General features: G+C 34.4%; 1 protein-coding gene across 3 annotated transcripts; it reads right to left on the reverse strand.

Annotated features, from left to right (window-relative positions):
* Positions 1–24,329: 24,329 nt before the first annotated feature.
* Positions 24,330–85,037, reverse strand: LOC149550984 (uncharacterized). 3 transcript variants are annotated; one of them, XM_089786532.1, is made up of 8 exons: positions 84,767–85,036; positions 27,530–27,958; positions 27,179–27,367; positions 26,859–27,089; positions 26,414–26,672; positions 25,508–25,691; positions 25,267–25,397; positions 24,330–25,178 (listed from the first exon to the last, which is right to left on the reverse strand). In XM_089786532.1, the coding sequence occupies exons 1-8, from the start codon at positions 84,818–84,820 to the stop codon at positions 25,063–25,065; spliced, it is 1,593 nt and encodes a 530-aa protein (XP_089642658.1). In that variant the 5' UTR covers positions 84,821–85,036; the 3' UTR covers positions 24,330–25,062. The 3 variants fall into 3 exon arrangements, with proteins under 3 accessions (XP_089642658.1, XP_089642656.1, XP_089642657.1); XM_089786530.1 differs by having other exon boundaries at positions 24,330–25,397; positions 84,767–85,037; XM_089786531.1 differs by lacking the exon at positions 84,767–85,036 and adding an exon at positions 42,604–42,759 and having other exon boundaries at positions 24,330–25,397.
* Between the last annotated feature and the right edge of the window lie 59,142 nt (positions 85,038–144,179).

The raw sequence follows: 144,179 nt of genomic DNA on the forward strand, positions 1-144,179 counted from the left end.
TTAACGCAATTGCAATAAAAGAACAACACAAAATAAAATGATAGTAGGAGAAAAAAGAGAGATAGAGACACAACACATTTGATTTTGGAGTTCGTTTGATATGGGCTACGTCTCCGGGTCAAGCCCCAATAGGGGGACCGATCGGATTAACTCTAAGAAATTAATTACAAGTGATTTGAAATAATACCCTTCAACCACATGCAACAATATTCTCCAATGTGTAGGAATAATCACCACGTCTCCAAAATCACAGTCTCCTTCTCATCATCTGGTTGTTCAGAATAATTTCCATGCCTTGAAAATGGCCTCCTACCCCCCTTTTATACATAAAATTAGCCTAAAATAGGCTAAAACAAAAAAATATAATAATAGGGTCTTTACCTTCGCAATATCCCCTTTTGCCATTTAACATTTTTGGCACTTATAAATTTTTGGGGCTTAGCAATTAATAAAATAACCACAAAACCTTATTTAATAGGGTGATCAACTGTTTGGTATCACTCAAATACCAACTTTCACCCTTGCATATCAAATTGATGCTTTGGTGTAATGGTGGCATGTCTATTGCAAAGGCCCACCGGTCGGGGGTTTCCAACCCCGCCAGTAGCCTTTAGCTAGGGTTAGGCGGCGGTTGAAGTTTAAATATTAAATTTGTTATATTGGTTACAAAGACCACCGATGGTGCAACGACCATCGGCTAGACCTTAGAGGTTGGTGGTCGTGGGTTCAACCCTTGGCACCCCTGATAATAGTGTTTTCTTAATGTTTTTTTTTAAAAATTATTATTATTATTATTTGCCACCTCATCATCTCGGACTTCGATCAGGCGTATCTTTCGCATATGAGCTCCATTTTCAACATAACGAACATCATCGAAAAGCTCTTGACGAGACCTTCGAGACTTTGATCGATTATGGGGAGTTTGAAATTTCACCATTATGATAGCCTCTGAATTAGGGTTTGACCAACCTTTTACTGGCCATAACTTTTGCATACAAACTCAATTTTCATCCGTTCAAATTGCATTGGATCTAGAATTTAGAGAACTTTATCATGGTGCTAATTATTGGAGTTTTGGAGATGCTTCAATTTTTGATGAAAATATCCTCCAGATCATTGCTCTTGCACTTTCACACGTTGACCTAGAATCTATTTTTTTTAGTATGTAAATATACCCAAAAAAAAAGAAGGAAAATAGTGTCAACTTGTGTAGGAACTTGTCAATGTCAAACAATAGGTAGGTGTTAACCTTTACTGCGATAATGATTGATCATAAAGGAGAGATTAGTCTGGTAGAGGCTAAAGCTAAAATTAAATGGTTGATTGAATTGGTGATTGAAATGGCTATACCTTTGGATTGGTGATGCAATTTCTTTAAGATAAGTCCTCTAAGTGTTGATTTAATAATATGATAAATCATAAAGAAAAATATTGTGCGAATAATCTTGATGATAGCTTTTTGTAGCTTGATGCTCCTTTTACTTTGATATGCTCTTGATAGAATAATAATTTCTCTTGAATTAGAAAGGTAGTTTACTAAGGATGTGTAAATGAGTGAGAGAACATACCTTATATAGGGATATCAAGTTATTTTGTATCTAGGATAACTTCCAATGGTAGTATCCAAAATTTGTGACTAGATTTTTCAATATCAAGGCTAACAAGTCACTCTCCCAAAACTTCAGCCATAAAGAATGAAGCACTAGAACTAATTGATACAAGTTTAGTACATAAAAAAGACCCTAATTTTGTGATGATGGATATAATAGGGCCCTACTATTGGATCTATAATTTAAATTTGGATTGACGATGTTTGTGTGGACTATAGTGCCTTGATATTTAAAACATATTTATGACCCAAAAAATCTTGAAATGACATAGAAGAGGGAACACTAATGAAAGAACCTAAAAATAACTCCAAATTTGTAAGAGGTTATAATTTCTAACATTGCGTTTAACCCTCACCTTAGTGGGAGTATGAACTTATACTCATACTCACATTGATGTACTAAGGAAGAGATAGAGCAATTGAGAGAAGGATGAGCTAGGGATATGATAAAACTAATTTTGAGGGATGGATAAGACCCCAAGCATCCTATCAATACATGCATAAACCTTCAAATATACACAAAGAAAACAACATTAGTACTATCTGACATTATCTTGAAATTAGCTCAATCCTTGGAATATAAGAGAGTTTAGATTGTTGGGGATTCTTTGAATGTTAAATATTACCCTAATATGATTCATATTATGTATTAGACTATATACAAGGTATCTCCTTAATAGATTAGATATCATTGATTTCTTTGAAAAATTAAATGTCACCTTATATTTAGATAAGAAAACGATGTTATGGGCCTATTTACAAATGAAAGAGTTATTTCTAATCATCAACAAATATCAGGTCAAGATGATCCCCTTCCTCTTGACATTCAAACTATCATTAATGAGAACGGTTTCAAGCATTATGTTGATTTCTCATTGTTTGTTCATGATGAATAATTTCAATTTTGGCATAAAGCCCCCAAGATTATGGGTAGATTTTCCATCTTGATTAAGGAATTCTTGGTGGTTTACCCCATGTTTCATCCTATTTTTCCATATCTACATCCTTAACTCGAGGGTATTATTGCAATTCAATAAAATCATGTAGTGTAATAGGGGGTAAATTTATTATAAGGTATTTCACCTTATATGGGAACTTTAGGTCAATCTTTTTACCCATCATTTCATACTTTTGAGCCATTTTAAACATAATCAATTATTTTCTTTCCAGTTTTACTTTCGCATCCTTGTAATCATGGATTATAATCAATTATTTTCTTTCCTGTTTTACTTTCTTGACCATGCTAAAAACCCAAATCTCCCTATGCTTCATGATGATCTAATTCTAATTGTTATGCTACATGCTGCTCATTTTCATTCTAGATAACCCTAAAAACCAAATGTAAGTTCTACATGTTGATCTTTATTCATTATAATGACATGCTTATTGAGTATGAGGATAAAGATTATGCAAATACGGAGGAATTGGTCTTTGGGTATGATAAGGACAACTCCTCTTCATAATAAAATCCTTCCAAAAAAATTCCTTGTCATGAGTGATCTAATGGCTTCTTTACATAGGAGGGGGAGGACTCCCTTTTTATGAAGAGGAGAAACCCCCCATGAATGAGACAAGGTGATATTAAGGGGAATTTTGTGACCGGCGAAAAGAAGAAAGGCTGAATGAGAAAGAAGAGATGAAAATTGTTAGCGCTGATAAGGAAGAAAGGGAGGATTAGTTCTACGCCAACTCCCATATGCAACATTACCATTGGGATAATGTATTTCATAAAGACGGTGTGAGAGAGGAGCATTGTAATCTTGAGGAGGATTTAGTATCTCTACTCTAGAAGGAGATAAAATGAACGTGTTATAGAAATGATCCATGATAGAGAAAACAATATTTTCCAACTAGCTCCTCTTTGAATTCAATATTTTTCAAGATAAGATGTAGAAATTTCAAGTTAGATTGTAAATGTTTGAGGTCAAGAATGATAATGAGAAGAGTAATGAATTAAAATCAAAGATGTTATCCATCCTAAACAAGGCAACCACAAATATCAAAGTTCTTACAAAGGATAATGAAAACAAGGTTAAGAAATGAGAGGCCTCCGTTGGTATTTTTCACTATACTTTGAGCATACTGGTCAAGGTTAGCCAATCATCTATCAAGAATAGTGTTGAATGTCTCAACATTTTGAATGACAAGGACAAGAACCCCAAGAATTCTCATAGAAGCTCTTATAATAAACTAGATGATACAAATGTACGATTCAAAGGGCTAAGTGAAAACTTGGGATGATGTTTGGGAAGGAAGCAAGGAAGCAATTTTACTTTACAAAAGCAAGGGCCCTACATAAGGGCCATATCTATGAAAAACTAGTGGAAGATTACTCTAAGGCTATCAAGGAGGTGGTTGATCTTCACAGTCACTTTATCAACAAGAATTTCTATAAATTTAATCCTAGACAGGTATCATCTTTTATTTTCTTACAAGAGACCAAGTGTTTTAAGTGGTGCTCTATAAGCTTAGCAAGGAAGTAGAGTAAATGGAAAGACCAAGCTATAGATTCTCACTAGTGATTTGGGAGTGTTACGTAACCACTTTAGACTAGTGATTAAATTTATTTATTCCGAGGAGAACTAAAGTAGTTCTCTTTTCTTAACTATCAAAAATAAATTAAACACTAATATATATATATATATATATATATATATATATATATATATATATATATATATATGGGTCGAGCTTAGTAAAACAAACATTTACAGTGTGTTTGGAATTTAATCAATAGAAAACTTAGGGATCATCCTTTTTGGGGGGAGTGTATTGTAATGCAATCATGTCCTCGAAAAATAAGTATGGTTGTTTGATATAGGTCTTAAAATCCTCAAACACCTTTAATGCTCAAGTGAAAGTTTACAATCAATGTGATTTCAAACCCAAGAAAGTGTTTTGTGCCTAAATCATAGGGAAAACTTTATTTTAGAATGATTGGGATAATTTTTGGTTTCCTTGTCTTGGCTTCTCAAAAAGTGAGACACTATTACTATAACAATTTTGATTGTCAACTTAGATAATTCCCTATTTGGTTGGGGTCATAACATTATAATCAAATCATGGAAATTCACATGTCAAGTATAGATTGAGTTGTGTAAATTGAAGGATAATATGACAGTAGGAGTTAATAACATGGTGGATCAAGATTCAATCTTGGTTGACATAATGAATTTGACTCAGTTAGACAAACTTGTACTATTTTGATATCACCTTTTAAACCTTTACTATATGGGTGTTGTTTATCTAGTAGCCTTCTTCTTAGAAGAGGAAGTGAGTGGAAGATGTACTATCTATAATTTTGAGGTGATGACTATTATCTAATATAGTTTATTCGAATTGGAATACTTGTAATGGTAGTAAGCTATGTTTATGGAAGGGTCATTGGGTTGGCAATATTTGATTGTCTAATAATGATGATTTGACTAAGAAATAAGGGCTCCTGTTAGGGATATGAGATCCAAAGTGAGTGAATATGGATAAAAATCTCAAGTAAATGGGATAACTTATTATCCTTGGAGAGTATTTTCCTATTTGTTATTTTTGGATGATTAAATAATTAAAATGACTTGTTGACTAACATTTGTCCCTAAGTGTTTGATGGGAGGATAATTGTGTTGGTGAGATAACATAGAACAAAGATATTGTGCTAAATTAGGGTGATTAAATGTAGCATAGATGCATTTCTTGTATAGGTAAATATTTGCTTACTAAGATAATATGGAATGTTAAGGCCTCACAAAAATGTTGTACATTTTCTTGGCTTGAAAATGGGAACAAGATTTGAACTTTTGACAATTTAATAAAATGAGAAGTATATAAGCCTTCAAGGTCACTTTGCTACAAATTGGTGAAATTAATTGACCATCTCTTATCTCCTTGTCATTATTTCTAGCACATATGGTCGAAAATTATCTCAAATATCAAATGCTCTAGGATCTGATAAGTTTTATTAGCTTGCTTAGAGACCCCTCAAATGTGAAATCCCTGTGGAAAATAAAATGTATGTGTGTCATGGGATTTATGGTTGGAGCATAATTAGTCTTCATTTAAATGGTTGGATATCCCAATTGATTGACGATGGAACCTAATTGAAGTGATTATAGATGGATAAATAAAACTAGATATTCTAAAAGTTGTAGGAAGTTTGAATATTTTCTAATTCAGCATTAAAAAACAATATCAATTATACAACCCCATTATAGAGCAAGTGGGAAATATTACACATGATGAGCAATTAGGATGAAAGGACTAAAGAGGTGAGGTGAACTTGGATTTTGTTGGGCTTTCCAAATTACTTGACCTTTTCCTCTATAGTTTATTGAATAAATTCCTACCTTAATTAATTATCCATTTTGCACTCCCTTATAAACTAAATAATAACTTATTATTTAATTAATAAAATCATTACTGACCATTATTCAAGTAATCTTAACCTAAAATCATTTATATATTTTTCTTTTATCATATACCTTAGGTAAATGCATTTAAATAAATATTTAAGCTCTCCACCCCCTTCCAAAAATTAAATAAATATATCTATTTTTTTAATTATCTCTTTTCATTGATGAGTTAAAATTAATATTTAGTAACTAATCCCAGTGAAAACCCTCAAATCATGCACAATCTCCAAATGTATGTAAAGATGAGGCTTGTACAAACAACATAGTCCCTTTGTACATGTGGCATGATCTTGGTACCATGTCACATGGGTCAAATGACTCATCCATTTTCCTAGGGTACTCCCAAGTATCCCTTTTCATCCTCACCATCTACTTCTCCAAGGGAATCCTCCAGCATAGATTCTAAGATTTTATCTTGGAAGTACCCTAGGAAAATGGATGAGAGGAAACATGAAGAGTGGATGATGTTTCTTCTCATCCCTCCTGTTGGATCACAAAATTGCAATTCAGAAAAGAACCTTTAAATGATCAATATTACAAATATGCAATTCAAGCCAACGAATAGGTTCAACATTTTAACAAGTCAAAACCTCTACTCTTCAGGTCTTTTGTAACTAGGGCAAGTGTACCCTTATTCTAAACCCAATTATTCCTAACTAAATGTGTTTTACTTCAAACGCAAAACTCATGTTGTTAATATATGCTATTGAATTATTTTCCATGATATGTAATAAAATTTGTTTCAGATTGGTTTCTTATCTATTTTGGGCATAAAGTCAATTTCATCCTATACTAAGCATACCTTCACAAGACGATTCATACCTTTTATGAATCATTAGTTACCCAATTCTATTAATGTAAATATGTTAAATTTGTAGAGTCGACTTGTCCAATTGTCTTTAATTCTCTCGAGGAAACCAATTAGATAAGAAGTGACCAAACAACACTTTGTAGTAACTTCCTATTTTTTCAAGTTAACCTACAAGGATTTTAACATACTCACACAAGTTTAAAAGTAACAACCAAACACATAGCTCAATTATTATGAAAGGACCCATATTGAAAAAGAACAACACGTATAACACACAAAATGAAGAAAAAGGGTCTACATAATTGTATTTTGATTACTTCCTTACATTTCATCCGCTTTATATGTCTGTATATCTACATCTATCTTTTCAATCACTACACATATATAATAATGGCAAAAATGGTTGTGGTTTGCCTCCAAAATGGAAGCAACAAGCTTCCAACCACCACATATGCCAATTTTCAATAATTACATTCAAAATTTACAAAAAGACCATTAGTTGTCGATTCTTGCACAATGATGCGTCACCCTTCAAAACATCAAAAAATTATTGAGACCCTAGTTCTCATCCACATCTATTATCTACTCAAAATCCACTAGTTCCATTTTGAAATCAATATGTAAGAAATGATAATGTTGAGCAAGGAACGAGAAACAATCCAAGTAAGTTAAGTGTGAAACAATGTTACCATAAGATAAGCAACTCCAAGAGCATACACCAAGATGGTTGAACAATGGAGACAAGGATTTATAAGGGGAAAGCAAAGAAAACCCCTTGTGAGTATTATGAATGAAGGCAAATGCCTAGAGAAGAGAGAGAGAGAGTGTTGGAGCAAAAGTAGCTCAATACAATAACATCAAGTGCTTAGAGTGGTGTTGTGTAGTTGTGAAGAAAGAAGGAGGAGCATCTCTTATATAGAGATGAGAGAGGAGTTGCATTTGTAACTCCTATTTCTATGAATGCCACATTCATAATAGGTGTGTGCAAAGTGTCACAATCCTCTTAAGGAGGATAAACTAAATAAAGAAATAAACAAGAGTTGTCCTTACATGTGGAATAAGGGACAAACAATGACATGTCCTCCACATGTGTACAAGTGGACAAACTACATGTAGGGACCCTTGGAATATCCAATTAAATTATATCCAAGGAAAGATTAACCTTTCTAACATCCCCCCTTAATCTTTACTTGGGGAGTTTACTTCAACGGGTTGTAAACCCAAATTTTTACAATGGAACTGAAATCTCTCTTTAGAAAGTGGTTTGGTTAAAATATCAGCAACTTGATCTTCTCCTTTACAATAAAGAAGAATAATTTGATTGTCTTCAACTTGTTCTCGAATGAAGTGATGTTGAAGTGAAATATGTTTGGTGCGGGCATGATACACTGGAGTCTTTGCCAAGGCAATAGAACTTTGATTGTCACAATGTATAGGTGTAGGTAATTGTTGAGGTAGACCCAAATCATCAAGAAGTCTTCGAATCCACAAAGCTTCCTTAGCTGCATTGGTACAACCTTTGTATTCAGCTTCAGTTGAGCATAGGGAAATAGAGTGTTCCTTTTTGCTTTTCCAAGAAATTGGACCTGAACCAACAAAGAAAAAGTAACCACAAGTGGATTTTCCATCATTGGGATCTCCACCTAGATCGGAATCAGTATAGCCATGTAAAATAAATTCAGAGTTTGGATCATAAAATAAGCCTATATTAATAGTTCCTTTAATATACCTTAAGATGTGTTTAGCAACTTTAAAATGAGTTTGTTGAGGTTTAGACATAAAGCGAGACACTAAACCAACACTATAAGCAATATCAGGTCTAGTAAGAGTTAAATAATTTAAACTTCCTACTAACTGTCTATACAAAGTTTCATCAACAAAAGGAGTATTCATATAATTCATTAATTTAGTTCCTAATTCACATGGAATTGAAACATGGTTAGAGTCATTCATCTTAAATTTTTCTAAAAGATCATAAGCATACTTGTTTTGAGAAACAAAGATACCTTTAGAAGTTTGAAAAATTTGCATACCTAAGAAGTAATGTAAGATACCTAAGTCTGTCATTTGAAATTTTTGTTTAAGTTGGAATTTAATATCAGAAATCAAAATGTCTAAACTAGAAGTGAGAATTAAATCATCTACATAAACAATAACAATGATAATATCATCGTTAGTATGTTTAATATACAAATTAGGATCATTTTTGCTTCTAGTAAAACCTTGAGAAATGAAGAAAGAATTAATTTGAGAATACCATTCTCTAGGTGATTGTTTAAGACCATAAATAGATTTGTTCAATTTGCAAACTAGATTTTCAGTACCTTTCTGAACAAATCCAGGAGGTTGAGCCATATAGATTTCTTCATGTAACTCACCATTTAAGAAGGCACTTTTAACATCCATTTGATGAATGGGCCAATTCATTTTAGATGCTAAAGCAAGAACTAATTTGATAGTAGGCATTTTAGCAACAGGTGCAAAGGTTTCATTATAGTCTAAGCCTTCAATTTGGGAAAAACCTCTAGCAACTAGTCTAGCTTTAAATTTACTAATTTCATTATTAGTATTCAATTTTGTTTTATATAACCATTTACATGAAACTAGATTTTTGCCAGGAGGTAATGTGACTAAGTCCCAAGTGTGATTAGCAAGTAACGAATCATATTCCTCTTGCATGGCTTTCTGCCAATGAGTTTGAGAGTTAGCTTGATCAAAAGACTGAGGATCGTTAGAATTCATAATAGTAGTCATCAAAGCATAATTACAGTAATTAATCCTTCTATGTTTAATTCCACCAGATTTAGAAATATAATCATCAGCTTCATTGATGAGGTTTTGAGCCCATTTAGGTTTACGTTTAGTTGTAATGGAATTATCACTAGAGGAAGAATCATGAGTAATAAAAGTATCATTAGTATCTATTTGAGTATCATGAGATGTAGGAGCAGAAATAACCGGTGGTACTTGATTAAGAGAAAGAGTAGGGTTAAGAGAAGGAGGTTGGTCCTCCACCAGCACAATTTTAGTGCCACTCAATTCTTCATCCTGTGTAGTAGAGCAATCATGAACTCCATTTTTTGCAATACAAACATCTCTAGCAATTTGAACTTTGTTAGTAGTGGAATCATAAACACGATAACCCTTAGTGTTTTCATCATAGCCAACAAACATATAAGGAGATGACTTAGCATCTCATTTATGCCTTTTCTGTTTAGGCGTATGAACATAAGCAATAGAACCAAATATCCGTAAATGATGTAAATTCGGTTTCCTACCAGACCAAGCCTCTTCTGGAGTGATAGCCTTGAGAGCTTTGGTAGGAGTCCGATTAAGAATATAAGTTGCACAAAACATGGCTTCAGCCCAAAATTTATAATGCAAATTCTTAGCATGCAACATGCTTTGAGCCATTTCAACAATGGTCCGATGCTTTCTTTCCGCTACACCATTTTGTTGTGGTGTATAAGGAATAGTAAGCTCGTGCTTAATTCCACATGATTTTAAATAAGAATGAAAAGCATTATTCACATATTCCTTCCCATTATCAGTTCTAAGAATTTTAAGTTTATACCCAGATTGCCTTTCAACATATAACTGAAATTCAATAAATATATCAAGAACTTGATCCTTGCTATGCAAAAAATAGATCCAAGTTCGTCTAGAAAAATCATCAACAAAGGTAAGTGCATACCGAGAACCTTGGATGGAGGTATTCTCCATGGGACCCAAAAGATCACTATGGACAAGATGCAACTTATGAGTTGCTCGCCATGATTTTCCACTTGGAAAGGGCTCCCTATGCATTTTACCACTCATACAACCTGTACAGGCAATCTTGGAAGGAATAATGTTAGGCAAGCCATCAACCATATTATGCTTTTGCATGAAAGTAATATAATCAGAATTTAAATGACCAAGTCTTTCATGCCATATATTGAAATCAATAGGAGTATGTAAAGAATAGCGTGAACTAGCAAATTCATGGAATTTAAACAAATTGTCATTATCCATTTTAGCATGAGCAATCACTTTGAGAGTTTGAGGATTTATGATATAACATGTATCTTTGTAGAATTCAACTTTATAGTTCTGACATAGCTGTGAAACAAAAAGTAGATTAGTTTTCGAGTCAGGTACATATAAAACATCATGCAATTTACCATTAGGAATAGTAACATCACCTAGTCCTTCAACTTTACAAGTCTGATTATTAGCTAACTGAATAGGAATGTTAGCAATATCAGGTTGTAAAGAATCAAAAATTTCTTTATGAGAAGTGACATGTTGTGATGCACCGCTATCAACAATCCATTCTAAAGGTTTACAAAGATTAAAGCTACAAGTAAAAGCATGACGAGGATTAGAACTAGTCGAATTACCTTTTTTATGGTTTGAGGTTTGATGATTGGTATTATGATTCATAGGTTTTTTATCATTTTGTTTTTTAAAACAGTTATTGACAAGATGACCATCTTTGCCACAATAAGAACAATGAGGTTTGGAATTGGAATGGTTCCTTTGATTATTAGTATTACGAGTATTATTAGGATGATGGGTATTATTATATTTGGGATGAAATTTATTGTTGGTGTTATTTGAATTAGAAGTAGATTGTTTGTAATTATTATTATTGGAACGAAAATTATTAGTTGAATTTCTAGAGACAAATGCATGTTCAGTTGATTTGAGAGTACCAAACTGAATTAGCTTAGCTTCTTCCTGTCTTAATAAAGTTTGAAAAATAACATAAGTTAACTGAGAAGTTAAAGTAGGAATAGCAAGCTGTGCATGAATATTAGTTATAAACTGTTGAAACTGTCTAGGAAGACATTTTTTAAGAATAAGATGGATTAACCGAATGTCCTCTAATTGAACACCTAAAGCCATAATTTGACTTTTAAGAGAATCAAATTTTAAGAGGAATTCATCCATACCTTTAAAATCTGCATACCTGAGATCTTCGAGTTGATCTTGCAATTGTATTTTGCGGTATTCATCGCCACTGTCATACTTGGTTTTCAAGATGGACCATGCATCATGAGCTTTAGAACAGTGAGCAATTAAGACATATAAATCTGGAATAATAGAAATACCAATTAACCCTAAGGCTTCTTCGTTTTTAGCTTTCCAAGTATCTTTCTCGTCTTGAGTAGCCGCTGAACCGGGCTCAAGAGAAGGGTCAGTGGCTATTTCGAAGAGATGTTTAAAACGGAAAATAAATGAGATATGAGTTTTCCAAGAATGATAATTAGAATAATTAAGTTTGATTTCTGGAATTAATGTTGACATGATTAGGAAAAAAAATTCTTCGCTTTTTAAAAAAAAAAATAAATGCCCTTAATTTGAAAATCAGATGAATTGAAAAAAAATGTTGTTAAATGAGAGAGAAAAAAAAATTTAAATTTTATTAATTGAAAAAAAATTGGTTTTTTTGTTTTTTTTTTTTGTTTTATAAGATTAAGAATATTTTCTTTTAATTTTAACTAATTGTGACAGAGAGAATTAAAAATTAATTTATTAAACAAATAAAAAAAATTAATATAATACAAGTTGTATTAGTTGGAATTAAAACAAAATTTTAAAACATAAAAGGTTTAAAATTAGCAAAGAGGGGGAAATTTTTTTAAAAAATTTGAAAGGGGAGCGGAGCTGTCGGTGGCTGCCGCGTGGCGAACGGAGGGCCGAGGTCGGTGGTTGCCGTGTGGCAAACGGAGGGCCGAGGTCGGTGGTCGCCGCGTAATGGGAGCGGCGAAAGCGGTGGTTGGGGTTTAAAATGCGAACAGAGTGGGGAGCGGCGCAAGAGTGCGCGGCGGTTGCGCGTGGCAGCGCGAGGTCTGCAACGGCGGTGGCGTTTACGCGCAGCGGCGTAAGTCTGGACCGGAGGCAGTGTTTGCGCGCGGCGAAATGGGGACTGTGCCGTCGGCGGCGGTTGTGCGCTGAGGCACGGGGTGGCGCGCAGGTGGCGCGGCCGCCCAACTGAATTTAAAAAAAATATATTTTTATTTTATATATAAAAAAAACTTTGCACTATGTTTTAAAAAAAAGCACAATATAGTAAAATATATATATATTTTTTTCTAAAGAATTTTTTTTTTTTTATAAATGAAGTAAGAAAAAGTAGAGAGATAGAAAGCTTTACTATTGTGTTTTTATAAAAAGCTTTACCAATGTAATATGTTTTGTTTTGGCGGCATGCCGTCCAAAACAAACCAAAAAAAAATTAAAATTTACTAAAAAAAATTAAAATTTACTAAGAAAACCCTTTGGCGGCAAGCCTTCCAAAGAGGGTTAGTGAAAAATATGAAGCTTTACAAGAAAACCCTTTGGCGGCAAGCCTTCCAAAGAGGGTTAGTAAAAAATATGAAGCTTTGCAAGAAAACCCTTTGGCGGCAAGCCTTCCAAAGAGGGTTAGTAAAAAATGAAGCTTGCATGCACAAGATTAGTTAAAAAGAGCTAAAATCACAACACAAACTTCTTCTCTCAATAACGTCTCCAAATAAGGTGTGCTCCAATGAATGGCAACCTTCACCACAAAACTTAAAACAAGGATTAGATAACCAAGCTCTGATACCATGTAAGAAATGATAATGTTGAGCAAGGAACGAGAAACAATCCAAGTAAGTTAAGTGTGAAACAATGTTACCATAAGATAAGCAACTCCAAGAGCATATACCAAGATGGTTCAACAATGGAGACAAGGATTTATAAGGAGAAAGCAAAGAAAACCCCTTGTGAGTATTATGAATGAAGGCAAATGCCTAGAGAAGAGAGAGAGAGAGTGTTGGAGCAAAAGTAGCTCAATACAATAACATCAAGTGCTTAGAGTGGTTTTGTGTAGTTGTGAAGAAAGAAGGAGGAGCATCTCTTATATAGAGATGAGAGAGGAGTTGCATTTGTAACTCCTATTTCTATGAATGCCACATTCATAATAGGTGTGTGCAAAGTGTCACAATCCTCTTAAGGAGGATAAACTAAATAAAGAAATAAACAAGAGTTGTCCTTACATGTGGAATAAGGGACAAACAATGACATGTCCTCCACATGTGTACAAGTGGACAAACTACATGTAGGGACCCTTGGAATATCCAATTAAATTATATCCAAGGAAAGATTAACCTTTCTAACACAATAAAAAGAGCCCAAAGCTATGCCTTCTCCTATTCTTTCTCCAACACAATCATGGATTCCTTGTTAATGTAAGAGATCAATCAAGAATACACAAATAGAGACAAGAGATAGGGATATATCGTGGTTCATCACAACTTGTGGCTACGTCCACACTGAGAGTAGAGCAAATATATTATTCAGTCATTGCAACTTCCATACACAAGGCTTTTCCCTTATATTTATACATTAGTCTTCAAGAAAAGACGAAGAGACAAATAAGAAGAATGTGAAATGAATAGACATGAAAGTTGGACTTCACATCCAAAAATCTTGCATTTGAAGTTCAACTCATACTGCAACCTCATATCTGAATATCCTCCCACTTAAACTCTTCTTTCCCTTACCAAATCCCATGGTAAGAAAGTTGCCAATAGACAATCATCATAGTTGGAATAGCAACCACAACTAGTTGCTAATCACATTCAACCAACTATAAAACATCAGTAGATTTATACTAAAATATCCAGCTCATACTGCCACTCAAATTGTACAAGCAATATCAACCAAAAGTTGACTCAATCTACCAATCAACACATAAGTAGGTGTGGCAATAACTAGAGTTGATGTGCAAACTACAAACAACATGCCGCAAAATATCATGATCTATTTCAACTCCTTTCTTGGAAGGCACGCCCGTGCAAACCATAACTCATCTTTCTACCAACACCTCCAAGTGATTAGCTATGTCAAGTATGATCTCCTTTACCTGCCCATACGAGAGCACTTAAACGCCCAAACACCATTGATGAAAGCCCCTATAAACAAGAAGGTCAAACTGCAAACATTCCAAAACTAGGAACAATATCAAACACCTCCTAAGCTTGAATACACAAGGAGATAAATCTGTCAAGTAGACCAAGTATGGGGAGTGAGAATGCTCCTCCAGGAACCACCAAGTCACAATGACTCTTCTCCAAGAACAATCTCCACTAGGTCCATAATGAGCTTGCATCCATCCACAAGTGTAGGCTCTGTGGACTTCATGGTGAAACCTCCAAAGAGAAACCATCTCAACAAATGTTCTCTAAACAAGAGAATTGTAGCCTCACCCAAGCCTCTTAGTTTTCAAGAGCACCCCCATGGTCAACCTACCAAAGTACTCGATACCAAGAGCACTAATCAAGATCAATTGCCAAAAAAAAACTCCCACTGCATGTTCGCATTACCTCGGAACCTATCATGACAACTTGATCTTTACAAATTAAAAAAACTTATGCTCTAAGGAGCAAATACCTATTAAGAGAACCTCTATCATGCCAATGCTCTAATCTAGAATCAAGAGCTTGCCATGGCATAATAACAAACATCTCCAATCACATGGAGGAAACCATCTCATGACAACAAAAAATTTCTTGTTGAAACTCCCACTACAATGTGACACCAAACTATTCATGATATCAAAAATAAAATCTAAAAAATGATACCAATCATCAGACTCAACAATGATACCTAAAGCTACAACTCTCTACAATTTGTTGAATTAATAAGGTCAAAACTGTCATCTCCCCATAAGCTTTCAAAAAATCCTTCTATCAGAAAACTTCTTGGAGCCTTCAATATATATTTTGTATTTCCGTTGCAGCCCTCATGACCTCTTTCTACTTATTCTCTACCATAAGCCTATTACTGTCTAGTTCGTTGGATCCAATTCTATGTATGTTGCAAAATACATTATTTCTTTATTGTTTTACTCTCTTTCACTAAGTGCAGGCACACTAACTGAGAGACCATAATAAATAAATAAAACTAGTTCCTGACCTTTCTTGTGCCCTGAATCCTCCATGAGCATCTTCTTCAACCATAATTTCTTATTTTCCTCCACAAAGAATATGTGGAGAGTTGGTTCTGACTTGTCCTCTTTCTTCATTGCAATATTCAAAAGAGGGAACATTCCTTAGAAACTAATGAAATCAATTCCTAATTCCTTTGAATTGACCATAGAAACAAACTCTGAACAAAACAACAGTGAAGAACTTTTCTTCTTATGCTTTCCTTTTTAGCTTATTCAACTACAAATTCATTGATATGCAACAACTCTTTTTCTTAGGCTTACCAAAATATTGATAGGCAATGTTAACCGTTTCATTTTATGTAGCTCTACTCTCCAAGATCTTACATGCTCTAGTACCAATTGTCAAAATAAGAGATAAATCAAGAATACACAAATAGAGACAAGAGATAGGGATATATTGTGGATCACCACAACTTGTGGCTAGATCCACATTAAAGAAGAGAAAATATATTATTCAGTCATTGCAGCTTCCATGTACATAGGGCTTTGCCCTTATATTTATACATTAGTCTTCAGAGACAAATAAGAAGAATGTGAAATGAGTAGACATGACAGTTGGACTTCACATCCAACATTCCTTAGGGTTAGCAGAAAAACTCTATGATGCTACCATGAGGCGAGTCAGGACACCACTTTGTTCTTCATTCTCATCTTCAGTTAAATTTGGTTGGACAATAGAATATGGATTCTCATTAGAAGATCCCTTGACTACTAGCAACCCCATTGTTTATAGTTAATTTAACCATTTGGGAAAATGATTAACATGTCTTTACGTGTCACCATTTGGGTAATTTGTTCTCTAATCAATGACATGCTTGTAATTAATACTCCTTTGCTTAGTGAAGATTATGATCTTTTGTAAGATTTAGCAGTCGATTTGTCACTCATGATCCATTCCAAATCATGGATTTGCCCAATGATCACATGACTCCTATCAAAGATTTGACCACATTGTCGTGCTCTAGTACCCACTTGTCTATCATTTGCCAAATGCCATCACATCATTGTTTCACATGGATAAAAAACAACATTCTCTAAAACTACAATATCGCTATTTCAGGATCTTTATTTTTCATTAGAATGGCGAGTTTTCACCACCTCCAAGGGTCTCAACCAATTTGGGCCCTTGATCCTTCAATCTAATCTTAATTATCCAATTTTATAGCCAAATAACTATATTTTACATGCCATCTTAAGTCCATTGAGAAGTGTCCATGAAATGCAACCATATCTTGCTAGTGAAGGAACCCGCACATCATCAAATCCACCATACCCAATCATAACCAATGTAGCTTGATGTAATAATAGTCAATGAAATTTAATTTTAATTTTAATGCTTTGTTGCTCTTTTTCTTTATCTTGAGTGGTGTATTTGGATTTTGATTAAAATAGGTTGATATAGCTCTAAATTATTCTTGTATGTTTAATGTTCATGTGCACAATCATTATGAATTGCTAAGGTGTGACATAAAATGTAATGGTTTTGAGTGTTTAAAGGCATCTTGCATGTGGTACTATTATCAAGAAGCAATTGTTAACAATATTGAGTGGTTTCTTAATTATATTCAATGTCCTGTGTAGTTAACACTTTGGATGTGATTTGGGTGCTAGGTGTTTATCTCTTGCTACAAGGTGATTGTATTTTTTACCTTTGTATGGCATGGAAAGTGTTCCAGGGATCAAATTAGATAAGGTCCAATCTTGTATCTATCTCCCAAAATGGACTTTCAGTTGTGTTAATTTGATCAATTTCCAATTGATCAAATCAATCCTTAGGAAGGATAATATGGGTGATATACTTCATTCTCATTTTATGATTTCTTGTTAATTTTAATTAGAATATACAAAGGAAATAGGATAAATGTTATCATAGAGTTTCTACTCATGTTTGAGGAAGACAAAGCAACAGAAGAAAGCCTATTCTCCAAAAAATAAAGGTATGGAACAAGAAAAAGATAATGCTAGCCTTCAATTGATAAGATTGAATCTTCATGTTATATTTGTAAGAACATGTACATGAGTTCAGGGTGAATAGTTGAATATTATAAGAGCTCTTTCAAGACTTGCATATGGATTTGAGACATATTGTGTTAATGTTTTATAATGGCACATTGGAAATGCTTGATTTATTTACAATGACTTTATGGAGAATGATTTGATGGCTAGGATTATAGTGATAATAAAGGGTGTAGAGCAGGTCCATGATCGTCATCAATAGCAAAGAGATGTGTACACAATTAAGGAATCTCAAATAATTTCTGAATAATTTGTCAACCAATAGTTTGTATAGAAATGAATTGGAAGCTCACTCACTTTATGCAAGATAAATTGCAATTGAAGTCTAAGTCTAGACCTCATTTTTTAAGGCCATGCAATATGTTTTGGATGTGAATCAAGATCGTGAATCAACGCGATTCTATTCTTCATATTTCCATTTTGGTTCTATGTTGATTTCAAATTTGTTATGTAATTCTAAGTTGAGCATTTAACTACTTACATGGATGGCGGTCATTGCAGTCCTCCATTGAACCTCAATCCATAGCTACATCAATTCTATAAGTTGTTTGTCTTATTAGTGTCTCAATCTCTTTTCATTGGTTTTGTACCCAAATGCCCTCCCTCAGTTATGTGACAACCACAGTCCCCTTCATACAGCAGTGTGGAATGAGGTAGCGGGAAATGGTAAAGGTTATGGAGGTATAATGGTTCTAGTAAAAGAAAAAGAAGGTCGTGTCATTCAGCTGGAAAAGACTGATTCTAATAAACAATTTATATGGCTCAAAATCGTGGAAAATAACACTCTCCTCAGGATTGCAGCTTGTTACTTTGCTCCACAAGTATCTAAAATTTATAAAAAGTGTGGTTTAGATCACAATGACCCTTATGCTACGTTAAAGAAAGATGTTGCTATTTTTTCACAACGTGGGGATGTCCTTCTCGTTGGAGATTTCAATGCTAGGACAGCAAATTGGCAAGCAAGTATTTTCAGCTCCGAAGTAAATGATAACCCTATTTGGCTCACAGAAGAGAGAAATCATCCATGGGATAGAATATCCGAAGATGCTAAAGGCTGCAATCATTTTGGGGAAGAATTGATCACTTTGTGTGGCACATTTGATCTAATAATCTGTAATGGTTTGGCTAGATGGGCTAAGTCAGGCAATTTCACTTGCAACACATACAACGGGGCAAGTGTGGTAGACTATGTAATTTGTTCGCAGCATTTGTATAACAATATTGAAGAAGTTGAAATTGGAGAGCACATTTGGGATCTCAAATCAGATCATAGACCACTGTACGTAAATTTGTATTGGGCAAAGGATAGACGGATTGGGGCAAAAATCCAAGGCCCTCAACACCCACCTTCTCAGGGTAGAATTTTGTTAACTTCAGAAAATAGTAACACTTTCAGGGCTGCTCTTGAGGAACTTTGTATGGGACACCCTATGTATAAGCATGGTGTTAATAGTCATGATTTATCAAATCTGATTCACAAGGCTCTTTCAAAATGCAAGAGAGCAAAAAATAGAAAATTTGAAACTAATTGTTTTCCAGCCAATGCATGGTTTGATAAGGAATGCAAGAGGGCTAGGAGAAATCTAAGGGAGTCAAATAAAACTAACCTTGACATTAAGACCTACAAACAGATCCTAAAGAAGAAAAAAATCGAATTTATGTCCACAAGGAGAGAGGAGCTAATTTTCTTGGGCAGAAATAACCCCAAACGTTTTTGGAAAGAACTCCAACCAAGGAGGAAGCAAACTGAAAATAATATTACTGCCACCCAATGGTTTGATTATGCTAAGAAACTTTATGAACAAGAGGGTGGAGTGGGACAGCCACCTTTGGTCAATGATACCACAAATATTTTTACTGTGCAAGAGATAGAGACAGGGATTAAGAAGTTGGGTGGAGGCAAAGCAAAAGACCTTGTTGCGCTTCAAGCTGAATATTTGAAGTGGGGTATGAAAACTCTTGCACCACACATCACTGAAATCTTCAACAAAATCTGCCAGGAAGGGTTTCCGAAAGATTGGACAATCAGCCTTGCAATACCACTTTTTAAGAGTGGTGATGTTAACAATCCCTCCAACTACAGGACTATAATGATCAATCCCCTCTTTGCTAAACTTTTTGGCAGTATGATAGAAACTAGGATCAGCAAATGGGCAGAAGAAAATCATAAACGTGCTAAAGGGCAAGCTGGTTTTAGGCCAAAGCACTCGACAGTGGATCACTGTGTCACTCTGAGACACATTATTGAAAAAGAGTGGGAGAAAAAAGAAGAGGTTTTTTGTTGCTTTGTTGACTTCAAAAAGGCTTTTGATACCGTTCTGAGAGACAAGCTTTGGTTGAGGATGGAAGAATTGGGGATTCCTAGGCATCTCAGAGCTGCTGCTCATAGAATGTACGAAGAGGTGAAAGTCAAAATCAGAACTTCAGATGGCATTTCAGAATGTTTTAGGAGCAATATCGGGGTCAAACAGGGCTGCCCTTTATCCCCTACTTTATTTGGTTTATATATTGACAAACTGGAAGAGTGGTTAAACACGCAAGAGCGTGAAGGCATTCAGCTAGGGGAATTTGTTATAAAGCTACTCCTATATGCGGACGACCTCATTTTAATTGCCAAATCTGCTTGTGGTTTGCAAGACCATCTATCTTCTCTTGAGCGCTTTTGTAGAATGGTGGGGATGCAAGTCAATATCAACAAAACCAAGATTATGATTTTCTCTAATAATTAAAAACAGCATCAACATGAATTTTATTACAATGGAAGTGTTCTCGAAGAAGTTGCGGAATATAAATACCTTGGCATCGATTTCAACAAAAAACTAAGCTGGTCTAGCTACAGGTATAAAAGGACATTAGGTGGATGGAAGGCTTTCTACGCTCTTCAGAATAGGTGCCGTGAAGCGGAGTTGTGGGATTGGAAAACTATTCAAACCTTGTTTGGTCTTCTTGTGCTGCCAGTTGTTCTTTATGGGTGTGAATTATGGGCCAGCAGCACTACTATAGCACAATGGAAACAAATCGAAGGAATCCAAAAGCGCTTGATTACAAGCAAGTTTAAAATTAAAAGCATTGTTCCATATGACATCATGCTAAGTGAAATGGGGGCTGCGCCTATTGAGGCACTTGCTATGGTTCGCCTTTTAAGCTATCTAAAAAGAATCGAAAAAATGGAAGAGGATAGATGGCCGAAAGTTGTCTTTAGTGACACACTATGTAAGCGAAAAAGGACATGGATGCAACAAAACATCAAGTGGATGAGTAAATGGAATATTCATTTCAATATGTGCCCCACAAGTAATAAAGAAATAAAGGTCTTTGTTATGGAGAAATTCTACAAGAGAAATTGGGGAAGCGAGATTGGGAGGAAGAAACTATATTATATAAATGAGTTCAACCCCACTTGTGATCAACTCGAAAAGTGTACATAGGAGCCAACATTTCTTGGAGAGCTAAAATTCTTATTGCTCAGCTGAGAACCAACTCTCACCAACTTCGTTGTGAGACCGAGCGTTGGAAGAGGCCAAAGGAGGCTTGGGAAGAGAGAATTTGCAGATTTTGCAATTCTGGGAAAGTGGAAACTAAACAGCACTTTATTCTAGAATGTGAGGCCTACAAGGATAGCAGGGATAAGTTTGCGGATACTATATGTGACAGTTCTTGGCATAACCTGTTCAACGAAGAGTACATTGAGCAATTGGGGGGGCTCATCATTAGTCTACACAAGAGGCGAACAACGCTACTTAAGTCTGCTTGAGTTGTCTTGCTGTCCCATAGGCTATTTTTGGCCTCGTGGATGTTAAAATTTTATCTATCTATCTATCTATCTACAGTGTCTTCATCAATCAAGTTCATCTCTTAGGTATCCTCTATTATCTAAGAATAAAGTAAAGATCGAATTAGTTTTCTTATGCATCTCACCGAGCATTTAAACTTGTATAATATTATTATTAAATGGAGGAATAAACGATATGGCTTTACCAAAACCAAAGGAAATGGGCATAATACAGCAACTTCGTACATAAATGTTCTCATTTGAAGATGAAAATATTTTCCAAATGAACACAAGTTTGGGAAAGGGTGGACAATATGCATTCCAAAACAACAATGATATAGGTTAGGAAGGGAATGTTAGCAGACTTGATTAAGATGTATTTGGTACTTTATAAACTCATAGAATGTGCAAGTCAGACCATTGAGCTACTTGATGTGTTTTATGTGTTTTATGACTCCTGAACCAGTAGAACAAAATATCGAAGATCATATCATCTCTTGACCAAAATTATTTGTGTGCTACAATTGTGAAAGATCACACAACAAACTCCAATCTCCAAGGTTCTTTTGTTGTCGAGTCTTGACCATGGATAAGCTCAATGATTAATGTGATTTGCATTGTTGACAAGTGACTTGATCCCATATAGGCATTTTCTTGTAGATTCGGCCACTTTCAGCCCATTTTTGACCTATTCACTTGTACTTTTGCGAAGTCGGCTATTTCGATATTTTTGCGTGATCGTGATCCATGCTTGAACATTCCTGAACTTCGACTTTTGACTAACACTTGACCAATCTCCCTAAACACCCTCTTCAGCCTGAATGTAATTGGGGGCATTGAAAAAGAATGAGAATTGACCTGAATTGGGGCATTTCAAAAGAATGTAAACTTAATTGCCAAGAACCAACTCTTAAGAAGAGACTTTATCACTTGATATCTTTCACTATTCTCTGGATTAACTGTCTTCCAAATCGGTACAAATAGTTGGCTTAAAACCTATTTTTTTGAAGGACTCAAAACTTGCAATTTTGTCCGACTTGGCAACTTGACAAGAAATATTTCAAGATCGTGACAAAGGGGTAGGGAGGAAACGTTAGCCTGAAACTTGATTATAACTCATCATAATTTTTCATCTAGAATTGAAGGAAACTCTGGACAACCGGCGCTAGAGCTATCAAGATAAGAAAAGAAACCAAACAAACCAAAAAGACGGGGGTCCCATCATTGAGGGGATGTGTAATTAGGGCACAACACTTCTTTACTTAAAATGACGAATGCTTATAAACTAGAATTGTTGTTGTCAAGAAAACTTCACCAGTAGTAACATCCTACGCAAGAAGCCCCAAAAGATTGAGACGTGTCCTACAAAATCAATTGAAAAACTAATTGGAAGTCGAAATGCCGCACTTTTTCCAGCTTCCTTATTAATTCTTCTGACCCTAGGTTGAATACTTGCCATAAACACGTCGCTATTTTCTCAGAATGACCCCTCTACTAATTTTCCGTTCTTCTACGATCGCTTTTTGTTCTTGGTCACCTTCCCCATTCTCATCACATTGACGTTACAAAAATCTCAAAACCATGAGACGGCACCATTTTGTCTTCAGTGAACTTGGGGCAAAATAGTCCCTTTCAAGCAAGATGTCGGTTATGCAGTTGTACAGGTGATCCTATTGCCACCCCACTGAATCAGACACCTTTAATTCTTCTATCACTTTGGCGTTCACAGATAACGGCGTCTATGCGAGGGCTGCCTATGAAAGCAGTTGAGGAAATTGCCGGCTACATTATTTGGTGGCTTCATCAGCATTCGAGAAATATGTTGATAAGTTTTCGTTGACATGTACATATTAATAAGAGAATATCGAAGAAACTTAAAACAAATAGCAAATGCACATTATTTGTCAACTTTAAACTTAGAGCAGTCGACTTTTTCTGGTACATGTTCTTGATCTCAGATTGGAAATAAAAGCAGCCATATAATTGGCCGAGGAGTGTGGGCAGTCTATCTACAACTAACATGAGCAACATTCACAAAGTAACATGAAAATCAGAAATGTAAAGCAACAAAAATCCTCATATCATCCACTGTCTTTGGGCATTTGTAATTTTAGTACCAATAATTCAGATGACTTCCTGTTTCTTTTTCGTTTCTGCTGATGTATTTTCTTTTAATAATTGAGTTTTGACTCTCCTCCGTGTGTTATTTATTGGAGCCCTAACAATATGTTTGATCCCAGGATAATTCGGGATAAAATCCGTGAAAATATTTGAACTTGTGTTTCATTTTTGACGAATTGGTTACACACAGTTCATCCTAAAAGATATAACATATCCATATTAAATTATTCAAAAATAATCCTCCATTCATCGGCTACTAAATCAAAGCCTGATCAAGCCATCACTATCATATCTGACCAGGCGCCCTTCCAAACCTCTGTTATGAGATTAAATTTATTACATAAGACAACAGTTCAGGCATTTTTAACTAGCATCTCCAGATTTGTTGCTTAACGCAGTACATTGACTCTTTTAGGCATGACTCGCTGCACACTAAAATTGCTTCTACAATACTAATGGATGTAGACAGTTATTTTTTTCTGGGGAATATGCCCATGGTCTAACACTCTACACACTGATCAAACATATCTATGTTTGTGATAATTTCAAAGGCCTTAAACCCCATTTTCCTCTCACCCAGATAAAAATCCCCCTATATCATCAACAGAGTGCAAAAGTCTTGAACAATATCAAACTTTAATTCAGGGTTAAATATTTTTGTTATTCTGATCAGTAATTACTGTTTTGTAAAAACACATGTTTCACAATTTACAAGTAAGAAATTTATAAAATTACAATATTAATGTTGGATTCTTGTCTGTTGCCATTATGCTCAAACCTTTGCAACAGATAATTAGGCTCTGCCTGGTATCAATTCACAGGTCAGATATTTTAAATTGCGCCCATCTGTAATCTGCATGACCAATATCTCCATGTGACATTATTTACTGAAAACCCTTTTGTTTCAGAGGCATAAACAATCTCTGATCTGGATGACCAGAAAAAAGGAACTTATGTACAATCTTACATGCTCTAGAAGTTATGTTACAGTAAATGCCTTTTGCCTAAAATAAATAATAATAACATGACAGCATTGTGTGTCATAAATACCACACTTACTGTAATTTCACTGCTGGAACATAATCCTCGCTGTCTTCATCAACATCCAATAATATCAAGTCCAACCGGATGTATTTCCATGATCAGCATCTTGAAAAAGTAAGCAGAGGAGGTATCTAGTCTTTCTCAAACACAGTACACAACATATATTTGCACAATTTGCCAAGAAATACAGTCATTATGCAGTTCTGAGGATATGCATATACCATGGTCCATGTACCTGACAAGTTACTGATGCCATGACTTCCAGAGAATTCACTACACCCACAACGAGATCCATTAGAGAACTGGCCCCAATATGTTTCAAGGTCACTTCTGCCAATAAACAGCTATCACATCCCTGTCCCAAAAGGAGAACAGCCCTAACACTAGACCGTACAGCAGCAGCAACTCTTGCAAAAACAGCATCACCAGCAGATAGGCTTCTACTCAAAACCCGGGTCATAAATTGTCCATCAACATCAGTTTGATCTGCTTTAATAGCGGAAGAACATAGCTGAGCCAACAACTCACCAATCTGATGGCTTGTAATCAAGGGATCACTCAGGATGTCATTCAATTGCTTGCTTGCAATCCTGAGTACATCATCAATCTCTGCAGCCGGCACTTCCTTTTCTGCAAGGGTCTGCCTTACCAATAGCAAGCTTCATATATGGGAAAAGAATGATATCAGATGAATAAACCACACACGTGTGTGTAGTTATCCAACACATGACTCTAGTAATATACATGAATAAAAGCTCAAGTTTATTACCCTGTTGCAAGCACAATTACCCGCTGAAATTCATTCTGTGTGTCCCTCAGCCTCACCACATTTAATTTTAAAGTCTCTGGTGTGTTGTCTTCGTTTGCTGCAACAGACCTGCTTGCCATTTGCAACAAACCTAGGCGTATCATAGTTCCCATGGATTTCCACTCAAACTCTGTCTGAAACTCAACTGCAAATGTAATAAAAGGATGCCAAAACAGAAGTCAATAGAATGAAAGAGAAAGAACATCTTAGTTTTCACAAATGAACTCCAAGAGAACATCCCGGTACGTAAGAAATGTGCTCGGCTGAAAAACACATCAGCTTATAAGAAAAAACTATTAAGAGAGTACATTGAAAATGGTTAAACTTCAAAATATAGAGCTGAAGTACAAGTACAATATAAATATGTAAGAGAAGCGCCCCTCAACGATGCAGGAGCTGAAGAACAAAGTGGTAAACATCCCCTTGAACGGTCACATATCTATAGCAAGGCTCAGACCAGAATATCCTTTAGCATCATTCCCGTGACTGAGGAAAAACTAATGTAACAACTAAGATTGCTCATAGGCGAGTGTTCTAGGTTGAGGGGTCTACGATGGACAGTCTTTGGAAGGACTAAGGTATTCTCCTACAGATTCTAACCTCCCCTTGTACTGAAGGCGTGTGGAAATTTGCCTGGCAGAAGAAAAATAGCAGTGCTGTGACCTTTCTGCTACAGCTACACTCAGCAAACACAATATATTTTGCTTTCACATAAATATTTATACCAAGTATCTAATCACTTTTGAGGGAAGGCAGCTTTTCAAGGAACCTGCAGATGCCATTCTTGTTTCATTGGAGAATGAGCTAGATAATTTTTTGGTTAATCTCAATTTTATTCTATTTTTAATGTGGACAAAACAGACGAACCTGTCATTTGAGCACTTTGAACATTTGACTGGCTACACTTGAAGACCTCAACCAATTCATTAAAATCATTCCTTTCCTTCTCAATACATTCCTGTACTTCAGAAAGCCATTCAACAGTTCGAGGCAGCATGCTCGTAGCTGTGGAGGATGGACCATAGTGATCAGTGAATAGTTTTTGCATGTATTCCACACCTGCAGGCCCCTGAATCAGTGGGGCTATTGTTCGAATTCGAGAAATGCTTATATCCTGCTTCAGGACCTGAGCCAATGAAATGAGATTCAGTTGAAAGACAGCTCGTGAGTAAATAAACAGTTAATCCACTGGATAATAAAATGTATATAGCATAACATATAGGATGGTTTTAACTTTTAACTGAAAATTACCGAGTCAATAATGCAATATTATGTTAATATATACGTAGGCAACCTAAAACATCTCACATACCTGTATTTGTTCTAAAATGAAGCGAAGGCCCTTAACCAATGCAGATGCAAAGGAAAGGTTTGACTTCTGGTTAATTCCGGCCACTATTCCAGACAATTCTTGGAGCAGTTTCTCGTGAGCTGCTTTTGTTTCACTATCACGTGCTGGTGCCCCAAGACTTAGTACAAGAGATAATGCATAATCCAATAACTTCGCAAGATATTCAACGTCTTGGACTCCAGACTCCATAACCTGAAGCACTGACACCAGTCCTTGAACACAAAAAGCATGAAGTACACAGCCATATTATTGACGAGATTGTTTCTGAAGGATAATCTCACCTGAGAAAAGAGTTCCACATCAATACTTTCATGAAGTTCTTGCTTCCAACTTTGAGGAACCAAAGCATCCAGTTCATCCCTGACTTCTTTTACAAGTCCTATTACCCGAGTATAATCTGGTGGATTCTGTTCAAGTCTTTCAACAACTCCATCCCAAAATGCTGTCTCCATTGTAGATTTGATTTGAGCCTGCATGGGACGGCCCATAAGTTTTAAAAGACATGGATGTTCATTCTTGTGTATTATTAAATTAGCACTTCCCATTAATTACAAGTAAACAACTAAGACAATAGACTCACAGGGAGTGAGCTCTACATCTTATCTTTCAAAATTTCTAACAGAATTCCTTACCTGAATTTCAGTTAGTTTGCCAGAAGTTGTGTTCCTGGACACAAGAGTCTCAGGAAATGTCCCAGTTGTATCATGAAGCAATTCATTGACAATCCTCTCATTGAGAAATCCTTTGTCATCATCATTCATCGTCTCTACTGCTTGGATCTCTTTATGTTTATGTCTAGCCTCAGTGTTAACCAATGCATTCAAGGACATTCCTACCTCTGGTCCTCTATCAGGTAGTAAGTGTGCAACTTTTGGAGGCTTTTCAGATGAGGGTGAAACTGAATTATTCATTGATCCCTTGGATGAAGGCTGTGGGCTAGAAATCTCACTGGTTATCGTATCTTGTGACCGATTATTACCAGGAGTATCTCCTGTCCTTTTTGTCTCAACATTATCATTCACAAATGGAATTGCATTCTGTAGCAACTCTTCATCAAGAACCTGCCAGGAAATAAGTAATAACAACACTAAAGTTAGAGAAATTTGAAGAGCACTCTTATATGAAAGTTTCAGAAAAAAGATTGCCTCTGATCTCAATATTTGAATCCTGAAAGTTGCTTCTACGATATATAAACCCTAAATTTTTCATTTGGTCCGATTTTGTCAAACTAGACTTTTCTATTCACATTAAAAAAACTCAGCATTACTGTGTTCCACTTTATTTGACAAAATTATTATATAAGATAATAAAAACACAAGAAAATACACAAACACATAATATGACAGCAACTGTAAATATGATTGTGCATCCATATCAGAAACCCATTTTGGTCATAAATGGAGGTCGCCATGATAAGAAACAAACCAAGAATTACATTTATATGCTGTTTGGGAGGCCAAGTGTCTCTGGATTAACAATATCTAGTTATTGATAAATAAACTAGAGAGGAAAAAGTTTCATGTATGTGAAAACTGTTGAATAACGGTTAATCTATCTGGTCAATCAATTCCTTGTGCATGTCATCCCATAAGGTTTGGTTATAGCCTTGTTGGGAAAGAAATCTTTAGAGCCTCTGAACCTTCATTCAATATAATATACACTCCGCATATAAACCTACATTTGTTGTTTAAAGTTTTTAATTAAATCCAATCAGATCATATATATTATAATCTGACTGAAAAAACACAAAAAAACCAAACCCACACTCATGTATAAGGCTTGGAAGAAAGCTGAGTCTGGTAGTTGCAGCAGAGACGAGAAATCAAAGACTAGATAAAGGAAGAGTTGAGACCAAGGATCACTGGGAAACTATAACTACATAAGATATTGTAATAAGCTAATAGCATAAACTAAAACAACAAAGAGGGGAGAAAAGTCAGCTATCAGAATCACTATATGTAGAGTATGAAAAGTGAACCACTATGAAGGATAGTCAAACCCTTCAAGGATTCAAATTCCTACCCTCCACTCAGATAAGCCTTCAGGCGACTACAACCTGTTAATGTGAGTTTTGTTCCACTAGAACATGCACAATCAAATACCTAATGTTTCTAAATGAAACATCAACTACTCAATCCTCTCTTGAAATAAGGCCATCTCTCATGCTAAGCTTGCAATGTAAGATCATGAAATGACTTCAAGGTTCCTTCTTAATTGTGGGCTTCACTTAGTTTTATGATGTGATATGCTGGTTGTCACAAAGGGACTTACATTATTCATTCAATGGATATCAACTCTTTCACTTATAGTTTTGGCTTTACAACGTGCAATAAAAATATAGTTTTGATCTTCAAACCTTTTCACTATAACACAAACTTAATCTGGCTAACTTCTACTCCTAATTGTGAATGCAAGGAATCATAGAGGACTTGGACTCTACTAGATGTAATCTTGCCAGCAACTCCACCCCCCTAGTGCAAGCTTCTAAGGAACATTCGGATGGTTTTCAAATCAATATATATTCACCAATCCCATCAAATCGAGCAAATTTAAGATTCAATATCAATTGAAGTTAAGTGCATTCAATCATCATCTTACCACACAAGGCACTCCTACTATCAACAAGAGGCCAATGGTTTGGATTTTTTCCGAGTCAAGCAAATAAACATCCACAACAACTTTCATTCAACTAAACTACTCCAACATGAAAAGAAATTTACTCCAAGTGAAAGATTGAGGAAACCATGCAACACTTCAAAGCAATATTAAGTAATCCACCATGAAACCAACAATGAATTATCAATTTATTTGACAAGCATTATGGCAAAAACTTCATCAAGTCTCTCCCTTAGCTAATCTATTCCACTCTCCTACACTAATAGCTCTCTCCTACTCTAATCTCCTAAGCTCATGAATTACAAATGAAAAGGCCTTGGCCTTTATAGTAGTTCCATTACAACGAAGGGCCAAGATTTCTTCCCACAAACCCTAATTAGGGTTGCCAAATTTACAACCAATTACATGAAGGAACCAATTCATGGGCTGATAAGAAAATTACAATGATTTTTCCAAACAATGAGAAAATAGGACACTCGGCATGTTGTGACTCACTGTGCTTGAAATTGAAATTTTCTAATTGGAGACAAATAATTCCCACCTCATTATCCTTAACCTATGCTTGGCATCTTGGCTTGTAGAAGGTGTTTGTTAAAATTGCAAATATTTCTTGCTCGATTTTTAGAAAGTATCTCTCAATATTTGAGATTTTCTCCTTCCTTTGCAATTTCCTCATATAATTGACTTGAATCACTTGCATCTTCGTAAACCTGTGAACTTGATCTTTCTTGATTCTCCTTGAATATGTCTTCATATAGCTGGATCTTTTGTGTTTTCTTGAATTTCCTCTTGATTTCAATCTGAATTTGTTGGTTGATAGCTTGAACATGAACCTTTCCTTCTCAATTGAATCCCAGGGCTTAATTCATATTTTTGTAGCATCTACTTGGCTCTCCTCTTGAAGTCTCAAGCTCAACCTTGACATCATGTCCATCTTTTGCCTTGCAAAACAAAAAAGAAAGCTTCATTAAGTTCGCGAAAGAAATTTGAAATGAAATTCACATTAATAATGAACAAAATGGATTTCTCTTATTCAAGACTAAGCCTTTCTGGCTTCTTGAAATGATCAATGTCTCGGGTATTTCTAGAGGCTTGGCAGAAAAAGTTCTTGGGTGGAAAACTTAAGGCAAGAATATTTCCATAGTGGGAATCATTTGGTCAAAGGATTTCTACCAAGAATGATAAAAATAAGTCATCCCAATTTCAGTCACTTAGTGGTAAAATTCCTTTCTTCTACAACTCTCTAATCTGCCCATTTGATTTGTTTTTCATTTGGCCCGAGGAAAATAAGGCTAAAGGGAAAGGGGCAAATTCCAAATTGGGAGGATTATTGTGGCGGAAATCCTTTGCTCAGAGGATTTCCACCAAATATGATTTTGCCCTTCCACCATTATTTTAAACTTTTCTCTTGTTATAATTAAATCTCTCCCTAAGTGGCATCCCTCATCTTCAACTCTTGTTTAGAATTATAAAATGGAGTGGTGGAATTCTTGACGTTGGAGAGTTCCATTAGTGGAAATCCTGAGCTCAAAGGATTTCCACTGTGGGAATCTCTCCATCAAATTTACTTAGCGCTTCATTTCCTTCCATCCTTCCAAAACTTCATTGTTTCTCATCAATTCTGATTCAACACAACATCCTTCACCTCTAACACTAGCTTGGAGTCAAATTCAGCACATTAAAAAAGGTTGGCAACTTTGGTTTAAGAGGATTCAAGTGGTGGGAATGCTTTGGATGTAATGTTCTGTTTTCCCTTCTTTCACAACCCTACTATTGATTATTTACCAAAGATGCTAATGGAGGTGACCGTACGCTAGTGTTGGTGGTAGAACCTGTTGTATGGTGGCAATATGATACTATTATGAAGTGTCATACGATATGGGAGTATGACCGTACGGTGGTTGTAATGGAGCACAGATGATGTATCGTGAGGAGGACAAGTGAATGCAAGCCTACGAGGCCGTACGGTATTACAGTGAGCCGTATAGGATGGGCCATACAGTGTGGATCGTATAGGATGGGCCGTACAGGATAGGTTGTACGGTGTTACTACGAAATGACTGTGTGCCAATCGAAAGTCTGTATGTTTGTGTAGTTGTACAAAAGAAGACGTGGGGGTGGTGGAAGTGAGTTTGAACAATACAACCATGAACAAGATGAAATCCAAACAATGAAAATTGAACACAAGTATATTCAATTAATATTTGCTCCGATTTGCCAAATCCAAGCGAAGTGTTACAGGGGATGGAATAGGGCGAGGGTTGAATCCCACTGAAACCGGACAAACTAAATAGGAAGCTCTTTCACTTCCGAAATGGAGAACAACAGAGAACTCCAACAGGAATTCGCAGTACATAGAAAATAATCCAAAATGCATACCTAAGACTACCTACAAGCCGTGCTTAAATACATGGAAAACCTTTCTAAGGGTGTACAAAGATAGCCGACGGTAACACTTACCAACGGAAACTAAAATAAAAATAGGTCTGAGATATATTAAATCAATTGGAATCACAAATACAAATATTAACTTGGGCCCCATATTAATTAATTAAAGTAACTAATTAAAGGTCCTTTTATTATATTATTTAAATTCAGGGACCAATTAATTAATTAATTAAATTAAATTAAATTATTACATTAAAATTGGGGACATTATAAATCCTCACTGCCCAAATATTGCTTGCCCTCAAGCAATCTGTCATCAGACGAAACACCAACAACTCCAGGGTCCCAAATCAAATGCACAAGTGAGACAAATGAAATGACATCAATCCTCTGCAACACCACATTGCCGTCAAACTTTAGGTGCACCACTTTGATATAAATATTCTCTCGTTCGGAATTGCCAAGATCCCAAACTTGAAATTCATCTGTGTAATCCATCATGATTGCTGCTGGGGAATAGACTTCATAATCAGCCAATTGTAAAGATTGCTCCTGCAAATAATCCTCGATCAAATCCGCATCACCAAGAGGCTAAACAACTACTGGTAGAGCTTGCTTATTCGAAGGGTCGCTGGTAGAACCCAAATTTTCATCAAGTTGATCGTCAAGCATTGGTTCAATGATGTTTGTGCAAGTACCTTCCTCCAAAATTTCCTTCATCTTGGTCTCAGATACCAACCAGATTCTGTCTTTGTGGTAAATAATTTCGCCAACCACTTGGTATCTGTCATCTTGTACTTGACCATCCAATAGTTGGCACGCAAAAGTGTTCTTGGAGTATTGGACTAACAGATGTGCCCTCCAATCAGCTAGAAAATGAGCCATAGTGTTATCCAAGTCAAAGCTCTCCATTCTCCCAACACGCTAGCAGAATCACCAACTCTGATACCACTGTAATGTTCTGTTTTCCCTTCTATCACGACCCTACTATTGATTATTTAGTAGAGATGCTAATGGAGGTGACTGTATGCTAGTGTTGGTGGTAGAACCTATTGTACGGTGACAATATGATACTATTATGAAGGGTCGTACGATATGGGAGTATGATCGTACGGTGCTGGTAATGAGCACAAATGATGTACGGTGAGGGGGACAAGTGAATGCAAGCCTGTGAGGCCGTACGGTATTACAATGAGTTGTACAAGATGGGTCGTATGGTGTTACTATGAAATGATTGTGTGCCAATCCAAAGTCTACATGTTCGTGTAGTTGTACGGAATAAGACGTGGGGGTAATGGAAGTGAGTTTGAACAATACAACCATGAACAAGATGAAATCCAAATAATGAAAATTGGACACAAGTATATTCAATTAATATTCACAAATAGATGTTGCTCTGATTTACCAGATCCAAGTGAAGTGTTACAAGCGACATAATAGGGTGAGGATTGAATCTCACCGAAACCGGACAAACCAAATAGGGAAGGTCTTTCACTTGCGAAATGGTGAACAATAGAGAACTCCAACAGGAATTCGCAATACATAGAAAATAATCCAAAATGCATACCTACGACTACCTACAAGTCATGCTTAAATACCCGTTAGGGAAAACCTTTGTACACTAAAATAAAAATAGGTCCGAGATATATTAAATCAATCGAAACCACAAATACAAATATTAACTTGGGCCCCATATTAATTAATTAAAGTAACTAATTAAAGTCCCTTTTATTATACTATTTAACTTCTGGGACCAGTTAATTAACTAATTAAATTAAATTATTACATCAAAATTGGGGACATTACATTGGAGAGAGAATTTCCACAATGGGAATCCTCTAGTCAGAGGATTTCCACCAAACATGATTTTGCACCTCTCTGCCTTAAAAATCATCCCATTTCGACTGACCTTGACAATTTCTTGCTATATTTTTACTCATGATGTTGAGTTCATGGCTTAGTCTAGATTTTGAATGATTTAGAGGGTGGTGATATTTTGGGCTTGGGGGGAATAATGTGGTGGGAATCCTCTGGAGAGAGGATTTCCATAGTGGCAATCCTAAGGTTAGACGATTTTCACCAAATATGGTTTTGCCACTTAACCTCCCAAAACTTATCATTTTGCACCCTTATGCTAATTGTTTACTTAGTTTCAAGTTGCTATGCCTTAGCATGATTTTGCGTCAATTTTGAGTTGATGAGGAGGGTGGAAATCTCAAGAGAAGATTTCCACGGTGGGAATTCTCTGGTCAAAGGACCACAAATGACTGTAGCAGTTATCCTTAGGAAAATTACCATTCTTCGCTTCATCATTTTAACAATGCATCAATCAGTTTGTTGCCTTAGTAAGAAAAAAATCATAGCTAAATTTGCGCATTCCTTATGTCCCAAGGCAAAATCTTCAGATTTTGGGGAGAAATTATGGCTTGTGGAAATCCTCTAATCAGAGGATTTCCACCACTTTCCAAATTTGCTCATAATCCTTCTCCCATCTCCCAAACATGTAAACCGTTCTCAATTAGACCAAAACTCTACCCTTCCCCTAGGACTTAGGCTATGAAAATACCTCAAAAGGAGACCAAAACCCTCACACAAATCCTAGACAAGTATTACTTCCCAACAAGCCAAAATTGCTCAAACTCACTCTTGGACTTGGAGACTTCAAAATGTTGCTAACTAAAAGCACCTAAGAGAACGACTCCTTCCTAAAGCAAAAAGAGGGGGTCCCCATTTGTAGTGGGGTGATGGTGTGAAAACCCCATAACACAACCTTCAAGTTTACCTTCTAATTAACAAAATGGTATACATGACAAGTGTACAGTACTTGCATGATCAGTCACCACATACCAACAAGGAATACTAGTACTAATATGAGAGACTAGTACAAGTACTAGTTTATTGAAAATAGGGGAGGTAGTACAAGGAGATGCCATTTTGTTTTTTTAAATATAATTTATTCTAAGTTGTCAATTTAGGCTTGGGTTATTGGTTTGTTGGTACGGATTTTTTAAAATGGTTTGGGTTCATTTGTACAAAAACATGCAACACACACACACACACATGTCTGGGCAAAAAAGAGCCTTCCTCTCTCCCCTATCCCTTCAATAGTAGAGCACTCGCTTCATGACAACTCCAAATGGTAAGTCCCAACTGTTGACAGTAGTAGTATTGATAGAGAAGATAATGAGAGCGGTACCCAAATCCATTTACGATCCAGAGTTTCTAGACACTTTGCACTTCCACCTAGCTCGAGGTTGTCCCTTGACCCTAATACAGATTAGAAAAGAGAGGGGCTATTTGAATTGGTTCTTAGAATTTGATATTATCAGGTGTTTCCACACCATTGACCGACATCAACTCATCCCTATCTTGAAGGAAGAGATCGATGGGAGGAAAGAAAGAATAGTTTGCTCTTTGGCCCCATCCATATATATATATATATATGGTTAGCTCGATAGTAATTTATACTTTGAATAATATCTATAGGAAAGAGATTCACCTGAAAACAACCTACTATGTGATAATTAAAACCTTGTGTTGTTGATCATAAATATTTAGAATTCTATACAATTTTTTTTGTATAAATAAGTTCAAAATTTTGATGTGAAGATTATGATCCTAGTTAGAATTGCAAATTGACTATAAATAATTACAAACATATTCTATCACTAATATAATGTACATTGACTATTTAACATAAAAATTAACTTTAATTGTAAGTAAACTTTGATATTAAGTCTAACTTGAGTTTCATTTAATGAAAGATGGTATTCTATATATTGCAATAAAATAATTCTATAAAATATTTTATACATATGTTATACTTTATTCAAATCATTTTAACTTTAAATTCTTATACAAAGATGTACTAATTCTTTTCTAATTTTCTAATCAAATTTTGTAAAATGTAAAATAAAATTACAACTATTATCAATATTTTACTTTCGAATAAATTTTAGTTTAATAATCTATCTTCTATCATACAACCCCTAAAACTTACCCTTATAAAAGCCTAACTCTAACTACAAATGAGAGATAATACTTACTCTTAGTACACTTTATTTAATATTTACATTAAATAAAAATTTGTAATTCAATTTATAAATATTATCATACAATCGTTATTTTAGATTTTAAATGAAAGTTTTATTACAAATTATTTTTTAAGAGTTTATTTTTTAAAAATTTGTAAAAATTATTAGCCAGTGTATAAATATATTGCCAAATTACATCTACTATTAATTTTTAAATAACAACTTACATTATTCTTAATATTTTTTAATAAATTTTTTAAATGTTATTTTGTTTAGAAAAAACAATCAACTTCATCCCAATTAAATAAATGAATATATATTTTAAAGTTCAAAACTATATTTCCTTTTGGTTGAATTTAATAATTATCTAACTTCTATTTAAAACAAATGAATTTGTGCTCTTAAACATTTAAAAATATATTTTATTTTTTAAATTTAAGTTTAATAACTAAATTAAAATTTAAAATATAATACTTAAATAATAAACACATTGTAGCATTTAATTTTGTGCATGAAGGTATCCATTTATAATCAAAGCCTAATCAACCTTTGGAAAATAGAATTTTTTTTGGCTAGCCATTTTTTCATCCGGCAGGTTTTTTCTTTGTGAGAATTGTTTAAATATAAAATTTATTACCTAATAAAAATTAGGAATTTTATAAACGTTTTACACATTTTTAAATTACTACACACAACCTTGAACTTCAGTCCAAAACATGCATCTAAATTGCCGATTAGACAATAGGACTGGGCATGCATTAAAACTCGTATATGATATCAGTCAAATAAATCCATGTACCTACTGCGTATACACCAAATGAGAAATTCTTGTGGACTCGGTGTGAGTTTCATGCCCATCAAAGTCACGCAGTGACCACTATTCCATTGTGTCGTTCAAAAAGCCACCACTTGTTGCGGCCTTGTGGTGCCCACAATCTTCCTGTTACATGTCGAGCGCGAGGCCTGAAATTGCATAAAACTCAACGCGCTCATCGGTAAAGGCCACGTGTTTGCGAACCGCTTGCCGAGAATTCTAATATATTCATCTTTTTCAGTCACCGGTTTTCTTTGTCCGACATCAGACATTTAAAAACAACAGGCATCCTATCCTCCCACAAAATAGCCTATCCGCTAAATATCTTAACTTCAACAAACTTATTTTGTACTATTAAAGACCTTATTCAACTTCTGTAAATATTGTTTCACGCACTAACTTAAAGAATGTTTCTCATTGGGATGTACCCAGTTTGCACTTGGTCTACCTAGGTCTGCTTGGGTTCAAATTAGGTTTGGCTTGGAGGAACCAATAGGCAAACTAGATCTGAACCAAGAACTAGTTTGAACCCTATCCAAAGCAAGGTAGCAGGCAAGTGAATATAGAGTTTATTAAATTTAATAATTTCTAAACATATCAAGAGAGAAGCTTCAAAACAAGAAAAATGTTTAAGTTCTAAATACACAATTGCCAAATGTCATTGTGTCAGAGTCAAAGAGTTCACAACTCACATTACATATTCGATATTAGATTATCATTTACATATTGAAATCAAGAAATGTTGATAGTTGGATTGGCCGATATACAAACAAAAAATAAAAATCGAAATATATCATCTACACTTCTATATTTTGATCATTCATATCAAGGTCCTCCGCCATTATGGTCCCCAAATCTTTATCACTCTCAAAACTCAAATTGCTCGGTACTGAAATTGGGTGTAAATCACTAAGGCAATTTGCTTCAACCATTTCATCCACCATGGATGCAACTTCTCCATCAAGTGAAATTTGGTTTCATTTTGCTTAAGGACCTTCCATGTAACTAGGATCCACATGAAAGAGAAGATAACATGAGCTATGAATGTGCACCATGTTCTCTTCTTTCCTTGACCCTCGTTAATTACATTAGTGCATAAATAAAAGCATTATTACAATTTCTCTCACAAGATGAAGAGCTGGCTACTTGTGAGATAAATCTTATTGCAAATGATTGCATTTCAGGTTACCTCCATCGTTTCACTACCACTCTATAGTCTTTCTTTGCTTGCATATCATATAAAACTTCCATGGAAGAGAAACCACTTTGCCCACGTGAAAACTTATTCCAGTGACTCCTCATAATTGAAGTATCCTTTACCTCAGCATAAATCATTTTAAGTGCAACCCAAAATCTCTTCATTACCGCTCTATCCTCATATGGAGCCCTCTTATTGGTCTCTTATATATTTTACTGAATTTAGGATATAATGGTCTAGGCAACACAATAAAGGGGTGTATTAAGGATTTTCCGTCTTCAATGTAACTTTTCTTCTTTCAAAGTGTAATTTGCATCTGTTATTTACTTGACTTCCATACATGGAATCAATTTCTTCATAAATTTCTCCAAACATGGTTTGATTGAATCGCATATTGATCACCTCGCATATGGGCCTAATAATGTCCATGACAAATTTAACAGCAGCCCAATAATGATCATCATTCTCTTTAAATTGCCCATGCATCACTAACAATTGTGGAACAAAAAGCTCCTTCGACTTTAGAAAGATGGTAAAGGGGAATAAAATAAGATGCAGACCATGTATTTGCAAGAGAAGTTCCAACTTGAAAATTTATAATAAATTGCTTGTGTGTGGTGATAGACTGATAGTTACATATTGACATTTCTATTTTTCTGCCCTTTTCCATGAAATTTGAAATCCACTATAACTTGCCAATATCTTTGAGTACATTATCCAATAAATGGACATAACATGTTGTCCAAAGTATATGTCTATACTTTTTCTGTACAACATTCACGTTGCTTTACAAATAGGGGTAGTATTAGTACTACATGTGATGCCCCCACCTCAATACAGACACATAGCTGGTTATGAAGAAACTCTGCATTTTTTCTTGCCTTGAATAAACTATTGCCTTCAAAAAAAATAAGACCCTTTGTTGCATGTTAACATGATATTAAGTAGTGGATATTTTCTAGCATTTCTCCACCCATCGATCATAACACATCCTCCTTCTATAGCCCGCACTCTTTTCATTGGTGTCATTTGGCACTCTATTGAAATATTTTCTTTATCAAATTATAGTACGAAGATTTTCATAGCCAAGTGGTTTATACCTAGCTGATCCATTATCAATAGCTTAGACCATCTCTCCATAGAAAGGTGAGCAAGCAACAGTTAACAATATTCTATTTGCATAAAAGAAGTGTGCAATCACTAGATCAGCTTCTTTTCAGATTTAAACATCAAATTTTCTTCAAAAAGGGGTTTCAACTGTCAATGTGTGGTCTTTAGTAATGTCCCCTTTTTGGGATATCAGAAATTTTAATGCGTAACTTCAAAAGATATTAAAAAATAAATTATGGAACTGATAAAAATAAATGACTTTATGGGAGCTTAATGCAAATGGATAAAAGTCACTTAATATAAAAAGAGTTTTGGAAAAGGTTGCATGGGTACGTGGGTACGGGAACGGGAACGGGTACGGGAGCGGGTACGGGTACGCATATTTTTCAAAATAGGGGACGGGGGTACGTGTGTAAGCCTAATTTTTTCTATATAATTATTATTTTATAGAAAATATAAAAATCAAAATATCTGTCATGAGTCATGACATTGAGCATTCAAAACAAGAAATTTGAAAATATAAGCCATAAGTCAAATATATATATATATATGCTATTGCTGAATGTTTAAAGTATTTTTCATAATTGGGGACGGAGGTACTTGGGTATGTCAAACTTACTTAAAAATTACACTTTTATATTTATAAAAAATCTGATTTTATGAGTCATGACAATGGTTTTTCAAAACAAGAACCGTGATAAAGTTCGCAAATGTAATGTATTGTTTTCAGTTTCAGATTTGCTATATGTTTGAAATAATAATACATGATAAATGCTTAGATGCATAACAAAGAAGGCAGACTTTAAACATGAACAAGAAGATCCTAAACCATATGACAATGACATATTGCAAATGATTAACTTTTAACTTGAACAGTGATAAAGTTTATTGTTCATGAGTATCAAAGTTTCAAACTGATTTGGTATTGAATTAAGTTTGATAAACAACAAGCTAATACAAAAACAAACAACCAAAAAAAAAAATCAAAATCTTAATCAAGGTCCTTAGCTATGATGCTCTCCACCGAGTACCCGGTACGTGGGATACGTGTACCCGGTACTTGGGTACATGGGTACGAGTACCAGGGGTGTGGGTACGAGTACCCATGCAACCTTGGTTTTGGAAAGGGACAAAAGAGAAAGATGACAAAAAGACAGAAATGGGAAAACGAAGGATCACAGGTTGCTCCTTAAAAGAACAAAGTGAAGCTCATTTGCATATGCTTGAATATATGTTTTGATTTCTCTTGGAGAAATTTGGGAAGCTTCTAACCTTCAATTTTGAAACCTAAGGACAGAAACCTTTACGCTTTCTTGGTGGATTGGACAGAAACCCAATTCATCTATTGATGTGGATTCGCAACAGAGTGCACACAGTGTTCCAAGGTCATTTCTTGGTTCCAATCTTGCTGTAATTTCTGTAACTATGATTGGATTTTTGTGATTTTTCTGTTAAAGGACTAAATCCAATATTATTTCTAAAATTTCATTTCTACTGGTGATTTAAGTAAAAGTTTATTTTTAGAATCTATATTTCAACTGGGTAATTTGTATTATTGCCAGATAATTGGAAATATATTGCATGCAAATATTGTTTGAAATTTTCTGTGTTGAAATTGGGCAAAATATCCACTGGGGATATTATAGTGGTATCAGAGATCTGTCAGCCTGTGAAGTTATTTCAGAGGCAAATTTACAAAAAGGATTTATCAGACTACCAGCTTATGTGGTTCAGAAACTTTTTGAAATCTCTATTGAAAGAAAATCTATAAGGTTTAGGGATTGTCCTTCAGCTAGAAATTAAAAAATTCTTGTGTTAAAGCCAGATGTTGAAGTTGGGCAATGATACTAACAGAGAATGATTTAAACAATTTGAAGTCACAAAAATATATTTGCCATCATGGAAGAATAAGTTTACTATGGCTGTGAGATTACATTACTGTCTTAATTAAATGGGTGTGATATATATGTGCTGAAAATATTTACACAATCTTCCCCAGAAATCATTTCAATATTCATGGATTGTGGAAATTTGTTTGCTTTGAACATTTTAAAATGTTTGCACTAAGCCATGGATTGTCCATCTACGAATCCGACATTATTTCATCAATTATTATTAAGATCTTGGGCCTTGACAAATTCAAGTAAGGAAGATAATATCTTGAGATTATATAATATTGCGATGATAGCATGTAATGCTGCAACTACATCAAAGGTGTTCATGGATACCGAGGAATATATTTCTTTTAAAATATTGAAGGGTTCTCTATAGTTCATCGTAGGCTACTTGAGTTGCACAAATAAGCCATCCATTAATTGAAGCTGAGTAAGCCAAGAGAATAATTGTGCGCAGTTATCATTTCTGGAAATACTACTTTTAGAGGTGAAAGGTTTGGAGAAGTTAAATCAAAATGAATAATATTCCCATTGATAGCCTTAACTGGGTGGTGGTTGATAATATTCTGGAGAATGCACCTTTGTCATGCCAGACATTTTCATAAATATGGTTTTTGGTTAATATTTTATCATAGACAATTGTCACATTACATTTTGTGGGTCCCAATTCTATTATTTGCCTTCTTCATCTACTATAATGTTAATTTCTGATGTTTACAAGTATTATTATCGCATATATTGACAATTAAGATTAAATCTTTACCATAATATTTTGTGTGGCAGTCGATACAATTAAAATGCCTATGAATATCACTACGAATGATTGTTGATTGAAGTTGTATGAGATTCATTGAAGGAGATTTTCTAGAATTTGCAAGTTTACACAGAACCAATTTATGCAAACATGTAATGTCCCCAATATAGCAGGCTCCTAGAGTCAGGGTTTGTCGATTCATCATTGCGACGCTCGTGAGTTGACGTTTAGTTTTGGGGGTCGTTGCTGCAGATTTGCTATTTTTGGGCTTACTATTTTTAGTAAGTCACTTTTGGCCAGTTTCTATTTTTGGCAAGGTAGTATTTGCAATGGTGGTTGCCTATCATTTCACTGTTGGGCTCCCGATGAGATATTTAAATATTTTTGTGAAGTCATATTTATTGCAATTATAATGAGACTTTATGAATATTAAATGCACTTATAATTATTATTGTGCTTAATATTATAAAGTAATTGGACTTATATTATAAAGCAATGTCTAAGTGAAAAGTGTCATGGAGAAGTTAGGTTGCACAAAGGCATTATAGATGACTTCATTTGGAGAGAATTGCATCTTGGAAATTATTATTTGCTTTTTGATATTTGGCTGGGGGTTTCTGAGAATTGTGAATTGATTTGAGATTGTCATTTCAAATTGTGCTGAAGTATACAATTTGCCCAAATTCCTCCTACTGTTTTACTGTGTCTGAGGAGAATTTATTACTGGAGTTGTTGACTGAGTGGGTGACGGGAAATTAATGCCAATTTTGAGATCTACAAGGATCAATCTGGGTTTGACAATGCAGGGAATCAATATCAGGCAGTGATTTATATCTATATTGTCTATGCTTCACAAGTGTGCCTGCAAATTTCAGTTTGAGGGAGAATCTTACTCACTTCTTTGCCTGTAAATTCTATACAGGCCTGTCGTCTCATATTTTGGGGCCTGCGATTTAAAACAAGGGCACGTGGTTGAACTTATCGGCCACATTGCTGCATTGTGGGCTCACGCATCACTCCCAAGCATTGGCGATTGGTGATATAGGGTCTGCACTTTCCACAGCAGTGGCTAAGAAGAGAATCGAAGGCTGCGGATTCCTAAATTGGAGTGAAAGAAATTTTCCCAACATATGCGATCACATTCAGAGTTCTGGAGTCTATCCATTGCTGCCTGCGTTTGGGGAATTTGTTCTATTAATCGAATTGGAGTATTGCGCCCAACATTGGAAGGTGACCAAATTAGGTTGATGCCTATCATAGAGTGCAGAATTACATCAGATAAAATACCCAAGGAAGATTGTGCCAGGTTCTTACCATTATCTCTGTGTACAAACATATTCAGTGATCTGTTTGTTCTAGTGCTATTTCATTAATCTGAAAATCAGTAATTGAATGGTTATTGCTATTGTTTCATCCATTTGCTTTTCAATTCTTCATTTCTTATTATCCTGAGAAAATTTTTAAACAACATATATTCCTGAAAACACAAAAAAAATTGAAAAACAAATAAATACAAAAAGTAATCTGCATTTATCAGCATTTCAGTCAGAGGCTACATAGGGTCATTACAAAACATGAGCAGTTTGTAGCTGTTGTGCCTGAATCAAACAAAGACAGTTGACTGGATGCACAGTAATTTGGACCAACGTTTGGGTCGTTTCTGGAAAATTTCTTGTTGCAGGTTACACAGAGATTTGTCCATTGAAAGCAGGGGAATTATATGTTTCTGTATTTAGCGTTAATCAAGGGAGTTTTGGCTTGAAATAATAGAGCACATTGTTTTGGTGAAACTGTAGCTACATCTGAATGCATTGGAAGAGTCACGAGTCAAACTCATATGCAAAATCAATCAAGAAATCCTATGGTGTCTCATTTTGCAGAGCGGGTGTGAAAGAACTGGCTTTAACAGTGGTATTGATTCATATTTTGTTGAAAAGAAACAGTGACAAGATAACTCTAAGATGGATAATTTTTGGGTAGTGTTCTATGGCCAAAGAGAGTTCTACCGTGTGTAGAGGATACCAGGATGCATCTTGAAGACTTAGCTCTTGATGCTGTTGTAGAAGAACCAACTTGCTTGGAAATTGGGAATACATGGTACTGAGCTAAAATATAAGTACAGCATCATGAAGCAAAGCAAATGGATCTAGGAAGACTTTGTGCATATACCAGAAGCCCCAAAGTCAGGATATGGAGTTGGTCGATGCAATATTCTCAGGACTTAATTGTTGAAAGTATTTGAAATAGAAAAAGCCGATTAAATTCTAGAACGGCGCTATTAAGTAAATACATGTACAATATGCCGAGATAACAAGGAATGAGTAATGAAGCCGCTACTGTAGCTGGAAGGTGTGACTGTGAAGTATTGAAGCTGACTGTTGCACAACCTTGTTCAATGCAGAAAGAATAGTTCAACCATGCATGCACGACAATTCATAGACTCAGAATTGATGGAAGGGAAGCAGTGTCAAATCGATGCACCAGAAGGGGAAGATGTCAACTCAATCATTTGGTAAATGCAGTAGAAGTAGAACATCACTGAGTTCCAGAGGAAGAAGAGCAATTGAAAATCACTGGAGTGCACGCAGGAGGAATGACTCAAGAATTGTTGTGTTGAGCATAAGACAGGAAGAATGATAATAGTTCAACAAGACCGATGGAAGCTCACAGAGACAGGTACATTTTCCTTGTGTTAGAGTTGTCTGTGTATTAGGCATATCAAAATTGAAGTAACATGACTATATATCATTGGAAAATTGTTGGTTATTGTATCATAAAAGAAGAAAATTAAAATAACTATTCCCCACGGCATTCAGTTTTAATATGCGTTTGCTTGTGGTAATTAGTGAAGAGTATGTTCTGTAACCATTATCTTCCTAAGTTACAGCTGATAAAGGACAGAAATTCAAAGAATTAGTGTTGTCATTTTGTCCGGGTTACTGCCTTAGTGCAAGCAGATAATAAGATTGGGGTTGCTTATTGCAGTTGATAGAGTGTAAGTGAGTAGCATCTTATAGTTTGGGAAAGCAAAATAAAGACTATGGAAAATCTGAAAAGCAAGGTGTTCTCAAAAGAACTTAATGCCACCTTTAATGGTGAACCATTAAGAGACTTGCAAAAAAAAAAAGAAATATCAGTGTTACAAGTCTCGGACTCGGCTCGGACTTGGCAAGTCCAGGTTGGGCTCAAACTCAAATTCAGTGTCCAGACTCGACAAATTGAAAAACCCAAGAAATTCAAGATTTTTAAGGATTTAAAGTTTTTTTCATGCATCATTTAGTCAATTAACATCAAATATAGAAGCTACTTTGCACACACACACAAATTTGCATAGATCACATACGTATAAATGCAATTTTCTAAAGGAAATTAGTTAAAGTCAAACTAAATAACATACGAGTGTCACTATCAAATTTCTACAATATTCATGGAATATGAAATCCGTGGAATCAAAAGTTCAAAACATATATCAAAATAAAGGCTCATAGTAGCCTATGTCCTCCTACGAGTAGGCCTAAGTAGCTCATGGATGACCCGGGAATAATTTGGCCAAATTTTTTAAAAACATGGGAACCTAAAAAAAAGGCTAAATTTAACTAAAAATGTTATTTTTTTGCAAAATTCAATGAGAAGATGCATCTAATGAGCTAATTAATGAAAACACAATTGAAACAAGCAAAGTTTAGATACATGTAAATGCGAAGTCGCTATAAAATCGCATTCTCATGTGGAATGTTAATAGTGGGAAGCAAAATTGTAAATAGTTACTATAAAACTAAAAGTAAATACATTACTGCAGTTAGTTTCTATAAAACTAGAAGTAAATACATCATAGTAAATAGTTTCTATAAAACTAGAAGTAAATAAATCTTACCAAAATAGTCTGAGAGTGAGTTTGAGCAATTTTGGCCTACTGAAAAGTAATGCTTGTCTTGGACTTGAGCAAGTGGTTGAGCTAAGTTTATCAGGACTCAAGAATATAGAATTGTAACCAAGTGATTTGTGAGAAAATGATTTAGAATCAATAGAAAATCCTTGTTCCAGCTTCAATTTGACCTTAAATAGCTAGGATAGTGGTGCAAGAGCACCTACTCACCCTTCCAAAACATTGTAATAGGTTTACTCTAGGAGATAGGAACTATTAAAGTAATTTGAGATTAAAACTTGTGTGATGTTTGAATCTTTATATATATAGTTGAATTTAATATACTATACATATTTATCAATATATATAAAACCTTTAATAATAAAACCTCCAATTCTCTGACGTGTAGGCTGCACTTTACGCCCTTTGATATTTATTTTATAATAATAATATGTATTTGGACTTGAATGATATCAACCATAATCTGCAGATGTATTATTAATTTCACCGATGGAAGGGGTGCTTGGAAGACATATATAAATATATGTTTGTTAGTTTGATTTTGCCAAGACTGAATGTATATAGGAGGGGATAAGTTCGGAAGGCCCACCCATCAATGGGCGTGCCTCCCATGTGGACAACGAGTCCATTCACGGATGGGTCTTTCCATGTCCATCAAATGACTCTCGGTCACTGCCTTCAAAACAACGGATTTGAATATAGCCCAATACCATATGACTAATATAGCCTGATTTAATATTATAAAAGTGCTCAAGTTGAAAGTTAGTATTATTAAGAAATTAGTATGTGTGTGTGTGTGTGTATCTATTCAAGTATACATCTAATTTTGATAAAACTAATTATTAAAGAATCAACTCCTAGTATAGATGGATATGTAATAATGAATTATTCTTTATTATTATATCTTATTTACATTAACATTTTATGTTTAATCTGACTAAAGCTATAAATCATAACACTCCCTCTTAGTTAGGGAGGATAAACACAAGGATATATATTACCTCAACGTAATATTTCAAATGGCAATTTTATGGATGTCTTTGATCAAAAGATATGCACCATTAAGATATCATCTCATGGTATCAAGAACAGTGGCCTCCTGAATGTCAAGTCACATGACATTCACCAAGTACTCTTTGACTAATGGCATCATGAACATCAAGTTGCAAGATATTCACCAAGTACTACGAGTAATGACCACTTGAACATCAAGTTGATTTTCACCAAGTACTCTGAGTAATGGCCTCCTGAACATCAATTTGCATAACATTCACCAAGTACTCGAAATGTTCATAGGATATGTGCACATGCATTCCCAATAATGCTTCCCATATGAACATTCAAGGTCTGTTTAAGGAACTCAATCCACCATGTAAGAGATAATCTACCATGATCTACTTAGACATCATAAGATATCCATCATAATAGAAATTAAGTTATCGTAAGATCATCACCTTCAAGAACTTCTACAAATACAAGTGATAATCATTCGGAAGTCGTCACTTCCTCATGATGTACATAGGGCCCATATGAAATAACATTTATTAATAAGGAATTCATTAGTACAATAATCAAATATTCTGACTCTTCTTAGTAATTACAACATACCAAGTTTACATCAACAGTGTTCCACCTCCATTTTGCAAGAGGCTTGGTGTAGATGGTAAGGAATTGTGAACTCCCTCTTAATCCAAAATTTCACAAAATTTTGAAATGTGTTGAAGTTCTTTAGAATGCAAATTTCTTTGAATCCAAGTTTGAATTACAGACTTCAGCTAAGGAAGCTAGATATTTGAGTCTGTCAAGACATCTTGCTGCAGTGTGACTAGAGTTGTTGCATCTAAAACATTGCATTTTAGAATAAATTTTCTGTTTCTTGAACTCCCTCTTAATCCAAAATTTCACAAAATTGTGAAATGTGTTGAAGTTCTTTAGAATGCAAATTTCTTTGAATCCAAGTTTGAATTACAGACTTCAGCTAAGGAAGCTAGATATTTGAGTCTGTCAAGACATCTTGCTGCAGTGTGACTAGAGTTGTTGCATCTAAAACATTGCATTTTAGAATAAATTTTCTGTTTCTTGAACGGTTGTTTACCATTTTTGCCCAATTTTCCTTTTCAAATTGGTGGTGAGAATCTGAATGTCTTCATTTGTGGATTTCATATTGATTCCTCTAGATATCAGATTACACCCTTTTTGCATGCAGTCAGCTTTTAGTCAATCGAATTTGAGAAGTTTGGAGCAAGCACATATTCCTTGTCTAAAGTTTTTCCATGAAACAACGAGTTTGTTTAATGTTACCATAGTTAACTCTTTACTATCATAGATGTGACCAATTGTCAAGAGTTGGTTTCTTAATTCCGTTATCCTCATAAAGTATGAGGTGATGGTCTCTCCTTTATTCATCTTTATATTAGTGAGTTGATTCTTTAGAGTAAGAAGCCTACTAGTGTTGTTAATTTCAAACATGTCTTCTAGGACTTTTAACATATCATATGCAGAGTCTAACTTTGTGATAATAGGTAGTAAATGATTTTTCACTCCATCTACCAATAACTCTAATGCTCTGGTGTTGTCTTTTTCCCACTAACTCTTTTTGTTGTCTTCCTTAGATTTAGGGGAATTTGCCATAGTTATTAGGTCATGCTTTTTCAAAATTAACATCAATCATAATTTCCAAGCTCCAAAATCTGAAGTGCCTTCAAGTCTGTCTTCGAGTCTTATGTCATTTATTATTTTGATGATTATAATTTCTCACAACAATTCATATATATATATATATGAATCTCATTTGATCGTCTCTTAGACCTGCTTTGATACCATATTAAGTAATCAGATTTGAGATTAAAACTTGTGTGATGTTTGAATCTTTATATATATAGCTGAATTTCATTTAATATATATAGCCTTTAATGATAAAACCTCCAATTGTTTGGTGTAATACAGTGCACCTTACACCCTTTGATATTTATTTTATAATAACAATATGTATTTAGACTTGAATGATATCGACCATAATCTGCAAATGTATTATTAATTTCACCGATGGAAGGGGAGCTTGGAAGACTTGCATAAATTTGTGTTTGTTAGTTTGATTCTAACAAGACCAAATATATATAGGAGGGGATAAGGTGGGAAGGCTCTCTCATGAATGGACGTGCCTCCCACATGAAGGACACGTCCAGTCATGGACGGGTCCTTCCACGAGCATCAAATGACTTTCGGTCGCTACCTTCACAACAATCGATTTGAATATAGCCAATAACATATGATTAATATAGGACAGGATTCCCCTACTGCTATTGAGAACCAGGGACCTAGCAAACACGCTCGAGCCCATTCTAAGGAGAATAGGAGAAGAACAAGATGGAAGAGGTGAAGGCCACTGCGGAGCATATGCACATCTTGGCAGACCAAGTTGCTGACCTGCTGAAGACTGTAGCTGTTCGGGTGCTGGTTTTTAGTTGTTCCTTTGCTGTCTTTTCAGCTTTGTTTCTGGTTGGCCTCCTATTTTCCTATTTTTCTTTGCCCTTTCTAGAGGCCTATTATTTAGTGAACTATGCTTTTAGACTTAGATGTTAGATTTTATACTTTTCTCTCTAGACTTTTGGTTACTTTGTAAAAAGGTTCGGGTCCTTTAAAACCTGTTTTTACTTAATCAAAACATATGATTAATATAGCCCAATTTAATATTATAAAAGTACTCAAGTTGAAACTTATCATTATTATGAAATTAGTATGTGTGTGTGTGTGTGAATTAATATATCTATTCAAGTATACATCTAATTTCCATAACAATCATTATTAAGGAATCAACTCCTATTATAGATGGATATGTAATAATGAATTATTCTTTATTATTATATCTTATTTACATTAACACTTTATGTTTTATTCTACTGAAGCTATAAATCATTAATAGGAACAATGGAAATGTAACAAGCTTCACTTAATGAGGAAGGCCATTTGCTTGGCTAGCAAAGCTATAAGTCTCCAAGTCAAATTTGGTCAACGAGCTAAAAAATCTTGCATAATTTGTGGCTAGGGTCTAATTAGGATGATTTGCCCTGTTTTGGAACCAAGGACAACGGGCTTCCATCATAATTGTTCATAAAGTTGTCATTATGCAAAAATTGCACTTTTTGCATAATGTTACTTAACATTTCTTGTCAAGTAAGCAAAAGTTGACAAACAACTTTCCCCAACGGTCAGATCATTAAAATTTTGGTCGAGGAAGTTGTCTCTAGTCTATTTAAACTCATTCCAATCAAATAGAAGACAAATTGATTGGAGCATATATGTTTTTGGCATTCAAATTCAATAAAACAACTGCTTTTCTCTGCAACTTTCGTGGTTTTTGTGTTGCCATTTAAATTCAAAGAATGTTTTGATCTAATAGCCTATTGGAATGCATGGAGACATAATCTAGGAGTACTTTAGAATTGATTTGATCACATTTTATCTTGTCTTGGGCAAGTTATTGACAATTTGGTGCTGACAGGTCTGAAACCCTCACCTTGGCAAGGGATTGTACCAAAAAAAGTTCTAATTTGAATTCTAGCCATTGAATTCAACAACCATTTGAGGAATTCAAGTTAGGACCATGAGCAATAAGATCCCAAAGGATTGGAGTTGGAAAAGCAGTCCTATTGTTGATGCCAAGCCCTAGTCGGGCATCCCTATGTGACCAGCTTGCAACAGATAGTTAATTGCTTTGAAACTAGCAATAGGAGGTGGATCAAGCCTGGTAATTGAGGTTGTGGAGTATTTTGAATGTAAGGAAAATGTTCGAACTAGGAGAGAAGTTGTGTCAATCCATTCAAGGGTGGTTTTAGATCAAACCTTGATAATTAGGCCCGATAGCCCTATTTGGACTAGTTTGGGATTACCCTATCAAATCACCAAGTTGGGAGTTCAAACTCTAGAATCTCAAAGAACTCTGAAAAAGGGTATCTGAAATGATGATATGTCTGGTGGATTGTTTTTGAGTTTTGGGAGTTAAGCCCTGAAAACCCATTAGGTCTCCTAACTAGGCCAACTTGTGCAAATCTATCAATCGAGTTTGAGGAATTGGTTAGATAGTTGATCTTGAGCAAGTTAACCTTGTTAGTGACCATTTGGTCCACTTCCATCATTAGAAAGGTCATTTGAATCCATTATGTTGGTTTTAGAGAATAAGGGCATATGGGTATTGTCACACAAATGCCTAATGCATTTTGCGACTAAAAGGAGTGTTTGGGACATTGGTTAGAGGACTCTTGGGGATGGTTCATCCCATCCTTTGGTTACCTTTGTAGGATTGTGGAGAATAGGCCTAATTTTGCCTTTCATTGTTGTACTCTACATCAGACAGGTTTTGGGAGATAACATGCTAAAGCATATTGCATCTTGAAACTTGGCTAAGCCTTGAGTTTTTTGAAAACCCCACAAATCTAGAATCGTCATTTTAACTCCTATGAAGCTAAAACCTATCTCAAACATCTTGACAGAATTTATACAAATATAACTTAAAGTATAAGAAAGGAAATTATACTTATATTTGTGTAAATCCTCATACCCCGAAGCGGAAAAAGAAAATTTAGCTAGCTGATGGTAGAGTCAAACCAGCGAGACTTGTACAATCCTGTAAGCTGCTCTATGTAATCGGATTGCAATTGAAGTCCATGATCTCTGGATGGTCTTCTTTCTAAGTTGGAAGAATTGGATTCACATTTACCTAGCATAGACCAGACAGATTAGAGGCTTTTGAATTGGTTTTGCAGCCCTCAATGGTTTCTTTTGTCCAACACATATTAATGGAGCATCCATGTGAAGACGTGAGACTAACAGTTGCTTCCTGTCATAGTGAAATAATAACAACTAATGTAAGAAGGTTCTACAACTAATTATTGACAACCTATGTGGAATATAGGAGGTCATAGGGCCTACCTTTGGTAAGTGGGCAAGTCAATTTTTTTATCATGTTGGATCTCAAATGTGAAAGAATGATTCTCCAAAATGTTTTAATGTTTCCTAAGTGAATTCAAGAAGCATCAACTAGACAATGTGAGGGCTTGTATGCAAACTATCATGTCCTTAACCTTAGCTGAGGATGATGATATTTGTAAGCAGTTGCAATCAAATTTGTTGGCAATTTGGAGAGGGGAGTATAAATCTCACTTATGACTTATGAGTTCACAAAAGAATTGATTGAGCATAAGATTGAAATGTTCAAGGAGGACATGACTGAAAATGTGCTAATATCAGTGGCATATAGGTTGCAGGATCTCTGGAAAATGAGCAAGAACCAAATGAGAAGAGAGCAAACTTGTTTCGCATACCAACATACTTGGACACTGTATCAAAACTATGGGAACAACAAAGAAGAAGAGTCAGCTAAAGATACTTAGACCAGTGTTGAAGAAGATAAGAAACCAACAGTTTGGCTCCAACAAAATAACACCTAAGTTTGCAAGGAGATGGAATCAGTTGCAAATATTGGTAAGGGATAAACAAGCCTCTTATTTAGTGACTTGGAAACTGTTATTGATAAACATTTTAATGAGGATGTTTATTTTCAAGATGTTCCCAAGGAAGGAAATGAATCTTCCCATGATAATCATCATTTGAAAATGATGACATAATAACAGGTGATGTCGTGTAGTTTGAGATGAAGGAAAGTTCTTTTAATAAATCTGAAAATAGTGAAACAGATAAAGAAATTTCTTCCAATCAAAGGGCTGTCCAAAATTGTTTACATGAGCTAAACCAAGATGATGACACCAAAGGGGCTGATTTGAAGGAAAAATCATAAATTTTATTTCTAGATGAGAATTTTGGAGCATAAAATTTGAAAGATAAGCTAAAAGCACAAAGGATATGATTGTTGCAGCCTTAAATGCACTTCGATGATACCGATAAAAACATTGAAGAGACTATTTGGGAGTTCCAATTTAAGGAAAGGGAAGTAATAATGAGTGGAATTAATAGTACATACCTTCACACAATTAGGAAGGCATTGGGAAAGAGATAAAATCAGATTATTTAAAATTGCTCAATGATAGGGATATTGCAAACAGATTTGCAGATGATAAAGAGAAGAAGGTAGATGAGCTTTGCCTTCAACTTAGCACGACACATTAAGGCTGAAAATTATATTTCTATGGCAGCCACTCACAATCAAGATGGGCTTAATTCTAAAACCGAGATCATACAAATTGTTGAAGGAATTAAGACCCTTTGTGAAAATGAAGATAGGCATAGTACTCCCAGCAATCTTCATTCAAACAAGCAACGTAATGACAAGGAAGATCAAATGGATCAAGGAGTCAAACTCATAAATTTTGATGAGCAATGTATCTATTATGCTCCAAATTGCAGCAATGAAATAGTTCCGAGAATGGATTCCACGGGCAGATTTCAAAGTAGTTTCAGCCAATAGATAACAATGATCACGGGTTTTCCAAAGTTAGAAGTGCTTGTGAGTGATAAAGATATGACCCAAGGGTACCACAAGAATTCTGATTTTCACAAAAGAAATTATACGCATTCAAAATATCATGAGGTGACAAATTTCCCATCTGAGGATGAAGATGAACCAAGTGAAACTAGTTCTGAAATTTCACTTGATGGCAAACATTTTGTTGGTGGAGATGTTGGTCTGACTGATGACACTTGCAGTGAATCAGAGAGTCTAGAGTTGTCTTTGATGAATTATGAAGGCAACTACAACCCAACTTTAGGTTTGTCCCTGAATTCTTACCATATGGCAGCTGTTTATTTAGTGGGTGGTGATTTTAGTTTCATCCGTACTTCAGTTATTAGTGGTTGCCATGCTTGATCTTCCATTGCATTTTCAAATTTGACTTGGCCTACAAGTGCTATTGAGTTGCATGAGAACAATAATGTTGATACTATTGTAGCTATGGTCAGATTCCTCCATGCCAACATAGATAACATAAATTATATTATAATATAATTATGTTCGCTATGTCATAATATAATTATATTATTGAAATAATATAATTATATTGATAACATAATTATTATATATTAAGGGAAGAGTGGTGATCCTTCATAAAGGGTCACCAATGATAAGTATAAAAAAAGAAATAATTCTTCATCTTTGATAAGTTGAAAACAAATGGTATTCGATCAGATTACACTTGTAGAAAATAAATAGCATGGTATCAGAGCAGGCCTTCCTCCCAAGCATGTGAAACTTCATAAATAAACCTATTGAATATTGTAAAAGATCTCTCTAAAGTTCAGCAGATATATTTGATTGAATATTTTTGAATATTTTATAAGGTTGAGTGCGATGAGTTCAAACAAATAATTGGTTTAGAAGCAACATATATACCTATGAGCTATCAAAGGTACCTTGTCAGTGGATCATATGCAATAGAAAGGAGAGGCAATGTAAATAGAAGTCCAATGACATTGTGCATGCCACCTTCAAATAATTAACTGGTAGTAGTCATATCTATATGGTCTCCAGATGACTCGTGGGCTGGGAAATGCTCTAACGTAGACAACCATGGCAGAGTTAGACCTATGTATCCATATCATACTTATTGTCTATTATTTAGAAGTCGACCATATACCATAATGGGTCTTAATAAACTACACGAGACTAAGGACCAAGTAAATTATTGTGCCATAAGGAATAGTCACTCCATGCAGAGAAGTAGTCAACAATACTATAATTGGCACAAAAAAATTACACCTAAGAGATTTTGATATCGTTCAGTGGTACATACACTTGCCCAGTACAATGAAGACATTAGAATTGTATCTGACGTGGAGCAAAATTGTCTTATATTTTGGCTCTAGCCTAAACATGGAGATTAAACAACACAAAAAATTCATAGGCCTGTCTCAACTATGCACAGTTCAGATTGATTATGGATGGTGAATGCAAGCAAATTGTCAAGGATAATGATGGACTCTAGGGCATATGATTAGTTTCTCAATTTCTTCTATACTACTCAAATAGCAATATATTGTTATTAACCAAAGGGAAGTCAATCATCTTAACATAACAAGACATTTAGTGGCTGCTTGAAAGAAGGAATCATACCTGATGATAGGTTTATGAGAAAGGTCCACCTTATCAATCTTGTGCAAGATGCATACTAAGTTATGTGAGGGACTGTATGAGATCAAGGATTGCAGAAAATTGATTTCAATTTCTATACGAGGGCAAAAGCTCTAATATGGATGTCAATCCCATCACTTTGTCAACACAAATCTTGGTATTCTAAACATCTATACTATTGTGCACATAATAATTGAAGTCATTAACATGTATCTAAAGTTGGTGATATTCTAAAAGGAATTGACGATTATCAACTCTATTTCAAAAAGTGGTGTCTATGTCATGAGTTTGCACAGGAACAAATGACAATTTTGTATCAGCAATTCATTACAATTACGTCCTAAATACATCACAGATTTTAAAAGAATATTGCAGATCAAATAAATACCTTTGCATAACAAAGCAAAATCAAGTTGTTGTTGTAACAGGTCGATAAAGCTTTTGGGAAGCCATTTGCACCATCCATGGGTCTCTCTTCGATGAACGGCGCTTGAACTAAGAGCTGCAAATTCTTTCTTGTGGCAACTACATCCACTGAGTTTTTGACGTGATAGTTTGAATAGCTTCACTCATTGGACATTTGGATATTCCCTCCTACGTCTAACTTGTCTATTGGCTTGCGTAATAAGTTTAAGAAAAGAGAATTTGGAAGTTCCTATTACTATGATTCAAATGAAAGATTTGCCATATATTATCTTATATTCTGAACAACACTATTGAGCAGTATAGATGAAGAGGAGAAGTTTTTGTGCCTTACATTCAAGAAGGATCAAATAAGCAGAGCTGGATTAAAATTGATAAGCTTATTATTTGAATATATAACTTAGGAAGAGCTTCATGCCAAAATGCAATCAAAAGGGCACCTTGGCACATGGTGCTAGCTATCGAAAGGCCAAAGGGTATCTTGGCATAAGTGAACGTCCTCCACTTTTTTGTGAAAGTGGTTCTGTATTATCCTCTTGCTTTAGCCACACCTGGTTATATCTAGAGAAACCTCAAGCAAAGAGAATCTATTTGCCCAGCTACTATTTGTGAAATTTGTTCCATTGGAGGAGACACCAATCCGTCAACGATACTCAATTCAAATCTCTGAAGTCCACTTAGAATCTTATTTCTCTATTCTTCTTCCTGACCGAGACCAAGTTGGATAGCCATGTAGAATGCTTGGTTGGATAAATCACTTTCGAGTCAACAATTTTTTTTGATTCTTGGGCCATGAGACTCAAAATATTTGGCTTTGCCACTCTCTTCTTTTGCTAGACTGGTTTGGCCCTTTCAACTAAATCAATTGTGTGTTGCATAATGATTTGGCCATACTCCTTTGAGTCTTCACAGTTCTAGGCCATGACCTTGTCAAACTAAGTGCAAAAGGAGATAAATCAATCCTTATCCTTTTGTGAAACACCATTTCCCAGTTTATGTTTCTTTTCATTCCCAACCTCTAGCTCTGAATAATCACCCTTATCCACTACAAACTTTCTCTTGTACATATTTGCATTATCTGAAGCGAAAAGAATTTGTAGAGTTATCAGCCATTTTGGAAGCTTATTAGTTTCAAATGAATAGTTTGACCTCCATAGGCCTCCTCTATTTTGGGTAGCAATCGATCTATGAACTCTCTTGAATGTTGTAGCAATAAAGCAATATTAGAGTCACTCTAAAAGCTCATCATTTTTTACCATTATCCGAAATATTCATTCTAATGCTTACCAACTGGATTCTTATTAGACAATAGATCAGTCATCTGATCAAAACTAGAGTCGATCACCATCATCCTATCCACTTCAATATTCTATGACCTTGAGACTACTTGGATATTGAAAGCATAGTTGGAAAACTCTCACTCAGCAACAACTCGCCACAACCCTAACAATTTATTCGGGAAAAAATCGGCCAATTTTAAAAATAACTCGGGAACCTAAAAAACCGCTAAAGCTAAAATTTAATTAAAAATACATTGTTTAGCAAATCCACTCAAATCCGCCCTCAATAGCTTGCAATCACCTGAGAATGCCTTCGAACCCTTCTTCTATGAAATCCTCAAGCCTCTAAACGAACAAATGAAAAATGGCAAACTAAAAATCAATTTGTTTTGCCTATATCACTACCCTGCGTGCGTGAATGAGTTTTTAAACTCATGAGTTTTAATCGAAAACTCACCGAAAACCCTGCGAGTAATCGGCAAATTTTCCCTGGGAGTCAAGTTTTACAATCCGCAATTTGTTTCGCTCAAAAACTCGCCCAACTGGTTAACTCGGCAAGTAATGGAAAATCCCAGATTAATCTGCGAGTGTGCCAACTATGATTGAAAGCATCAAATGTTTTGATAAAGTCCTATACACAATGGCAATAAGATCTCATTTGAACACTCTTCGCCGCTACAATCCCTTTAATATGTTTGACCACTAATTCCAAGTCTCCAAAAACTCTTATCTGTTTCACATCAATTTTATTGGCCAAACTCAAACCATGATCTAAAGCTTCATATTCAATTTCATTATTAGTGCAACCAAATTGATATTGAAATGCTCTAAGAATCTTCTCCCCTTGGGAAATATCAAACAAATACTAGCTCTAGAGCCTGTCCTACAACTAGTGCCATCAAAACACATGATCAAAAAGAGTGGACTACTCCTAGAATCTCCCTCTTCTCTCATTAATTGCTTCATGATGTCAAAATATCACTAAAATTTTGTAATATATCATATAAGTCCCCAAGCCAGTTAAACCATAATTCCCATAAGGGTCATTCCTTTATGCTCATTAACAAGGACATGCTCCTTCGAGCTTCTATTTCCGCTTACCGCCTCTTCTTCCAACATGTCGTCTTTTTAAAAAAAGGTGTGGGTGGCTTCAAAATTCATCATTGTATCATAAGCCATATGCTCCTTGTTCAAGAACTCCAAAAGCATTTTCATCTTTAAGCCATACTTGGTCCTTAGGATCAAGTGAGACCAATCTAGAGACAAGTTTCAATTTTAGCCGTGAAATCTCAAGACATAGGCCAAAAATAGGCAATATATCAAAGACCACAATGTTATGGTAAATCGATGTTGTTGTAGTTGTATTAAACAAAGGAGATGAAAACTCCTTATATAGATTTACAAAGACCATTTTTGTAAAAGCAACAATCGTGAACTAAAGACGGAAATAGAAACTACTTAATAAACTAAAGAAAACTAAGCTAACCATTAAAGAAACATTAGAATATTCTAATACCCTCCCTTAATGGTAATTGTCTAACTATTGTCTTTTGGTCACAAATTCTTCAAAACATTTTGTTGCTGCTGAGACCCTCCTTGAATTTGCAAAATGTTAATGACCAAGAAGCCAAAATTTGCTCATAAAAAAACAGAGAAGGATGCCCCCTTCTTCAAAATGCTTTGCAACAAGAGACAAGAGCCTGCCACTAACCCTCCCAGAGTCAGCGAAACATCTAACTAAAAATCATCATAGAATATCCAACCTAATGTTGGATAACAGAGCTGCTCTTCCCTGGAGACAAAGACAAACAATAAAGAATAGCTAGTGTGATTTTGAGGAAAAATCGGCACACCCTCCAAACTTTGCAGATGAGCATGATGCCCTAAAACAAATTGCAAAAAACCACAATTTTTGAGGAGAAAATTTCACGAAGACCCAACATGATTTTTGAGGTGAAAAATCAGTCAAAACTAGACAATACAAAGCTTCGTTTTGTAGGAAAAATGGTAAAACCCAAAAGATAATTTTTGAGGAAAAAATTATAAACCCAGTCAAAACTAGACAATACAAAGCTTTGTTTTTTAGGAAAAATGGTAAAACCCAACAGATAATTTTTGAGGAAAAATTTATAAACCCACAAAGGAATCCCACACAACTTTGCAAAATTATGGAATCAGAAATTTTTAAAGGAAAAATTATAGAAACCCACCCATCAGGAATTTTTTAAGAGAAAAAAATGTGAAAACCCATAAGAAATTTTGGAAGGCAAAAATTTATGAAAACCCATGAGAAATTTTTTAAGGGTGGCAAAACACAAGACTTTACATAGTATCAAAGGAGGTCGATGGGATTTCATAATATTTTGGGATTTTTGAAGGAAAATTCGAGCCTCTTCCAATAAGTGTTATTAAACAAAGATCATAAATGATCTATATATACAAGTATACACAAGAATGTTTCTATAACGAACAAAGAGAGAAATAGAACATTCTAAAGAGAGAGAGAGAGAAAGTTTCCATATTGAACAAAGAGAGGATATGGAAACATAGAAGAAGAGTGACCATCAGAAATAGAAGTAAATCTATGGAAGAGAGAAACAAAATTAGAGAGATTTAACTCTAATACCCTCTCTTAACGGTCAATCTAACTTCAAAACAAAAATTTGCAGGGGAATCTGCTCTGTATGTTCTGCAATAATGGTCTGTGGTAGTATTGACTACGGTAGGATGAGTGTTAGTACCCAGAACAAGTGTCTCAAAGTGACAGTACTCGAAGATTATCATCATTCTCTAATTCTAGGTGTAGTAGTTATGTCCATTGAATCACTGATTACCTTCTAAGAGAAGATTGGTGAGAGATGCCATGACATGTTTTTAATGCAAAAAATTTTAAAAACATGAATATCTTTAAAAAAAAGCACTAGCTTCAAGGCAGATTGATGGAAGACCCAAAAAATGAAAGGACGCTCAGAAGAGAACTCAAAAAACCCAAAAAGAATCTAAAATTAGATTTTGAATTTGTTGGCTCGAAAATCGAGGCACAAAAAACAATGCAACTAGAAAAAACAAAGTCTGACCGAGTTGAGATCTACAAAAACCCACCAAGAATCTCCAAAAATAATTTCAAAACGACAAATAATCTGAGAGTTTCGTAGGAAACCCTAGCCATTTTTGAAAACCCCAAAAAATGGCAGATTTGATTGTAAAAAAGTGGTGGAAAATAACACTGTTGGACAAAAAATCAGACAAAGGGTTTAAAACACCCTAGACGCCACCCTTTGCAGAAGATGTGCATGAAAAAATAGGTTGAAATGCCCAAAAAGAAGACCACGAAATTGCAGAAAAACAAGCTCACACAAAAAAAAAAAGAATTCTTGCAAAAACAAAAAAAATGAACACACCTAGGCAAAGATTTCGAAAATCTCTTAAGTCCAAAGATTTCATGAAGAAATTATAGATATTCAAAACCTATTTCAAAAACTAAATTATAAATTTTCAATAATGAAATTATTTTTCAAAAACAAATAGCTCTGATTCCAATCAGTGTAACGTGACTCGCCGGGAGTCGGGTGAGTCTCCCAAGTCGACGAGTCACCAATGGCTTGTCGTGTCAAAATGACCCGTGACCCAAGCTCGGCGGGTCAAGTGACGTGACTCGCCTGACTCACCTGACTCGCGAATCACGTCACGACTCATGGCTCACGACCCACCCAGCCGCAGCAGCAAGCTTCCGGTTGAGTTAAAATAACTTAAAAGCAATATTTTTTTAATATTTTTTTTGGTTCTTTGTTATTCTTATAACCCTAAAAGGGCTTTCGTAACACTCTATTGTGAGAAGAAGAAAAAGAGAGAGAGAGAGGAAGAAGAGAAATAGAGTGTCATTGTTTTGCAACCAGCAGAAAGGAAGAAGAGAAAAGCTTGCATTTGTGACATTGAAGATTGCATTTAGATCATCAAGGAGTTTATAGGAGCTCTTCTCAACACTTCCCAAAGCATTTCAAAGAGATAAGAGTTGTTTTTTTTATTTTGATGATTTTTTTCTCTATGCTTATAGGTTTTTTGGATGAATTTTTTTGGTATGTTTATGGGTTTTTTTTACTTTAGATCTTCATAAAATACAATGCTTAAATGGTAATATTTGATCTAAAATGTCCTATTACAACAACCTTTACATTTTTCTTTACTCATAATGGTCCCTGGAGGTAATAAAACCCAAGCTCTCTAAAGGCAATAAAAAATATGAGTGTTGGAAGAACACCATAAACTTTTCGGGTAGAGGTAGAGCTCAAAAAAAATGCCTATTTTGTAAGGTCGTTAATAGTGGGGGGATAAATAGATTGAAATACCATATTGCTAGCATACGTGATCATGATGCTGAGCCTTGTAGAGCTGCAACTGTTGAGGATCAACGTTTTTGTTATGTTGCCTTAGAAAAATATGAACAAAAAAATGAATTAAAACAAAAACAATTAGCAGAGTTAGCTCAGATTGGTTCCAATTCCCTTCCACGCTCATCTAGAAATGTTTGTGTCTAGTTTTACACCCAGGCTAGGTTCAATAGGTTGTGTTGGAGAAGGTTCTTCCCTTCCCCCCTATCATCCTAGTGCTTTCGCTAGTTGTACTTCTTCTACATCTATTCTTTGCACTGTTAGTGGTGTTGTGGTTATTGCACCTTCTAGTAGTATTGGCTTTACCTTTCGTCCTACAGTCAGAAAATCTAGGTTGGACAATTTGTTTGTACCGCGTTCCACTCCTAGTGCACAACCCTCACTTGAGAGCTTGGGCTGGAATAGGGAGATACATGAAGCTAGAATAAGAGCAATTTGCAAGTTTTGGTTTTTCTGCAACATTCCATTTATAGCAGCCAGGTACTTCAACTTCATTTATATTTGATTGTTTTACGTTTTTAACTTTTAAGTTTTAAAATTTAAATTCAATTTTATAATTTTAACTTGATGTTGAAAATTTGAAATATGCTAATTAAAATGTTTTTATAAATGTAACAGGACTCTTTATTGGCAGGGGATGATTGATCCAGTTTCCATCTGTGGTGCGGGGTTTAAAGCCCCAACTGAAGATGAGTTGAGTGGCTCCCTCTTACTAGAAATGGTTGAGGAGATGAAACTTGAGTTGGAGGACCATAAAAAGATTTGGAGCCAAAAGGGGTGTACCATTATGACGGATGGATGGATAGATAGGAGGAATAGGACCCTCCTAAATTTTCTTGTTTCTAGTGGAGGTAATTCATCATCCTCTACTTCTCGAAGTCTAAAATTTAATGTATTATTGAATAACTAAAATTTTGTTTTATTGACTATTGATTCTTGAATGATAATTATTTTGTTTAATTTTCACTTTCAGGATCCACCATGTTTTTTAAGTCTATAGATGCTTCCTCATATGTCAAAAATGAAAAATTCTTGTGTGAGGCTATTGAGGAGGTCATAAGGGAGGTGGAGGAAGAGAATGTTGTCCAAGTGGTGACTGATAATGCAGCTGCTTATGTTGTTGTAGATAAAATTTTAACTTCCAACTTTCTAAGTTCTAGAAAAATTATTTTTGTTTTTCATTAAATTTTGAAAATTAAAAGTTTTTAATACATCAAAAAATTTCATTGTTTACTAACTGAATTAAAATTGCTACAGGAAAACTTTTGATGGACAGACACCCAAGAATCTTTTGCACTCCATGTGCAGCCCATTGCCTCGACCTCATGTTAGAGAATATTGGCAAGCTTGAATGGGTGAAATCATGTGTTGCTAAGGCCAAAAATCTTTGTAAGTTCCTCTATAATCATGCCTTGGTCCTCAGCATTATGAGGGAATACACGAAGGGAAAGCAATTGGTTCGTCCTGGTATCACAAGATTTGCCTCTAATTTTATCACACTAAAATCCTTGCTGAGTTCAAGGTTAACTTTGAGGTGCATGTTTGTTGGTCCACAATGGAGTTCCTCCTCCTTTGCCACCACCCCTGCAGGGATAGATGCAACAAAATGCATTTATGATGAAGAAGGTTTTTGGGAGCCATGTTCAAAGATTGTGGAGGTAATTTAATTTCTAAAAGCTTAAGTCGTAAAATTTTATAAATTAATTTATCTCATACATATGTTTGTTTTATTTTCATTGTGCAACTTTGCAAAGTTTCATCATTCACTAAATTGTTTTTTTGTTTAATTGTTTTGTAGATCACTGAGCCCCTTGTAGCCCTCCTACAAGTTGCTGATGGGGAGAAGCCCTCTATGGGCTACATATATGAGGGCATGGATAGGGCCAAGGAGGCTATTAAGGCCAAATATGTAGGAGTTGAGGAAAAGTATGGCCCTATTTGAGACATAATTGATAGGAGATGGCAAAATCAACTTCATAAGCCCATCCACGCAGCAACCTATTACCTCAATCCGGCATACTATTTCCGTGAAGATTTCAAAGTAGATGAGGAGGTTCTTAGTGGCCTATACACTGTGATATCAAAGATGGCCACTAATGCCATAGATATATTGCTTGAGATGGATGCCTATAATAATGCATCAGGGCCCATTTTTTCAAGTCAAATTTGCAAAGAAGATCGTACAAAATTGCAGCCAGGTAAAAATTGCAGCTTAAGCTTTATACAATCTAGTTTGTAAATTTTAGCTTTAAAGTTCAAATTTTGAAATGAGACTAATATTTTTTTCTTTTCCTTTTTTCAAAATTCGAATAGATGGTGGCAAATGTTTGGGCCTTCAACCGAAAACCTTCAGCAAATCGCCATCCGCATAATGAGCCAACCAAGTAGCGTTTCTAGATGTGAGCGCAACTAGAGCATGTTTGAGCACATCCACTCGAAGAGGCGTAACAGGTTGTTTGTAGAGAAAATGAATAGGCTAGTCATTGTGCATTACAACCTGCGCATTAGGTCCAGGGAAATTTTGGATAGTGACACCTCTTTGATTAATCTAGAGGAGGTTGATCCAGAGTCTGAGTGGATCACTGAGGCTACTGATCTTATCTTTGATGATGAGGACCTACAGTGGATTGATGAGGGAGACAGAGAGGCTAAGGTTGTGGCTATGGCAGCAGAGGACCAAATAGCTCCAGTTGTTCCTAGTGGCACCTCACAGGCACTGGCAAAGCCAGACACTACTATTGATCCTAGAGGCACCTCACAGGCTGATGCTATGGCTAATCAATCATCCAAGACCTACCTTAGAGGCCTTACTAAGAGGCATTTTACAGATTATACTAAGCATAAGGTTGATGTTGAGGTTGGGGATGAGGATGAGGATGATGATGACGATGACGACTAGGAGCCATAGCTATAGTCTTGTTTTAACTTTTTGTTTAACACTTTAACTTAACATATAATTGAAATTTGGAACATTTGATGATGACTATTGATGTGTTGGATTTCATATACATTTTGATGGGTTTCATGGATTTATCATTTTATATATCTATGTTTTACTTTTCTAATATTTCCTTCAGCTACTATTTAGTTACTAGTATTTAGCAATTTACCTTTGTAGTATTGTACTTATGTAATCGATGTATGTTTAACTTTTAAGTTTTAAGTATGTGCATTACTATCAAATTACCTTCTATTTAATGATGTTAGTGTCTTTAAGCTTTATTCAATAATGGGTGCATGGAATGTTCTTTAAATCCTAAAAAATCTCAAAATTTCGAGGTTTTTTCACTTTTCCGAGTCACTACCGAGTCCGAACTGGGTCACGAGTCAAGTTACCCTTGCCGAGTCCGAGCCAGGTCCGAGTCACGTTACTTTGATACCAATATATAATAGTAAAATAATGAATGTGTTGTAGTCATATTTAATAGAGGAGATGACAACTCATATAGATTTACAAAGACGATGTTTCTAAAAGAAACAGTCGTGAACTAAAGATGGAAATAGAAACTACATGATAAACTAAAGACTAACTAAGATGACCATTAAAGAAACATTAGAATATTCTAATACACAACTTGTTGTGAAAGAATGAAGTTGGGACAAGAATATAATGTCAAGAATAGCTCCATGACAACCCCTATTGTTGGAACCTTTTTTGCATCTAACTACATCAACCCCTACTCCAAAGGTTTGTACTCTAATTGTAGTGAATCCACAATTAGTTTGGGCATTATGGTGGTGCTTGTGCCAATGTCCACCATGGAATTATGTAACAATTTACTCCCTACAATGAGAGTCGAATAAAAGGGTATAGGCTTGGGTTTATTTATTCAACACTTTGAATTAATGAATGCAGTTGCAACATGTGGTTGTGAACCCTTCCCTGCTTCGTTTTCTTTTGTCTGAATCAGGTTTGCAGCCTAAGCTGCAAGCACTGGTTTCTCTTGATCTTTTAATTCATCCCAAGAGAGTCATTTGTTTGGGGATGGAGAAAGCATCCCACAATGAGACATTGGCTGAGAGTATTTTGTTCAATTGTTCCACTACATTCAGTGACCCTTGTGGCTGATTCTTTTTGCCATACCCTCTTTGTAAAAAAATCTTCATCTTCAAATGTTGACTCTGTTTGTGTGAAAAAATATTGTATGCATCTAGTTATCTTTTATCTAGTTGCTCCACCTAGTGTCCTATTCGCACAAGCTTCAGTTTACTTAGTTGTTTTGTTGTTTCACTTCCTAGACACTTAGCACATATCTTTGCACATGTTTACACTTGTCCCAAATGTTCTACGTGTCGCATCTCTTAGAGGGCTAGTGAGTCATTTTGTTTTACCTTCCTACTTCCTCCTCGATCTATAAATGCAAGGAGTGTTCATTGTACATTTACATGTTTTTTAACAGACTATTGGCTATTGCATTGTGCTTGATTCATTTGTGGAAGTTTTTAATTTTGCATTATTGTTTCTCTTCTAACATGTTATTGGAGCTTTCTTGCAAAAACTCTCCCCTTCTCCTTTAATTTTGAGAGGTTTGTGGGCATTACACTTCAAACAGTGCATCATCGAGCCAAACAGATGTTACCACAGTGCTTTGAAGGGTCAAGAATTGGACTTTCATAGATATTAGATAATGAACCATATGTTGACGACTGGGGATTTTGGGGTGGTTTTGGGCCCAACCATGGCAGGGTCATAAAGAAATCTGTACAAATCTGTATATACCTGCTGTGCCGGCATACCTTTGCTTCAGCTCATGCAAAAAAAAAAAATCTATTCAATGACATCAGCAATATTCAACTCAACACCCTCCAAAATATTCCCCTACTCCAGTTGACATTTGCATGATGTCATGTGGATCTCAGCATCTAGATCCCCCAATTTCTTCCCCTTCACTGTTGAGACATTTTGTTTTTTGCCTCAACTTTGCAAGGCCGTTTCTTGCTCATACAAAGGGCTTTATGAGTCCATTATTTTCCATTTTGTGTAATTTTTCATCCTCTATCCAGTGATATAATTTGTGTTGTAAAATGATGTATGGAATTCTTTCAATTTGTTGTTTCTCAGAGGATACTCTACACATCCCAGATTTTGGCACTTTGAGATGCTTATTTGGGCTCATATGAACCCCTTTTTGGGCATCTTTTTTTTTTGAACTTGCATGATTTTTTGAGTTGTACATGGTGGTGATAATAGTTTTTCTTGACAATATTCCAAAATATCAGATTCTGAATATGCCACTTTTGAGGACTTGTACATCATTTCAATTTTTTAAATGCACTAAAATAAAGTGCCATATCACACTATGTTTTTAAGGGGGTTCCTGTTTTGATTTGTGGGGATTTGACTTTCAGCTTTTATAATCTTGTTAAGGTTTAAAAGACAATATGTCTTCATTGTCCACCTCATGGCGTAAAACATTTAAGAACTCAATTATAGAAAGTCATTCTGTAAATGCACTCATACAAAGTGCCACAAAACAGAATGTGTGCTCCCTAGAGAGATAATATTGACCTAAAGCTGGGTCTTGTTGCTATGCATAAGCAATTTTTTTTCCCATAGTGTTTTTTTGTTTTCTTTGTTTATGAGAGCTCTTCATTTGCAAATGAGTATCTTATCAGGCCATGCTGTTGGAACTTATATTTTCTGTAATTAGCTTACTCCCTATGTATGCTTCAGGGGGGTTGTTAGTGTGAAAACAGATTTTGTCGAACTAGTTAGATTTTTGCCTACATAGTTGAGCCCTATTCACACTACACCTAAGCACACTATGAGGTTAACTAGACTTTTGTCTCACCTCATGTATACTCACCAAGCATTCCAAGATTTGTCTGTTAAGTCCTATACTTGTTTCACACTTGGAAGGGTAGTCAAATTTTTGCTCCTACCGTCTCACCTCTTCTTGCTTGCCTTTTTAAAGAAGGCTCATTTGTACATTCTCAACTACATGCTTATGATATTTCTCATTTTGCATATTTCTCGTTTGTGGATTGTTTAATGTTTGCTAATGTTGAAGTCATGACAGGTTGCCAATGGTCTTAAGAAGATTATTTAATTCTAGACAATACTACTAGTCCAAGAGTTGTAGCCATGACAGAAGATCAATGGTATCAAGAGGTTTTGTAACCTTTTACACCATCCCAAGTACAAGTTGTGAAACTCTGATACGTTGCCAATATCATCAAGAAGGTTACTCAATTCTGGGCAATAGTACCGGTCCAAGCATTGTAGGTGTGACAGATTGCCAACGGTATCTGGAGGTCACTTAACCATTTACACCTTTTCAAGTTCAAATGTTGCGCCTGTGACATGAAAATTTGTCAACAGTTAAATAACCTCCCTGATACCATTGGCAACCTGTCACAACTGCAATACTTGGATTTGTATTATTGTATAGAATTCAATAACCACTTCAATTCCATGTTGGAACAACTAAGATCAACTTGCAAGCATGAAACACTCCACAAAAAAAAGTAATGCAAAATGAGATATATCATAACCATCTAGTTGAAAATGTATGAATGAGCCTTCTTTATTCAGACAAGCAAGAAGTGAGAAGGTGGGAGAGAAACTCTGACTACCACTGCAAGCATGAAACAAGTGTGTGACTCTATGTACAAGTGCTAGGACACTTGGTGAGTCTACATGGGGTAAGATAAAAGTCTAGCTAACCTCCTGTAGTGTGAAGAGGACTCAACTGCTAAAAGCCTACTAATTAGACAAAACTTGTTAGACTCTAACTGATTCTTGACTTGGGTTTCCACAGCAACACCATAAAAATGATGGTCCAGATATTCCATTCCCCATTTCCACCTAAATATTTTTCCTCAAGAATCATTGGATTGTACTAGCAGGGCAATGGTTGTGAGACTTCAAGCCAATCTCTCTCATATGGAGAGGAATCACCTGCATTTCCTAAAATTCTTCTCTAGTTCTTAAAACATCATCCATCCCCTTCCAAACTTAAGAAAAAGTTCAGATCCAGGAAATTGAAAGAACATAATGGGTAGGCATTCATTTGCCAAGATTTATACCATGATAGTAATGCAAAGTTGTATGGGGACCTTGGAGTGAAGCGAATCTCAGTACACAAAGACAAGCTTCAAAAGAATACAAACCATTGATCATACTTCATGTTCAGGACTGTAATGGAGGAAGCTTGTAGTTTAAGAGATTTCAAAGAATTTGGTCATTATGTTAGAGGACCTTTGATGCAGCTTAGCTGAGGCCTTCTTCAGTTCTTCCCATCAGGTTGCATGTGCAGTAATTCTGATTTGAGAGCATGAAGGTTTTTTCCCATCGATTATGTTTGGAATTTGACAAAATTATTCTTCCTGAGAGCAAAATATTCGATTTTTGTTTCCTCCAAGAGATAGAAACTGACAGGTACTTCATAAAATAGTGCATAATCTATTATGGGATCTGAGGAACGTAAAACTGCTTGTTTAGATATTGGAGAGCTTCACCTTTCTTTTAGTAGACCAACTAGTGGTACTTGATCCTTTGCCCACATCAAGTTACTTTCAAGCACAAAAAGCATTGTAGAGTGTTCTCAAATTGTGTCCTTTGGATACATGTCAACTCTTTGGTAAGGACATATTGGTAATAAGTCTTCCTCTGCATTCAGCAAGTGGGCTTGCTCATCCTCCGTCTTATAAATCAATTGTCATGACCCTCTTTGATTTGAAAACAAGATCTTCCAGCTCTACTAACCTATTGCATATGCATCAAGGATGGGTCGCATAACTAATTTCCGCTACACTTTACCATGGATGTTAGCACAGGCTCCAAGAGAGTTAACCTACCTCTACCTAAGATGAAAAAACCAAGTCCCCTTAATGTATCCTGCAGAATTCATTATATCTTGTATTAAGCTTTTGAGGTGACTAAAAACGATGGCTCTTCTTCAGCCCAGTGATGACCATAATCTGCAAGCCAAGCACCAATTTTGAGCTTGTCTAATGGATACTTTTTTTGAAGGATTCTCTTTCCTCTACATGGGTTTCTTTTTTTCTCTGTTACCGGATTCGCACCCTGGAGCTCGGGTCCGGGTCCGGATTCATTCGGGTCCGGGGAGGGTCCGCATTTTGGCCTGCGGGTGCACAAACCCAAGAGGACCCGCAGGCCAAAATGCGGACCCTCCCCGAACCCGTCGCGGACCCGGGTGAATCCGAGCGGACCCGCGGCAAGTCAAAAAAGCATTAAAATTATGTTTTTTCCATTTTTTTTTTGCCAAACCCTAAAGTAAGGCCTATTAGATGCATTTCATTCATCTAATCTCTCATTTGCTTTGTCATTTTGCTATCTCATTTTGGTGTGGCCATTTTGCAAGTTTGAAGAGAAGGTTGTAGAGATTGTTTGTGGAATCTCAAATCCTTCAAATAATCAGTGCTGAGTGTTCCAGGTATGCATTTGATCCTTCCTTTTGCTTCTTTCATAGTTTATTTTTAGTTTTTTAAATTTTTTATATTTATTGTTCTAAATTTTTATCAAGTTTTGTATAAGGTTTGAAATTTTTTTTTTAATTTGTTTTTATAGATTGCAAGAATTCAAGAATGAGTAGTCAGGGTTTAGTGGGCGGGGTGGGATCCCAAAGATTTAAAATTGATAAAGGCTCTCCTTTGTGGAAGTATACAACAAGAATTGAGCAATGTGCTGGTGGGGGAGGGTATATATGGAAATGCAATTTTTGTCAAAACCAATATAGAAGTTCCTATTTTCGGGTTAAACATCATTTGATAGGTCCACTAGGTCAAGGGATTTCCATGTGTGAGGGGCCCCCAGAGGGAGGTAAAAAAGGGTTGCCGGCTCCTCAAATAGCAAGCCTGTTAAAAGAACAAGAAGAGGCTGATAGGTTAGTGTCAAAGGCAAAAAAAGATAAGTCAAAGCAAATACCACCAACACCACCCTCTCAAACAATTAGTAAACCACATCCCTTCCTACCTACCCCATCTATGGATGAAGATGAAATAGAAACACCCGCATCCCGCAAGAGAGGCCCATTAGATACGGCATTTGAAAATGACAAGAGAGAAATTGCTGACATAAAGGTTGGGCGTTGCCTCATTATAAATGGTGTTTCATTCAATCTAGTGAGATCCACTTATTGGAGAGAGATGGTGAAAGCAATAAATGATGCACCTCATGGTTACCAATCCCCTGGATATGAAAAGTTGAGAACCACCATATTGCATAAAGAGAGAAAGAATGTAGAAAACCTCCTCAAACCAATAAGAGATTCTTGGATCCAAACGGGGGTGAGCATTGTCTCTGATGAATGGAAAGATTGCAAAAACTGTCCATTAATAAATGTGATTGCTGTTTGCCCCAAGGGGGCAATGTTTTTGAAGGCGGTTGATTGTGAAGGGCAAGTAAAGGGTGCAAATTTTATTGCCCAACTTCTCATTGAATCCATAGAGTCCGTGGGAGTTGACAATGTTGTCCAAGTAATAACGGACAATGCTAAAGTTTGTAAGGCTGCAGGTGCTTTGGTAGAAGCACGATATGAGCATATCTTTTGGACACCATGCACTGTCCACACCTTGAACTTGGTGATGAAAACAATGGGCAGCCAAATTGAATGGATGAAAAATGTGTATGAGGAGGGTGAGCAGATCCAAATGTTTGTGACAAACCACCATATGTCACAAGCAATTTTCAGAACTTTCTCCAGCTTGGAATTATTGAAGGTAAATTTTAAACTTTATTTAGCTTCATTTATCATATTAATTTTTGTGTCATACTTTACAAAATTTAATACATATTCTTAAATTTTTGTGTTATCAACTTATCATATTAACTTACAATTTGAATTAACATGGTAATAGGTTGCTGAAACAAGGTTTGCTTCACACACAATCGTCCTTAGACGACTTGTGAGGGTGAAAGAGGCATTGGGTCAAATGGTTATTAGCAACAAATGGGGTGGATGGAAGCAAGCTGATACAGAAAAGGCCAAAACTATAAAGGATTTGATCTTGAGTGATAATTTTTGGAAAAGGGTGGAATATGCATTAGAACTCACCGAGCCCATCATGTCTATGCTTCGGTATGCCGACACGGATGAGCCTTGTTTGGGGAACATATATGATGCCATGGACTCTATGCTAGAAAGAATGAAATCAGTAAGTTTAAATTTTTATAAAATACTTCATCCTTGTTTATTGAGAGATTTTGATTTTTTATTTTAATTAAGTTATTAACACTGCATCAAGATAACTTACATGTACATCATTTGACATCCCAGGTCATTCAGAGGAGAGAGCAGGATCCTGATACCTTGTACACTAAGGTGGAGAAAATTGTTCTACATCGTTGGAACAAGATGACTACACCTTTACACCTCTTGGCATATGCACTTTCTTCTAGATATTATAGCAGTGAGATACTTGCTATTCCTGGTAGAGTGGCACCATATAGAGATCCTGACGTTGCTGCTGGGTATAAGAGGGCACTTAATAGGCTCTTTAGTAATCCTGATGTGGCATCAAATGTTAGGAGAGAGTTTGTTGATTTTGTCTCAAGCAAAAATGCAGCGCCTGATGCAATCAATGACCAAAGTAAATTGGATGCCATTGGATGGTGGTACTTACATGGGGAAAGTTACATGTACCTCCAACCTCTTGCCATTAAGATCTTGTCACAAGGACGTATTTAAATTTTTTTACCTTTTCTTATGGCCACTTAGCTTGTCGAATTAGCACTCTTAAATTCCTATTGTATTGTAAAATTACTTAGCTAATTTTTAAAAATTTGTTGGTTGTCTCTCTAGGTTGCAAGCTCTTTTGCTGCTGAGCAGAATTGGAGTACATACTCCTTTATCCACTCAGTGAAGCGTAACCGGCTGGGTTTGAAGAAAGCAAAGGACTTGGTATTTATTCACAACAACTGGCGCCTCTATCAAGCAAGGATCCAAGATATAAGAAGGGACCAGAGAAGTTGTGGGATGTACTACCTGAGACTTCTAACTTGGATATGACTGTCCAAGATATATCTAGAATTGCCTTGCTAGATGTTGAGGAGGACGAGGAGGAGGATGTGGCTGCATCTGGGGCTAGTGGAACCGGTTTGGGTTCCAATGATGTGGAAAATGTCGATGATATAGATGAGGATGAAGCCATTGATCCTTCATATTTTGATGACCCATTTGACCCTTGAAGGGCATTTGCATCTTTGATAAACTATGTTTAAACATTTGTCATTGACTCATTGAGTCATTAATGATTTATCACTATGTTTCACAGTTTCAAACTTTATTACGTCATAATTTATTATCTATCAATCTGATGAAGTAGTCTATGTTTTGAAATTCCATTTTGCATTTTAGTAATTCAATGTATGATTTTATTTACAACATTAGCATAGATTAATGAGTGAGTATTTAATGTTTATCTTTGACATTTGGCGTTGATCAATAATCAAGTAACATTGATATATTTATACTATGGAATGACTTAGTTTTACTTTTACAACTATATGAGTTTATATTTTTTTTGCATATATATATATATGCTAACGAACCCACCCACAAACCCAAATGGGAAAAAAAAAAATTGCCCAAACCCACGAACCGAACCCCGAACCCGAACCCGTCCCCGAACCCGAATCAGCAACTTAGCTTTTTTTTTATATGTTGCAAATAGTTTACAAGACTTTACAGTATATGAGCCAAAAGACAAAAACCAAAGCATTAACACCATAACAGGATCATCCCAGAATCCAACAAGGATCAAAACCCAGGAACACTGAAACAATGGAAAACATTTACAAAATTAACATATATAACTACAGTCTATAGCAAAGTTCCAGAAGACATTTCAATAAAGCTACATTATGAGTTTCTTAAGGTATTCTTAAGCATAAACAGCATCCTTCTTCCTTTCCTCAGAATCAACCAAACCACAATCATAATCACTCAAATTAATCTCAGCAGCATGATAAACAAATGCCTCGTAGACAAGTTGGTCCCATTTATCCACAGCAGCATGTTTCTTGATCCGTTTATCTGAGTAATTCAAAAAATGGACAATGACTTAGATCCTCTGTCAGTCCTCTGGGACACCCCCTGTACAATCTGCAAGGCTCATTTTGCATGGTTAATTTTATTTGTAGCAGTGTTTCAGTCTGGTTATGATAAGTATTAGTTGCAAATTTGCAATTCATCTCCAGCTATATCTTAAACTTGGATATTTTATGTTCTAAGCATGAATACAGATGATTGCAATTTTTCATTAAGTTGCATAAATATTATGCTTAAATAGTTGACATTCTATCTAGTTATCTCTATGCTGCCGACTCGGATGCGGATACGAGAATATGCGATATTTTTCAGGGGATTTTGGATGTGTTTACACACACACATGTATTAAATATATAAATATGCAAAGAAATGCCAGAAATATACAAAAATAAATCATTTGATAGCATAGATTGCCTTATCGTCGAAAAGTTGCCAATATATCAACTTATCACGATATGTTGAGCAAGATATCACTGCCGAAAAGTTTCAAAATATTGCCAACAAAATGCTAAGCTATTGCCGATAAATCGCCAAAATATCAGTGATTAATGACTGTTTTCTTGCACCCGCGGGGTGGATAAACAGTGACGGCCTAGCAAAGGGCCAAAACACATTTTCATAACGCCAGCTGAGTTTTGGAGAGGGCAGGAAGGTTTTGGAGGATGAAGGCCATCATTTGCATCCTTCTAGATCGATTTTTTGTGGATTTGGAATGGATTTGAAGAGATTTTTCAAGCAAATTTGGATTCACAAGCAAGTTTTCAAAATTCTCTCTTTTGTTTTAAAATCGTTTTGTCTTGTATTAAATGCATCCAATTATATACAAACCATTTCCAATCTACTCTAACTTCTTTTAGAAGGTAATCAATAAGATCTAACACCAATTTTTAGCAAATTTTGCAAATTTTTTTTAGTTTTCTCAAAAATTTCATAGCCTAAGACTTTTTTTTTTCCTTTCAAGTTTCAGCTATGTTTAAACTTATCTAAAGTTTTAAACTAACTTAGTTTGTTTCTAAATTTCTAAATTTGTGCCCTCGTTGTGTATGTGACGTGTAGGTTAATTCTTCATCAAAATGGCAAATATAGATGCCTCTACAACTGGGTCTGTCAATGCCCCATAGATGCATGTCCATCAAGATATGTAGGAACACGCCCTAAAGGACATAGAGACAAGGCATAGAAATATCCTTTTGAAAGACTCGACTATAATACTGTGATATGCATAAAATGGGAAAAAATTATTAGTGGAGGCATATCTAGTTTGAAATACCACCTTGGAGGGATCACAAAGCATGACACAAAGATTTGTGACAATACCACGCTTGAAATAAAGAGAGATGAATGTCTTTGCTATGTGCCCAAGAAGTGATGAAGTCATAAAAGGAAAGGGCAAAATTGCCATGAAGGCAGCCATTTCTGAATCACAAGGTATCTAAAGACTCACTATATCTCCATTTTAAGAATAATTTATTATTCTACAATCACCATTATTTGTTTAGAATCTAGATTTTGCTAAACAATGATCATCGATTCATTTCATAAGGAAATAATGTGGGTTGTGACTAAGTATCCAAGCAAACCTTGAGGAAGAAGAAGAAGCACTTAAGGGCATAGTGGGCTCACAGTGTGGCCCACGGATCCACAAAACTACCATTCCCATGGCTTCCACTTCCGCTGGTTCTAGTAGATCACCGCCGCGCACATGTTCCTTAGATGGCTTTTTGTACACAGAAACACTCCTCAAGCACAACCATCACTAGAGGGTACTATGTAGAACAATGATGTGCATCAGCAAGTTGACATTCAATATGCTAATTTTCAGTTTTTCAACAACATCCTGTTCAATCTTGCACCTAGTCCCTATTGGCTGAATTTTGTGACAGGAATATTGTGGCGGGAAAAGGCTACAAGGCACTTACTTCTAAAGATTTAAGGGAAGGTTAGTTCACTTGTTTTATTTTTTAAATATTTTACAATTTACTTGTTTTTGTTCAATATGTGTTTTTTAAATCAAAGTTTTGTACTCAGTGTCAACCTAATTTTGTGCTTGTAAGTTGCTCAAAGATGTTGTTTCTAGGACCAATGATGGGGTTGACAATCAAAGATTATAATGGAAATAATTTGGCTACACCATACTTTCAAATGGATGGACGGATGGAAGAAATTGTTCCATCATCAATTTTTTGGTTTCTTGCATGGATCAAGTGGTCTTTTTGAAATCCTCGGATGCCTCGAATAAGATAAAGATAACTGAACTTTGGCTCTAATGTTAGAGCAAGTTGTGATGGAGGTGCGGGTTGCTAATATGGTGCAAATAATAACTAACAATACAGCAGTGGGTAGGATCCTCCAAGATAAGTATAGCACACTTTATTGGTCTCCTTGTGCAATGCATGTCCTTGGCCTTCTTTTGGAAGACAAGAAAATTGGATTAGATGAGAATGGTTGCAAAAGATGCAAGAAAGATAACAAAATACATCTACAATCATCCTTGGGTTCTCCGCTTGATGAGAGATTTCACCCATGAGAAGGAGTTGGTTAGACTTGCTGCCATAAGGTTCGCATAACATTACAAAGTGTTATTAGCTCTTTGAATCCTTTGAAGAAATTGTTTGCAAGTCCATAATGGCTAAACTCAAGTTATTCAAAGAAGCCTGATGCACAAAGAGTTGCATACATTGTCTTTGACAAACACTTTCTCAATGGTGCTATAGAAATTGTGTAGGTAACTTGGAAGCTTCAAAAGTTGAATATTTAATTTTGTTGTACTCAATAATCAAGTCTTTCATTATCAGTTTCTAACTCTAGTCTCTGATTAATAATAATCATTTTCTACTTTTCAATTATAGGTGAGGGAGACCTTGGTTAAAGTTCTCTGCTTGGGAGATTGGGAGCAAACCCCAATGGTGTATCTTTATGAGGCCATGGATAGGGGAAAAGAGTTTGTAGAAAATTACTAAAAAGGGGGGGGGAACAACCTCAAATTTGACCCCATATAGGAAATTATTAATAGGAGGCGGAACAATCAGCTCCGCCAACCCATCCATGCGGCAGGGTACTTACTCATCTCGTGTTTTCACTTCTCTTCATCCAATGTGATCACAATAGAGAGGTCATGAAGGGCTTCTTTGATTGCATGCAGAGGATGGTACCTAATGTTGAGGCAGCAGACCTCATTGTGGTTGAGATGGAAGTATTAGAATGCAACAGGAAAGCTATCCTCCTCAGACTTGGAAAGAAGTGGAAGGAACACTTAAACCCCAGGTACAATATTTGGAATTCTGGTGTCTTTTGCATGCATGATAAGTAGATAAAAACTAAGTTACTAAAATATGTTTTCTAACACTTTACTATTTATCTTGCAGATGCTTGGTTGAGAAATTGGGGTGGAAATGTTCCAAATCTGCAAAAACTTGCCCTATGCATCTTATGCCAGCCATGGTAGCTCATCCAATTATGAGCATGACTGGTGCTCATTTGAAGCCAATTACATGAAAAAGAAGAACAAGTTAGCACAAAGACACCTTAATGACCTTGTTTATGTGCATTATAACCTTAAATTGTGCATAAGAAAGGTAGAGTTAGCAGCAGTTGGTCCACTTGATTTGGATGACATAGATCCCTATTGCAATTGGACATAACAAGAGCAGCCTCCATCGTTCACAAAGGATGAGATTTGTGATTTGGAGAGGTAGGCTATGGAGGAGGGTGATTCCAAGTGGGATTGGATGACATTGAGTAGGATGAGGGCACTAAGAGTCAGGAGGATACAGTAACGAGGAGGCCTTGCCAGTGTTAGCACCATCTACATCCAGGATGGAGGTCCAACCACAACCACAACAGTCTTCCAAGGCTAGAGTCCTCCCACTCCAGTAGTTTTTACTAGAGTTGTTGAGAAGGGGAAGAGGAAGATGTAGCCTATATTGATATTGTACTTGATAGTTGACACTTGTATTTGCTTATAGTTTTACAGTTACTATTTAGAAAGACAATTTGTTATTTTTAGTTTGCTTTAGTGTTTAGACTATCAAACTATGGCTACGAGTCATCGGCATTCCACTAGAGCACATGATTTTGTATCCTATTTGCATTTATATATATACCTAGATCAACTTGTTTGGTTTGTTTACTCATTTACTGACTCATTAGATGCATCTCCTTACTCCATTTTGCAAAAAAATGCATTTCCAATTGAATTTAAGCAATTGTTTAAGTTTCGGGCAAAATCTTGACTTATCTTCGATATTTGTTGATATATTCTTTTTGCCCTCCGCAATAAGTCGTCGATAATGATAAGCTGAACTATCTTTGATAGTATGATACTTCACCACTGATCAACATATGTGATAGTTCACAAATATTCAAATTGAAAAAACTAATAAGCCAAATCATATACGTTTATGTTCACGATTACAATGCAAATCAAAAAACCATTATAATTACACAATTTAAAATGTCAAAAAAAGATATATTGCACATGTTTTAATGTGCTTTTAAGTTGTTATTTGGCCAAAAAAAAAATCAAACTGGGCTTTTGTCGCGCAAAGGCATCTGAATGCCCTATGGATGTGCATAGGAAGCACATCCAAGGCATCTGGAGGTTGAGTATCCACAGCGCATCTAGATGCCCTGGATACGCTTCCTACACACATCCACAGGGCATCCTACTGCGCTTCTGCACCCAACACATCCACCTTTGCTTTTGGGGCAAGATGGTATGCATTGGTAATTGAGAGTTATCTCCATTGACCTGTAGGATTATGACAGTCGGTGCATCTAAATTATTACCAACAAAAATGAAATCCTTGATTATAAATTTGGGATAGTAATTTAATTTGTAATAAAGACTTAAAAGTACAACTAAAGACCACATTAGGCCTCACAGGCAATGAAATGAAAAAATTTAAGACAAAAAATAACACAAATATGACCTATCTTGAAAAATGCCAAGGCCTAAAGATATCACCAAAACATAAGCACTGAGGTGATTCAGCATCCATATATCTTTTCACAAAGTCAAATATTAGTTGGATTAAGAGGTGAAAGTAGACCAATAGGAGTTAATGATTGTTGACTAGATTTAGTCCTCATTGCACTCTTACTTTACCAACTATAAGCAACAAGATTCGGTTCTATAACGTAAAAAGGAATTTTAAAGACTTACTCAAAGGCCAAATGGGTTCAAAATATAAGAGCTCTCAAGACCACTCACGGCCAAGTTTTGTGAAAGGATCCAACTCTTGAAAGGAGAAAACTATTAATACTTCATTCAAGGAATCTAAAGGGCCATAGGGTATGTACGCCTCCTTTGTAGCACAGTTAGGTTCCTCCCAAAAGGTGTACGACGTAGTCCCATATTGTTGTCACCATATGTAGACCCTAAAACTCATGGCTGGTATCCTGGACTGTTCCTTTCCTTTCCTAATCAGGATTACCCATGGCTATCCATCCAACTAAAAAGCATAACCATACAAGGAAAGCTTTCAAAAAGCTTTAAGGTGTCTCCTTTGTATGGATTGATGTTGGTTGCATAGACCTTTCCATGGTTTTTGATAAATGAGTGGTCATTTATGAGCAATTATAAGTTGAATTCAAGATAATTTGTGAGCTATTTGAGAAGGCACCTTCCAGAGTTAATAATAAATATTAATTTTAATATTTATTGGGTTATGGTGCATTGAGTCATGGGTCCCCGAGTGGGCACTCCTATTTTAGATTAAGGCATTAGGCGCTTGGTTTATTTTGAAAGGATTGTCAGTTTCTATATAATTTCTACAGCTTCAATCATGTGTTCAGTTATCCATTCAAGGATGAAATTGAAAACCTTCAGATTTTTTGAAGGCAATCTCACTCAAAGGTTGTAATCTATGTCTAAGGTAGCTATCTCATTTTATTATTAAAAGGGTGCATGACTTTGAAGTGCATGCATTGGAAAAAGGGGGCCATTTTTTTGTGGGTCTCGCAAGTACTTGTCATACCCTGTGGGCCCTCTGCCAGCATTACAGAGGTAGTCCTTCCAACCACTTGGTGCTTTTAAAAATGTGGAGAGTGGGACCTTTTGTCAATACAAGGAAAATGCAAATGGTACAGTCCACCTACTGCCAGCTTTGAAGGTCGCCTCCACCTCCTTGCACTCGTCGACCATTTGCTCTACCAGACATTCGCTCTACTTCCCGCATCAATGCGCCTCATTCAAAGAGCCCCTCGAGTCACTCACCATTTGAGGAGTCCCCACACGTTTTCTAAGGAACCCATGCATGTTTGCACATGATCTTTTGAATGGACTTACATGCAATTTTCGGCCACCAAGTTTTTTTTCCTGCTCCAATATTTACGTTTCGCCTACTTTTTTTTCCAGCAAGTGACCTAGCTTTCTTTCGGTGATTTTCCCAGCAAGGGGGTCTTTTTTTCCGATGACAGCTATTTGACAGTCATTTTTGGGCTTGTCATTGCAAATGTCAGCACTACATCATCCTTCTTGCCCTTCTAGCCCTTCTGAAGCATTGTGGTTTTTTGGCCATATCTTCATCATATGGATTCCATTTTTCACAAATGAGATATCATCACAAAGCTAGTTCCCACCCCATCGCATTGGTGTCGGATTGATTTACTAATTTTGCCTTTTTGATGGCTTTTTTCGCTATCAAAATCAGGGGTTTTTTTTTGCACTCTAGGAGATATATCTTGAGCATCCAAACTCTGGTTTTTGAAAACTTTAGGCCCCGTTTGGTTGCTGGAATATGAGTGGAATAGGAAAAGGAAATTAAAATATGTTTTATATTCGCTGTTTGGTAAGCTCAATCAGAATTGGGAATAGGAAGACATATTCCAATTTTGCCCCTAAAATGAGCATATGTCTATGCCAAAAAATATCTGTTATTGGAATAGGCCCATTCCATTCGCATTCTAATTTTCCACTAAATTTATTTATTTATTTATTTTATTTTTTTGGAATTTTTGGAATTTTTTTTTAAAAAATTTACTTTTTTTTTAATTTTTTTTTAAAAAATTTACTTTTTTTTAAATTTTTTTTTAATAACATTTTTTTAAATTATATCTATTTGTTTAAAAAAATGAAAATGAATTAACCAAAAAAATAATAAATTAAAAAAAAAATTAGGGGAACTATTTTTAAAAATACAAAACTTAACCTTATTCCTATTCCATTTTTGTACAACCAAACAATGGATTAACATATTCCTAGTCAAATTCCAAGTGCACCAAACACGATTGGAATTGCCCTTTTCTATTCCCATTCCCATTCCATTTTTCTATTCTAATTTTCTATTCCTATGCCAGCAACCAAATGGGGCCTTATATCATTGGAAAGCTTGTTCTATGTTCTTTCCATTGATGTTGGTTTTTTTCCACATTCTGATCCAGGTCCATTCTATTTAGATTTTTGCATTTTGAACTATGATGAATATCTTAGTTGTTTCGGGTTTGGGGATCATTTTCATTACATAGGATGTGCCATGGCCCTCTTAAAAGGGACCACACACTTAAAATGGTTAAACCACTAAATAAATATAACAATAATATAATGCCTGACTAAGGTATAACTTCATATATATGATATCATCATTGATTTATCTTACATATATGATAATTAATTATACCATTCAAAAATACTATTACCCTAACAAAATAATATCAAATTAATAACACCTTCATCATACTACAAAATTATTTCATTCTCAAATCATCAAAAAGAAAAAGAAAGAGAGTTGATAGTGATAATAAAAAATGATAGAACATAAATTGAAAAGATAATATTAATATTAATATTAAGATAATTAAATAGCAAGTATTAAAACATATTAAACATTCCCTTTAATTATTATTCAAATGTAATAGTAACTAGAATAATACTATTATAAAATCAATTACATTAAACCCAATACCGCTTTGGATCATGCAAGCCCCTCACGAAATGACGCATCAACTCCATAGGCCAACTTGACACACACACACACACGTGTGTGTACCACCATCATTGTGTAAAGGGCATAATAAGAAGAGAGATTAAATGGATTCAAGGGTGAAAAACTGTACAGACATAGATTTAATAATATATATAAAATAGCAAACAAGCACTGAAAGGAAATAAGGAAATAATAATGAGGAGTGGTATTGGATGAATTATTAGGAAAACCCCATTGAGGATTATAAGGATCTCATTCATTTAAGGAAGAATATCTAAGAGAATCCAACATAAAAGAATATATTAAGAAGGATAATACTAATAGTGCAGCCCATAAAATTCAAAGAAGACTTGAGTGCAGCCACTATATACTAAATTGTTAATTTATTATATGAAGGAACTAATAAAGGTATGTAAGGACATTAAAAGGTGGAGGGGATAACACACCGGCAAGGAAAAGTACAGCCACCAACATATGAGTAGGAAAATCAATAAAGAACTAATTTCATAAGAGAAGAACTATAGAGTTTTAGCATGAAAATAAAGTTAGGAGGAATATAGAGAGTTTGGAAATTAAAATAAAGTAAGAAGGTAAAATAAAGTAATGAAGAATAGAAAAGGAGATAAGAGAAAAAGGTAAGGGAAAGGGAAATAGGAGATTTGTAAGTACTTTATATATGAATGAAAAATATGAATTAGGAACAAATAAAGGATATTATAGATAAATGAATCTTATAATAAGGAAATAAGGAAAGTGATCCAAGGGAGGAGATATAACTATTAGAGCAAGTTGCAAACATCTTGATTATGACATATTATATATAAGATATTTAAATAAGGGTATGGGAGATCTAATTACTAAGCAACAAACTCTTCGATAAGGGAAAGCGCATATAGGGGACTAATTAGTATATAGAATTAATTGACGAAATGGGTATAGGAATATATAAATAAGGAAGAAAATAAAAGAAGGGTGCCATTAAGTGCATAAAGAGGGGGAAATTTTAAACATATTTATAAGTTGTCTATATTTCAATCGCTAAGTCAAGAACTATAAGCAACTTGTAGTGAGTCCCAAAAAGGGGTCATTATAGGATGACTCGTCTTGGGATGTACTTTTTGTTGTACGAGCCTTATGTCTCTTTTGATCTTGGTTGACATCTTTTGTAAGCATTTATGCAAACGCACTAAGATAAAGTGTCATGTTTCATCTATATCTTTGGTTCAATTGTTTTGCATTTGTTTTGCCTCCTGATTTGAGTAGTGTCATCCGAGGGCACTCATACAGATTATTGTCTTCTTGAGATCTACCATATCTTGTGCCTTATTATACATGCACTACTCTGATTAACTGCCATGAGGGGGCTGATACGTGCCTTTGTTTTCCATCTACCTTTGTCAAGTGAGTGTTCCCTCCACGACATTAGCCTCACGACGTGTCTAGAGACTGATCACCTCATGACACTATTATGTATTTTTTGTGCATGTTGATCTTGGTTCATTTACATGCAGTGCTTGTCTGCGCACTTTTTCAGTTGCCTGTCACCTCTCCCTTGTCTACATTAGAGGGGGTTTCTCCTATTGGTACTTATGCTTCCTTGGTTCATTGGAGTGAGCTATGTATATAGTATTTGTTCATATGTCCTAGAAGGGTGCAGTGGCTGGGTACCTATGCATTTCGGTGAGATAGATCATTTACAATATGGACACTTTTTTCATTCCTATTTTGGAGGCAGTCTTCCATGTTCATTGATCAGCTCTTCAAGCTTTGGTGTTTTACGCCATCTATATCTTTGAGTTCAATTGTTTGCCTTTGTTTGCCTCCTGATTTGAGTAGTATTATCCAAGGGCACTCATGCAAATTAAAGTCTTCTCTACCTGGTCATGTTCCATGTTCGATTGATCAGCTCTTCAAGCTTTGCTACCTTATGCCATTTGTATTTTTAAGTTTAGTTGTTTGCCTCCTGATTCGAGTAGTGTCATCTAAGAGCACTCATACAGATTATAGTTTTTTCTACCTAGTCACATTCTTTTACAGTTGAGGTTCTTCAGATCGATAGTTATCTTTGGACAGAGTTTTGCAACTTCTATATGCTTATGTGGTGTTCTTCATGATCATTCTTTTGTTCCTATTTTCTGGAACATTCTCTAGTTTGGAGGCATCTGCAGTCCTTAAATAATTTTTCAGCATTATTTCCATCTCTTCTTGGAGTAGAGTTTGTCCCGTGAGGTTTTCTTTATTTATCCACTTTACAAAGATTTGGTTGTGATTGGGTACCTCATCAGGCCATGTTATCGGGACCTAAGTTTGCTTTCTGCATTGTAGTTTCCTTCGTTTTTCATGCATTGTTTGTAGCTACATTGTCGATCATCTTTTTTTTTTTTTTTTGGGGGGGGGGCGGGCGTGTTGGGTTTAGAATAAAAACTTAATTATTAAGTCATATTGACCTGATCATTAAGTTACCTTTAATTCTCACTTAAGATAGCATTTTATGCATTACTAACATTTAATTATTATATTAATTATTAAATGATTGTTAGGGCTTCTTATTTTAGAACTCTTTATCTTCTTTACAAGGATTGATCAATGTATCTTTTATTATTCCGTCAGAATTCTTTATAGATTCGTCTAATAATATAATTTTTCGTATTTTCAAAGCCCAAACCCTTGCTTTGTTATTCCATTCTTCCCAGTGACAAGTTATCTTTGCAGGCAAGTGATCTTGGCTTCATGAAATTGGAAGTATTTGGATGTTGTCTATTTGAAATATCCCAGTACATTTGAATAATGATATTCAATTCTAACCTGTTTGCGGATAATTTTACAAACTATGCAGTCTATTGCCAGATTAGTCAGCTAAAGGTCATCACATGGATATATGCAATCTACACTTGGGGCAGTTGGAATTGTAGATTCAACCTTCAAACTCAGCAAATGCCTTACTGGTTTGCATCAGATATGAACCGATTTGGAATAGGTGTTCTGCTGGGTTCAATCAAGAATTGATGGAAAATAAATGAGTTCGTTTGTTGTTGTATTTCTGCTGTGATTTGTCTCCCACAGAGCCTTGAATACTATAACAAAAAAGCCTTAAGTCGTGTATCACTTCCCTCATTGTTTCTAAAATCTACACAAGGTTTGAAGAAGCTCAGATTCTTAACTCGTTATGCCGTAACATTCAGCAAACTTACCATAGAGCAAAGAACTGCTGAAGAATCCACTCGCTGAAAAGAATAAACAATCTCTTCCACAAATTTCTAGAGTTGAATTTTCTTTTTCTCGGTAAATTTCAATCCTTGTCCAAACGTTAATGTTCTCTTCAACAAGACTCTAGATTTATAGAATTCTGTACTTAAACTTAAGAATTCTTGTGTGAGATTTTGTTTTACGTTAATTAATATAATGAGTGGAATAAGCTTGGATAACCTTCTGCAGATTTGTACACATGAGCTGTGCTCGGAAAAAATCCACGTCCTCTGGAGTTATGGATCGTCTTATAGCAGTGGAAGAACCTGAACCTGGGTTTTGTTCTTACTATTGTTTTCCGTTTTACCCCCAAACCTTTGTGGACGTCAGTGTTATGATGCCCCAGAATACTACATAATGGAAGATCCTAGCTGGCCCAAAAAAATGATATTTTTCATTATACGCAGTTGAAGGCCGTAAAGGTTAAGAATGTGGGTATCTCTAATTGGGTAAACAGCAGAAATCACTATATCCAAGTAAACCTCAAATAGAACCCAAATATCATAATTCACCAGATGGCTTAACATAGTAAGGCCGGATGACTATTCAATAACACTTCCATACACGGCCCTAAACTATAAAAACTAACCAGCAAGGAAAAGGGATCTAGAATAAAGAAATGGGTATGGGTGTCGCCGAAATCACAATTGCTTGCCATGGGATCTATGAAAACACGAAGCCCTCATCGGAGTGGGCATCTTCAATTTTTGTTTACGTTCAACTAATTCACTTCTTAGAGATGTTGAAGAGTCTATACACTGGCTAAGCTCTTAACGCACTTGCTCAACTAACAGAAAATATAGAATTTTCGGAAAATACCTGATTGGAATGTGGATCTCGATTGTTCTCAGACTGCTCTTTACCTGTACTCATATCCACCAAAATCTTTAGCAGACTCTCTCAACAGAAAACTTTTTTTCCGTAGACAGACCAGGTTAAGATTTTCTGAGAACAGCTTCCAGATGAAACAATAATGGTGCCACAGCTGTCTTCGAATCTTAAAAACTCTGGTTAAAATTTTTGTGAACTATAGTTAAAATCCCAGTCAGAAAATTATGGTTTGATTTTTTATTGTTTTTAAATTTTAAGCATTGTTCTTCTTCACAATTTGGCTATTTAAAGATATAACTGTTTGAGTACTTGGTGGTGAATATCATCAATATTTTATATTTGGGAGACTAATACTCTTGATAACATATGTAATATCAAATCTTATTGAGGAATTGGTGAATATAATGTATTATAAGAGGCCAATATTCATGATATCAAATGTGATATCTAAATGTTGAATGTCTTATGATCAAAGATATTTGTATATTACATTGAGTTAATATATTGTCATGTGTTTATCCTCTCTAGCTAAGAGGGAGTGTTGATGTTTTGGTAGCTTTAATAGGATAAACCAGTGAGCTCAGAGAGAAGTTTATATATATATGAAATTTATTTAGATTAGTAAACTGCAATCACTTCTCTTTAAGGTTTCAATTGTGGGAAATCAACTATGTCAGTTTCTACTTTTATGGCATAGTAGTATGCACTTGTATTTGCTTATTAGTTGTTCAAGGGACTATTGGACGTGCATGCTGATCTCAGATGACTTTCTAGGGTGCTCTCATTTCCCTTCAATTGGTATCAGAACTTAGTTTAATGAATTGCATGTGAAGATTCACAATGTTTCTGGTTCTAGGTATTTCTTTTGTTATGATTTCTTAGCTTGCAGAGCTTGAAGTTTTTTTTGAATAAATTGGCTAATAATTAATCATTGGATGAGTGGAAGTCTTGCAGTTGATTTATTTCTCAAGAGACAATAGACATTTCTTGAAGGGTGGTGAAGACAAATAAAATAGTGTTGGTCATGTTGAAATAACATTGATTTGGAGCTCTTGGTTGACAACAAAATAATTCCTCATGCATTGGTATTGGAAGATGTATCTTTTGTTAATTGGAATGCATAGAGGTTATGAAGTTGATCGTTGGATGATCTGGAAGCTTCTGGCTAGCCTATCTCTCTTAGATGCATGTACTACTAGTGGTTGTGGAATTGGTCTACAAGTGGGCCTGAAGTTCCAGTACTATGTTTTCCTCTTGGATGCTTATACATGTATGGATTGAATTCTTGTTTGTTGGATCTGAGGGGTTTATAGATTTTCCTTAAAAAATCTATGGCAATGTTCATCTATGATAATCTGTTATTCTAGGTTCAGTTGTTTGGTATTTTTTTTAGACTTTGAGTCTTGCAAATGAGAATTGGGTGTTCCAAATGAGAATTGAGTGTGGATGTGCATGGGTGTTCTTAAACACAATATTTTTGTAGGTTTTGCTTGTTGAAATAAATATTTGTGATTTTTTTTATGGGTCTACTAAAGAGCTATTTTCTCGACTCTTGTTCCTTTAGAGTGCTACCAAATGAGATAGTTGTAGTTCTACATGCATGCATTCTTTGTGCATGGTGAGAGGAGGTGTTTTTTTCTTTCTCTGCATGGAGAAGTTGGTATGTGATCAGTCCCTCAACATTTCTGTGGTGATGCTTTGTTGGATTCCTAGAAGCATTGGACAAAAACTAGGATAGAGATATCAATAGAGATAAATAGCAGTATAGAACAATAACAACATAAACATATATGCAGAGAAAAAAAGGATAAATAATATAGAGGAGGAAGAGGAAGAGATATAAAATAGTAAGATAGAGTAATACTAACATAAGTTGTGTGTGTGTGTGTGTGTGTGTGTGTGTGTGAGAGAGAGAGAGAGATAAATATAATTATTTTTTCTTAATAAAAAAAATAGTCAAAATAAAATCATGGTTGTAATAAAAAAATTAAAATATAATATATTTTAATTAATGAAACTAAGAATTTAATTTTTTAATTTAAACTCACATTTCTATAAAGGAAAAATGAAATGTATTAAAATATAAAAATATTTTATAAGTAAAACTAATTGTTTAATTTTACACAATTAGAGAAGGTTTACTATTTAATGTTTTGTATTTCCAAATTTTTCATAAAATTAAGTTATCTTTAATTATGAAATAATATCTATATAATTTAATATATACATTTGTAAATAATAAATAGATGTAATACATATAAATTTGATGTTGATGAATAAATATGATGTAATAAATAGGAAATAAAATATAACTATTTAATTTTAATACATAACTTATAAAAACTTAATAATAATTTATATATCTTTTAAATTGATTTTTTTTTTTTTGTGATTATTTCCTTTAGAATTTTTTTTGATATAAAATATAATTATTAATTTAATATTAAAATATGCTATTAAGTTTTAAATAAATTTAAACTAAATCATAAATTGTTTAAATAAAAAATATTAATAATAATAGATGATATAGTTTATAAATTGTAACACTTAACAATTATACATATTACAAACACTATTATAAAATATAATTAAAAAATAATATTGTTTAATTTATTTTTATAAAAGTAAAAAATAGTAATAATTTAACTACTTTTATTTAAAATGCAAAATTTTAAAAAAATTAGAAATTCAAATACAAAGATACAACATATTGAAATTATATTAAAAGGACATAATTATTAATTTTATATGTGTGTGTGTGTCATATCAAATAGTCAAAAATAAAAATTAATGTAAACCTAATAATAAATATATTTAAAATAAAAAAATAAAAAATATTTAACTCTCTATTTAACTCTAGATTGTGATAATTAATATTGATTAGACATGTTGTGTGAGGTGGAAGATAAAATGATTAAAAAAAAAAAAAAAACAACTTATCAACTTGTCACAAATGTGGAAAAGATAAAGTTGTAATTAATTCATTAATTAATGCATGATGAAGTTGTTAGAAAATATTTGTATTTTTGTGAAAAAAATAATAATTTTCTCCCCCACCAAAAATATTATGGACCAATAGAATGAATGAAAATTGTGATTTATAAAATAATGAAAAATTAGAAAAAGATATAAACATTTGAAGTTTCATATAATCTTTTAAATTCTTTGATTTGATTGGTCAATGTTAATGTCATATTAGCACTCACGTGAATGCATAAGTATTCCTACCCATGATAGAAACTAATATAACTAGTCGTCACATGCTTTTGTGCATGCAACAAGTAGCTGATAGGATTGTTCATTATTATTTTTATTTGATTAACAAATATCATCAATTACATTCTTACAAAAATAATATCTTTTTCCATAAATTTCACTAAATTATTAAATGTATAATATTTTAAATCTACATTTGAAACATAAAACCATAAAAACTCCCTCAATAATCACCAACATCCAATTAAAATATATAATCATGAGCAATTTTCCCAATGCATTATATGTAAACATTGGATATGAATTATATCTTATGTGATCACTTTGAATGATTTTGATAGAAGCTCATTAAATGATGGATTGATTGATTCTATTTGTTGTGTCACTTATAAAAAGATAAAATGATGAAAAACAATAGAAATAGATTGCATGAGATAAAAATAAAAATTTGGTTGATAGAATTTCAATTGTTAAAAATAATTTATTTTTAAAAATATTGTAATTAACTAAAAAAATAATCAAATCATTTTAATTAATTTGAAAATTGCATCATTTTTTAAACAACTTGCCATTGGAGTTGATTAAAATAAATAATAGTATGTATTCAAAAAATACTTATATATGATTTAAAATCTACATTATCTATTAATTATTAATTAATAGTAATTTAGAAACCAAACATATAAAGCTATAAAAGGAAGAGACTATATCTAGACTTAGATTTATTTTCAAAGTGAAGTTAAATTTTGCATTGGATTTGCATATACTTGTCAAGTTGTCAGCAAGTTCACTCCACTACAGACAACATGAAAATAAATAATAAATAAACCTGGCTAATTCCTTCACTGGCAATGTGAAAATCATAAAATAAAAACCCACTCTCAATTGATCCCAAAGGTCATCGACATTACAAAAAGGATAGAAATTTTGCAATCAAAACATGCATGAAAGTAAAGGCCCTTGTGAATGAGCAATGCCATTGTGACAGTTGAGATTTGAACCTACAACCTCTGCAGGGCATCGATAGGCCTTAAAACCCACTACCCAAACGTAAATATTGCCTATTGTTTTTATATACCACAACTTTAAAAAAAAGTCATTCTCATATTGCATATCCTGTCAACTAGATTCATGCCAAAATCAGCAAAAACTATTATAGATAAATTAGATACTTCCAAATGCTTAGAAAAAGTACGATGTGATTTTTAGAAAATAAAAGGTATTTTTTTTAGAAATTTTTAAGAATATAGTTTTTAGTCAAGAAAACAGACGGAAAATTAAAAAATTAATGAATACTTACAAAAAATTTGGCAAAAAGTCAAATTTCGAGAGGAAAGCTCCCACAAATAGTCTATCGGCTAAAAAATATAGATCAAAATACACATTAATTAAATGAATAATATTGTAAGTGTTTTGATGTTTCTAATATTAAACTAAAAAATATATTTTTCAAGATATAATCTTATGTGGTAAATTAAATTATTAATAATTATTAATTCAAATTATATAATTATTATTATTTTAACTTCTAAATAGATTACTAAATAGTATTTATTTAAATTTAATTTATCATATATGAATAAAATAATCATTTTTAAAAAATCATCAAAAAATCTATTGTGAAAAATTAATAAGAGATATACATAATAGTTTAAAATGATAAAAAAAAAGCTCTTCTTTGCACACATGGCGATCTTTACAAAAAATTCGAAAAAAGGAAGTTTCAAGAGTTTTCAAAAAGACAGACCTCCCGCAAAGTCTACCAGATCCCGAACGCAGAAGGATAATAACCTTAAAGATGAATGGTATTATCTAAATCCTGCACAATGTTCATGGCATCAAAATATCCATGAAGACTTTCAATATACGGTCAATATTTCAAACATGTTCTCCATTTTAGAAGGGGTTAAAGACCAGGAACCCTTAAATCCGCAATCCCAATCACATCATTCCAAGGCTCTCCAGCAGGAAAATGGACAGGAGAAGGAAAGAGAATAGTCACAATCCATGGCTAAGCATATTAACAATTGGAAGGAGGAATTAGGTTTGAAATAATATGATCAATTTTAGTTTGTTTACCCTCTCTATCCTTCATTGCCAGTAGGGTTTCTTAGATCTCATCCCATTATTTTTTCTACAACTAGCTTAGATAATCAAATTAGGGTTTTCAACCTAACTGAATATGCTCAATCAAATCAGAACAAGTTATTATATAAGTAGAAAGGGTTTTTAGCAGATATACCTCTAGGTACACCCCTGCATTTTAAGACCCATATTAGTAGGTCAAAACTACATAGCACCCAGTCTCCAGGCGTCGCATGTAGGTCTTATGTTCCCCCTCATTGAAGAGTCTTGGAAAACAACTTCCCTGGTGCATATTCGTCCTTCAGTTCTCTGCCAGCCTTAGCTCCTCCACTCTATGAGGATAATACCATCATCATTAATGATCAAGATAACGAAGATAGATGGTTAGATTGTCAAAGGTATAGCATATTTGCCTTTTGGAATGGCCCCAAGCGTGAGTTGCTTAACCTCTCCATCTGGTTATAGTATTTTTGTGAGGACCAGGTAAGTATCTCTCACTTTTCAAATAGAATACTTTATATACACTACAATGATGAATTTGTGAAAAAAGACTTTCTCTTCGACTCTGACTATTTTTTTAAAGGTTATGCGATTTAATTTTTAAAATGGTTCTCGGATTGTCAAGAAAGGTTGCTTAATTGTATGATCCTGTCATGGTTCATCATACAATCTCTCAATCTTGAACTTTTACAAATAGAGATTATTAATAAATTAGGCTCATCTATGGGGGAATTGATTGGTATGGATTCTTCATTTCATCTGTGTAATAATGTTAAATTACTTATCAAAAGCAAGATTAACAAGTCTAATCATATGCATAAGAAATTGATTACTAACAGAGCCATCTATAATCTTGAGTTTCGTAATTATGAAGGCAAAATATCAAAAATCATAAGATTAGATGATAATAGAAAAATCATATTTAAATCTTTCCAACCTACTTCAGACCTCAACAATATATTCCCTATGATGAAACATAGAAACTAAAGGATCTTCAATAAATATCCTCTAGAAAGTCTCATATTCATGTTCAAGAGGATCCATTGTCTCAAATAGAGTTAATCCAAGTGGAGGGGGCAACTAGGAAAGATAGGAGCAGGAAGGTACATCCATTAGGGGCTAGAGATAATATCACTTCAAACACAAAGCTGGCACAAGAGAAAGCTTTAGAAATTATTCAAGTAGATAAGACAAGAGATACTTAGAGGAAGGCAGAGGAGAAATACATTGCATCAGTTAGCAACAAAAGCAATAATAAGATATCAGACAATGAAGCATGCAGTCGTTAGGTGGTAGAAAGAATCCTAATAATGTGGAAATGGATAATAATAACAATGTCCATGAAAAGATCAATACACAGAAACATGCAACACCCAGTAATAGGGAAATCATGGATCCTAGGAAATCTAGTATCCAGAATGCAGAATTAAAGTTGATAGAGAACACAAGAAACCAACATACTGAGAAGCCAATTAGCAGGGGGGACATCAGCATAGAAGAATTAGAAAACTCTCTTCTATTCAAAAGGGAGATGACAAGAAAAGAGGAGGACAATATTTTAGAAGAGGAGTTAAGATCTCCACAACATCAATTAAAAGATATTAGGGAAACAAGGGGCACTCCCCACAAAGAGGTACCCATTAGGTTATCTAAATTTTGGTAGACTCCAACACCAAAAACTGGCCTTCCTTCTCCTTTGGTCAGCAATCAAAAGGATAAAAGTAATGATCTAAACAGTGTAGAAAGACAATTGACAACAGAGTTCCATGATTTTTTGCATAGGGATCTAATTTGGGATGAAGATCTAGAAAGGGGAATTTTGACCAAGACCAAAGAAGACAATCTAGATTCTTTAACTGAAGAATTAATACAAGTTTTTATCTTTGAAAATATAGATAGGAGTTCAGATGTTTAGAAAGAGATTCTTATTCAGAGGATCCTAAAATTAGAAGGAGAAAATTACACATGTGAAGACTTAAGAAGGGATCTGACAAATATAAAAAGAGATGACAATGATAGGAAAGCTTCATAGATAAGGACAAATATATTATGCATTGAGAAAAGTGAGGCCCATAAGGGAGATGACACTAGGATATTACCAAGTTTAGAAGATAATATTTTAGATAATAAGCCAGATATATTGAAGTAGATTTTAAAACTGGAAATTGAAGACAATGTAGGGAAAGATGAAAGCAAATTGGAGGTTGTTCTAGATGCGCAAAAAAAATTGAACAGCTAAGAATCCAGATGAATCAGGAAGGATCAAACTCTCCAAAGTGCGGGAAAGCAAAAGCTAAAAGAGGAAGAAAATCTCTCAAAGAACTTAGAGAAGCGGATGGTCAAGACAGAGAACAGCAAAAGATTGATCAGATATTTAACAATGGGAAGGGGAAGTACCTTTCCAAGGAAACATGAAGATTACAACATGGAACACTAGGGGTTTAAACACTCCTAACATGAAAACATTACTAAAACAAAACTTAAAACAATTTGAATATGATATTATTTTATTACAGGAAACGAAACTAAATAAGATAAAAGGAATTAAATTAGGTAAAAAGTTAGGTAACTGGAGTATCACTTTGCAAGATGTTTTAGGTGCATCCGGGGGTTTACGCTTTATTTGGAACCAAAGGAAAGTAACTGTAGACATCTTAAATGTAAAAAACAATTGGATTAGTAGGACAATCAAAAGCCTAAAATCCAATCTCAAATTTATTCTTGTTAATGTTTACGATCCCACAAGTAATTTAGAGAAAAAAGCTACTTGGGAAGAAATCAACATATTTATGAATGATCATAAGAATAGTCTTATCTTAATAGGTGGAGACTTCAATGCAATTATAAATTTGAATGAAAAAGTGGGGGGAACTCAACAGATCTCTCAAGCTTCTAAAGAATTTTTAAAATGGTGTGATTGTCATAACTTGATTAATATCCCACTAAATAATGGGAATTTCACTTGGAACAATAGAAGGAAGGATTTTTCTTATATAACAGAAAAATTAGATAGGTTTTTCATTAAAAGTGATTTGGATGAAAATAACTTGAATATCTAATCTTCAATTTTGTCGATTATTGGTTCTGATCACTTCCCTGTTAGGATTGAATTTTATGAGCCATACAAACCTTTTAGGAACCCATTTAAATGTGAAAAAATGTGGTTTTCAGATCCTAGTTTTCTAGAAAATATTAAAGAATGGTGGTCTCAAGGTAATTTTGAAGGGTCAAGGATGTTTATCTTTGTATCAAAAATGAAAATGCTCAAGGAAAATACTCTTAGATGGAACACTGATCATTTAAACAATATTTTTAAAGAAAAATTGAATATCGAAGAAAGATTAAAGAAACTAAATCAAGAAATAATTAAGAAAGGCATGAATAATGATAGCTATCCTTTAGAAAAAGAATTACTTGCTAAACAAGAGGATATATTATCCAAAGAAGAAATATTTTGGAGGCAAAAGTCACGAGAAAGGTGGCTTGAAGAGGGAGGTCGGAATACAAAATTCTTCCACAACTCTACCCTTTATAACAAAGCTAAGAGTAAAATTTCTAGAATTGAAAACCATTTGGGTATTCCAACTGTAAATCCAAAAGAAATTTTGGAGATTTTTGTGGATCATTTCCATAAACTATTAAATAATTTTGAGGGGTCAAATAGAGAAGCTCAAAACAATTTGTTAAAAGTGATCCCCAAAATAGTCCCAGCTGAAGATAATAAAGCATTGAATAAACCTATTACTTTGGAAGAAGTCAGATTGGTGGTATTCAATATGAACCTAGATAAATCACCAGGTCCAAATGGATTTTAGGCCTTTTTTTTACCATAAATGTTGGAACATTATTGGCTTTGATTTGTGGAAAGCCATTGAAGCTTCGAGAAACAATGGGTCTTTACTATCCAAAATCAATTATTCCTTTCTTACTCTGATCCTTAAAAAGGTAGATATCGAGGGCCCAGGTGACTTCAAACCCATCACGTTATGTAATACTATCTATAAAATCTTATCCAAGATTTTACCAAATAGATTAAAATGTATCCTTCCTAAGATTATATTTGAAGAACAAACAGGCTTCATACCTGGTAGATCCATTCTGGATGGCATTCTTATTATCCAAGAAACTATTCATTCAGCTTATAAGAACAAAGAGACAAGCATGTTCATGAAGCTAGACATCCAAAAAGCTTATGATATGGTTGATTGGTGGTTCCTTTGCAAAATGTTAGAAGCTTTCGATTTCTCTCACCAATGGATCAATCTCATTTTTAAGTGCATCTCCATGAAAAAAATTTAAGTTCTTATCAATGAGACTCTCAAGGGATTTTTCAAAACTTCTAGAGGCATTAAACAAGGAGATCCTCTTTCTTTGTCTCTTTATATTATTATGGCTGAAGCTTTTGGGAGATTCCTAGCTAGGGCTTACGATAATCAAGAGATTAAAGGTATTACTGTCACTAATAATATCCCAACATCACACACCAACAATATGCAGATGATACTATTCTACTAGGTCAAAGCACAACCAAAGAGGCACAAGTTTTAAGATCCATTATAAAACAATACATGGATGCATCTAGTTAGAAAGTGAATGATTTGAAATCTGAGATTTATTTTATTAACATGGAATCAAAGTTGGAGAATTAGATATGCAAGATTATGGGTTATAAAAAAGGATTATTCCCATGCAAATACCTTGGCATCGAATTAGAGAAAGGTAGGAAGTCTAGTAAGGTATGGAAGAGTACTGTGGAGAAATTGGAGGCCGGGATTGGAAGCTGGAAAGATAAATGGCTCTCAAAAGCCAGAAAGAGTATCAAGATAAGCTCAGTTTTATTGGCTATCCTGACTTACCCGTTATCGTGTCTCCCATTGAACAAGCACCTTCATCATAAGTTTAAGGAAAAGCTCAAAAATTTCCTTTGGAACGATTGCAAGGAATCCATAAAACTAGCTCTTATAAAATGGGAAAATATATGCAAACCCAAGGATTTTGGAGGATTAGGTATTAAGAATTTACACTAGCAAAATGAAGCTTTGGGGGCTAAATTAGTGTGGCACCTTTTTGTGGAAAGAGAGCATAAATGGGCCAAGATTATGTATAGTAAGTACCTTAATGCAGATGACCCTTTTTCAATTTTCAGAATGAAAACCCTTCCTAAAGGGTCAGAGAGTTGGAACTTTATGGTTAAGTGTCACCACCTCATCAACAAATATCTAACTTGGGATGTTGGTAAGGGTGATGAGGCCCTATTTTGGGAAGATTCTCGGGATGGGCATCCCCCGATAGATAGTAGTAAGATCCTAGGGGACCTAAAAGGAAAATTAGTCAATCTTTCGGGTAACAAGGTTTGTGACTATAAAAAAAAGATCTCTACAAAAAAAATCTCTAAATGGATTTGAAAACCACTGAAGGACATAGAAGTGGATCCAACTACAATAAAGGCATATGAAGTGATCATACAAGATAGGAAAGTTAAGCAGCTTGAGAGGAATGACAAACTTATTTGGGCGGCATCAAACGATGACAAGTATAGTGTGAAGAATGGATACAAAGCTTTGATACATTCACAAAGATGGGACACAATGGAGATTCCCCTCAAACTCTGTTGGGATCCTGCTTGCCTTCGAAAGCAAGTTTCTTCTTATGGCTGGCATATCAAAATAGGATTCTAACAGCAGATAGATTCCATAAATTAGGTTTCGAAGGTTCGTTGAGATGTGTGTTATGTAAGCAAAACAGCGAAGATGCTAAGCATATCTTGTACAGTTGTCCTTACTCCCAAGTTTTTTGTGATTGGCTCAAACATATGTTAGGCTATTCTTCCCCACTGCCTAAATCATTAATTGAGCTTCTTAAAGGTTGGCCCTCCAACCTATGCAATGGCATCTATAGTATATTGTGGAATATCTACCCTTCCATCCTTGTGTGCGAAATTTGGAAAGCACAAAATAGAAGAATTTTTTTGTGAAAAAGAGATGATATTAGAAGAGTTAGTCAAAAAAATAGAAGCTAGCAAGTTGAAACAGTTAATTCTCATCTCAGGAATTCCAGGAAAGAAGAAGGTTCATTTTCTAACTAGGATGGGTATGTTAAAAAGAAATGTCTAAAACTAATTAACCCTCCACTTGTATATTTAAAGAAAAGCAAGGAAGCCAGGGAAAGGTGTAAATGGACACCCCCTCCCCCCCTAAAAGGCTAGGCAAAGGTTAGCTTTGATGGGGCAACAAGAGGCAACCCAGGGACAGCAGTATTGGTTGCATCATTAACGATGATACAGGTAAATGGATTGCTAAAAAAGACAAGTCTATTAATCTAACTTCCAATAATCTGGCAGAGCTTGAAGCTCTGGAAGCAGGTTTGCAGCTATGTCAAAAGTTAGGATTATAAAAAGGAATCATTAAAGGTGATTCTCAAATCATCTCAAATGCGATAAGGAAGAGAGAAACTCCCAAGTGGGTCCTTAATTCTAAGTTAGAAGAAGTCCTTAGGTATTGGACCGGTTTGCAGAAATTTGAATCTGTCACATCTTTTAGGAAGGTAACCAGAAGGCATACCTTTTGGAAAATAAGGGAGTAGATGGCGATAATTCATTGGTATATAGAGATGAGCTATGAATGTCTCTAGTCATAGTCTAAGTTTAAGCTTTATTTTTTCCCTAAACATGGGGTGAACCATTTAAATATGTCATAGATTTAATATAGGATAAGGAGTCTATATAGTTCATATCTAAAGTTAGTTGTAATATAGGGGAAAGAATAGCTTATAGTATTCTATATTATAAGCCTCTTAATGTATAGCAGTTAGGCTAGTGAATATACATCTTATTAAAATAAAATTTGTGGAATTCCTTTAGTGGTCATTTGTTTCATAGTACTAGTTATTATGGTAAGATCTTAAGTTAGGCCTAATCCATTACTTATTTTTTAGTTAAGCCTTTTTAATCACTCCTTCTAATCATGCCTACTTGTCCCTAATTGGGGATTTGTTTGTGTTATGAGAGCTTCTAGGTGACATCAAGTAACTAAGACAAGTGGGTAAAGTCTAGGTGTTTCTAGAGGCTTTACAGAATTCATATGATCCCCTTAGTGGGTGATTCAATCTGTCTTTTTCACTCTGCTTAGAATATTTCAGACATGGACACATTCATCTGCATTTTCCGTTCCACAGAGGTCCAAACAATGGCTTTTCATGGCAACATAAAGCCTAAAAAGTAGAATTGGGTACTTAGGATAGTCGGTGGAATGACTCGTATTGTAATTAGCAAGGCCATAGGCGAGGGCTTCTTCAATTACGACTTCACCTGGAGGATGAATAGTGACATCATAGGCTTTTTTATTGGGTGTATGGCTAGAGCCGGGATAAGTAAATGGGACATGGTGAGGCTTTGTTTGAATTTTTTTGACCCCACCTGGTGTCAAGGTTTGGTAGAAGCTATAATGAGCCTGAATGAGAAATTCAAAGTGCCCCTCCTAAAGATATACATGGAACACCTTTCGAGAAGCTTAGGCGTGGCAATTATTCCTAAGCGACCTGCATTGGTAATCAGGGATATGGTTACCTTCAAAAAGGTATGGCCAAAAATGGAATCTTGTTTTCAATTCCTCCTTAGATGGAGAAATATTAGGGTGGATGATGGATATGAATGGCTCAACAACTACCTTGACCAATTTAATGCTTATATCCATCTTGGGGTTGGATTTGGTAACTTGGATGCATTGGATTTCTGCACACCCAATATTGAGAAGTCTAGTAGGGAAAGGTTCTCCTTCGAATTCCCTCCCCACTTTTAGTCAGAGACCACTAATGACATTGTAGAAGCCATTATGGTTTTTTGGAAGAAGTAAGGTGTGCCGAGTTTATTGACAGTCATCTCCAGTTTTGTCAGGTAACGTTGTTTGCCCTGTTTCGTGATGTAGGATGGGTCATGGTTTTTTGTTTCCTTCCTGGGCTACGTGTTATGGCTTGTCCTTGTTCTACTCTTTTGTTCTACAGTTCTTATAGTTTTAGAACCAATAGTTCATAAGTACTATAAGTTTAAGCTTACTATTTGATATCCCTTAATGGGGATTTTGGCTCAATTGTAAAGATCTTTTTGTTCCTATCCTATAATGTACATAGAGGAGGATTCAATTTGTTCCTATTTGTTATATAGATGCATGTCCTCATATGTATTATGACACTCTTTAAATTATGTTAATAATAATGGATAGTAGTTACTATTTCAGTGTGGATGCTTTGGCTCATGGTTTTTATAGCACTCTTTAGTAATGTTTATCATGATCACCATTAGACTCCTACTTCTTTTTTAGTGTTATTTTGTAGATCAGTTATGTTTGATTGAATAGAGTAGCATCGATAAATTTAGAAATTGCATCTTGCTCCTTAATCAGGTAGTTTTATTATTTGTTTATGAGATCATGGAAAGCATTAGTAACTACAGTTAGGTTATTTTCTACACTAAAAAGAGTTTTGACATGCAATCTGAATTGGGTGGTTGAGTTGACGTTTTCCTCCTTCGTTTCATTTGAATGATGGTTTATCTTCTTGAAGCTAGTTTCAAGTCTTAAATCACACGAAATAATAATTTGGATATGCATTTTATGGTTACAGCTTATGTTTTTATCATCTAGATTAATATGTATCTCAGCAAGCATTGTTTGGTCTTCTCAACCTCTTATCTTAGTCTCTAGCTCGAGGTCTTTGTTATGTTTGATGGTAGCTTTTTAGGAAGAGATCAATGTATTGTGCTATAGAGTAGAGTTGTGATTTAGCCCTCATCTTTAGATAGCAGTGAAATCTCAATATGTTAAGAGGACATTTAAGGTTCATCTTTGTATATTAGAGAGGTTTTAAGAGTATTGATTTCAATAAGAGCTTTAAAGTGTTGGATTAGTTAGATAGGGGTAGTTAATTTTCTATAGCAGAAGGTTTTACCTTTTAATGATTTGTTGATGTTCTTTATGGATTCATTAATTAGGGAAAGGTTAGTTAATTATTACTTTTCAAGGTAAATGGTTTTGATTAAATTATGGCAGGATGAAAAAACTAATAAGTCTAGTCAAATAGGTGCAGTCTATGTTCATCCCAGGTTATTTGTTTTTTTATTTCTTATCAGGAAGTTAAGTCAAGACTATCACTTATCATTATGTTTGTCAAGATGATAAAGCAGGGGTGTTTCTAGCATTTAGCAATGGATGGGAGCATAAAGCAATGCTTGTAGGTTCCTCCAGCAACAGGTTTTAGTTTGGTACAAGAGGTAATAGATTGCTCGCACTCATTGGATCGATTAGCGTTATTGTAACAATAACATTTTGTATTAATTCAACTAGGGTATGCCCCTTTTATGTTGTAATAATAAAGGACTACGATCTCCGACAAGACTAGAGGTTTTCTTCTTTGCTCTTTCCTAACAGTGCTCGTTTGAACGGAGATACTATGATGTATGCTATTTAATGTTAATTAATATAATCAAGGCCTCGACCATTTATCGATATTTTTTTTTTTAATAACAAGAGATAAAAAATAATAATAATAAAAAATAGCAACTCCTCTCACAAATATTCTATTTACTAAATAATTTACATAAACGACAAACTAATATTTTAAGACTAAAATAAACTACTACAAAAAATAAATTAAAATAATTTCAAAACTAAAAATTAAATTAATTTTAAAAATCAAAAGTTAAATGAATAGAGAAAAAATATGAGTTAAAAGTTAAACTACTTAATTTTCTAAATAAATAGGGAAAAAAGAGAGTTAAAAGTATGAGATGAAAATTGACCGAAAAATAATTAATTGAAAGGGTTAAAGCTAACAACTTTTGGTTAGTGTCATACATAGCCTATCGACTAAAATGTGATTAATTATATTTTTATTAAAAATAATTAATGGTGTTCTTCACTCTAGACATAACAAAGGTGTCATAAAAGTCTAGTTGAAACCACCATAAATTGTGGTACCCAAATGCTTGGTTAGAAAACTAACACATGAGTCCCAAGATTACTTCAAAGGCTTAAAGTGATATATTCCTTCCACACAACATAAGTGCATCATTATACACTCACCTACTTTGACCTTACATTTTCAATTCATTATGTTCATTTAAAGATGCTTAATGACACGTCATAATATCGATCATAAGTAGGCCAACCAGTCTAATTTCCTTTTGTAGTTTCTTCTTATCCTACAATTTCAAGAAATGCCAAAACGCCCCCATGATCATTAGACTAATGCAAAATGAAAACAAGAATGATCTTGAGTTCCAAGATAATCTCATAAAAGAACCACCATGCTCACACAACACCACTTTGACTGTTCTTGTAGAGCCATTATACTCAAACGATACTTTTCTATTTTGAAACCTCAAAGTGCAATTGTTATCAACACCCAAGCTAAAATACTTGAAATGAATTTATATTGTGAAACATGTTTTGCCAAGGTATCTCCATGCAACTAAAGCCTACAACCCCGCTACAAAAATTAATCAGTCTTCAAAAAAGAAATCTCGCTCAACCGTAACTAATAATCTAAAATATATTCCTTCATTACCTCCCAAAAGTGAGGCAAACTAGTCAGTTTTACAACTCTAAAATATACCAATCAAGAATTGCCTATAATATCATCAACTAAAATCATTTTTTTGACACTTAACCTACAAGTGTGGAAGAAAATGTTTTGAACATACCAATAGAACCAAAACACTACACTCAACACTTGGAATCATTTAAAGATATGCATAATATTTCCACGAAGTATTTTCAATGTTTATTATCAACCAAGGTGGAAGTGGCAAATAGGTGAATTGTGTCTTGAAAAACTTACATAATGAGTTTAAAGAATTCACCATAATTAATGTGGAAATGTAAGGAAAATGGTAATTAATCTAAAATCCTACTTAAGTTATAGAAAATTTGAGTATTGGAGTAATTGTAATCTCCTATGCTTACATTGCATCCAACAAACCATCCAACACCTCTACATACCACGAATTAAAGTCATGTATAGGTTGATTGAAAAGTGGACAATGAGGTTAGTACTTAGTGTTATAACTCCAAGATCCTTTAATAGTTGAACCTTAGAATGTAGAATTTAACCATCTCTATTACACTCCAAGACTAAAATATCATAGTTTATTTCACAAGCCTTCATAGTATGAACTTGTATAGTTTGGAAGGTTGCAATAGAGTTATTCTTGATGTTGCTAAAATTGTATATTAACAAGGTATTATATGATTCCAATAGGTTCATCATGCCACACCATGGACAACAACTAGACCAATGGAATCTCTAAGTGCTAACATAAAAGTTTAGCATTATAATCCAAAAAACTTAGAAGTGGTTGGAAAGTACTTCTAAGCAATCTTCAACTAAATAACATTACTTCTTTGATTAAGGAAAAAGAGCCAACTCCCTTAAACAAAAGAAAGTAAAAAATGAAGTGATTGATGTGTAACAAAGCCTCAAACTCAAATAGGAAATTTAGATCAATTCTTTGCCAAGCAATACTCCCACTATCTAGTTGATCATTGATTCAATTCTTACTTAAAAACTCTCTAGAATGCACATGTAGATAAATGAATGGAATTATGTGGTAGCTATTAAGAAAAGGAACAACAACTTTGCATCTAAAATTTTGATCCTTATTACTCCAAAGGTTACTCCTATGACTCCCAATAACATCCATCAATTCTTGTCAAAAATCCTAAGCGTGGATACCCAACCAAGAATGGTTTTTAATGTACTGACAAAGGCAAACAAAAAAAATAAAAATTTATCCAATAAAAATACACACAAAAAATTTACGACTTATTTGATAATCTCTTGTGGCCCATACATGAAAGCATCAACAATTGAAGTGGATCTAGTAATTGGTGTCTTCAAAAGAAATCCCAAAGAAAGATTAGTATGGTACTAATACCATTTGATCCAAAGGATGGACTATCAAACATGTAGATGTCATATTTATGACCTAATTTCTCTAGAACTACATAATTTGGAAATTACATTTTCTTGCCATTGTTATGAAACTTCTAGCGAGATAAAGGGAGATGTTTGGAAACCCATCAAATCTTAAATATGTCCATGAATTAGTGTGCCCCGTGAAAATACTACATCCCATAGTGTAATAGCACTCCCTATGTGTTCTTTGTTTCTCTCCTCTTTTGTGTATTTTGTATATGATTATCTTCTAGGATTGTAACTAATCATCTCATGACAAAAACTGATGTCAAAACTAGACTAAAGAACCACATTCCAACCAAAGCTTTGAATCTTCTCTTTGATCACATACTCATTGAGTACAATGTTGCCATTGATGAATCCAAGGTTGTCCCAATCACCTATTTATCTTCCTTGGCATGTCCGACTATGAGTTATAGATCCAAATTTAAAAAGTCTGTAATTCTTTTATCGTGACTAGCTAGAGGAAATTTGAGATTAGATGTTTTCATCAACACCAACTCTATCACTGGAATGAGATAAGGAATTGTCTTCACTATTTGATTTGAAGTCACCTCCATATTTCTTTTTACCAAACCTTTCATCTAAGAATGTATGAATGATCTCAACACAATCATTGGCTCCATAAGAGCCATCAAAAGAAGTCATCATAATCATTGTTGGTTGAATTTCAAATAGGAACCAAGATCATTTCTTTGTCAGTTACATTTTCAACATCCTTCACAATTATAAATGAATGCACCTCAAAGAGTTCATGTTGGGGTCCAATCAAATAATCACCATGAGATAAAAATAAATCTCTATTTTTTTTATTTAAACTTTTTTTCTTCCACTTTCTCCTTATTAATCAATAGTTTTTTTGACTTCTCATAGTGTTAGTACACACTACCAACCAACTCATGTGCATTTGAAGAAAAATGTCAATATTTCTTCAAAACAACCAATAACATAGATGAAATGGGTTGGGAGATAGCATCACATTCATTAATGATTAGAACCATAAGTGTTTACATATAAGAAAATATAACCTCTGCACAATCATTGTTGATGGAAGATATGGAATAATGAAACATCTAAAGAATAAGATAATCACATCTTAAATCAGTCAAAAGATAACAAGATTTGGCTCTTTCCATCACTTAGAGCATCATAACCTTCCTACCATTATAAGTGAATTTATCATAATGTAACCTATGGAAGCTTGTAACAAACAATTATAATATCTCTCATTATGTCAAAGAGGGGCAAATGTAATCACCTAAAAATGGTCATCTAGACTATTAGCCCCCTTTTCAACATTTTGGCTAAATTAATTTAATCACTTACCTAAGCCAAATTGCTAATAATAAATTTATTTGATTATAACCTATAGTTTGACTATGCTATCCTAAGTTCATTATTTGATTAAAAGAACATGTCCCCTTTTAATTAAATAAAGCACCCCATTCTTCTAACTCACTTAAAGTGCACACATAAAGTCCTTTTTCTATTTTACAATTAAAAGAAAAGGCTTGTGAGACTTTTGTCTTATATGACAAGTCAACTTATATTCTATTGGTTGACTTGTGTGTGCACATGGATCACACCTATTTTCAAATTCCACCGTTGATCATCCACCATCTTCATCTTGATCTCTACCGTCCGTACGACTTTAAAAGGGAGAGAGCTTTCCCCCTCAAAGGATCCATCCATCATTTGAATATTTTTATGCTACAAGTTTTCTAACAGGTTTCTTTGGAGCTTTGTGGAGAACTTCTCTTTCTTGTCTACATTCTCTCATCCATGGCATTCTAGCTTAGCTTAGCTTAGCTTTCATTTTTACATGTAGCTTAAATCATATAGTCTAATAGTTGGGTTGCAACACTCTCATACATGCTTAGCATAGCTACACTTTGCATTTCATTCTAGCTTGATCTTCATTTGCATTGCATCCTTGAGGAACTCCTTGGGACATTTGCATTCTTGCATCTGGTCTTTGGAACCTCCCATTGCATGGTTTACTAGCAAGAAGAGTATCTCTAAGGCTTATATGAGAGCTTTCTTATTCTTGAAATATACTCTCTTGCACTCCGTGGATAGGGAGCTCTAAACTAGCATCCAAGCATTCCAAACTCATGGAATCGTTTGGATAGAAGGGTTTAGAGTGTGACACAATTCGAGTGTACACAAAGAACCTCAAGAGTGTAATCCTCATGATTTGGTGAGACAACTAGTGAGTACAAGTCTCACACCATTACCATAATGGCTCAATATTTTGAATTGGTCTAAAGAATTTAATGGAATTTTTGTAACATAGTTGAATCCATCAAAATTTGATTAGTCTAATTTTTAAAAAATACACCTCCATTTATTCCAACTTGCTAAATAGAAATTTCTTTGATAAAAACCTATTTTTGAGGAGCTATCCCAAACCATAGATTGTATAATTCATCTAAAGATCTTTGGTTGAAGGCTTAGATTTAAATTCCAGGAACAATATTTAGAATTGATATGTCAATGTACTCTTTCCCTTATTAACTAACACCTAGAACTTAAAAACCTCACAATATAGCAAGACACTTTTCTTTGACATTCTGACATTCACCCCTAATATTATTATTTTTGTTTATGTTTTGAAGACTTTTATAGAAGAAGAAAAAAGATACAAAAATTGTGTTTCACTAAATATATCTTTTCAATAAATAAAGAAATAAAACAATTACCTAAATGCAATATTTTCAAATACCTACAATCAAAGATAAATCGAAAATACAATCTATCAACAAAACTAAGGATACCCAAATGATGGAATCTAACTACAGTAAGATGTCAAACATCTCAATTTTCCAATGACATATCATCCGGAGAGATGACCAAAATTATAATGAATTGGTAGACAAAAATATTAATTTCCACCCTCAAGCACACCTCCAAAGGGAAATATTTTGTATACGAATGATTTGCAAGTTTAGACATGCCAAAAATCCACATTTACACTATTTAAACCCCAATTGCACTTCTCAAAAAACCTCCAACTCTTGTTGCACCTACATGGAAAATAAAGGGAATTTTATAACCCACTAAAGAGAGATAAATCTACTTCAAATTTGCAAATAATATTGTCAATCTTCCCCCTCAATATCTCTCAAAACTTCTTTATGAATATTTTTCTTAGAATTTTGATGTTTAATAATGAAAACCAAATGTGATTCTTGAATGACATCAACAAAAATCATCTAGACTAGGTCTTTCATCAACATAAAATATGTTTCTTTCAAGGGATTTTGTCATCACAAAGTTAAGATAGACCAAGTCGTAATCTTCAAAACCACATAGGTTTTCACAATGGTTCAACATATCTCCAAAATGAGCTCCATATTATTTTAATAAGTTTTTCCAAGCTCAACACCCTAATTATGGTTTGGTACTAATTTTAAATTTAATTTTATATTTCCTTATGTATCCTTATGTTGATGCCCAACTCCAAAAGGAGCCTTATTTAATTATCTAAAACCTTAGGTGGCAATATAAAGTCACATTCTTGGTTAAACTCCCTCTTTAGTTCTAAAAATGATCTTTTTATTTCAATAATGAAGACTAGACACACAAAATAAATACTTTATGCTTCCAAGATTTAAAACTCTTCACTGTAGTTTTGATCAGCCATCACAATAGGGTGCATTAAAATTTTTAATTAATTTTCAAAAACCCTAGTTAAATTTATTTATTTTAAATCTATTAATGTACCAATTTAACAAAAAATATTAGAATGCGTAAAAAAAAAAGTGTCTACAAGTAAAAGGTTGCATACAAGTTCACTATCATGCACGCTAAGCCTTCACTAAATAATCTTAATTTACTTTGATTCAACAATAGATTCTTGGTAACCATGTCTCAAATGATTTCCGTTCCATGTATGCACCTTGCAACCCCTTATTTTGTTTCAGAAATCTTACACAAACAAGTTATGATTTCTTTGATTATTGTCATATTATTTTTATTGGTCAACACACAAAACAATATTTAATATGATATTACTTGCCTAGGTAGACTAAATATGGTCATTAGCTTTGTTCCAATTTGAACAAAGTTATGTCACATATGCGTCAAACTTTTGAATTTGAAGGATTGGCTATGCAAATGTAAAAATGTTTGTGATAAAGACAATTTCTTTAAATCAATAATTAAATTAAATTTCCAAATGTAATCATACTATGATTTTTGCTATAATTATTAAATTGTAAAAAAGCTAGTTAATTTTATAATTGTATACCCTTGACCTTAACCTCTAAATCTCCATGCATCTTGACATCCATATATTTTGCTTCAAAATTGGATGCATTAATAATAGATAATAAAATTGTACCTTTTTCCCTTGACCTTAATTTCTTCTAGATGAACCATTTAAATTTCCTTTAAATCTTTATGTATATTGGATCCATTTAATTTGCTTAAAAATCAAATACCTCAACAAAAGATAATAAAATTATATATTTTTCCCTTGACTTTAACTTCTTCTAGATGAACTGTATAAATTTCAAATCTCAGCATTCATGTATTCTACTTTAAAATCAATTACATCAAGTATAGCTAATAAAATTCAACTTGGCAATAGGATAAACATCTCTTTGATGTCTCTTCCCTCAATCTTAAATATACTTTTGCCAATATTCATGGTTTGCTTCTCATAGGTACCATCCATGCTAAAATTTGTTTACACCCATTTAAAACAAATAGTCTTCATTCCCTCAACCAGATCAACCAAGTCCCAAATCTTCATTTTCACCAAGGATAACACCTCTTATCTCCTAGTCCTCCTCCAATGGTTTAGAAGAGAGCTTTTTTATAGTGTGTGTCACTATTAGTTTTTGAATGAGAGAAATTATGTCACTATTAATGTGAATGAGAGAAAAAATGCAATCAAAATGTAGATGACTATGCATGTTTTATTTTGACTAACCTAGACCTCACAAAGTTTGGAGAATCTCCCATAAAAAAAGCTTCATCTTCTTTACATTTTCCCCTCTTTATCCTTTTTTTTTTTCCAGTTTTACTCTCCATTGTTTCTATCATTCCCCAATATTATTCATTTACAAATATATCATTAAAATATTTTATTAACAAATGTATCATTTGGCTCTCTAAATTTATTGGTTGTTCATCCCTACATAAAACTAATATTTTTGAAAACATCTCTAAAACAAGAGAAATAATGCATCAAAGTTCCTGCCAATTGTTACAGATGAAAAAAACTAGAGGTATATTGATGAAAAATAGAACTCAAGAACATGAGAGAATGAGACTGAAAGTGAAAATTTTAACAACTATTTAAGAAACAAATAAAATTAAGAATTGTTTAAGTATTAAAAAATGATAATTATCACAATAACTAATAGTTTTGATGTTTAATTTTTTTATTCAATTATGAGAGACAGCTTTTAATTGAATGAAATGTATGTAAGACATAATAAAACATAACTTAGTGCAAAGGAATCTCTTTAGTTTTTTTATTTGTTTGACTATTTTGGACACCTTGGAAAAAGCATATTGATGTAAAATATTAGTTATAAGAAGAGACGTGAGAAATAACATGTTGTAAGAGATTAGAAGTTATTTTAAATTTAAGAAAGAAAATTGAATTGTCCAATCAATAGATTACATACTTTAAATATTATATTAACTATAATAATAATATTTAATTTTAAAAGTTAATATATTTTTCTATTAAATAAGATATAATAATTAATGTCGATAGGCATTCTACAATGGCATAAAGGGAGGAGTGGAATGGTGTGAGTATGATAATGTTAATATTTATCGTTCAAGGTTAAATTTGACAACCATCTACATGTCAAAATCTTAATATTACGTATAAACATGGTATTTTTAAAAAAAAATTAATAAACACTACATAAAATATTTGCTAAAATTGTAAGCTTTGGAGATATAAAAAACCTTTTTTTTTTAAAAGTAAAAATTAAAAACCAGTGTTACAACAACGCGGGGTGTGGCAATGCGAAGGGACGTTAGTGTTAGAATTATTATTAAGTGGGGGCAAATCAATTATCCTTAGGTCTAGGTGTACCAATTCAACCTTTAACAACTTCAAACAACTTAATTAAACTCATAAAATCACCCAGGCAATATGGAAAATCATCAGTTATTCAACTTATTCATATCGACACTTAGCTCTCTATTTTAGTATATGCCAAATTGCAAAAACACATAACAATAAATAACATGACACATGAAAACAACATTCACACAAGTATGACACCGAGATTTAATGTGGAAACCCAATTTGGGAAAAATAACCAAGTAACATGATACCACCTTTTCACTCTTTTGAAGTGAACTCGGTTAAGAGTCAACCATGTTAAAGGTTACAAAACACATTATTAGGTGTGACCTTGTTAAAGGATTTAAACACCCTATTAGGAGTGGCCTTGTTAGAGGTCTTTAAAAATATCCCATCAGAATGCCACCTTGATTAAAGGGTTTACAACATGACTATTAAATCAACCTTGATTAAAGGATTTTTACTGCTACAATGGTTAGAAAGTAGCAGCTAGGTTGATTTGATAAATAACAACTCACTTTGCATGTTTAGATCTTCATTCATCTAATTCATGGTTCATTGACTGGTCTTCCTTACATTCTCCATCTCTGATATGCTTGGAAATGCCTCAAGCAATCTCACTTTCACCAACTTCTCACTTTTCCTCTGCAACTCTTGTTCTTCCACTTATTCCTCACAAATTTTCCAACCAACAACCTTGTAAAACATCTCATTTTCCTCCTTAAATAGATAGGTTTAATCTTTTTCCACTTGAACATAACTGTATATCTTAGGGTATGATCAGATTCATTGAATTTGTTCATCATGTTTATCATTTTGTTTTTCTTCTTCTTTCCTTGAAACTTTTAGAAACTTCCCATTGAATATTTTTCTTAGATCAATTAACAAACTTAACTCATGCATTAAATATGCCAGCTCATCAATCTTCATCTTTAACACATTTTGACTATTCCATAAATTCAATTATGTCAGCCTCAAATCTTGATTCTTTTACAAATTGTTAATGTGTTGAGATTCGGTCATTATTGTGTTCTTCAATTTGGTCATCATTAGGTAGCTCGGTCACTACCAATCTGTCTTACTTGACTTACACTAGCTTACTTGTCCATCTCTCTTCATCATGTTCATCAGAATTACTTTCAGAACCATCTTCTTCAACAATGTAACAAGATTTCTTACCATTCCCCTTGCATTCTTTGTTACCTCAATTATCCTTGTTGTCTCTCCTTCCTCGATAACTATTTTCGTTCCTTTCCTCATTTTCATATGTGTCAGGACACCTTGTAGCAATATGACCAACTTTATTACATGTAAAATAGATTATAGGAAGTTTGCCTTTGTTTTTACCTTTTCCTCTTGGTAACCTTCTTGCTAATAATGCTTCTAGATCGTCAAGGTCATCATATAATTCACTATCACTGTCCACAAGCTTACTATTTGAACTTTTTCTTCTTTTAGATCCATCAAGGGTTGCTTGAGACTTGAAAGAAAAGTCAATAGTAGAAGGTGTATAATTATCAAAATTTGACAATTCAAATGCAGTGAGTGTGCCAAGTAGACTATCTAGGGTTAGATCATTACCAAGTGTACATCTTAGTTCTTGTATTGTAGATACTCTAATGGCATAAACAAGAATTAAAGTTATTAATACCTTGTTGATCACAATCTCTCCAGTTATGTCTACTCCAACATTCTAATTGCATTCACGACTTCCTTGATTCTGCCATAATATTGGGCAATAATTTCTCCTTTCATTCTCATGTGATCAAACTTGCCTCTCAATATTTCATCTTTATCCCTTGACACATTTTTCTCTCCATGAATTTGTGCCAACTTATCACACATTTGCTTTGCACTAGTGCAATCCTTCGCACCATCAAACTCAACATAACTTAGGGAAGATGTTATATCTATCATCATTTGATTGTGCTCCTGCTTTTCTTTTATTTGCTCAATTGTCATGGGTCCAGGTACTTCTATGTATTCATTGTCTAAGTGGTGTAATGTAAAATCTCCAAATATAGATAGATGTAATCTCATAAAATGTTGCCTTGTAGGGAAGTTCTCCTTGTTCAACTTGGGTACCTCTCTTTTGTACATCTTGATCATCAGCTTAAGTCCCTTCAAACTTTCCTTGTAAGCACCAAAGCTCTGATGCTAATTGTTAGAATGATTAGAATAACTGAGAGGGGGCTAAATCAATTATCCTCAAGTCTAGATGTACCAATTCAACTTTTAACAACTTCAAAAAACTTAATCTAACTCATAAATCCACTCAGTCAATATATAAAATCATCAGTTATTCAACTTATTCATATCAACACTTAGCTCTCTATTTTAATGTACGTCGAATTGTAAAAATATATAACTGTAAATAGCATGACACATGAAAACAACATTCACACAAGTCTAAGAGCAAGATTTAACATGGAAGCCCAATTAAGGAAGAACCACCAAGTAACATGCTACCACTTTTTCACTCTTTTGAAGTGAGCTCGGTTAAGAGCCAACCCTATTAAAGGTTACAAAACACACTATTAGGTGTGACCTTGTTATAGGAATTAATCACCATGTTAGGAGTCACCTTGTTAGAGGTCTTCAAAAACATCCAATCAGAATGTTACCTTGATTAAAAGGTTTACAACATGATTGTTAGGTCAACCTTGATTAAAGGATTTTTATTGCCACAATGATTAAAAATCAATAGCTAGGTTGATTTGACAAATTACAACTCACTTTTCATGTTTAGATATTTATTAATCTCATTCCTGGTTCATTGATTGGTCTTCCTCACATTCTTCATCTCTGATATGCTTGACAATACATCAAGCAATCTCACCTTCACCAACTTCTCACTTTTCCTCTGCAACTCTTGCTCTTCCACTTATTTTTTACAAATTCGCCATCCAAAAACCCTGTAAAACATCTTATATGCCTCCTTAAATAAACAAGTTTAATCTTTTGCCACTTAAGCATAACTGCATATCTTAGGGTTTGATCAAATTCATTGAATTTGTTCATCATTCTTTCTTTCTTCTTCTTTCCTTGAAACTTCTCATTGAATCTTCACCTTAGATTGACTAACAAACTTAATTCATGCATTAAATACATCATCTTGTTAATCATCATATTTAACACATTTTGACTATTCCATAAATTCAAATGTGCTTGCCTCCTATCTTGATTCTTTTACAAATCATTAATGTGCTGACACTCTATCATTACTTTGTTCTTCAACTCGGTCATCACTAGGTAGCTCAGTCATAATCAATCTATCTCACTTGGCTTACATTGGCTTGCTCATCCATCTCTGTGCTCGGTCACTACTTCGGTTTACCTTCATCTTTCTCATTCATTACCATCACTCAGATAATACTTAAGTTTCTTAATCTTCTGCTCGACAATGCTTAACTTCTCCATTGATGTAGTAATTTGTTGCTTGATAATGCTAGTGTTTTACTTCACTTCTTAAATTGTATCAATCATCCCCTCCACACTTCAACTCATATTTTGTCTTAACTCAATACAATGATCAAACAACATATTATCTTGTCAAATACTAATTGATCAAGTGCCCTTTGTAGTTTTGACATACTTACTCATCTTTACTCAACCACTTTACTAATTTATCTTGTTATATCTCTTTTCAAATCCTCTTCATCAATCAAATGATATGGCACTCTACACTGTTAAAAAATGTCTTACTAGTAAAGTTTGTCATCAATAACAACATAACAATTGTTTGAATTGCAATTCCTACAATTTTCCTTTTTCGCATTGATGACAACATCTTTAGTTACCATGCAATGGAAAAAATGTTCACTATCAACTTCCTATGTATTCTTAGCTTCATTATGATTCTCATTCATGAAATATCCTTAATTTCATTTTGATTCTCATCTATGCAATATCTGACATGCTCTCTCTTTGATACCAATTCAGATTCTAATTATAATTCCAATTGTATGGGCTCCCTCTTTGACATATTGGATGGTAACTTGACACACATCTCCCTCTTTGATAACAATGTCAAAGACATCATGCAAATTTTGTTGTCTTCTGTATTGACTGACCTTTGAATTAGTTCTCCCTCTTTCATCACTTCCTTTATTTGTCTTTGTCCTTGACTATATCACCAAGTGCCTACTTGTAGCTTTATCAACTCATACTTATGTCCTTCTTTTCACAACTTTAGGCAACTCTTAAAGTGTAAACTCTTGCATCAATCTGTAAGATGTTTTGATCATAATAATTGATGCATTGTTGCATCCCTTTTTAGTTTTCTTCAGGTAGGGGAATGATGCCTAACTTACCTCTTTGATACATAAATAAATCCTTGGGTAATGCCTTAGTGAATATATCGGTTATTGGTTTCTTTGTATTCACATATTCTAGTCTTACTTCTTTGTCTTGTACCAATTCCCTGAAGTAATGATACTTGATTGCAATGTGCTTTATCTTTGTGTGCATCATAGGATTCTTAAATATGTTATAATACTTGTATTATCACAATCTATCACCACAAGTTCAGTGATATCTTCCTTCATAGCTTCCAATAATTGCTTGATGCACACTAGGTTTCAACAATTAATTGTTGTTGCAACATATTCAACTTCTGCTTTAGATTGTGAAATACAATTTTTCTTCTTACTTGTCCATGAAATCAATCTCTTTGCTAGTAAGAAATCTCCTCCACTTGTACTCTTTCTATCATTAATGTTTCTAGCCCAATCAACATCTATGTAAACTTTCAGCTCAAACTTGTCATTCTTCTTATACCATAAATCATAGTCCTCTATTCCTTTCAGATATCTTAATATCTTTTTCACAGCCATCAAGTGATTCTTCTTAGGATTAGTAGAAAATATTGCAACAATTCCAATAGTTAATGCAATTTCAGGTCCGCTATGAACACCATATTGTAATTTGCCAATCATTGACCTGTAAATATCTAATTTACTTTAGTAGAATCATCATTCTTTGAAATTTATGTCTAGTAGTCATAGGTGTTCCAACTGGTCTCAAATATTCCGTTCCAAAGGTCTTCAGTATCTCCTTGATATATTTTGATTGTGTAATATACATATCTCCTTTCATTTGATAGACTTGAAAACCAAGAAAGAATTTTATCTCTCCAAACATTGACATCTCAAATTCTTTCTTCATCTCATTAGCAAATGATTTGCACATTAAATCTTGTCCTCAAAACATGATATCATCAAAAAATATTTTATCTAATAATATCTTATCCTCAGATTCACTTTTCTAATATAGATTTCTATTATCATTAGTTTTTACAAAACCAATTCTCACCAAATATGCATGTAATCTTTCATACCATGTTGTAGGGGTTTGTTTCAAACCATACAATGCTTTGTGCAACTTACATACCATGTTCTTCTTCCCAGGTTCAACAAAACCTTCAGGTTGTTCAATGTAGACTTCCTCTTCCAAGGTTCCATTAAAAAATGTAGATTCGACATCCATTTGATATACCTTGAATCCTTTGTAAGCATTATATGCAAGTAATGTTCTTACTCCTTCCAACCTTGCAACCAGAGCAAATGCTTCTCTATAGTCAATTCCTTCCTCTTGTGCATATCCCTTGAAAATCAATCTTGCTTTGTTCCTTGTGACTTCACTTTTCTCATTTAACTTGTTTCTAAATACCCACTTAGTTACAATCACATTCTTATTCTTTAGCCTTGGTACCAATATCCATGTTTTGTTCTTCTCTATTTGATCAATCTCCTTATTCATTGCTCTAATCGAATCTTCAATCTCCAGTGCATCTTTAACTACTTGTGGCTCAAACTCACGTAATAAGCATGTATCATTCTTCAACTTGTTTCTTATAATGACTCTTGAATCTTTGTCTCCAACGATTTGATCAAGTGTGTGGTGTCTTCTCACATATTTTGATAAAATAGGTCCAAATCTTCTTTCTCCTTGTTTTAGTCCACTTGGTCCAACGTGCTCATCTTCTCCAAGTATTTCTTGTTGTAACTCGACTTCCTCTGTCTAATGTTCAATCTCCTTTGTCTATGACTTAGCCTCTATAGCCTGATGCTCGATAGCTTGTCAATGCTCGATAAAGCCTCTCTGTTGTCACTCGACATTGCTTGTCTCTTGACACTCGACAACCACTCTCTCTTATTCACGTAATGTACTTGGTTCTCCTTCACATACACACACAAAGTTTCTATGGTCTTTAGGTTCCTTCTTGCATTTTTCTTCATTATTTTCTAAAAATTTATCAACTCTGACATTTGCACTTTCTTTAATATTGTTAGTGTTAGTATTCAAACACTTGTATGCCTTGATTTTAGTGGAATATCCTAAGAATATACCTTCATAACTCTTTGCATCAAGTTTTCCATTCCATGAATCTTTCAATACATAACACTTGCTTTCAAATAGTTTGAAATATTTGACATTAGGTGCATAGTCATACCATAGTTTAGAACCATAGTTTAGAAGGGATTTTCTTTGTAATTTTCTTGACTTGAACTCAGTTAAGTGTATAAAAAAAATTACTCACAACTTCTCTCCAATAATTTTGTGAAACGTTCTTTTCCACCATCAGTGTTCTTGCACAATTCATGATTGATTTGTTTATTCTTTTAACTATCCCATTCTGTGGTGGATGTTGAGATTATGGGCGTTGTACACATTGCATAATATTTTTATATTTTTTTTTATTATGTAATGTTGCACCTAGGAGCACCTAGATGGACGTGCAACATATAGAGATTCCCATCGGATATCCTTGACGAGTTGTATTATAATATTGTGATAATATTTGATGTAATTATTTAATATTAGGGAAAGGAATTAAATTTCCAATATTAAATGTGGATCAATAGGGGTTTGGTAGGACATGGTTTATGTAATACCACTTGGTATTTTGTGGGATCTTGTTACTATATAAACAATCACAAGGGTAGTTGTTGATGTGAGAAAGAAAAAGGAAAAAGGAAAGTCGAGTAAGACAAGGCTTGATAGGTTAGCCAAGGGAGCATTTGTGAAGGTTGGAAGCATGGCATGGGATGTATGGGTTCATGCTTGCTCACATAGATTGCTTGGTTGTGGCTATGGCTTTCAAGACTTCCATGGTTGTATTGCAATGGTATTTTTTGTTGAATAATACATGGTGATGGATGTTTTTGGAGGTTGGGTTTTTACCCTTAATGAGGGTTTCCCAAGGTATATCTCGTGTCACATTTTTGTGGGTATGTTGTCTATACTCTTGCATGTGAATTTTAAGTGCTTATTTATTTTAGATCTATTATGAGTTATGTGGAAATGATAATATTTGTTGTTGCAAGTTTCCTTATAGTGGAGTCCTTGGTGCAGACATTTGCCTTTTGATTCTTTTACCATTGCAAAATGTATTGAACTCCTCTGATGTAAATTCACCTCCTCTATCTGATCTCAAGCATTTCAAACTTTGACCTATTTCCTTTTTAAATTTTTCCAAATACAACTTAAACATTTAAAAAGCATAAGATTTTCCTTTAAGAAACATTATAGTCATCATCCCAGAGATATCATCAACAAATAGGATAAAGTACTTGTCACCACAATAACTTTTCACTCCAATAGGGCCACATAAATTAGTATGAAGCAACTCCAAAATATCATTAGAAGAATAGGTCTTTCTCTTGAAACTAGACTTTGTAATTTTTCCCATTTGACATTGTTTGCATGTCACTTTATCAAGTTTTCTCAATCTTGGTAACCCTCTTACCCTTTTCCATCTTACTAATGTTTACCAAATTATCAAAGTTAAAATGACACAACCTCTTATACCATAACAAAACATCTTCAAATTTTGCAAATAAACATGTATTTTTAGATAGGTCTAGATAGAACAAGTAACCTCTTGTTTGCTCTCCACTTCCAATCAGTTCACCAATAGCATCATAGATTTTTGCCTTGTTGTTTTGAAATTTGACTCAGTAGCCTAAATTATTGAAATGTGCCAAACTCAACATATTATATTCCAATCCATCAATCCACTATGTGTAGTCACATCTGATCTTATCATTCAATATAATAGATTCTTTACCTTACACATAACATGGTACATCATTTCCAAACTTAACACAACTTCCATTATATTGTTCTAGCTTTTCAAACTTACTTGTATCACCAATCCTATTATGTGAGAAACCACTATCAATTATCCATTTATTATACTTACTAACATATAAAATAAGAGAAGTTTTCTCAAACTTTTCATCTTCATCAAATTCATCTTTCATTGCAATATAAACAACTTCTTCATCATGTTCATCAGAATTACTTTCTGAACCATCTTCTTCGACAATGTAACAAGATTTCTTACCTTTTCCCTTGTAGTCTTTGTTACCTTAGTTTTCCTTATTGTCTCTACTTCATCAATATATATTTTCTTTTCTTTCTTCCTTTTCATCTCTGTTAGGACACCTTGTAGCAATATGACCAACTTTATTACATGTAAAACATATAATAGGAAGTTTTCCTTTGTATTTACATTTTCCTCTTGATATCCTTCTTTCCAATAGTTCTTCTAGATCCTCAAGGTCATCATCTAATTCACTATCATTGTCCACAAGCTTGCTATATGAACTTTTCTTCTTTTAGATCCATCAAGGGTTAGTTGGGACTTGAAAGAAAATTCAGCACTAGAAGGTTTATAATTATCAAAATTTGACAATTCAAATGTAGTGAGTGTACCAACTAGACTACCTAGGGTTAGGTCATTACTAGGTGTACATCTTGGTTCTTGTATTGTAGATACTCTAATGGCATAAACAAGAAGTAAAGTTCTTAATACCTTGCTGATCATAGTCTCTTTAGTTATGTCTACTCCAACACCTCTAATTGCATTCACCACTTCTTTGATTTAGCCATAATACTAGGAAATAGTTTCTCCTTCTTTCATTCTCATGTCATCAAATTTGCCTTTCACGCTTTCATCTTTATCCCTTGACACATATTTGTCTCCTTGATGAATTTATGCCAACCTATCCCACATTTTCTTTGTACTAGTGCAATCCTTCACATCATCAAACTTAACATAACTTAGGGAAGATGCTAGATCTATCATCATTTGATTATGCTCTTTCTTTTGTTTTATTTTCTCAATTGTCATGGGTCTAGGTACTTCTATGTATTGCCTAAGCAGTATAGTGCGAAATCTCCAAATGCATATAGATGTAATCTCATCAAATGTTGCTTTGTTGGGAAGTTCTCTTTGTTTAGCTTGGGTACCTCTCTTTTGTACATCTTGGTCATTAGCTTAAGTCCCTTCAAAATTTCCTTATGAGCACCAAAGCTCTAATACCAATTGTTAGAATGATTAGAATAACTAAGAGGAAGGTGAGTCAATTATCCTTAGGTCTAAATGTACCAATTCAACTTTTAACAACTTCAAATAACTTAATCAATAAATCCACTCGGTCAATATAGAAAATCATCAGTTATTCAACTTATCCATATCAATACTAAGCTCCCTATTTTAATGTATGTTGAATTACAGAAACATATAACTTTAAATAACATGACACACAAAATAAAATTCACACGAGTCTGACACCAGGATTTAATGTGGAAAGCCATTAAGGAAGAGCCACCAAGTAACATGCTACCACTTTTTCACTCTTCTGAAGTGAGCTCAGTTAAGAGCCAACCCTGTTAAAGGTTACAAAACACACTATTAGGTGTGACCCTATTAAAGGATTTAATCACTATGTTAGGAGTGGCCTTGTTAAAGGTCTTCAAAAACATCCAATCAAAATGTCACCTTGATTAAAGGGTTTACAACATGATTGTTAGGTCAACCTTGATTAAAGGATTTTTATTGCCTTAATGGTTAAAAAGTACTAGCTAGGTTGATCTGGTAAATTACAACTCACTTTGTATGTTCAGATCTCCACTCATCTCATTCCTGGTTCATTGGCTGGTCTTCCTTACATTCTCCATCTCTGATATGCTTGGCATCACCTTAGGTAATCTTGCCTTCACCACTTCACTTTTCCTTTGCAACTCTTGTTCTTCCACTTATTCTTCACAAATTCGCCAGCCAACAACCCTATAAAACATCTCATATGTCTCTTTAAATAGACAGGTTTAATATTTTGCCACTTAAACATAACTGTATCTCTTAGTGTTCGATCAGATTCAATGAATTTGTTCATCATTATGTCTTTCTTCTTCTTTCCTTGAAACTTCTAGAAACTTCTCATTGAATATTCACCTTAGATTGATTAACAAACTTAATTCATGCATTAAATACATCATCTTTAACATGTTTTGACTATTCCATAAATTCAACTGTGTCGGCCTCAAATCTTGATTCTTTTAGAAATTGTCAATGTGCTGACACTCATTCATTATTGTGTTCTTCAACTTAGTCATCACTAGGTAGCTTGATCATAATCAATATGTCTCACTCATCTTACACTGGCTTGCTTGTCCATCTCTGTGCTCGGTCACTACTTCAATTTACCTTCATCTTGCTTGATTATTGCCATCACTCAACTAATACTTAAGTTCCTTAATCTTATGCTCAGTAATGCTTAACTTCTTCATTGACATAGTAATTTGTTCCTCTGTAATTCTAGTGTTTTACTTCACTTCTTAACTTGAATCAATCATCTCCTCCACACTTCAGCTCATCTTTCATCTTCACTTAATACAATGATCATATTATCTTGTGAAATACTAATTGATCAAGTGCCCTTTGTAATTCTATCATACTTACTCATCTTTACTCCACCGCTTTACTAATTTATTTTGTTATATCTCTTTTCAAATCCTCTTCGTCAATAGAATGATATGACACTCTGCATTGTTATAAAATGTCTTACTAGTAATGTTTGACATCAATGACAACATAACAATTGTTTCGATTGTAGTTTCAATAGTCAGGACAAGTTTCGAGTGCTAAAAAAAGGGCCTCAATTTGGGGACGACGGGGGGACGACAAGGTTGTAGTGGTAGGGGTGCAAAGGAGGGGAAGGGGGGAGGCTATATAGTATACATATATAACTCAAAATTCTAATTATGAAATTATACTTTAATATAACATACCAAATATAGTTCAACAATGAAAATAGAAAATTGAAATACAATTCAAAAACCATAAATTCAACTTCAATCTTGAAACTGCATAGCCAGTGACCATTGAACTTAGTAACATGGTCATAGTAAGTTGTAACGTCAATAGCATTAAAGTTTTAAATATAATGATAATTATAAATTAAAAATATAAATCATACATAGCACCATGTAAGTCAACCATTGACTATCAAATGACAAAGATGAAAGATTCAAAATTCATTGTTCAAATTATGAATATGATATATCATAAAGGTCAAGATGATCATGATTACAATGAGAAAAGTAGCATGAAACAATGAAATGAAATAATGTATCATGGCCATATCAAAGTGAGTACAATACAACAATCTACAAAATGTCAATAATGAGAATGTAAGGGTGGGAGCTCTCTAATCATCCCCTACACTGAGATTGTCATCTAGAACTACTAGACTCCTCATGGGTAAGATAATAATAAAAACTTTTTAAAAATGACTTTTCAACATGGGCATTAGATGCACCCCGTGCATCCTCTAAAAGCACCCAACACGCACCCCCGCACCATTTTAAAATTTTAATCATTTTATAATATATAACTATCGACATTTCTTTAGATAGATCTATTTAAGATATCTACACTAGTATCAATACTTTAAATTAGAAGAAAAGAATCATCAAATATGTAATTTAAAAATAATTATATTAATAACTTTTTATATAATTATTTTATTTAATATTTTAAAAGTTGTCAATTTGGTGTTGTAGTGTGCTTTGTGATGAGACACACAAATTTACATGTATTAAAATCAAATTCAAATCTTGTAAATATCAAGTTAAATCATAATTGAGACATGTGCAAGTTCAAAAGGTTTTATTAAAATAATAATAATTGATTTAATTGTTTATTATTATTACAAGAAGTGCCTTTGTCATGGGTTTAAATGTATGCAAGTACTTTTTATTATCTAAGCTTGTTTAGTCAAATTTATAATAAATATATTTTGATGGGTGTCATGTCACTTGGTGCAAACTTGTCATTCATTTAATAATTGATTTAATGCATTGGGAGTATGGAAATTAGGTAATTTTTGAATGAAAATTTATTATTCTTCTTATCTTTTTTCTTTACATCCAATAACATTCTAAATAATAAGTATTTAGTACAATGGAAAACTATGTGAAAATGTTAAAACTATATAACTTGTTTCATACATTAAAAAAAACTTTAATTCTATTGGTTAGCAAAAATAGTACAATATATTTTAATTGAAGTGAACCATTGCATAAGTATCCAAATGCATTGGAAGTATGAAATTAGGTAATTTTTTAATGAAAAAAATATTTTTCTTTTTACTTTTTACTTTTTCTTTATATCCAATCGCATTTTAAATAATTAGCATTTAGTACAATTGAAAAATATGTTAAAATGGTAAAATTATATAACTTGGTTCATACATTAAAAAATGCTTTAATTATATTGGTTAGCAAAAATCTTATAATATATTTTAATTGAACTAAACTATTGCATATGTATCCTACCATGGCAGGAACTAATCATATAGTAGCTTGAAGCTTATAGCTTTTTTACATTTTCAAAATCTATGAAATTTGGTTTCTCAACTTCAAATCCAATTAAGATATTTCTCTTTAGGCATGTGAATATATACCTCAACTAAGTGCCCTTAAATATGTAGCAATTTCTTTTTGGGCTATCCACATTGCGTAGTGTAGTTTGATGGTTCTAAATTTTCCACATTTTATCTAGAAATGAGATGGAAGCTAGTTGCCATCCTAATGATCCTTTACACTTGAATGCTTTTTGGTTTCTTGGTCATCCTAATGATCCTTTACAAATATGAGATATATAGAAAAAACAAGTCAAATCATAAATGGGGGCATGTAGAAAGAATCCAAAAATATCTAATCATCACCAGTCTCAAATTCAAAAGTCTCATTCTTTATAAGATCTTACTAGTGGAAACAATCATCTTCCCATTAAAGGCTTCAACAATGATCTTGTTGTTAAGCTACCTAAGAAAACTTAAAATATGAAAAAAATTGTTGGCCTAAGGTTTATCATAGAAGAAAGACTAGATCGGTGAAAGGACACATGGATGAAACAAAAGTACAAATGGATGATAGATTGGAATGTTAATATATAAGAATATTGAGATAACAATGAGAAAATAAAAAAAGTTTGTGAGGGAAAATTCAGTAGTACTGTATGGTCAAAACAAAATGGCATATAAATGTCCTACTATATAAAAAAATTCAACCCCACAGGATATCATGAGGAAAAAATACATTTGGGAGAAAATATTAAATGGACATAAAAAATGCTTATAGCTCAACTTAAGACTAGTTCTCATTGTTTGAGGTGTGAAACATGTAAATGGATGATAACTAACAAATAAAAGGAATATAGAATATGCCTATTTTGTAATATGGGATAGGTAGAGACAAAGTGACATGTTATCATAAAGTACCAAACAATCAATGACATTTGTTATAGCTATGCGAATATTTAGAAGCAAAAAATTTAAGTATTCTATTTGAACAAACACAACTAAACTCAACATCAAACCTATTAAACAAATTTATTGTAGAAGAGCTAATTTAAAAGGAAGTTAAAAAGTGTTTAAGGTCATGAAACCCTATTTAGAGGTGGGTGCTACTTATGGGGTCCCATAGGATGCTTTTCCCTCATAGATGTTATAAAATTCTTTCATTCATTCAATCACATACATAAATACTCATAGAAGATGCAAATTTAACCATTTTGGATAAGATAATGTATGAGTCTTATTGTAATGGAATAATGAAGAGCTAAATATGTTTTGTTTTTCTAGTGGAATAAATAAGGAAACTGTACAAAATGAATTAGGATTGAGAAAAAAAAACAAAGATATGTGTTGTAAGTCTATCACAACCACACAATTTTTTTTTATGCATGTTGATTAGGGAATGACCCAAACAAGTAATTGTAGTCAATACAAAGCCAAAAATCACTAGTGAGCATGAATCCTAAACAATCATCTATAGACAACTAATGATATTAGATAGAAAATGATGGATGAAGGCATCCAAGAGCAAGAGATGTGATGGGTAGTCAAGCCCCAAGTATAGACAACTAAAGATAGTAGATAGAAAATGATAGCTAAAGACATTCTAGAAAAAGAACTACAATTGGTAGTCAAGCTCCAAGAATCTCACAATGACGAGACCACTGTAAGGGCCTTGTGAGATGGAAGAAATCGGGTCAACCATGAACAACAATTGGAAGGATCAAAGCACAAAGAAACCTACCATATGAACCTCATGGAAAATATAACAATCACTTTTGAAGAAAAAAAAGTCACCTTCTAGATCTAGCTCAACCTCCTAGTTAGTAATTGTCTAAAGAAAGATCATTCGCTCTTATTGTAATTTATTGCCTTGAGTTGTATGAAAAATTTGTAAGGCACAAACTTGGACACTATCATTAGAAGCTCTGTAAAAGAAAATGTAGAGCAAATTAAATTCAAGGAAGAAAACTTGGTAAGAAATCTAGGAAACCAATGAAAAGTAATAATAGATGAATGAGGAACAACTAGGCTTTCTAAGAAGATGTGTTGACTAAGTGAAATCTCTCAACTTCCTTTAATTGTGATAAGATTTTATGGGTAGTAATGAATATGCCAAGATTAGCTCAATTATAAGATTGGTAATAAGTGTAGTTTACCATGTGAAGGCACAAAATAGTCGACAAATGATATCTATTGTTATGTTTGTTGTTATTGGTTATTTGTCAAAGTGTTAATTATCATCCATGTATTAATTGTATGTTTCTTGTTACTCTTATGTGGTTGTAAGTGTTAACTAGTTGATGATTGTATACCCTTCAAATTTTTTGAGTATCACCAAGAAAGGGGGTATGTTATCATCAAGTTAATTTTAATCCTCGGCCAATCATTTATTCTCTGTAATAAATTCATTAGCCAATGAATATATATTTTACTCCCACATTTGGTACACACATCCATTTGTATTATTATTTTATGTGTGTAAATTAATAGGCATGACAATAAACATTTGGGGTCGATCTTATAATATAAAATAAAATAGGTCAGCATCACATGATTCAAGAGAGTACCACAAGGTGGTAAAAACCTAGCGATACGATGATCTTTAGGAGTTGTAGAACAAATAGAATGAATGAGAAGAATAGGAGAAACATTCGAGGAAAGTCTAGTTGGACGATTCCCAAATTGAAGCCCTTCTATAAAGTTGACATTGGATGACAAGTATACTAAAGAAGAAAATTTTGAACTAACAAACATATTGCATGGTATTGAGAATCTATCCATTATAGGAGTACCCATAATTAGAGGATTCAAATCGAAGACCCTCAAAAATGGAGGGATAGCAAGTACAAATTAGAGCCTAAAACTACCCAAGGTGTTGGGGAGACTAGAGGTGGATGTTAGAGGATTCATGCATTGCCAACAGTGCAAAGAAAGTACTAAAACATAGTGGTTAGAATAGTCCACACATGTTTAATGCCTTATGTCAAGTTTGAATGTGGATCAACAAAAATTACCAAAGTTCACAAGGAATGGGTCGAAAGACTCTACGAGGCACTAGAAGATGTGTGAGACTATATGGGTAGAAAATAGTTCGGTTGATGAGGACTATTGGTTGAGAGTGTTTCCAATAATGTTACATGGTACAACCATCAATTAGTTTGTATAATTAGATTCTTCTTCTATAGCACCTTCAAATGCACACAGAAGGGAGTTCAGGTTGAGTTCAAATTTCCATGAGATGATAATAAGATTGCAGTCAAAATATATAATACTAAATAAGGAAAGAAAGAGAGTGTGCACAGTTATAATCATAGACTAAAGGATTTGTTGGGCAAGTTGGAGAATCAACTAGCCAATGGATTGAAGAAGAGGTGGTTTATTGAGGGGTTGGTACCCTCCTTTCACAAGAAGAAAGTTGTGCCTCCACCCTCATATGTTGATGTCTCCAATTGGATAATGAACATCAAGAGTGAAACTTAGATATCCTATTGAGAGAAGAGGCAGGCATATGATGTCAATAGCATTGATTTCATATATGTAAATTACCAAGTATAGTTGTAAACATACAAATTGGAAGAAATCATCAAAACTTCAATTGAAGTTAGGTACATGTATGGAAAAATATTAAGGCATTTGAATTTTGAAATGCATTTGAGGATGAGTCGTTTACACATCTAGGAGATAAGGTTGAGCATTTGGAGGTGGGCACAAGAGCATATTTCCAAGACTTCTTGAAAGTGAATAGGGTGGGTAAGATAGAGAAAAGGCTATGCTAGAGATTTCAAATGTTAAAACAATAGAAATGAGGTATTTTGTGTGTATTCTAGCTGATAGACTATTTATTGTGGGATTCACCCTTGGGGAATTATAATATCTGATGAAGATAGTTAAAGGTGTTGCATCTTCGCCATCTTTAGCTAGAGTTTGAACTTGTTATTCTTTCAATTCTTTTATAAAATAATTATTTCATGATTTGAGCGTTGAGATCTATTTCGAAAGCCTACAACCATTGTTGTCTCCATTCAATTTTGTTTCACGTTATGGAAAATTGAAAACAACTTCTCATGGGCTGATAATTAGGAATAATTCTTTGCATTTTTAACAGAGGTTGGGAATGCCCATTAACACAATACCTACTGACCAATTTCAATTGGCTTCTCTCTTAAGACCCACCTTAACTACAAACCAAAATCATCACATTTTTTCACAGAAAAACAATCTTTCAAGGCCTCAAAAAAATGTTAACGTAGAATCTTTTAATTCAACTCATAAAGAAAAAAATGTTTGTGACAAATCAAAGATTACTAGTACAATTGGATTTAGTGAAGGAAATCGGTGGAAATTGAATTGGATTCCATTTGCCCCAAAGAGGCAATGTCCTCTGATGTTGCAAATTCTACATTTGCCTATCTCTTTAATGCAATGTTTTCATATGGAAAACTTAGCCGAGGAGTTGGGAAAGGAAATGTATGGTAAAGATTATGACTAGTTTGTTGTCTACAAATTATGGAAGATGATTACAAGGAAATTGTTAACATTTATGGGGATTCCAAGTAGGTCAGTAAATATTTAGTTCAATATATAATCTCTATCATCTTTGATGATGATAGGGTATTAAGAAACTTAAACATACCAAAATCCAGAGATAATAATAAAGAATATTATTAATTTTTCATTTTTAAAAAAATACATCTTGAAGTAATTGTTACATCAATGGCTTGTCATAAACCCATGTAATATTTAATTGGATTTTAATAACATATTTTTGAAAAAAAAAATTCACATTTTCTTCAATGTATTTGATGGGCATGGCAGTTGCCATGTTGCAGATTTCATAGCAGAGAGAATCAACCAAAACATTAAATATAGTCATGGAAAAGGGGAAATATGTCTGTCAAATAGTAGACATGGTTAGAAGAGGCTACATCACCACAAACAAAGCCTTTTTCGAGTAGGTATGAAATTCAAAACACCTTTTTGAATTTTGTAACATCTTGTCGTGACATCTTCACAACTCCACCCCATTGAAATGACCCCCCCATGAATTATTATTTTGGCACAATTGATTGCATATAAAGAGGCATTTGGAATCCTTCTAGCACATCAGATTTAGATCAAATAGAGGATTTTAGTTTATTTTTCTATCCTCTAGCACCTGAAATCTCCACACTCTCAAGGATGAGATAAAATCCTCTCACCCATTAGATTTCATTGTGGGAAAAGGATTTTATCCACTCACTTGTCATATCTTGAAATCCTCTTGGACGACCAAATTCTAATACATTTTTTGTGAATCGCTTGAGCTCTAAAAATATGACACTGAGATTGGAGGATTGGGTGTGAATTTTTTTAAATATTTCTTGAATTCCCTATTTTGAATCAACATATGTAAGTGATGGAAGTTAATGCAACTAAGGTTTTATAGACCCGACTAAATGCCAAGTTGACCTCTTCCTAAGGATTATCTATTTTTTCCCGCACTTATATAAGGAGTATACAAGGCTTATTTTAACTCCAAGCTGAAATATTACCTCTACCTGACATGCAAACCTTTCTAGTGTTTAAGTAAGTGCATTTTTTATTTTCTAAAGCTCAATTGTGGCATTATTCAAATTTGATTCAAGAGGGTGGTCAGGACTAAATGCGAGTTTATTCCAAGGTGAGAAATATTTTTTTCATTCGAATGAACTATTTTTTTTCATTTGAGTGAAATGATTTTTAGTTGAGGGAGATAATTTTTGTTTGAATTAAAATAATCTTAATTTTGAGGGATGGTAAAATAATTTCCTTTGAGGGGGGACTTAATTTTTTTTTTCTAGGACCATTTAAATTGAACTTTAAGTTTTAAAGGGCTTCATGATGTGGTGTGATTATTTTTCTCAATCTTAATTTTCTTATATATAATCAAAAATATTATCAAAAGAGATTAAGTTTGAAGTTGTATGGTTGATTAGGATTTAAGGTGATGAAATTTTATTTTCAATTAGAACTTTTTTAAAGAAAAAGCTAGTGGATTTTAATAATATGAATAAATTATTTGACTTTTTGACTTTTCTTTAATTAGAGGTGTATATGAGCAATGTTAGTATGCTAATAGAAACCAAATTTAAATAAAGCTTCTACAAACTAAACAAAATTCATAAACTTCATGATAGACTAAGATGAGCTCTCAATTGAGAATATGAGCCATTAATGGGCTCTCTCAATAAGAAGCTCCCTTGTTGAGTGGCTTTGTCTAAATAGATAGGATGCATGCTGAAGCTTATGCTTCAAAAAGGGCTTCAAATGGAGTTGGAATTTGGGTGTGAGTATATGGTTTTGATGTAAAATGGCTTCTTAAAATGGCATTATGACTTTACTTCATGGATTGTGTTGTTTTGCAAAGGGGAAGGATCCAATTTATAGGCAAGAGGCTTGAGGGATTGAGGGCTAAGATGCAAGGATGGGAAAAAGCTCATGGAGGGCTCAGATTGCATGAGAGGAGAGCACATGGATTGTGCTTCCTTACAGCCAATCAGGGAGTGACACATGTCACAGGGTGAGAGGATGGAGAAAAGGGGAAGGATGAGTCAACAAAGGAGGCTCAAGGGATAAAATATTCATAAAGACCCTCATAATGGCTTGTAAGAGCAATAAAAGGGCTTGGAAGATTCATTTATGGCCTAGTGGGCTTCATAAAATTTTATGGTTGAGATATTTTGAAGGAGATGAGAGCAATTTCGACTTGGGCTTGATTAGGAAGGTTTTAAGCTTGCTTAGGCTTGTGAAAATGATTAGAGGATGGATTAGGATGGTTTAGGATTAGCTTAGGGATAGGCAAGTGGATGGCATTTAATGAGGGTGGGTGAAGGAGGAGATATTTGTTAACTTTGGCTTGGGTTAGTAAGTCTTAACCCATGTTTAGAGAATGTGACAAGGTTAGGAGGGGATAAGGATTAGGTTTAAAGACATCTTCTAGAAGAGTCTAGACTTTGGATGAGGATAAAGACTTTCTAGAATAGTCTAGAACTTCCTAGGATGAGGATGAAGACTTTCTAGAAGAGTCTAGAACTTCTTAGGATGAGGATAAATTAGATTTTTAGGAAATAAATAAAGTTTTATTTATTTCAAGGGTTTGGGTTGAGCAGATATTTATTAAAACTTTTTTAATAAACATGAGGATTAATATTTAATCTTCATTAAATATTTTGAGTTGGGATTAGGGGTAGGAAATGATGGGATTAGCCTTTAATCAAAATTAAAGAAGGATTAGAAGATTTTGGAAGAGGTTAGTGGTCTTAAGGAAATTGGCCAAGTTTTGGGCAAAAAATATTTTTTAAATTTATTTTGGGTTTTTTCGTCAATTTATTAATTAAATAATTAATAAATAAGGAAATAATGTTTAAATAAGATTTAAACATTTTTGGGAGGGATTCCTTAATTAAATATTTTTAATTAAGATAAAGGGATTTAATGGCATAAAAATAAATTAATTAATTAATAAATGATGATGTCATCAAGAATTTTTTAGAAAATAAAAATACTTTTTTTTCTAAAGGTTTTTAGGTGTCTACATTTTGCCCCTCTTTGATGTGATGCCACAAGTGGCATGGCATCAAAGTTAAGAAAATAAGATGCCCAAGGCTAGAGCAGAAGAGGAGAAAATGGACTGTGAGATGCCCCCTCAAGAAGGCGGCGGGGAGAGAAAGCGAGGCTCGATGGCTTCTTGAAAAGTACAAGAATCTTGGATGAGCAAGGAAACTCAGATTGGCAAAGAGAAGGGGCTGAATTAGCTCAAACTCTCACTATGCGAGAATGATAAAGGAGAATCAGATGCACAAGAGGAAGCAAGCTTAAGACTTTAGGGAAGGTGGAGGATGAAGGAGCGGAGCGCTATAAAAAGGAATCCAGGATAGGGAGATGGATGAGGGGATTAAAAAGTTGATGCAACAGGATTTCAAAAAGTTAGATTGGTGGAAGATGGGTTTCAGAGATCCCTAGGACTAGGATTGTGGATCTTGAAAGATGAGGCTTGGTGGATTGATTTGGATTGGTGGATCCCTAAGAATAGGATTGTGGATCCCTAAAGCTAAAGGTGAGGAGTGATTCAAAGAGACATTGATGCATAAGCTGGGGTAGGAGAGACGAATGTTGGATATGGATGGGGGAATAATGGAGATGAAGGAAAACCATTGAAGCTTTTTGAGCAGGGGGATACTTCAAAGAGAAGTACCACCATGTAGTTGAGCACTAGATTTTCTATAGGACTGTTGGTTAATTGCCAAGGTTACCAAGAACATCAAGGCCTTTTCACCAACTGTCTAGAGGACTGACTGACTGACTCAAAACAAACACGCAAGGATTGCCCCAGCATCACACATGAATCTCGAAAGAATCAGAGTGGAACCGACACTGGGTAACCCACAAGCAGAAAAGAAAAACAAACAAAAGACTTGATCAAGATCTTACGCCCAGATTGCCCCATTCACAATATACCATGATATGGAAGATCGTGGCAACCTTGAGGAGGGAACAAAAGGATTTCTTGGAAAAGATACTTCAAGACCCAAAAGGGAAGATTCCAAATCGAAAGAAAGTGAAAATCCAAAAGAGAACTGTTTGCCAACGAGATGGGTAGGACAAGGTACTAACGGACCAAGATCAGACATGAGGAAAGCTATATCCTGCAAGGATCTATCGGAGAGCACCTAAGCTGATGGATCTAGATGAGTGATGCGTCTGGCAAGCTAAACTAAGAAGGATAACACTTTGGTGACAGGAGATCTAGCTAAAGGATGCATTGGGATAGCTAACCAAGGGTTGTGCGATGTGTACAAGATGTTGAGCAAGGAGGAACTGACACAAAAGCTGGATAGATACAATGGTACTAAGCTAAAGAGGATGCACAAGCTGACGGACCAAGATATTTACAAGTGGGCAAATCAAGATATGGTACAAGCTAACAGACCAATGATAGGTATGATACAGATGGATAAAAAGATCAGGATGAGAGGATAGCGGGATGGCTCAAGTTGGTGCAAGATGCAAAAGCTAAGGATGAGTTGATAGCGTAAGATATGGATGTGGCAGGATGCATCCAATGATGATGAGAGATTTTGTGACCAAGGATAGCTAGAGGAGCAGGATGAGATGGCTGGATAGGATGGTAGATAGCTAGGATTATGATGGATATAAAGAGATGACATTGGGTTTGCATGAGGATAGCCTAGAGCTAGATACCAATGACAAGGGAGGATGGACAAGACAAGATCTCCAAGGAATATAGTGCCCCCAATAAGAAGATAACATGCGAAAGGTGGTCTTATGATGGATGTGATAGGATTGAAGCTAGGATGGAAAAAGCTAAAGGGGCTAGGGAGATGGATGATAGTTGGGATGGTTGGCTGAAGCTGCAGGAGATAAGTGGATGGTGTGAGATGGAAGATGGAGGGTGGAGGATAGGTGGATAGATTGGAAGATGGAGTTGGATGTCAAGAGATGACCAAAAGCATGAGGGTGATAGGCTAAGCTGGGAATGGCGGGATTACAATGATGCTTGTTTGCCAAGTTTTCATATTTTTGGCTCATAGATGTTGGTAGGATGGATGAAAAAGGATTGGATTGAACAAGTGGAATGGTGGGTGGGAGTTTGAAAGATAATGGATGCGAAGACATAAGGCTTGTGGGTAAATGGATGAGGAAAATGGAAAGATCATCATTGGCACACACCTTGAGAGGTGATAAAGTAGTGGGAAAGATGGTTTTGAGCGAGGTTGAGGAGAAAATGGAGGAAGAGAAAGATAAGGACTAAAAGTAGAGTTGGAAGATGGAGGATGGGAAATTTAGGATAAGAAGCATATGGACTAAAAGTGGATTGGGGGGATGAAGGATGCTTATATGGGGATTTCGATGAAGGATGGATGGATGAGGCTTTTTGAGTAACATGAATGGATGCCAATTGAGATTTTTCTTTGAGATGCATTTCTTTTATGAGCATCTTGGGTATCCACATGATTTTTGACTTTTTTAGGTTGGGCTTTTGTGGCCTCTTGACTTTTTCTTTGATTGGGATTAAATGTTTCTTGTTTTGAACATGTATTTTAGAAGGGACATGTTGAGACTTGGATTTTTGTGGATTTTTGGATTTATGCTTTTGTATTTTGGCATCCAATATGCTTCTATTAGCCATGGGATGGGAACAAGAGCATGGAGGAGATGGAGGGATAATTGATGGAGTGATAGGGTTGAAAGGTTGGAAGGGATTCAAGGGTGAGTGCCTTTGATGATCTAGCTAGTGGATTTGAGGGGATGGAAGGATAGATTGGAACATAGGATATGGATGGATATAATTGCCCAAAATGGAGGGAGGGAAGGAAGGATATGGGCCCAAAATAGATGGAAACGGGGAAGGTGTAGGTCCAAAAATAGATGGAGGGGATAAAGGATTCATATTAGGTATGTAAGGACCCAAAATGGATGGAAAGGGTGTGGGATTTAGATAAGGGATATATGGACCCAAAATGGAGGGTTGGAGATAAGGAGTAGGATGAGGGCCCAAAATAGATGTAGAATAAGATGGATGGGAACTTTGGGGTGGAGATGGAAGGACTTGGGACCATGCAGGAATAGCGGGGATACCAACATCTAGAAATACATTTTCATTTCTTTTTTCAATATGATGTTCATTATTTGGAACACAAGATGTGAGTCCATTACTAGCTGAAGGAGTTGGAGCTTCGAATATGATAATTAGTTCTTTTTCGATGGATCTATCATCATGGATTATTGGAGATGTATGATCATGAAGCAGAGGAGATGGGAGGATAGGATCTTGAGTTGGGTGGGCTGAGGGAAAGGGATCTTGAGATGGAGTAAGTAAGATGGTAGGATTTATATATGGAGGGGATGGTAAAAGTGGATCATGTAGGGGAATAAGTGGGATGGCGAGATTTGCTGTTCTATCGGAGGATATTTCAACATGCTTTTGGACAAGATCTTGACAGGAATGGATGGGAGTGGATGCATGAGGTTCATTATATGGGATTTGGATAATACTTGGAGGAGGAGATGTGGATGGGATTTGGAGCGATTCGATGGGTGGTGGGAATTTGATGCTTGCGGGAAGTGGAAGGATTTTAAGCAATTTGATGGATGGTATGGGGATGATAGCTATGGGAGATGGGGGTGATATTGTAGATGGGGAAGCTTCATCACTGACTACTTCACATAGTTGGATTAGATGACATGGCTTATCGATTATTGGAGGCGGCTTTTCTTGTATTTCCTCTAGGAGATTCCTTGGAGACTCATGTGTCGAAGGTGGAGGTGGTGGATTGATAGGAATAGCTGGTGTGATGAGGGTGGAAGATTGGAAGCTTAGTTGATTAGGTGATGGAGGAGAAGCTGGGATATCAGATGGCATGACTAGATAGTTTGGAATAACTCTTGGATTTTGGGGGATGGTTGGTGGAAAGCCTCTAAGGCTCTCAAGATACCCGTCATAGTCAACAAGATTTTCATCATCATTGGAATAGGATGTAGCGGGAGAAAGGACAATACAACCAAACACATCATGATAGGTTTGGGATTTCATGTTTTGATGATGAGTTGGAAGGGGATGGGGTCTTGCATATGGATGAACACGGAAGCTCATGGTTGGATTTGGATTAAGCCTAGATTTTGGATTGGCTGATGAAAGATTTCCTAGGGAGAGTCAAAGCTGCATGACAGACCTAAGGAGGATTGGCTAGAGATTTTTGGCTTTCTTGTGGATGGAAGACTTAAAGGATATGCTATCAAAAAGTGAGAGTTTTGCTTTCCTATGCGCTAGATTTGGTGGTGGTTATGTCAACTTGAGGATAGACTAATGATCTTATGGGCATGACACGAGATTGACCACTTGTGGGTCCCAACCTTTAGCTTAAGGTGATGAGGGATGACAAGTGACAAGGCTAGATTACCCTAGACAAAGCTCTGTCAGAGGGATAACCTTGGAGAGATGGGCTGATTGGTAGGATTGATTGGATATTAAAGTCTGGCAGAGTGACAACAATTCCTTAAAGGCTTGGGTGATTTTCGATTGGGTTGCTAGCTGGCTGGGGGGATGATTTGGATGGACTTTGGATTTTGGGATTTTTCTAAAGCAAAGAACTAGATAGATTCGATTGCGACGGGGGAGCTTGGATGATTTTTTGATGAGGTAGTGACTACGCTAAGTATGCCTTGAGCTGGGAGATTTCTACTTTTTTGTGATTTTGACCAAAATTGGCAAACATTCATTCAAAAGCTATGAACAAACAAGCAGACAAAAGTTTTGAGCAAGCACGTCAAACACACCAACATCCTAGGAAGCTTTCTACAAGGATGAAATTTGTTATAGCTAGGGAGTCCTCGATATACGCAGGGTACGTGAGGCCCAAATTTGTAGATGAAACCAAAAATATGTCACACAGCCGAGAGGAGCGGTAACCCACTTCTCCTCTTTCACTTCTCAAGGGTATAAAGTTCCTTGAGACTTAGCCTGAGTGACAAAATCTTGATTCCAAGAGAGGTGTCTTTGGATTCACCTCCCGATTTTTATACTCCGCCGAAACGCTAGAGTTGAGGTCGTCCCAAGGGGTGATGAAATCTCCAAGCAAGCCTCCTACAAAGTGTAAAACAAGACCACATACATGATCTTGGGCTTTAAAAGACACGCATTCATTCCAATTGATGATTTAGATTTTGTAAGCTATGATTGAAGACACTTGTGATTATGGCATACAATGTTCATTCCAATTTGACAGCGTCGTTAGCATAATGGAAGTCGAGAGATCGTCAACATAAGAAATGCAAGCGTCATTGAAAATGCGTCAAAACCATGCGATGTTCATTGATTGTTAGGCATTCAAGATTGAGTGTGAGTTTGTTTTAAGCCCAAAACAAAGATATGTGAAACTCGATTTATCAAGCGCGTGCCCGGAGGCCCTCCACATCAAGATTTTGTTCAATTTTAATGTCCAAATGAAGTGTTAGCGAGCCTAATGTGCATTCAAGGAATTTTCTAAGTTAGAAAAACTAATAAAAACACAAGTAAGTGAAGTTTGATCTTTGTGGAGCACTTAACACCCTCTTAAGTGGACCCATCCCCATAGATGGCGCTGAGATTACAACCAATGGTTAAATTGATGGGTGATTAAAGAGGGTGAGTCCAACTACAAACTCACTTAAAGCATCTTTATTTGGTTTTTATAATTTAGGAAGTTTCTAGAATGTAGATTCTTTTTATGCCCCAAAAGATGATTATTTGATCTATGGCATTCAAGATTGGATTTGTTGTTTTAATCATGCATTCATAAAAAAACAAACTTGATTTTAATCCATGGCACTCAAGAGTGATTTTAGCAACATGCATTCAAAGACAAGTGATTAAACATTCAAGTTTTTTCCTTTGAGCATTCAAGATTGAGATTTTGTGTGTTGTTTTAAGAACTTTGAAGTGATTTGTTTTAACCTTAGATCATTCAAGATTGTTTTGGACTCAAAAGTGAAAATGACTCTTTGGACTTTGGTTTTCATTCAAGATTTTGTGTTCTAGTTTGCATATTTTAAGCCCAAAAATGATATTCCTAGATTGTTTTGATGCATGAAAAACCTAAGAAACATTCAAGATTTTGCAACAAGACATTTTTTTGGAACAAATAACAAAGCTTTTAGGACAATTTTTGGCAACCATTTAGGGCTCTTAGTTTTCATGAGATTTTTTAAAAGAACTTTAGTGTGCACTTAGTGTTGATTTTGAACCTTTTGAAATGGAAACTTGAAGTTCTTTTTAAATTCCCAAAAATGAAGTGTTCCTAACTTTGCATGAATACATCTAAAACCTTGATGTTGCAAGGATGCAAATGATTGGATTGGTTTAGTTTCACTTGTTAAAAGATTTTTTTTTTTTGCAAATTTTTAATTTTTTAATGGATTTAAGTATGATTTGGGGGTTTGTTTTAAGCACTAAAAAGAAGTGTGTATGATTTTGCTTCCTTAAAAAAAATGGCCAAGATCTCCCACAAGAAGAAGAAGAAGAAGTAGATGGAATAAGAAGAATATAGACAAGAAGAGGAACAAGAATTCCAAGTGCTTTGTCCACCTATAAGCTTGAAAAATCTGCAAACACTATGAGATAGACTATGAGTTCCTTTGTCTTCTTCGTGCTCATGTGGACCTACAAAACCAATTTATACAATCCTACCAATCACAAAAACAAGTAAAATTAGCCAAAATTAGCAAATGACATACAAAACTTGACTAAAAAACCTAATGAAGATGACCCATGCAAGGTCCCACCGGGCATGCCAAAATGTATATGAGCAATGTTAGTATGCTAATAGAAACCAAATTTAAATAAAGCTTCTACAAACTAAACAAAATTCATAAACTTCATGATAGACTAAGATGAGCTCTCAATTGAGAATATGAGCCATTAATGGGCTCTCTCAATAAGAAGCTCCCTTGTTGAGTGGCTTTGTCTAAATAGATAGGATGCATGCTGAAGCTTATGCTTCAAAAAGGGCTTCAAATGGAGTTGGAATTTGGGTGTGATTATATGGTTTTGATGTAAAATGGCTTCTTAAAATGGCATTATGACTTTACTTCATGGATTGTGTTGTTTTGCAAAGGGGAAGGATCCAATTTATAGGCAAGAGGCTTGAGGGATTGAGGGCTAAGATGCAAGGATGGGAAAAAGCTCATGGAGGGCTCAGATTGCACGAGAGGAGAGCACATGGATTGTGCTTCCTTACAGCCAATCAGGGAGTGACACATGTCACAGGGTGAGAGGATGGAGAAAAGGGGAAGGATGAGTCAAAAAAGGAGGCTCAAGGGATAAAATCTTCATAAAGACCCTCATAATGGCTTGTAAGAGCAATAAAAGGGCTTGGAAGATTCATTTATGGCCTAGTGGGCTTCATAAAATTTTATGGTTGAGATATTTTGAGGGAGATGAGAGCAATTTCGACTTGGGCTTGATTAGGAAGGTTTTAAGCTTGCTTAGGCTTGTGCAAATGATTAGAGGATGGATTAGGATGGTTTAGGATTAGCTTAGGGATAGGCAAGTGGATGGCATTTAATGAGGGTGGGTGAAGGAGGAGATATTTGTTAACTTTGGCTTGGGTTAGTAAGTCTTAACCCATGTTTAGAGAATGTGACAAGGTTAGGAGGGGATTAGGATTAGGTTTAAAGACATCTTCTAGAAGAGTCTAGACTTTGGATGAGGATAAAGACTTTCTAGAATAGTCTAGAACTTCCTAGGATGAGGATGAAGACTTTCTAGAAGAGTCTAGAACTTCTTAGGATGAGGATAAATTAGATTTTTAGGAAATAAATAAAGTTTTATTTATTTCAAGGGTTTGGGTTGAGGAGATATTTATTAAAACTTTTTTAATAAACATGAGGATTAATATTTAATCTTAATTAAATATTTTGAGTTGGGATTAGGGGTAGGAAATGATGGGATTAGCCTTTAATCAAAATTAAAGAAGGATTAGAAGATTTTGGAAGAGGTTAGTGGTCTTAAGAAAATTGGCCAAGTTTTGGGCAATAAATAATTTTTTAAATTTATTTTGGGTTTTTTGGTCAATTTATTAATTAAATAATTAATAAATAAGGAAATAATGTTTAAATAAGATTTAAACATTTTTGGGAGGGATTCCTTAATTAAATATTTTTAATTAAGATAAAGGGATTTAATGGCATAAAAATAAATAAATAAATAAATTAATTAATAAATGATGATGTCATCAGAAATTTTTTAGAAAATAAAAATACTTTTTTTTCTAAAGGTTTTTAGGTGTCTACAAGAGGAAATTAATTAAGTTCTTTTCAAAACTTAGGATGGTAAAATTCACTAAAAATGCAAAGAGAGAAAATCCTAACCTTTTCAATTTGAATTCAAATCCTAATAAAGAAAATTGACCCTAAAGGCTAATGGAAGAGTTTGCCATGGCACAAGGAAGTATTTCAAAAGCAATGGTGGGAGCTCAAAGAAGGCAAGGCAAGCTCAAATCAAGAGAGATACCAAGGAGATGGGATTGAAATCACTTTTCATTCCCAAACATAAGAAGGTAGGAGGTACCAACTTGGGACCCACTAATATGGTTCAAGTGAGGCAAATGATGACAAAGGAAACAAATTCAAAGAATAGAAAAGTTGACGATAACAATGGGATAGTTAATGCCATTGCTTTCCCTCTAAGCATGCAATTCCTCGAATTAGTCCTCAAGTGTGCAAAACACCACAATTTTCAAAAAAGACAATGGAATGTGTGGGGAGGAAAAGCTTGTAACTTCCTTTTAAATAAGGGTTATCCAATGGACATTTAATATACTACATCCTGAAGGAGGAGTCTACATCACAAAAGAGGAGACATAAAAGTATTAAAATGATTAGGTAGATGCATGTGCAAAGAAGATGAACAATAAGTGGATGGTTGAGCCATGGAGTCACTACTCCAAGATCTTAAAGTTGGAAAATTTAACTATACCTGATTTCAAGCAAGATATTGGTGCTCTTATTGTTATGTTGCATAGGGTGATGAGAGAGCCACAAGGTGGTATTTTCGGCCTTGGATGTTTCACTTCATAGACAAGATCCTATTAGGGGAAGTAATATTTGCATGGGCCATAAGCATCAGTGTCAAAATTGATCATTAATTGAGGTCACTAATGGAAACTAAGAATTTGAAGGATGCCAAGTGTACAAAGAAACCCAAGGCATTACATTATACCTTTTTTACATGATAGCAAGATTATTCAAGTTTCCAAGGTTGAAGTCTTTGGGAAGATGTGGGTTTGAGAAAGGGGAGTATGTAATATGTACACGTTATCCATAAATCCACCTCAGCAAGCCAAAAGAGTTCAAGATATTCAATGATGTTTTTTCCATGAAGATCATGAGACAATTGCAAGGGGCTCCCCAAGAAATAAATTTGGAGGAAGCAAAGATGTTGATCAAAGAGTATGGATCATGATACATTCAAAATAATAATTTCACTTGCATTCACTTTCTTGGAAATATAGAATGCTCAAGTAAATTATTGAGGTATCCAACAAAGAAAATGGTTCACATGGCAGTGACTAGACCTTTCTTATGAAAAAATTATGAAGAGTAAACACGTGTTAGGAATTAAATTCTCATTTAGTCTAAATGGTGAGTTATATCCTTCCCTAACTACAACTGAGTCAATAGATGAAAAATTGGACTACTATGGCTAGGATTCTCTAAAGTAAGATAGAATTTTGATCCCACGGGGAGGATCAAGAGTGCATATGAAAATAGACACACCCACACCCACACCTAGAGGATTATTGGGCCATTGCAAATGATGATTTTGAGGTGAGGAAGAGAACATTTTCAAGGTGGACTACTGATGAGATTAAAAGGTACAAATGGGTTACAATTCCAAATTAGTTGGAAGACAATGGAAAGGTAGTTAGAAGAGACTTCAATACCACCACAAACCATGAAATAGAATCAATCAATTAGGAGAAGGATAGGAATATTAGCTTAGATACTTTGATGATCCTTCTTTTTCCACATTTAGTAGTGGTTGGATAGAAAGGTCATAAAATTGACAAAAGGGAAGTGCATTTAACATATGATAAGATGAAGGATGTCGAGGAGATTGTGGAGGAGGAATCATTTGGACAACCTTAAGTGGAACCTAGTAAGAGGAGCAATAATATTAGAGAGGTCCCACTAAAGGAAGCTCCAAAAGAATAAGGAATCAGAGTTGAGGAGCCATAGATAAAGAGACAAAAGCAAACAACTCCCACATCCAAAGAAAGTACCACATTGTTGAGAATAGGTCGAAAACAATACAAAGAGGGAGACTGTTGAGATCAGATTGAAGAAGACTATTATTTGAGGGAGATTGTTGTGAACAAAGTATGATAAATATGTTTCAATCATTGTTTTTTCATTGATGTCAAACTTTCTATTTTCTGGTAAGACAACTGCTTATATGATTTAAGCACTATCACTTATTTGATTGATGAAGAGTATTTGATCAAAAGATGTAACAATAGCCCCTAGAGGAAAGGTTCAGCTATGACTATGTAAAGGAGTACAAGAATCGGTTAAGACAATAATAACATGATGTATTGATAATCTACTTAAGGTTACAAAGGTTGGTTACACTAAGAAAGTTTAGAAGAACAAGTTACACAAAGTTTGTTTGCCAAGCTTGACCAAGTGGATAGGAGGTGCTGAGCAAAGTTAGTGCAAGCCGAGTAGAAAATTAGTTGGAGTTGAGTAAAAGTCTATTCTAGTGTATGTCAAGCAAAACAGTGGATGCCAAGTAAAGTTTAGTTGATGCTGAGCACCAGTAAACTTTAGTTCATGCTAAGTGATTTTACAGAGGATGTTGAGCAACGTAGTATGTGTCGAGCATCAAAAGCAAGATAATGTCAAGTGGTTGCATTATTTAAAAGATCATGAATTCGATGGATCTAAGTTGACAAGTTTATTTTCTTAGATTATGTGAACCAGGTGGAAGATAAGATTTATGAGCTGGAGGCATAGAATTCAAGGTAAACCATTTTTAGGTGAATTCAAAGAGGATTCAAGGAGAAGTTTCTAGAAGAGATATGGAATGTGGGGTAGATTCATTGTATCATACCTAATATGTCCTAACCCTAAATTGGATAATGGAGAAAGAGCGAAAAAAGATCTTGATTTCCTATTTATAGGAATGGCTGGTTAGAAGTAAAGGTTGTCATGTGCGAGAACCTAAGGAAGACAAGTAGTCAAGGATTTTTCTTCATCAAGTGACCTAAGAGAAGAGTTTGCAATGGCATGGTAAGCAGGAAGGCTTAAGGGTATGAATGTTTGAAGGGTGAACAAGCTATCAAAGCTACAATGAGTGAAGGCCAAGTTGAATGGAGGACTAAAACAAAGATCTATAATCTGCAAATGGAGTTGTAAGTTGTTATCAGATCAAGCCTTACTATTACTCTCTAATAATTGTATCAGTCTAGGGTAAATCCTTTGGATTAAGGTTGACCTAACAATCATTTGTAAATCCTTTAACCGGGTGACATTCCAAGTGAATGGTCTAAAGTCCTCTAACAAGGTTCACTCCTAATAGCGTGATTGAAATCCTTTAACAGGGTCACATTTAACAGTGTGTATTGAAAACCTTTAACAGGGTTGGCTTTTCATAGGGCATCACTTTAGAAGAGTGAAAAAGAGTAGCATGTTACTAGTGGTTTTTCCCAACATTGGGTTTCCACGTAAATCATTGTCTAGTGTGTTGGTGAATCTATTATGTTTCATGTTTACATTTTTGCAAGTTGATTTAACAATAACCTACAATATTTAAGTGATTGCATAATCTTATGGATGCATGCATGAAGATAAATGTTTTATGTGTTCACTAAGCTATAAAAAGTTTTATTTAGACATCTGGACCTTGGATAGTTGATTCACTCCCCCCCCCCAGCTATTCTAAAGCATTCCAACACACATTGGGGCAAGGAAGAACTATGCAGTCTAAAGGGAAGGAAGTGCATTAGGAGATCTCTTCCAAATTATAAGATAGTACAAGTGAGAGTTCTCTTGGTTATTCACCTTCAAGTACCCTTGAATTAGAAGGAGGGATCTCCCCTACAAATGATGATAATCACATGATCATTAACACTGAGGATTCTCCTCAAGATTGACAAATTCCACCTCTTAATGAGGGATCTAGTGAGAGTATTACACTTCTCCAAGTCCAAATTCAAGTGGAAAAGGAGACCCAACCTGAGTGGGAAGAGGGTGTGGCACCAGATTGGTTATAGGCCACCTTTTAGGATGAGTGGAACATTGTTGAGATAGGACCAATCGATAACATTGAAGATCTTATTCACTTGGAAGAAGATGAGATTCATCTGACAAAGAAAATGGAAGGGATGATTGAGATAACTCTAGGACTCTCAAAGTCTAAATCGTAATTCCAAGAGTGAGCAAGACAAAGAATGATATGCAACTCTAGGATTACAAGATTGTGGAGCATAATTTGGGGACTACTACAAAAGAAATAGAGTATGATGAGGCCAAAGAAGTTATCGAGGCCATGAAGAGGAGACTGGATAGAGAAATCACATAGAAAACAAGTACAAGGAGGAGAATCAAAGATGGGTAGCTTATAATAAGAAATTCCACAACTAGTTCAACAAATAGATCACACAGTTACATCACCACTCACTCTTGAGAGGTGAGACATTGATAGTATGGATAGTGCAAGGATCGCACTTCAAGAGACTTAGTTTTGGTTAGATGGAGCTATACGTGAAGGATTAATATTCCTCTCAAGGTTAATTGAACAATTTCAAGCACTCATGACACTCAGAGACAAATTTAATGCATTCATTAGTGTTTGGAATGAATTTTAGCCTATTAGTTAAGAGTATGTATACTTCATCTACATGTTATGATGGATACTCTTGAGCGATAATTAGTAAAAGGGAAGTTCATCAATGTAGGAGAGATAGAAAACATAGAGTCATGACACCTTACTTTGACTCACAAGTTGGAGATTTTGGAGAAGACAAGGGATGATATTTCTCATCTTTGTATTTTAGTCCACAACATAATTACAAATATTTTCCATACCATTGTGGTTGCGTATAATTTTGAGTGAATCAATAGATAAAGTGTGACCATAGACATTTTGAGTGAAAGGTTAAGATCTTTTGGTGGTTGGGACAATCATATCATCAAGAAGGAGATCTTGGAATGCCCCTCATATTTAAAGGATTTCATGATTTCAATGGAGGACCATGCAGCAGATTGGTAGAGCACCATGGTGGTAGTAAGTAGAAAAACAAATATAAAAGAGAGGAAGATCCACTACACACCTACACCTCCAATTGTTAGTGGTGTCAATTGATAACTATCATTCATCACAAATAAATCCTTTACATGAATTGGTGAAATGAAATTGGTCTTCCTTCTTCTAGGAAACCTTTAGCATCCACCTTAAAATCTGCCATAAGTCAACTTTAAAGCCTACTCTACTTTTTTCTTTTATATGTTCTTTGATCTTCTCAAACTCTCTTCAAATATCTAATTAGAAATTTTCTATTTGACTTGCTTAAAGTTTTCACAAACATCTACTCTTATTAATCTTTCTCCTCTTGCAAGAGTTTATTTCTATAACCATAATATCTCCCTTTTTCCTCTTCAAATGAAAACATGTTCCCCTTACATATCACAATGTAAGGGAGAGGTCACATCTCTTCATGATGAATGCCTCTCAATAAGAGGGACAATCTCCCGTAGTTACCACCCTTTGACAATGTGCATCCCTTCAGTATTTATGTCCTTTAAAAAAAAGTCATTTCATTATTTACTTCTCATTCCTTTAGTTATACTTCCATGATTTCAACGCACTAGTCTTTCTTACTCCCATTCTTTTCTTAAATAAATTCATTCTATCCCTTTTATATATCATGTTTGAGGGAGACAAGTTTTTCAGTCAATGCCTTTTGACCATTTATTTAACTTTACTAAATTTTAGTTATTTTAATCTTTACTCTTCTATATTGTTATTTAATTATTATTATTTTAAATTTAAATCCTATTTCAAGAAGGGGAGATGACACCATTTTTTATTTGCTTCCTCCGAGTTTTCTTCCTACGAACTAACTCTTCCTCCAAGTTTTCTTCCGATGAACTAACTCCACAACTATTTTGTCCAACAATTGGCAACGATGTTTTCAAACTTTCTTTAAAAAAAAACAAAGTAGTCAAGTTATTGCTAATGCCTCCAATGAGAAAGTTGTTACTTCAACTAGAAGAATCTCATAAAGAATAAGATTTAACTTTGAGTCTACTAGACATTTTGTGTTTTTGGATTATTTCTACTTGTTTTCAATTGTAAAATTAAGATGTTGCTTCTCAAAACTTCAATCATCAAAACAACTAGTGTGACCAACAAATTATAATAAGGTTTTCATGGTATGCCAATCTCAAAGCTCAACTTTCTTGCACCTATTTTTTAAGCAAGAAGCTCTATGTCCTACATTTTCATTTTTCTCTATTGGAATCCCTCCTAAGTTTGTGGTCAAACCTAATCCTAGGATACTTGTAGAGGGTTAATTTTTAGTTTTAAAAACATACAACAAAGCATGTAAAACATTGTTGAAATTCTAATTATTTACAAAGTGTGTGTGTGTATATTATTCATTTCCCTCAAGAGGAAGATTTGGTCTTTCTTTTTATACATTGCCTCCTTACCAAGGTCACCATTCTTGGCTCAATTTAATTAATTTGAATAATTATTATATTATATTATAATAATTATCCTAGAATACTACTATAATATAATTAATATAATAATTACATCTTAACAACAAGAGCTCTAAAAGAGCTAGTCCCCACCTTTTGGAAGAAAGAGAAGATTGATTTTTATTTCTCTGGTTGGAGTGTAGTGATTTAATGCAAAAGGAGTAGAAAATTTTAGCTTTACCTCACAAGAATGAGTAGTGGTATGTGTCTATTGAGGTAGAGATTAGAAGGCATGGCAAAATATAAGAGTCTAAGAGATAAGTAAATAGTAGAAAGCAAACCACCAAATTCGAGGAGTGTTGGTTTTCCATTAGAGGCTTTATCTTGTAGCAATCTGACCATTAGTCCACAAACTTAGAAGATGCCAAGGCATTGATGCATGTTCATTTAAAGTTCCATGCTAAATTATTTATAAATTTCATTTGTTATCGTAAATGTGGGGTTGTCCAAATCATTTGAAAATAGACAATTATGCAATACCGATCTTGGAAACAATAGGAAGCTAAATTTGCTTTGGACAATAAGCGAGGTGCTTTAGCCAACAAGCCATATAAAAAATATTATGAGCTAAATGAAGAAGTCTTATTAAATTTTACTAAACAAAAAATTAAAATTAGATACAATTTTGTCACAATGAAATTACAACTATTATTATTTTATAAAAAATAATATTATCAAATTCACATAAAAGAAATTTTAATCTAAAATAATATTAGCAAAAATCTAAAATAATCAGACAATTCAAATATTGTGAAAAAAATTGTAAAATATTAGTATTGGAAAAAGGGTAAGAAAATGATATGTAACCATACTATTTTGTTAAATTATATCCTTCAGTGGATGACAGGTGAGTATGTTCCAAGGATTAGGGTGTGTGTGCTACAACATGCAAACTTTGCAACTAATGAGAAATGTCCATTTCATGCCCTTCACATGAGGGAGCAAAAGTTGAATTCCAGAGGCAATTTTTTTTTTGCTTCCTACCCTATTGTAGACAATGAAATTGCAGTTTATTTCTAAGTAGTTAGAAATACACCATACTCATAAAGGGTTCTCTTAAAGTTGTGCTAGCTTATCATGAAGAAGTAAAATTGTGGGTCAATTCTTTCAAACCCTATGAATTTGATTTCATCTTGTATGT

Source organism: Cupressus sempervirens, chromosome 6, assembly GCF_028749045.1.
Source record: "Cupressus sempervirens isolate cs-2001-9-10 chromosome 6, ASM2874904v1, whole genome shotgun sequence".
Classification (NCBI taxonomy): Eukaryota; Viridiplantae; Streptophyta; class Pinopsida; order Cupressales; family Cupressaceae; genus Cupressus; species Cupressus sempervirens.

What these genes read in the sequence shown, in the direction of transcription:
- LOC149550984 (XM_089786530.1), bottom strand. Translation starts at nt 84,820, where the DNA reads ATGAGTACAGGTAAAGAGCAGTCTGAGAACAATCGAGATCCACATTCC. An exon ending in ATGTGGAACTCTTTTCTCAG is followed by an intron (nt 27,090 to 27,178) that starts GTGAGATTATCC and finishes TCAGTGCTTCAG; the next exon opens with GTTATGGAGTCTGGAGTCCA. An exon ending in TCAAAGTGCTCAAATGACAG is followed by an intron (nt 25,692 to 26,413) that starts GTTCGTCTGTTT and finishes TTACATTTGCAG; the next exon opens with TTGAGTTTCAGACAGAGTTT.